Below are 144,179 nucleotides of genomic sequence, written 5' to 3' on the forward strand. Positions count from 1 at the left end.
TAAAAAAATTAAATAATTAAGTGTAATAATTTAAAATTAAGATTACAAGTATAATAAAATTTAAATTATGAAATTATATGTATATAATTTTAAATTATAAAAAGTTTTGCTATAAAATTTTAAATAATTTAAGTATAAAAAAATAAATTGCCAAAAGATCCTTATATAGTAATAAATTGCAAAAAATTAATTAATAATTATAATTAATTTAATTTTAAAATATAATTAATCTTAATTAAAGTTTTATAAGGAAATAAATGATTAGGTCACTTTCAGGTTACAAGTTATTTATTATTTATTTTTATTTAATTTCCAAATTAATCACAACCATTTAATAGTAATCCAATAACTTAAAAAAATGTAACCATGATGGTTACAATAAAAATGTAACCATTGAAACCTCTTCTATATATATATATATTACATAAAAATTATTTGTTGTTTTTTTTTAAAGCAAAATTATTTGTTGTTGGGTTACATAAAAATGTCTCAAATTGAATTTTTTTTTTAAACTAATTAAGGTTGCCTTTTTATTTCACTTTGTTTAACTTTTAATTAGATGCAAAGACAAAGAAAGCTATGTACATTGAATGGTTAATTGATGATTTCAATTTTGATTAAATACAAAACAAAATTGGGACACTATCACCAGACACGTCCATTGTACATTGTATGTGAACTATTTAAGTTTATTAGATTCTCTCAATGGAGAGAAACAATCATCACGTGTATTCTAGAGAATTTTAAAGGAAAACAAATAATTCAATTTTTCTTATCTACCAAACATCATTTTCTTGGATTATCTTTTAATTTGTTAGGTGAAGATTAAAATATTCAAACCATTTCAAGTAAGGAAAAAAAAAAGATATTACTTCTGTGTTGTGATATTTTGATCTGTAAACAGCTAGGTGGTATTAAAAGAAGAAGAATAAAAATAATTAAGTTCACACTTCACACATCAAAATCTATAAATGGGTCCTAAAAGTGGCCCGTTAAACCAAACCTTATACAAAAATAACACATTTTATTATTACTTATTACAAATATTGATATATTTTCCCCTTTAAGGGAGACAATTTACTCTCAAGATTTGTATTATAAAACTTTACAAAAATGTAACATTTTATTATTATTCCACCTTGAAGGAGACAATTTACTCTCAAGACTCTTATTTTAAAACCTAACAGCTTAGACTATATATACTTTCAAGATCTTGTTTTAGTAATACTATATATAGTATTTGCAGATTAGTAATTAGGGCATAATATTTTTAAGCCATTGGATTAATATAGAATATAATACTATAAATGGTGACATAATAATGTCTCTGACTTAGTCTTTTCATATCAATTATTTAATAACAATAGCATGTGTTAGTTAATGCATTGGGGATAATTTTAGTTATATTGGCTACGACATCCAAGGAACCTTAATATAACATATAAATATAAACAATTATAACACAAATAAATTTGGTTCATGAAGATTCAAATAGCAAGCTAGTGACATTATGATTGACTTATTCTCTTTTAATTAGTAAGATAATGTATAGATAACTTACTATTAAAAAAATCTACATTATATCAAATGAGCTTCATCTACATCCACTTGTCAATAATATGGTGTTATAAAAATCAGGACAAATCACAGTGTTCATAGATCATATTAAAAATATAAAACCTAATATTATATAATATATATATATAAACTACCTTGAAAAGAGTTATCTTCAAGTGGTTGGTATTGATAATATCTGCAATTATTTAGGCTATGGACAAATAGCTTGGAGAATTAATAGATAGATAGTAATTTCCTTTTATATTGTTTTGGTATTAAAACTGAAGTTAAAATATGAAATAACAAGAGCACTCCCTCTAATGGTGGGATGAACTAAGGTGGATTTGGTTGTGAAGAATGAAAATATAAGAATAGGAATGAGAATGAGAATTGGAATAGGAATAGAATAGAATAAAATTTAAAATGTATAAAAAAATTGATAAAAAAGAATTATTAAATTTTTTCAAATCTGGCATTGGAATGGTCTTTTTTTCTATTTCAAAATGAAATAGTTATTCCACCAAAGTAGTAAAAAAGTCATTCCACCAAAATAGTGAAAAAGTTATTGCATTGGAATGATATTCTAATATTTTAAAATGCAATCAAATAAAGAAATAGAATAAAAATTATTTTTTTTTCATTCCATTATATTTTATTACCTCCAACCAAACATCACATTATAAAAAAATAAATAAAAAAAAAAACCAAACGCCACCTAAGGATAAATTTTTGTTTTGTGTTTTCTTTGGCTTATTTTGTGTCCGTTTAAACTTGTTTTGTATTTTTTTAAGATTGCCAAGCTTGTTTAGTATCATTGTTATAGTTAGATATTCTACGACTTTTAATTTTATATTTATAAGATCTCAAACTTATGGCTTTAAAAAGTATTTTCCATGAGTCGGATATTTTGACACAAAACAAAATTGAGACGAGCATGATCCAACAAAAAAAAAATAGATTTAGACACGACAATACACGACACGGTACAATATTATAAAAATTAATCAAGCTATGCAAGTGTACATAGTCACAATTTATAATAAATATTGATAAGACGAAGTATCATCTCATAAAAATTGATTATCAATTACCAGTTAACTAAATTTTTTGTTTCTATTAATTAAATAAAATTTTAGAAGTTTTAACAAGAAAAATAACAAGCCTGAAAAGCAATAAAAAAAATCAAGAAAATAATAATGAGAAATTGATTACAACACACAACTTTCATTTAATGCAAAATATTTTGTCGGCGAGCTTAATGTTACTGACAAAACTTTTTCATCTAATTTTTCGCTCACGTTTTTATTGTACGGGAATTAAACCGCCAAAAATTTTACAATTTTTGTCAGCGTATTTACTTGACGGCAAAAGTGAAATTAAACTACCAAATATTTATTAACTTTTGTCGGAGCACATATTTTCATCGGCAAAAGTGAAATTGAATCGCCAAAAGTTGCCTCTTTCCTTTTGGCAGTTGATTTACCACCTTTTGCCAAAGAAACTACTTTACTTCGCGGTATAAGTCACTTATGCCGATGAAGTAACTCGCTGGTATAGAAGTTTCCCAAAGTGGAGAATAATTTGACACCTTTTGCCAGCAGGGTTAATAAATTGCGCCGACAAAAGTCAACTTTTGCCGGTGCATTTCATGAAATGTGCCAGCAAAAGCTCTTTAATTTCTTATAGTGAGAGTGTACACGTAAACAATCCATTTTGAAAGTTAACTGAGATAAATAGATATCACCTTAAATTTACTAACGGTTCAGTAGCTGGAAGAGTTTAACTGCTAAAAACTCTTAAAAGAATAGGTGATATTTTTAAAAATTAGTAAAAAAAATATGTATTTCAATTTTATTTGTATTTTGTTTGGGCTTCTAAACTGAATAGACCCTAAACACGTACGACCTTGCAAGAAGAAGGGTGACCCTTTCAAAAAAAAAATCAATGCAATATTTTATTCACCTTTTAAAAAATAAGGTATATTAATTAAAAACGAGAATATAGTTATTTTCTTATATATTATTCACCAATATCTTTGATTTCACACTTAAAATCAAATAACACAAAATAGTTTAATACAGTAAAAACTTTATTTAAGAATAATTTTTAATTTATTATATAAAAAGAAAATTAGATCATGATTTAAGCTAATTATGAATAAAAAATTTATAAATTATAATTAGTTATACATTTTCATAAAATTTTATATTAAAAAAAATATATTTCTATAGAAAAATAATTACATTTTAATCAAATATCTATTATATTATACATTTATTTATGTATAACAAAGAATTTTATTCCACGTAATTATGTATAATATATGCCTATATTTTATTTACTCAATTGTAAAGAGTAAATTAATGTCAAACAAACTATATAGAATTATGCATTAGAATTTTTTGTTATTGTCGTTATATATTATACATTTCGACGTTTTGAATTTTTTCGATGTTTTGAATTTTTTTTTTTTGATAATTCATCTGTACTTACAATCTTTCAATTGAAATGTATTTTATTTGATCTCAAATATATATATTTTTTTAAAAAATGAACGCGATTATTATTAATCAAATAAATCAATTACTATAAAAGTATTTAAAAAAGTATCTATTTAAATAAAAACTCCTATAGGACTAATAATAAATTTTGTCAATACATTGTTAGAGATATTATTACAATGGAAGAAAATCAAAATATTACAACTCTATTGTAATACAATACAAGGACCAACAAAGAGATTAAATAAATGTTACAACAACATATATAATATACAATATATATACACTATATATATTATATATAAAAAATGTAGAAGAAGATAAGAACACATGCAATATAAAATATGTATATATATAATAAGTAAATAATATATATGTATATAAACACTCACTCACAACCTTAAGTGTAGATTAGTGGGGATCACCATGACTTGAACAAGGTATTACACCTTTGTCCAAAAGCTTATTTCCCCCTATCTCTAAGTACTAAGGGAACTCTCTAGGAAATAGTTTTAGGAATTATCAAGCCTTAGGGTTTTCTAGCAATGTGCTTTTTTGATAGAAAACTTCATCTCAATGAGCACATTAGACTCCTTTAAATAGTGTTTAGATGATCACTCTTAGGATTCAAAATACCATTCAAAATACCACCTCATTTCTCTCCCATAAATGAGTATTACATTTTGTAACAACTATATCATCATAATTTTGAAATCCTTAAACCAAATTGTGTAACAACCTTTTTATTACACTAATAATGTGTGATCAACACAAGAGTTACAAATGACAACAAATTGTAACTCCTCTCCAAGTTACTATGTAGGTTACAAAAGTGTAAGTTAAATTATAGGTTACACATTTATTTACCATACACTTAATATATATTATTCACATAATATTATATATTACCACATTTTAATCTACATATTATTATATTAAAAATAATATAACATTCATGACCACCATTCATAACAGGTAAAATAGCATAATTCGAATTACACTAACAGTAACTAATAAAAAGTATTTTCATCACTAATAAGCCTAAAAACAACATTAGATTAATGGAAATTAACCCATTTGCACACAATACAAGAATGACTTCAGCCTTGGATAAAGAGAACCCCAAATTAAATGCCCATTCTTAAATATAAATTTTACATTATCTTTTCAATTCATTTCATTATACTCTCAATCCTTTCTACTTTTGATCTTTAACACAACTTCCTACTAACAAACAAACAAAATAAAAATATTAAATCTTTTTTTTTTTTCAATAATTGTAATATATAATATATTTATTTTACCACTTTCTTGAATCTTTCCAAAAATAGAAATATTGAGTGGGAGTGAAAAAAATCTCCATCCATCTCTCTTTTTTTTCGCCAAAAGAATATTTCCTCCCTTCATTTCTGTCCATCCACCAAACTATTTGTTTATTTATTATTATTTTTTTAAAAAAAAAATAAATAAAAAAGCCTAGTCTATACATTGATGAAAATAATTGTATATTAAGAAACAAGTAGCTGTGATAGTAAAGAAAAAGACAAAGGAAAATATATATTCATTTGTAAATGGAGGTAGCTTTCAAAATTAGTTGGCTAGACATATTCTTACAAGCTTTTCTGGAGTTTGTTTGGTATTTTAAGCTTTATTATAATTTATACTGTATGTAGAAAACAGAATTGGATAATTTCAATTTTGAGTCAGAACAACTCACGTTATTGAGAGAGAAAATTGCTTGCCTTACTTGTTGTGTGTGGTGCTTAAAAGATAAGGACTTTGTAATTTGTAATTCAAAATAATTAAGAAAATTAATATTAATAATAATAAAAATAATAAAATGATTGGCGAAGGATGATGACAGCAATGACGGTATCGATTAAAGAATTAATTTTTTTTTTAAGAAAATAAAAAATAATTAAAATAATAATGCAGAAAAGGATGTTGTGGGTGAGCATAAAAATATGGTTCCCTTTGTTGAGTGCAAAGGGTGTTTCCACGTTTACAAGATATTTGGAGAAAAAGTTGCTTAATTGGGTGTGCCCTACTTTATGGAAAAACCCACCATTCAAAATTCTTACCTTTCTTTTTTTAGAAACAAAATTTCAGCCCACTACTACACTTTGTGCCTTAAATTTCAAAAAGTTTATTTGTATTATCAGCCCTTTAATGATTTAAGTTTGGATTTTTTTTTTCTTAATAAGTTAAAGAAATTTCATTTGTATAATATACATAAATAATTACATAAATAATGTAGTCAAAATTAATTATTATAATAACACCATACATTAAATACCTCATTACAAAGGAAAATTAGAATTTTTATACTTAAATGAAGCCTCAATAACAAAAGAATTTAAAAAATTATACAAGTATTCTACTTTGTTCTAAATTTATTTTGACATTTCAAATTCCCACTACTTCTCCTTAACTCTCTTTCTTTCTCTTCCTTTCTCATTCTCTCTCTCTCACTTTCTCACAAAACTCCCTCCCCCTCCCCCTCCCCCTTCCTCTATTCGATACCCTTCCTCCTCCCTTTCTTCTACCCCTATCTCTCTATTACGTCTCTTCCTCTCCATACCTAACACGTCCACCATAGGCTCCACCACCACTGACCCTTATCCTCCTCCTTTAACCGCAACCTCGTCGAGACCTTGAACGAGGTTAGTTATTTTGTTTTTTTAATGTTTAATTTATCTAGTGTTTATGTGATTTTTATGTGAAGTTTGATAAATTTTGGTGTGATTATTGTAACGACCCAAAACATTTAAACATCTCAAAAGAATCTAAATTTTTGTTAAAATTTAAATTTTTTAGTTTGCACTAGAAATCTAAGAAGACTTAGTAAACAAAGTTTAAAATTTATGTGTACACTTACATAACTAAAATATTTTCAAGTTTAACAACATAGTTTAACAAAATAAATAAAAAAGGTTCACAATTAACAAAATATAACTTTTCTCAAAAAAAGACCCTTCTTTCAAAAGTCTCCAGAGGTCAATCCACATGTGTATCATCACAATCAGACTCCAACGCTTATTGGTCGACTTTCAACTTAGAAGTATCACTGCTGGGCGAACTCTACTAATGTAGCTGGGATAATTCTACATCGTACATCACTTCTCACCTCTTATAAGTCCATTTGCATTTCAAAATATTTAAAGTGAGACAAAGGATCTTCTTTGCCCGTGTACATTTTCTATGTTGGCATTTTGAACTTGGGCGGTAGGTTGAGAGCATTGATTTCTGGTGAGAATGGTGATCTTCTAGTCCGGTCAAGTTCTAATCTGTGAGTATTGGGTCGATCAGGCCTTGAACGAGGCACTTAAGTTGATCTATTTGTGCTTGTACCGATGGATTAACTTGACCTGCCTGTTGACCGACCTGTATCACTTGAGGATCTCTTAGAATTGGGTTGGGCACATAGTGATTTGTATTATTTGGCTGAACTATAGAAGGAACTTCATGTCCATCTAATCCTCTTCTACGATTCAGATCATTTGTGAGATTGTGCATGGTGCCTAATCAGTCAAAGACTGATTTGTCGAGAGGCCTTCATGCCTAGCTATTGTGAGCAAGGGGTTGGCCCGGTATTTTTGTCTAAGGACGGATGTTAAGCTAGTCATTCCCTCCCAAATAAAGTTGGCAAAACTTGTTCGTCTACCATGTGGCCCACAGTTTGACTATGTGGCCACAGATTAGACGATCTATATACTTGGGTTTGTTGAATGTATTTAGCTGGACACTCTTCTGGCCCGTGTTGTGGCCTAGTGGGAATTTAAGTATCTGCTACTATCTATTGCTCAATGACTTGGTAGGCTCTCCTGATCAGTACAGTGACCTGCTTGCATCGATTATCAATCACTTCTTATTGGGCTCTCATAATTTCCATCTCTCAATCCCTCTACTCTTCGAATTGGCATCTATGCTCTTCAAGAGAAAAATTTATAGATGCTCTAGTATCTTGCTGATCGTAATAAAGAGTATTATTGTGGCCTTGTATTTTCCCTAGTGTAGCTCGTAAGTTCTGTAGTTCGGTGTCATCACTGATTGGCCTTTAAGAATTTGTAGCAGATTAGATTCCAGTACCGGGGGAAATTTGCTCAATCTGAATAATAGTGGTTCCAATTTTTTGCACGCCCAAAGTGAACTCAACCAGAGGTGTAGTTACTCCTTGACCTACAGTTTGTGGGCCTATTGGTTGTTGAGGATTAGTCAGAGTGGGGTTTGTCCTAACTGGATCTTTAGGGTTTGTAAGTGTCTAGACTTTTGGATCCATAGCCATTGGATCCGAAGTTTTAGTCTATTTTCCCCTCTGTGTTTGTACAACTATCTGTGTCCTAAGAAAGACTTAAAACAAAGACTTTTGTTTCTTTGCTCTTAATGAAAGCACCAAAATATTGACCTCGCTTTTAGCCAACAATACTGAGTCAAATTAAAGCGATTTAAGAATAATTGAAATATAAAATATGAATAATGTAAAATAATAATTAAAAAAAAATACCAGAATTATAGAGGTTTGGCCCCTTGATGATGGTAATAGTCTAATCATCTTTAGTTGTAATTACTTGTGAGTAGATGAACAAGAAAACTTTGATCTCTCTGTAAAGTTCCTACAATGATCTCTGAGTATTTTACTCTTAAATCTACATTTCTTGAGTGTTCTTTGAATGAAATTTGTGCCCCTAAATAGTGAGATGAGTTTGCTATTTATATGGATTAATTACATCAAATTGGTTTCCCAAAATCAGTAAGGAATAAAATAGAAAATTTGTTTACCTTCTATAATTACAATAAGCAGAATAGGAAACTAGGTAGGTTTTCTTTCTTCTTAAATTCTATGAATCTATCCCATGAATTTACTGATTTTGATGTGTCTTGCAAGCTTGAGTATATAGAGGATACATCTCATAAATTTTCTAACTCGCATCTCCTGGTCGGTGCATGCAAACTGCTCACACGAAAGAAGTTGTTCGAATGTTTTTGCATACTCTGCTCGGACGTCCCAACTTCTGTTAATGACTTCAAGTATCAAATCTCCCTTCACGACTCATTATAGATGGGATTGCCCGTCCAGGTTATGAAATCTATTCCACGAGTCACACAAATGAATGCCATGTCAACCTTTATAGAAATTTGGATAACAAAAACCAAATTAATTAGTATAGAGATTTATCTCTTGTTGCCCTACTAGATTAGACACGTTATCGTGTTTTCTAATTATTGTGATCACCTTTGCTAATCAAAAGGTTTACTGAAAAATGTGAATATTATTTAAGATATATGGATTAATTAGTGATCAATTAATTATATTAATGTTTATTATGATATCTTAATATTATTTAAGATATATTTTGGTAACTTTAGTTTAGTGTAGAAACTTATTTGTTATTTATAATAAATTTTAAATATGAATAATAAAATATATTTTAGTAACACGTGAATTTGGTTGGTCGATTAAAATTTTTTTGATTGTAAAATTTGATTGCTTTTAGTAACTAAATGAAAAAAAAAAAAACTACTCTTGAATGTTGTTATTTTAAAACTATAAAAAAAATAAAGTGAGAAATAATAAAACAATATTTAATAAACAAATAAGATATTATAGTTAAATTTCCCTAATTTCTAAACCATTTTAGTAGAGTGAAAATTCCTTCCAAAAGTTTCAGAAAACGTCATTTCAAGGCAAAATTAATAAAAACTTAATAATTTTTTTTCTTTTATATACAGATAAAAAATTTCGTTCTTTTTTTTGATAAAAAATTTCATTCTATTCTTATAGTTATTTTATTTCTATTTATTCTTAGTTTTGTTTCTCCTAAACGATGCTTTCTCTGGAACCATTTATGGGCCTAATCTTCAATGTTTGCAGGCCCAAGTACTATCATTATGGGCCTAATCTTCTATATTTGTCCAGCCTAGTGTGGTGCACATGAGCTTTAAGTGTTACACAATGGTATTTTGATCTTATTGAAACTTGAAAAATAGTTGGGAATCTCACAAAAATATCCACTTTTTTTTTTGTCATTTTACTGTCACGTTCTTTTTATATATATATATAAATATTTATTATACCAAGTTTTCAAAAATACTATGCTAAAATTTCAAAATTACAAAAATAATATATTGCAGTAAAATAAAAAAAAAAATACTAAAATAACGTAACAAACAACATGAAAACAACAAAAATATAACTACAAAGTAACAGAAAAAAAAAACAAAATAATGACCTAATTACAATATACAAAACAATATCAACTGTTCAATATATTTCTGTATTACAGATTTATTTTACTTACTTTTAAGAACTTGATTTATCTTTTTGTACTGTTACATTATTTTATTTATGGTTATTGTTGTTACAATTTCATACTTTCAATTTTTTTTTCTCTTTTCCTTTTTGAGTTAGTGACAATTAAAATAATAATTTATTTTTTAAAAATTAAATAAATAATTACATTAATAATAAAATCTTTTGATTTCAATATGGGGTATATATGTTGGAACTTATTTTACCAAGATCTAAATTTACTAACTTGCATGTTTGATTATAATCTATAATCTATCATCCTAAATATGAATTTTCTAAAACGATGAAATAAACATATAAGAGATTAAGAAATCCTAAAATTAATGGCAGCGAAATAATAATGACTCCTTCCATTCAGATCTCTAGCCCTTGATTCCTTTCTGTAGCAGAACATTATCAAGATCTGAACTTGAATCTTCTCTCATTCGATTTGGGTTGAAATATGCTAATCATTCATAAAACACACCATGAAAAAAAATATACATGAATAAAAAAACAATTAAAAGTACTTGTTCAACAAAAAAAACTGGAAACCACTTAAAAATAACTTGTAGACTAAGGCATAATAACACCTTAACTACGTAAAAATTCTTGTTGCATTGTCTACTATTTATATTTCTTTAAGCTTAATTTCTTTATTAATCAGTTTTTAAAAATCTCAGTAAAAAAAAACATGTGTTGTTGAGAATAGGGTCTTGTTGTTGTGTAAATAAAGCAGCAAATATATGAATAAATCAAAAAAAAAATAGCAATGAATGAATGATGAGAATATGAGTGAGTGAGTTATTGGTTGGTTATTTTGAAGAAGTTTTTGGCCAAACAAACTTAGCATATTGGAGCGTTTTTAATAGTAGCATTCTTTTAAAAGTGTTATTATATATGTTGGGTACTGCTGTTATGACATTTAGCAGTTAGTTGGAGGAAGGTTTAGATACTTGGTGTTATGGTCAATTTGGAAGGTCAGGAATGACATGGTATGGAATTCTAAACAGCCAACATGTGAAGAAATGTTGCTTTTAGCAAAAATAAACTTTGTGGACTGGTATAATGCTTAAAAAGAAGACATGGATTCTTCTATTGATGCCAATAGAAATCGAAATGAGCATTGGACACCCCGAGATTTCAACCAAATCAAAGTAAATATCGATGGCGCACTTTTTGCTGGTGAGAGGAGGTACGACATAGGATTGGTTGCTCGTTCTTCAGATGGAGCAATTATTCAGACAACAAATATGAATAAGGTTGGTACATTTCAGCCCCATGAAGTAGAAGCTATTGGAATAAAGAGGCTTTGAGTTGGATCAAGAATATGGGTTGGACTAATGTGATTGTTGAGTCTGATTGTCTGAGAGTGATTAATGATTTAAAAAAGAATAAAACTATGGCCTCTCCCTATGGCCATATTATTTCTGATTGTAAGGCTTTGTTGGCCGATGTTAGTAGTGTTTCTTTTCATTTTGTTAAGCGGTCTGCTAATAAGGTTGTGCACGTTCTAGCACGATCTTCTCTTGTTGAGGTTGACCGTACTTTTAGTAGCGTTACTTTACCTACTGTAATTGCTTCACTGATTTTGGAAGACTTGAATTAATGAAGTTTCTTCATGATTATTCAAAAAAAAAAAGTGTTATATATCTTCACATTATCTAAAAATATAATATTTTATTTTATTTTTCTTTCACATTATTTTTGGCACCCTTACTTTTAAAAATACTCCAGTGATATAGCACATTTTAAGAATGTTATAATTATGATCTCACACATTATTATATATAATTTTTTTTTATTAAATTATTATGTATATTGCACATTTAATTTTTGTTTTTTTTAAAAAAAAAAATATAGCATCAATGTCATTGTATAACATCAATGCAAATTTTCAGAATAGTATATTTTTTATCTCCAATAGTACAACATCTATATATTTTGTCACCTAAGTATTCCACCTCATATTTTCTAAAATGCTACTATTAGGGATGCTCTTAGCAATAGATGGTTTGAACTCAAACCTCAATTCTTAATCCACTTATTTATTTTACTTGGGAAACTTATAAAAATATTGATTTTTTTCCCCTATCTTTATAAAAATACTGTCAGAAGGCAGAAATTTCTTTTTTACTGTATTGGCCAATTTTTTTTTTCTTTTATACTGTAAACTCCAAAAAAAAAGAGGCCTCCATCTTCCACACCCATGGACGGAACCACCACAGGAACACCAAAACAATCGAAAAACAACTATTAATTCTGATGAGATTGAGAAAAAAAATAATGAAATCAACGTCAAATAAATAATCATAGCAAAACAACTGTAAAACAATTGTAAAGCAACACTAAAGCAAAATAAACAAAAGAAAGGAAAACATGATTAAAAAAAACTAAAAAAAGTTATGCACAGCTTCAATACCCAATGCAATAGCAGTTATATTTGCAAGCCCAATCTTAAAAAATTAGCGCCAAAAAACTACTAAAACAACACAAAAATAAATGTAAAACAATAAGCAGATATAACAACTTAGAAAAACAATAAGCATATATATATATATATTATATTCTCACTTAGAAAAATACTAAAGAACTACACACCTTAAAAAAATAAATTATGGAAAACAACCGTAAAACAACACTAAAACAAAAAAATAAAAAATAAATACAGTATACTGCAGTATAAAACTTATAAAAATACACAGTAAAAAAATAAAAAAATACCACCTAACAATATTTTTTGTAAAAAAATTGTAAAAATTAATATACCATGTAAATTTTCCTTTTACTTTTCTACGTTGTTACTGTTTAGATGACCAATCAAATCGATTAGAGATGGAAAAAGAAAAAGATTAAAGAGAGAGAGAGAGAGAGAGAGAGAGAGAGAGAGAGAGAGAGAGAGAGGGAGAGAGAATTGAAAAAGAAAAGAGTAATTTAAGGCATAAATACCGAAGTTTTATGCCGAGTAGCAGATAAATACCTAAGTCCTATTTTTGCGGTAAAAATACCTTCCATCACTAGTGTGGAACTTCTGTAGGTACCTGGACGTTAAATGTCAGGTCAGTACCTACATGGCACGTTGTGATTGGTCCAGGTAGATTTATTTTCATTTTTTATTTTAAATAATTATTTAATATTTTAAAAATTAATTTTAATTTATAAAAAATAAAAAAAATTCCTTTTACTCTCTCTCTCTCTCTTTTCATCTTCTTCCTTCCTTCTTCATCTTCACTGTTCTCTCTCTCTCTCATCGAAATCAAAATGGAAACCCCTGCCTTCTCCCTCTCGCTCCTGCCTTCACTGCTCTCTCTCTCTCTCTCTCTCTCTCTCTCTCTCTCTCTCTCTCTCTCTCTCTCTCTCTCTCTCTCTCTCTCTCTCTCTCTCTCTCTCTCTCTCTCTCTAAATCACTAATTAAAACCTAAAAACTAAAAATAACAAATAAACACAGAAGAAAATTGGAAGCTCATCCTCTTCGTCGTCCTCTTCTTCTTCCTACCCTTCTTCTTCTTGCTTCATCATCAGCCTCCACAGTTCGCAACCCTTCTTCTTATTCGATGGGACGCCTGGTCTTGGCAGAGATCTCGGAGAGGCTTCAATGGGACGCCAGGTCAAGTTCGCAACCCTTTTGAAGCTCAAGTGTTTTTATTTTTTGTATTTTTCACTGGGTTTTTTGTATTTCTTTCTGGGTTTCCAGTATATGGGGAGGCCTCTGGTTCGCAGGTTGTCGAGAAAAGAGGAAAAGGAGGATGCGGTCTTAGCAGGCCTCTGGTTCGCAAGTTGTCGAGAAGAACATGAAATCTGTTCTCATTCGCAGAAGTGAAGGGGGAGAGAACATGATTTTAGGGGTTAAGGATTTTATGTTCTCAGATTTTTTAGGTTTTGAATTTAATTTTGTATTTAATTTAATTTTAAGTTTTTGTGTTTAACAAAACTAATCCTCTTTTGTTGGATTTTTTATTAACATAGGATTAAATTTTAAGTTTTTTTTTTTTTTTTTTTTTTAGATGAGATTAAATTTTAAGTTTATGTGTTTGATAATTTGGTAATTTTTTATTTTATAAATAATTTTTATTTAATTTTTAAATATATAAGAATTAATGATAAAAAAATTTGATTATATTTATTTTTGTTTATTTTTTATATTTTTAAAATTATTTTTAAATATTTAAATAATAAATAAAAATTAATGACATGGACCAATGAACAAGTGACACGTGGACACTAACCTGACACATAACGGAAAGGTACCTACGGAAGTTTCAGAGTAGTGACGGAAGGTATTTTTACCGCCAAAAATAGAACTTAGGTATTTATCTGCTACTCGGCATAAAACTTATGTATTTTTGCCGTAAATTACTCAAAAGAAAAAGATAAACTGAGAGGGAAGAGAAATAAAACAAAAAAGATCAATCAAACTTAAAAAAAAATTAATGAAAAACAAAAATACAAAGAGATATATATATAAAAAAAAAAGTTTTATAGAATCTTTAATAAATAAAAATGAGTAAAAAAAATAAATACAAAAAAGTACAAATACATTTTTTTTTTTTATCAAACTATAAATATAAACTTTAAAGAAAAATTAATATATGGTATAAATATTTCAAAATAAAATATGTGTGAAAACACTGCCTAAACAAGAAATTATTGGAAAATGACAAACGTGTAATGATAGAACCGACATGAGATTATATAAAATGCAGAAATCTCTTAATCCATAGAGACAAAGTTTATAAAACAAATAAATAGTTAATGTTTGTGACCCCATGAAAATTGACAAGGGTGAGATCATTAACTTTTGTTTTTAGTTTATACAGCTAATTAAATTTTTAGTACAAATTATATTTTGAATTTGGATGATGTAACCTACATAAAATATGACCACAAATTAACTAAGAAATTTCTCAAATGGTCAGAGAATATTGGAGTCTCTTCTCTCTATTAATTAATTCTTGATGTGGGAAGGTACTGTAAAAATACATAAGCTACTAATTATGGAAGCATTGGCTTTTATGTTTAGTTTGCAATGGTTACAAGAAATGAATTTACCTATTCACTACATTGAGACGGATCAGTGGTCAAAGAATTGTATTCTATGATTTTAATGTTTCTGATTTTCATAGTATCTTACATGACATTTCTATTCTCATGTCCGATTTCCCTAGAGTGCAGATCTCTTATGTGTTTCGATCTGCTAATACTTTTGCTCATGTTTTAACAAAGTATGCTTTTTCGGTGGACAAAAAATGTGTTTGATTGAAAGAATTCCCACCTCCTCTAATAACTATTGTATTATAATTTTCATTCTAATATAATAAGTTTTTATCTCAAAAAAAAAAAAAAAAAAAAACCCTCTAAAAGAACTAATAGATGCAAAGATCTTGATTTATTTAATGCATTGAACACTCTTTTATTTTTTAACGGTTTTTTTTACCTTATAAAGTTAACAGTTAAAATTACATTGTTAAATCAATTAATTAATTATCTTTTTATTAAAAAAATAATTTTAAATATTTAAATTAAATTTATTTATTAAAATATGACTTAGATAATTATTTAAATGTATCAACAAAATTAAATAATTATTTTTTTTATATAAATTTTAATTTAAACTAGAAAACAAAACGTGCTTCGTGTGCGGTTGTATTTTGTTTAATACTAATTAAGTCACAAAACTATATCAAATTTTAAATTTTCATATTTTGATGTATTTTTTATTAGTATGAGTAACTATTTTATTAAAATTTTAATTTTTGCACTCAAGATGAATAAATTAATATCTTCAAAGGACAACCATATATAAGAATAACACTTGTAAGTATCTTTCCAAGGCAAAACCTCCAATAACGGTCCTTCTCCATAGTCAAAAATCTTTGATTTTTCAAAATAAAACTTCCATGACAATATATTATGGATACCACATTCTCTAAATATTAGAGTAAAAGGAAGAGATGACTTGGAGGAGTTGTTAATCCTTTTTTGACGGTGAAAATGATTGAATTTGGCACTAAAATTTAATTTAGAATCAACAATAGCCGAAAATCAACGCTTATAAACAAGCGCACACTCAACTATACATATAAAATTTGAGAGTCTAAGAAATATCTCAAGTAGTAGATCATCATTAAGAATTGGTATCGAAGTCATGATACCGCTAATTATCTTCCGTTTCTTACTTCGTCATTGAGAATTGAGAGTTTTCGTATAGTAATCTTCTAGATTTTATTTATCAATAAGGTCTTGTGGTATTTATTTATATAAGTCACTAACTACCTTGGGTTTTGGGTTTTGGGTTTTTTTAGAATGAAAAATTATATGTTTAAAAAGGATATTTAAATTATTATAATAATGAGTATTAGAAAAAATTAATAAAAAAAAATAGAAAACTAACGTGAAGAATAATGGAAAATTAATAATTAATATTAAAAAAATAATAAAAAAGTAAACGTAGAGAAAAAAGAATGAGTACTTTAAAATATTTTTAAACCGCCACGTCACCGTTTTATACTTTTTCTTTATATATAGATATAAATTACACATTATTATTAATTAATAATACTTTATAGTAAATTTATTAGTTATATTATTTAAAATATCTAAATTTATTTACTTATTTTATTACTTAATTAAATTAATTAAATATAATTTAAAACTAGATAAAAGGTTATATATTTAAAAAATATAATTGAATTGTATTAGATTTAATTATTATTATTTAAAATAATAATTAAGTAATAACAACTCTAATACAACTAATGCATTACATATTAATAATACTTAGTATTAATATTTATATATATAGTATACCAAATTAAAATATAATTTTGTAACTATGTTATTAACAAATTTAATGAAAATGAGATCCAACATATGAGATTTACAATTACAGATATAAATATATATTATTTCGTTTATAATACAATAATTATAGGGATTATTTTACAAATACACTTAAACAATAAAAAAATTACAAAAATACGGTTATGCAGAATTTTAAATATTTTTATGATTTTATTTACACAATATACAGTCTTTTAATGTATTTTTATGTTGTACTTTTATTAATTTGTTGTTGATTTTGTGTTATTTGTATGTTACTTTTTGTTATTATTTTGATGTTGTGTGGATGATATTTTTTTTATTATTTTTTTTTGTAATTTTTTTTATTATTTTCGTGTTATTTTTTTAAAATACTGAAAAAATATTAAAAAAATTCTTTGAACATAAAATTATAAAATTTTATAAAAAATAATACTTTATGTAATTATATCATAATTTATCTCAAAAAAAATTACACATATAGTTTATCTAAAAAAATATTATACCACATAGTTTTTGTAACAAATTATACTATGTAGTTTATTTATTTATTTTTGTAAGTTTTATTATTATCTTTCTTTGAAGAAATTCTTTGAAGAAAATATGAGAACATAAAATAATTTTTGTAATTTTTATAAAATAAAAGTGTCATTATTGCACACACAACTCTAGCACCCACAAAAGGAGAGAGGATAGGAAACCCTTTGTGAAAAGTTTAAGTAGAAAAATATAAAAATGTTTGAATCAAAGGAGAGAGGACAGAAGCCCTTTGTGAAAAGTTTAAGTAGAAAAATATAAAAATGTTATATAAAGGATAATATTCTTAAAATATATATTGATGCGATACAATGACATTTATGTTATGTTTGTTAAAATAAAAAATTAAAAGTGTAATATATATAATATTTAATAAAAAAAATAATTTATATATAATAATGTGTGAGATGATAATTATAATATTTTTGAAAAATTATACTATTAAAGTATTTTTAAAAATAAGAGTGTTAAAGTAAGAAAGATAAAATAAAAATATTATGTCTTTGAATGATGTTGAGATATTTAATACCTTTAAAAAATACTACAGATGTTCCGAAGAATTATAACTCAAGCTTGTTGTACTTTTTTTTAAGCTACTGATAATATAATAAACGATATTGTAAAATTATTAATTTTTTTTTTAAAGATGTTACTGATAAGTAATAAATAATAAAATTGTTAAAATTGTAAAATTGTTAATTGAATATTGTAAGATGTTACTGATAAGTAATAAATAATATAGAAAATTTCAGGTGGCTACAAGCAATACTCTTTAATTTAATAAATAATAGCATTGCTGTTTTGAAGAGTTTGCTATTGTGCACAATGGTGGCTAGCACCAGCTGTTGGTAGGGTCTTGCGACTCATTGGTCCAACCCCAGAGGAGTCAAAGGTGCTTCAGTTGAATTGATCTTAAGGCCATCCAAAGCCTTCGGCGGTAAAAATAAATCACCCTTTTCCTTTTTTTTGAAGGGAAAAAAAAACTAACAATTAAGAATAATAGAATAGAGTATTAAAAAACAAGCCAACAACTAACGACTCTTTCATCGTCAAAGTCCCCAGAAGAATGTCACAGTCATAGTCACTAGCTAGCTTGTGCCTAAAACAACAACTTCTCATCAGATTTATACACATAATTAAATCCTTCGTAGGATTAAAAAAATGATGTACTAAAAGGGAAGGAAAAGATCAACTCACCCCGCCCACCACCACATCAATCTTTCTCTCATAATCTTTTCCCTGAAAAAGAAAGAAAAGGAAGGATTTGATTTGGGTTGACGAGTCTCCCTTTAACCATGGATAGGTTAGTGAAGCCAGATGTCAAAGAGGTGGAGCTCAGCTTCAAGAATGGCCAGAAGTGTAGCACTGTTTTCAGGCTCACCAATCTTATGCACACCATGTCTGTCGCTGTCTCTCTCACCACAACAAACCCTTCTGTCTTTTCGTTTTCTCAACCTTTCTCTGTTATCCCACCTCTCTCTTCTTCCTCATATACTCTTCAATCTCAGCCTTTTGATCAACCGCCTCTCTGTACGTCTCTCACAGATGATCTCATCACCGTCCGATCTGCCATGCTCCCCACCGGAAAAGCTGACCAGGAAGATTTTCGCCGACTGTTTTCTGTCCCCGGACGCCATGTTTTCAAAGACGCCTTCATACCCATTTCCTTCGTCGGTCCTCAGGTCGTAGAGTTTCTCATCACACACCACGATAAAATTCCCGAACTGAGTTCTTATATGGGGAAAGCTATTTCTGGGTGTACGGAATCTCAAATAACAAATTCCCTCAAATTAGCCATAAATTCTGAAAACCCAGATCTGGTCTCTGCTTTAATTGACGCTGGAGCTAAAGTCAACGGTAAAGATTCCGAGGGAAGGTCGTTGTTGACTGCCGCTGTTAAGGCCAGAACCGTCGACATGATGAAGGTTTTGATAGCTTCTGGTTGCCGATTCGATATCTCCGTCGACAGAATTTTGCACGACGCAGCGGCGATGAACAGAGCCGATATGATCGAGATTCTCTGCAAGAGTATGGGAAACCTCGGAGTGAACTCGTCTGATACAGATGGTTGGACTCCGATGCACGAAGCGGCCGCACGGGGCCACGTGGAAGCTCTGAGGTCCCTTCTCTCCGCCGGGGGAAATGCCGAAATTAGAGACAGTAGGGGATGGACCCCGCTCCACTGTGCATCGTCAGAAGGCCATTACGAAGTCGTAGAGTGTCTATTGGAACGGTCAAACGCCAAATACGTCGTCGACCGAGACGGGAGGACAGCCTTCGCACTAGCAGCCGATAACGGCCACACTGAGCTTCTTGCGCCGCTTCACTTGAACGACGCCCTGCACCGCGCGGCGAGGCTGGGCGACGTGAATGGATTGAAGAGTTGTCTTGCGGAAGGAGCAAACGTAAACGTTAGAGACCAGAACGGGTGGACGGCGTTGCATAGGGCAGCGTTTAAGGGTGATGTCGAGTCTGCAAGGGCTCTAATCAGCCACGGTGCTCAGGTCGACGCGTTGGACGACGCTGGGTACACGCCGCTGCAGTGCGCGGTTGAGGCGGGAAAGGCGGCCATTTCGATGCTTCTGATGGCCAAAGGAGCACGAGCCAATATTAAAGGTGTGAAAGGAGGAGAAGGAGGTTTGCCAGTGGTACTTAACTTGGATCGTTTCAAGAACCAACCAAGCTTTGTTGTGAAGCCTTTTTACCGGGAGAAAGAGCGAGTATAACAAAATGGGTGAAGAAGGAAGTTGTACGCCATTAATATGATGTAGTTGAGAAGCTTTTGTGTGTGTATATATATATATATATATATATATTTATATATATGTAGTTGTTGATATTTTGGGGATAATGGTTGAAGGTGAGAGACATTGGATTGTTGTTCCATCGCTCCACTTCACTCCTCCAATCCTCCCAAACCATTTTAAGCTGAAATTAAGCACTTCATTTCTCCCTCTCTGTATACTACGACTATGAGGATCATGCGCCAATTTGGCAAATTGTGAGCACGATAGATAAATTGTGTCAAAATAAAAGAAACTTTCCAACCTATAACTCTTTCTTTTTCTTTCTCTTTTTTTGTAAAGGAAAACTTCATTGAAAAGCACTTAAAGCTCAAGCAAGAATTAGGGGTGATCACAGTGGGTACGGTATTTTTTTTTTTAAGTGTTTATATATTATGACAAAGGATAATTTAGGACTCAAATTTAGGAAATCCAACACACAATTACACTCTTATAACCACTTGAACTAGCCTCAAGTGGTTGCAGTAAGTACCGTATGAGTTTTGGTTATTTTTTCAAACCAAACACATGATTTCTTAGACAGCAACAAAATCCCATAAACCACACCTCAAAAATATGTTGTGGTGTAGGCAATTTACACTATCACTAAGTAAATAAACAATATAATAAAGTTTTACAACATAATAAAAATACACATGCCATTAAAATTCAACAAACAGACCTGATAAAAATAAAATAAAATTACTTCCAAAGTTCTAAACCCCACAAAATATATCAATTTACATTTTTGTTAGTCACTCTTTTTCACCCCACTATTTTTTTTATGAGATTTGATTGTGTATATACAATTTTTAAAGGGAAATTCGATTTTCTATACTTACATATACCTAATATTTTATTTCTAAACTAATACATATCGTCATTAAAAATATATGACCACTTTATTTAAAATCCAAAAATACCCCTCTCAAATTTTCCATGCTTTTTTTTAGTGCAAAAACATAAAAAAAAAAAAATTGGTAGTCCGATGGAGTCCGATGGTGGTCCGATGGTCACCTGATGCTACTTTTGTATGTACAAAAACATAAAAAAAAAAATTGGTAGCAAATCTGGTCCGATGGTAGTCCGATGGGTGGTCCAATAGGGTGGCCCGATGGGTAGTCCGATGGTGTAAATGGGGTGATGTAAATGGGGGTATTTTAGGAATATCATAAAAGTTGTCATATCCTACAAATATTAGTTATTATTTGTTTAGAAATTTTTTTTAACCAAATGTAAGCATAAAAAATCAAATTTCTCTTTCTAAATTACTATTCATATATTATATTATAGATTTTTTCTCAACGAGTCTCTTAGTCACATTCTTCTTCTTCTTCTTCTATTAATTTATGTTTAATGAAAAATCTAATTGATTACGAGTGTATACATTTTTCAAATTTTCATAAGTTATTTGTTTTTTTAGCATATATTTATATTATAGATTTTGCCTTGCTTCTTCGACTTATTTTTTTTTATTAATTTATGTTTAAGAAGGTAGAAAAGCCAAAAGAAGCTCTCAAAGAGAATGTTTCTCAGCAAAAAGCAGAAGGTGCGACTACTGAAGCTTTAACAGTAGTTAAACCTGCTGCTGAAGAAAATTTGGCAGCAGCCATTGTTCAGGAAGTTTGTAATGAAGATCAAAGCAACAAAGGTTTATCTGAAGGACATCTTAAAGGGGCGGCAGACCGTACAGAGAAGGAAATTGTTGGGGGTTGGAAAGCTACCAAAAGTAGAAATACCAAGGGCTCGGGCTCAACAAGAAAAGTCTTGGACTCTAACGAGAAGGTTCTTATGAATTCTTTTGCGATTCTAACGGGGGAACAAATTGAAGAAATAGGGGGAGTAAGTCTTGACAGTTAGTGTTTGATGGATTTCTGTAATATAAGTAGTTGGAATGTTAGGGGTATGAATAAAAAAGAGAAACAAGAGAAAGTTGCGGAAGTGTTGAGAAGAAATAAAATAGGAGTTGGGGCTTTGGTTGAAACTAAGGTTAAAAGGGAGAGGCTTCAAGCAATGATGGTGAATTGCTTTTCTCATTGGGATTTTTATTCTAGTAATAAAATGGAAGGAAGGATCCTTTTACTTTGGAGAAAGAAGTTTGTGAATGTAGAAGTTATAGAAGACTCTAAGCAACGTGTTCATTGTCTAATCAAAATGATAGGGCAGAAAAAGGATTTTTTTGCTTCCTTTATATATGGAGCTAATACTGTAGAAGGAAGGAAAGATCTTTTGGTCTGCTCTTTCAAAGATCAATGTAACTAAAGCTTGGATTATTCTTGGAGATTTCAATGCGGTGTTCAACCATGATGATAGACAAGGGGGGAATGCGGTCAGTGCTTCAGAGCTTGAGGATTCTAATGATTGGGTGGTTAACTCTTCTGTAGGGCCGATGAAACGGACTGGATCGAATTTCACTTGGACTAATAAACAGAATAGTAGGATCTTCTCCCGAATAGATCATGTTTTCCATAATGAGGATTGGGTTGATGATTTCCCGAACACATCAGCTCACTTCTCTTGGGAAACTTGCTCAGATCATTGCCTTTGTGTGATTCATTCTAATGCCACTGAGCTTATTGGTAGTAAGCCATTTCGGTTTTTTAATTTCTGGACCGATCACCCAGATTATAAAAAGATAGTTATGGATAGTTGGGGGAAGCCTTTGAGATGTAGTGGTTTGAAGGGGATTTATCTCAGAACGATGCGTCTTAAGCACAAACTGAAGGCCTTCAACAGGAATGCAATAGGGAACATTGGTGAGGCGTATGAGAAGGCCAAAGATGCTTACCTTGAGGCTCAATATCAATGCCAAGCTAGTCCTAATGACAATAATCTTCTTAGTTTGGAGATTGAGGCGGCTAAGCAGTTTCACACACAGGAAAAAATGTATCAAAGCTTCTTGTACCAAAGAAGCAAAGTCAATTGGGTTCAGAAAGGGGATAGAAATACTGCTTATTTTCATGCTTTCTTGAAAAAAAGGAAGGAAGAAAACAGGATTGTCTCGTTTGTGACTGAGCAAGGGGTATTAAACGATCATTTCCCTGATGTTGTTCATCACTTTCTTAGTCACTTCCAAAGCATTATGGGGAAAGTCAAGCCTACTAGTATGGAGATCCAACCTGATTGCATTGTGATGGGGCCTAAACTTAACCTTGACCAACAGGTTCATCTTCTAAAGCCATTTTCTCTCAAAGAAGTCAGAGCTGCAATGTTTAGCATTCCTATCACTAAGTCTCCTGGGCCTGATGGTTATGGTTCAGGGTTTTTTCGGTCGGTTTGGCCTGAGATGGGGAAAGATATACATGCTGCTATTGTTAGGGGTGCACACGGGTCGGATTTTCGGGTTTTTGGGGTTTCGGATTCGGGTATTCGGGTATCGGGTAGTGGAAATGTACAACCGAACCCGGTGTTCGGGTTTGCTGGTGTATCGGGTTCGGGTCGGTTATGTTCGGGTTGGGTTTAACCGGGTTCGGGCCCTATTGGGCTGAGCCCGAATTTTTAGTTTATGGGCCGAAATACACTTTAATTTTTAAGAATACCATTTTTTTTTAACATTGGTGTGGGTGAGTCGGACGAGTCGACTGGGACAGTGGATGGTGGGTGTGGTGTAGGACGGTGAGTCGTGTGGGTGTGGCCGTCGGACGGTGGGTGAGGTGACTGGGTGTGGCCGCCGTGGTGTGTGGGTGTGTGGCCGGCCGTGGGTGGGTGTGACTGTGGGAGTGGGACGACTGTGTGTGTGATAAATAGTGAATATTATTAATATAATATATTAACTGAAAGTGAAGAATGAAGATTGAAGAAGAAAAGATAAATAGATTAGAATTTAGAATATGAATAGCCTATTCATTGATTGATTCATTTATTAATTCATTGAAATTTGAAAATGATTAAAAATTTAAATGTAATTTAGTTTTACAGAATAGTGGAATACGAATAGGCAAGACAGGTAAGTAAATGTATTAATTTTTTAATAAAAAAAAAACAGTTTTTAATTTTTAATATTTTCGGGTTACGGGTTCTAACCCGACCACCGAACTTAACTAATATGTGACCCGAACCCGACACCCGTTACAGTCATTTTCGGGTTCAACCCGACCCGACTATACGGGTTCTCAGTTGGCCGGTTTTTTTGGCGTTGGGGCGGGTCGGGTCTTCGGGTATTTCGGGTTTGCGGGTCTAAATGTGCAGCCCTAGCTATTGCTCATTTCTTTGAAACCAACCAGTTCCCGGCTGAGCTTCATAGCACAACTCTCTCTCTTATTCCTAAGACTGAGAGCCCTTCTAAAGCAATTGACTATCGACCTATAGCTTGTTGCACAACATTGTACAAATGTGTTTCTAAACTGATTTGTACTCGGCTTGCCAATGTTCTGCCTACTTTAGTGAGTCAGAATCAGGGAGCGTTTGTTAAAGGTCGATCCATTGCGTACAATATCCTTATTCTCCAAGACATCTTGAAGAATTATAGAAGGAAGAATTGCTCCCCAAGATGCACTATAAAAATTGACATAAGTAAAGCTTATGACACAGTCAATTGGGATTTTCTTGAGAAACTTTTGGTGGCCTATTGCTTTCCTGAAAAGTTTGTTAAGTGGATAATGAACTGTGTGAGAAATACGTCGTATTCGTTACTCTTTAATGGAAGAATTCAGGGATCTTTGAAAGGCGAACAAGGGCTAAGGCAAGGAGACCCAATTTCCCCCTCCTTTTTGTCCTAGTCATGGAATATCTGTCTCGAAGCATCCAAAAAGCGGCCAGAGATAAGGAGTTCAAGTATCATCCCTTATGCAAAAAACTGAAACTTACTAATCTTTGTTTTGCGGATGATTTAGTAATTTTTTGTAAAGGGAATGAGGGTTCTCTCAATGTCATTCAAGCTCTGCTTGATGAGTTTAGCAAGACTTCGGGACTTTCTATAAATTTTGCTAAATCCCAGGTTTATTTTGGTGGAGTTGATCATCCAATTCCTCTTGCTCAGAAAATAAATCTTTCTATAGGAGAGTTCCCTCTCAAGTATCTTGGAATCCCTCTTAGACCTACCAAATGGAGACTTGAGGATTGTGGGCCGATCTTGAAAAAGATGAAAAATAAGCTTCATTCGTGGGCCAACAAACATCTTTCCTATGCTGGTCGTGTTCAATTATTCCATTATACTTTGATAGGATTAAGAAACTATTGGATGAGAGTTTTCATGTTACCTCAAAGTGTGATTAAGGAGATTGAGAAACTTTGCCGCGGTTTCCTTTGGGGTTTAAAAGACAATCGCCCTAGAGTTCACTTAATAAGTTGGGAAAAGGTATGCCTTCCTAAAGCTTATGGTGGTCTTGGGTTCAAGGATGGTTCTAATTGGAATAAAGCTTCCTTAGCTAGATTCATTTGAGATTTGATGAGCAAAAAAGATTTATTGTGGGTAAAGTGGATTAACTCAATTTATCTTAAGGGGAGTTATTTCTGGTCCTATAGAATGAGCATGGATACTAGTTGGTATTGGAGAAAACTCTGCAGGTTACGAACAACCTTCAACAAAAATGATGTTGTGGCAGCGGGTGGAGAAAAGTTCAAAACCAGCAGATTTTATTGCAGCTTGCTGAATCAGACGTTATTTCCTGCAGCGGGGGCTATTTGGCATGGTTTGAGCATGCCTAAACACACCTTCCAACTTTGGCAAGCAACCCAAGAAAAGTTTTTAACAAGGGATCATCTTAGCAAGCTGAACATTCCTATGTCTAATCTGAATTGTGTGGTTTGTGATATTGATCTTGAGAGTCATAGCCACCTGTTCTTCAAGTGCAGACTTTCTTTGCTGGTTTTGTACAGGATTTTTCAATGGCTGGGCATGGTTGGTTGGTCTGAGGACTATGATAGTTGGAGAGTTTGGTTGGGCTGCCCTAAGCCGACTGTGGTGGACAGGATGTTGGTCCTCATGATTGCGGCTGTGATCTACCATCTGTGGTGGAATCGAAACACTTGTTTAGTCTCTTCTTTTTCTAATTCTGTAAATTGCATTGTAAATAAAATTAAAAGTGAAGTGAAGTATAGACTCTTATTGATTAAAGATAGAAAATGCTCTAGGAAGGAGAAGGACTTGATTCATAGATTGATTTGTAATTAGGTGAAGTGGAGGTGGTTGCTTCTCTTGTAGAAGTGAATTTGCTTCTATTTGTTGAGTAGATTAATGAAGTTTTCTTCTTCTTGATCAAAAAAAAAAAAAAATTTAATTAACTATGAATGTATATATTTTTTAATTTGAATAATTTGCAACTAAACCCTTCAACTCTCAATTAACTTACAATTAACTCTCCAACTTCAAATTTTGGTAGAAAAATCCACCAACCTCTACTTATTGGTAAATTAAAAGTACCATCTATAAGAGTGGTTATGTATCATCATAGATTATCCCACATGTAAATAAATATACACGTATCGTGTTCATATTGGTCCTTATAATTATACATAATGAGCTATCAAATCGTAAGCAAGAGATAAGTCAAATCTCACCAAATATCTATAGATAGCCCTAAATACAACATGAAAAGTAGGCAATCATGCCCTATGATCAAATTTAAGAAATTGTGCAAAGTATAGTTCATACAAACACGACAATGATGACCTTTTACTACCATTATGAGCTTATAAATACCACTAATGATGTATAGAAAAGGGGATCGAAAAATTTTCTATAATAAACACCCTCATTTAATAACAATGACTCAGGGACTAAGGCTTATCAATGCCCCAACCACGTAAAAAAAATTCCTCTTCTAACATTCATTAATTGTTTCACACAACTCTAATTAATAGTTGTTGAAAACCTTGGCCAACACCATACATTTATTTTTAAAAGTTAAACCTTTTGGCGACATGCGTCCACTCAGTACAGTGGTCTCCTATTGTCCGACACAAGCACAAATCCTTCTAAGGGTCCCAATAGTCAACTCTTTTGTGGATGTATTTTACCCCATTAGTGGGCTTTTTACAGAAATCTTAGGTGGGTCATGAGCATGTCCATACTCGCCCTTAGCCTATAAACACCCTTCTATTTCCATACGAAAGGGGGATCACAACCCATATAGCCAAAACTCTGCTCGCATTCTTCTAAGCTTTCCTCTTGTTCAAGAGAAACAAATAACACATAGTTAGGGTTCTTGCTAAAACACTGTAACAACATCAATATGCCCTTTGAGGCTTATAATCTCACTCATGGACTAAGTTTAATTAACACATGAATCACATAAAAATCTCCATTTCATTTATTTTTGCATTTTATCACTTCTTAAGTTCTTAAATATTTAATTTTTAAAAATCTTGGTAAATAGTTAGGATATTTAAGAAGTTGTTTTAATGAAAATCCTAACTATATTTTAATTTGAAAAATTAATACTTTATAATTAGTCGTCTAATGAAATATTTTAAAATATTTACATGGTTAAATAATTAGTTAAATTCAATTTGTTTAGTTATTTTACTACAATTAATTGAAGACAAGAAAAGGGTATAAACTTATTTTGTTTGAAATTAATTTATTTAATTGGAAATCACTTTATTTTCTTAAATAGTTTTAAAAAATTATTTATGCAATATGATATTATTTAAATTATTATCACGACTATAACATAGTAATTTAATTAATATATTACAAGTGGTTAATATTTAGAAATTAAAATATTTTTAAAATAATTTTAATTATGACAAACACATCTTAAAATAGTGAGGGGAGAGGATTTTCATCTGTTATGAAACACGTGGTCTCCATTATTAGTACAACACTGAAGGTATGGGGAGAGCCTTGAGATGACTTTATTTTTGTCCCCCAAAGGAAGGTATTGAACCATATATCACCAATGCTCGCCTTCTCCCTCGAACTAGATGGAAAGCAGATCTAAATGGGTCTCGTGAGTAATAGGGCTCCATTTGGAAAAGTGAGACGCAAAGGAGAGAGGGAAAGTGAAAGGAAGCTTTGGTTCGTTGGGTTACATTTGGGAAAGTGAGACGTGAGGGAAAGTGAAAGGAAGCTTTGGTTCGTTGGTTACATTTGCGATACAGCATTTGAAAATAAATTGGGGATTTGGCCCCGTTAATCTCAGCCAAAAAAAAAAACTGTTATTTTAGAATAGAATTTTTTTTAAAAAAAAATTCCCCAATAATTTCTCATAAACCAAAAATTCCCACATCTATATCTATATATAAAGGAAAGCATTAGAGAGGTTAGGTGGCACTCTACATTTTATTTCATTAACCTTTTCTATTTTCTCAAAATTTTATATTTTTATTAATTTTGTATTCATAAAAACTTATTATAATTAGTGATAATAAATATTCAATTACAACCTTTCAACTTATTTTAATGTAATTAGTGATAATAAATATTTAACTACAACCTTTCAACTTATTCATAATTTTACAACCTTTCAACTTATTCATAACTCTTTTATTTATTGCATTTTATCACTATATATGTAGATATATATGTCCTCTTTTATGCAATATATATATATATATTTTTTTTTTTTTTTTTGAAAATAATTTTATTAAGGAATAGCCTCAGCCATTACAATGTTCTTTAAAAATAAAGGAGCACTACGCTCATTAAACAAACAACCTGACAAAGAACAAGACGCCCGAGCAAGAGAATGGGCCGCCTTATTAGCAGATCGATACACAAAGGAAATAAAAACATTCTTTAAAGAGGACAAAATCAAGCGACAATCCTCCACCAACAAACCAAAGTAAGAAGGCATATGAACTGAGCTAGTTATTGCTTGAACAATCATTAACGAATCAGTCTCTATGAACACATCCTCCCACCCTTTCCTCTTAATCCAGCTTAAAGCTTCCTTCAAGCCAACAACTTCAGCAATTTCGGGCAACACCACACCAAATTTCGAATCCGAGATTGCTTCTAAAAGTTGCCCCGTATGATCACGCGCCACACAACCAAAACCAAACATTCGTTGAGTTTCAAAGATAGCACCGTCAACATTTACCTTGATCTTACCACTCAAAGGTCTGCGCCAAATGTTGCTGTTAGAGAGAACACCAGTAGCAAATGTAGCTGCTGTGTTCTTAGTTGCAACGCGCCATTGATCAAGAGCCTTTCGTGCCGACTGGACTACACCCAACGCTGTACAATTTTTGTTCTGCCAGAAGACTTCATTACGAGTCTTCCATATGCTCCATGATATCATAGCAGCATCGACTATCACCTCTGAATGCTTGCTGTCCAAAAGGTTGAAAAACCAGCTGCTGAAATCGTCCACACCAAGAAGATAGAAGAATAAATGCAGAGAGATTCCAACATGACTGGGCAAACCGACAGCCAACAAGCACATGGAATATCGTCTCATAATAAACATCACAAAGCGGACAGATAAGATCGACATTCACATGCTTGGTGCTTAATTGAACCTTCGTTGGAAGAGAACCCGAACAAGCCTTCCATAAAAAATGAAGAACCTTCGAAGGAACCTCAATTTTCCATAGTCTTTTCCAATAACTGTCATCTTCAAAGTGAAGCCAACTACCACTTGAAGATTGAAGATACTTGTAAGCACTTTTGACGGAATAAAATCCCGAATGTTCCATCATCCAGTGCCACGAGTCCGCGGTTGTTGAATCACTCAACTGGATACTCAAAATTAACTAAGCATCACGTTCTTCAAACATGTCTTCAATGATCTCAACATCCCACCCTCTCTCTTCCATCATCATCAGATTGGAAACCAAAGTACCTTCTAGCCCTTGGTTAACCGTAAGAACATAAGGCCAACTATCATGAGGCAACCATGGGTCATGTAAAACACTCACAGAAGAACCATTTCCAATAGACCTTCGAGCACCCTGTCGAACAAGAGATTGGGCTTCCCAAATACTACGCCAAATAAAGCTAGGATTTTGTCCTAGTTCAGCATTTAAGTAAGAACCCCTCGGGTAGTATCTAGCCTTGTAAATCCTTCCAACAAGTGAGTCTTCTTTAGTGAGTAATCTCCACCCTTGTTTGCCCAAGAAAGAAAGATTATAATTTCTAAGGTCTCGAAACCCCAAACCCCCAACATGTTTGTGTTGACACAACTTCTTCCAACTAACCCAACTAATCCCTTTATGAGAAGAATTAGCTTGAGTATTCCACCAAAATTTAGCCATTAAACCTTCTAGACTAGAGCAAATTTCTTTGGTTAAGAGAAACACGCTCATAGCATAGCTTGGAAGAGCCTGAGCCACAGACTTAATCAACACCTCTTTTCCCGCTTTGGATAGGAATTTGTTTTCCCAACTGAAAATCCTCTTTTTCATCTTTTCCTTCAAAAAACCAAGGATAGCGTTCTTGTTCCTTCCCATGATACAAGGGAGGCCAAGATAAAAACTATCTTCACTAGCCTCATTGAGTCTCATCATACTACAAAGATCACTCTTGATATCCACTGGCGTGTTCTTACTGAAAAATACTGACGACTTCTCAAAATTGATTTTTTGACCAGAAGCAAGCTCATAAGCATTGAGAAGACGAATCACATGTTGAGCTTCTCGTCGATTAGCCTTGCAATAAACATAACTGTCATCAGCGAACAGCATATGAGAAACCGCAGGAGCCCCACGAGCCACTCTACACCCAGTAATAAGTTGAAGTCTCTCATAATTTTTCAGGAGAGCTGTCAAACCTTCAGCACAAATCAGAAATAAATAAGGTGACAAAGGATCTCCCTGACGCAAACCCCTACCAGGGATGATAGGTCCAATAGAATGTCCACCATGAACCACATTATACGACACAGTAGAGACACAACTCATGACAAGAGACACAAAACGACTACAAAAACCCATATGAAGCATCAAATTTTCAATAAACTTCCACTCCACTCGATCATAAGCTTTACTCATATCAAGTTTCAGAGCCATGTATCCTTCTTTCCCTCTTCTTTTACGCTTGAGATAATGCATTATCTCAAATGAAACCATGATATTGTCTGATATCAACCGACCAGGGAGAAACGCACTCTGCGTGTCAGAAATCACCAAAGGCAGAATTCCTTTTAATCTATTCGCCAAAACCTTAGAAATTATTTTATACAAAACATTACATAAGGAGATTGGCCGAACATCAGTCATCACCTCGGGTTGCTTCTTCTTCGGGATAAGCACAATATTAGTGTGATTTACTTCGCTAGGCAAAGACCCTTGGATAAAGAAATCTTTGACAAACTTAATAACATCACTACCAACAGTACTCCAACATTTTTGATAGAACCCAGGAGTCATCCCATCAGGCCCCGGAGATTTATCCGGATGCATTTGAAAGAGAGCGCGACGAACCTCATCATCCAAAACCGGCTCAACTAACATTTCATTCTGTGCAAAGGTGACCGTGGCTGGAGTACAGTGCAAAATCTCAACAAAATCTACAGCAGTAGGCGTAAAAAGATGTGAAAAATAATCACTTACAAGAGTATCAAGGCCATTCTGCCAGTCAAGCCAACAACCCGCCGAGTTCTTCATTTTTTGGATTGAGTTTCTACGCCTCCTAGTAGTTGCAGTAGCGTGGAAATATTTCGAATTGCTATCACCCTCTCGGAGCCAAAGTTGTTTACTTCTTTGTTTCCAAAAAATTTCCTTTTGAAGAAGAACATTGTTGAGTTGAGACACAGCTTGTTTATAATGTTCCACCGAAGTCGAGTCCCTACCCTTCTTCCATCTTCTAATATTCTTCTTGCATTCCTTGATACGTTGTGAAAAATTGCCGGTATAATCCTTTCCCCAAGCTAGAAGCGTATCTCCACAATTTTTAATCTTTTCCAACACTTCAAGATCAGGTAGAAGAGACCAACTTTCTTCAATAATCTTGAAACAAAGTGGTTCTTTGAGCCATGAATTTTCAAACCTGAACTTGCGATTTGAAGCCACCGTAGTCGCATTACGAGTCACAAGATGAAGTGGACAGTGGTCCGAAATGGTTGCTTCCAAGTTATACAACTTAGCCGTGGAAAATAAATCCAACCAAGATTGATTTGCCAAAGCTCTATCAATACGCACCTCAACCCAATCGTCCGTGCCACGATGCCTTTCCCAAGTATACGAATAGCCATAAAGATCCATATCACAAAGACCACACTCACCCAAAGCATCATTAAAACCATCAATTAACCAATTTGGGTAAGGGTTACCTCCTCTTTTATCTTCTTGAGAAGTTACATTGTTAAGGTCCCCGATGATACACCAAGGGAGCCTTGACTTATCTCGAAGCACCTTTAACAACTCCCAAGTTCTCTTGCGCAAGCTTCGATTAGGTTCGCCATACAATCCCGTCAACCGCCATTCACCAACATCACCATCAGTAATACATACATCAATGTAGTCAACACTAAACTCCATAACTTTAACCTCCTCCTCTACTCGCCAAAGCAAAGCAACTCCACCACTTTTACCACGAGCATCAACAGAAATAGCACCCTCAAATCCAATAGCCACACGCAACTTCTCTACAGCTTCCTTCTTTGTCAAAGTCTCACATAAAAACAAGTAATTGGGTTTCTTTTGGATCACAAGATCTTTTATGAATTGTTGGGTCCATGGGTTCCCAAGCCCATGGCAATTCCAAGAAAGAATGCTCATGATATCTGGTGGGCCTGAGAACCATGGCCCACCTTCAAATCGTTTTTTGGATCAAGCTTCACCACATTAACATGGCCCACTTCCTTCTCAGCCACTTCATTTGCACGTGTACTATGTTCCAACACAGTACGTCTTCTTTTGCTGTCCAAAAGCAATAAAGTCTCATCTTCACTAACAGCCACCTCTCCATAATTCTTGCCACTATCAATTCTCTCCACATCAGCATCATTACTACCATTATTTCCAAATAAAACTCCTTTATTTTTTGCTGAATTCAAGGTAATCGTATCCTCTCCCTGATCACCATCATCAATCTCCATGATTTTTGGCCCAATCGAATCAGCAGGGATCTCACCAGATCGCCGAACCTCTCCACCACCGTCGACTGCTGTGTTTTGTTCAGAACCAGTCCGGAGCCATTGAGCTCCTATCAAATAATTCTTCTTCTTGGTCTGTGCTCGCATACCATTCCCATAAGGCTTGACTAATGGATCATAATCTTCATCAAATCTTCGAGGACAAAAACGTTCGGAGTGGCCAATTATTCCACAAACAAAACAAAAAGTTGGAATGTGTTCATACTTAAAGTTCGCCCATATCCAATCACCATTGTCTTTGCATAACTTCATTCGACGCTTCAACGGTTTGTCAATGTCGACTGTTGCCCGAACTCGAAGGTATTCCCTCCAAATTCCATTAAAATTCTTAGCATCCGTCTTGATAAACTTTCCAACATAGTCTCCTGCCTTTCGAACCACCTTCTCCAACATATATCCCGTTTTCAGATCATGAATCTGAACCCAAAGATCAAGGCAGTGTAATCGAACCAACTTCGGATCCTCCCCACGCTTGAGACGATGAAAGATCAACGGACTCCTATTAAAAGTCCATGGGCTACCATCAATGACAGCTTGAACATCAATTTCATGATAAAATTGAAAGAGATACCTATTCGTATCTAGTTCTCTGATATAAACTCCCTTCCCCGGTTGCCAAAGAGACGCCATCATATGCCTCATAGCATCGAAATCAAACGTTCTACCCGTCAAGAATCTACCCACGAGGCACCATCGATCATCAAAGGCTACCTCTTCTCCCTCATTATCATCACCAATCAAGATCCCTTCCTCCTCCTCCTCCAAATTTATTTGTGCATACTCTTTGTTTAAATCAAAACCTGTATAGCTACTGGAAGCCATAGATGACACCAGACTAATCCAGCCAAAAACAAACTACACCAGAAAAACAATCAACAACGACAATACATACAACGACAAGTCAAAAGACTAGACATTTGCATGCAATATATATTTTGATTTGTGCTCTACTATGTATTGTTTCTTCTCTAATCTTTGTTAGGCAATTATATGTAATATTTTAAGGGTTTAAATATATTTATTTATATATACATGTTTATTTATTAGCATATGTACTTACATTTGTATCAATTTAACGTGTAGGTTAGTAGGTAATGTCAATCAACAAGCATTCATGTAAAGAAGTTTTTGCTATGCTAATTAAGGAGAACTAGCACCAATCCTGAAGTATCTTTGAAAGCCTCATGAGTTTTCTATTTTCTTATATAGCACATTTGTCATACATGTTAATGATGTTTATCAGGTAAATGATGAACAAATTTTTTACTGGAAAATGTTATAAGCTCCTCACATAGAATGAAAGTTTATTTGATATACTTCTGTGGCATGATCTTCTTATTACTTTCTAATTTATTTATTTTGTGGTTATTTTAAATTTTAATCTCATATTATTCTAATTTTTAAGATTTATTAAATAATAATTAATTAATTAAAAGAGAAAAATTAAATAATTAAAAAAATAAAGTTAACCTACCCAATTAAAAGATGTAAAAATAACCGAATTTTATAATAATACTAATTATTTTAGTTTTATTATCTATTATTATTAATTAATATTATTTGATATGATCATTCTTGCTTACCAAAAGAAAAATGAGATTATAATACAATATAAATTAAAATAAAAAATATGTATTATTTTTAATTAATATATTGATAATAGGTATAATAGAGTATACTAAGTGATTTATTATATAATAAGTTTTGGTTTTAATATTTATATATATTAATTACATATATAATGCTTAAATAATTATTAAAATATATAACAGTTGTTTGAATATTTTTTTGTAGAATATTTTATATATGTTATTTGCTTATATATATTTCAATTATTAAAACAAAATAATATGTAATAAAACTCGAATATAAAATCTATGCACATTATTACTCATATAATTATAATAATAAGAAATAAATATTAATTTATATCTTTTATTTATTTATATTTATATCTTATATATCTATATATTCATATAAATTGTAAATATAAAAGTGATTGACATGACAACTACTATTTCTTTCTATTGTTTCTAATTTCTAGGTTTTTTAATTTTTTAATAATTATAAAAGAAACAATAACAAAAAGAAGAATGTACATTAAAATTGGTTGCATTCTTAAGAATATGAAAAGCTCATGATATTTAAACACCACTCTATTAGTTACTAAGTCATTATATGTATACAAAGTATAAATATAGAACTATGCATTTATATTAATATGCATTATATTAATTAATATTATGAAAACTCTATATTAATATACCATCCTATTATTAAGTTGTATATAAATAATATATATATATATGTAATATAATAAAGAGATATGAGCAACTTCTTATTATAAGTCATTTTTCTTATAAATATAATTTTTCTAGATACTTTTACATAATAATTTGTTGTACGTGAAATATTTTTCATCAAATTATAGCTAATTTTAAAGAAGGAAGCTTTTTGGATACACAAATGTACAGGTGATGAAAGAAAATTACTCTATTTAGAGATTAAGTGAAGAGGATTATATTTTTAATTGAATTTTAATTATTTTTTTCAGCAAAAAAAATATTTATTATTTAGATGTAATATATAATATATTATGAAAAATGTGTATGATCTCATCTCAATAAAATAAAGAGAGATTTAAAAACGTCTTCCAAGGAATTAAAAGATGATCGAGTATCATTTATATTTAAATAAACATTCTCAATTATGAAATAAAAGTACATCTCAACAAAACATAATTATTATTTTTGTTTTGTCTTTATAGCATATTATTTAAGCTTATATAAATTGTTAGGATAAGATTATTATTTTTTATTGTGTTTAATAATTTAGAAAATATATGTACCAAAATATTGGACGTTTGAATTTTTGTTATAAACTTAAGTTAGATTAATTTGATAAAATAAAATATATGTAAATAATTAGCTCGAATCAATGAGAAGCTGCTAAATTAAGGGAATTTATATAGTTTTGATGTTTTATATTAAAATTATTAATTTAGATTGATGATGACTCTTTAGTTAGTTTTTAGTTTGTCGTATTTTAAAAAATAATATAGTTTAAAAATATTTGAAGAGCTGCGCGAAGCGCGACATTGTTACCTAGTTTTATATAGAATAAATATCTTCTATAAGGGTATATATGTAATTCAACAACAAAAGCCCAAAGTATTGTGACTTTTAATTAAGTTATAGATTACAAAAAAAAATAAAATATTTTTTCTTAGAAAAAATATTTAAAATAAATAATATTTAAATTTCTAACTTTTTATTTTATTTTAAAAAATATTTCATATTTATATATATATATTTTTATTATTAACAAACAATATCAACCTAAGTTTCTTATAAACTAAAATTTTTTATTTTACAAGTGATAAAAATAGAATTTAAAAATATTAAGTATTATTTTTATCAAATGCATATAAATTTATATAATGAAAAAATAAATTTAAAAGTATATAGAAAATAAAAATTTTATATAACATCTTATTATATATATTTGTGGTTATAATGAATTAGATTAAAATATTATCATTATTATAATATAATTTTAACAACTCATAGCATTTTAAAATTTATAATCTCAATTTTTTTTCTACAATTTTGCTACAATTATTTTTTCTTTCAATACAACACAGTGAACACACCCTTAATTTATTGGTTATTTGTTGTACTCTATTTTAACTATTCAATAATAATTTTTTGAGGGAAAGAAATTTGTCGAAATTAACTCCCGCCATCTTCAATTTTCCGAAAATAGGGCCCAAACTTGCCACGCTGGCGATCCGCCCCTTCCACTTTCAACCAATAGAAATGCCTTTTCTACTCGTAGGCGTCTTCGCTTCCTTATATATAAATATCAAACCATCATGAATGACTACATTCACAATCCAAATTCTCTATTCGCTCCATTTCATTTTCAACCAAGAATACCTGAACAACGCATCCCTAATCTTCGTATCTATTCAATGGATTCCACCGCCGCAGCAACAACCAAGAAGGGAGGCAGAGGAAAGCCTAAGGCTAACAAATCGGTTTCAAGGTCTTCGAAGGCCGGTCTCCAATTCCCTGTCGGTCGAATCGCTCGATTCCTCAAGAAAGGCCGATACGCTCAGCGAGTCGGCTCTGGATCACCAGTTTACCTCTCCGCCGTTCTAGAATACCTTGCTGCTGAGGTTTGTTTGGATTTCTTTGCCTGTAAATTGCATTTTCTTACGCTTTTTTCAATATCATTTCCCAACAAAATTCATTGCCTAAATTTTCTCTGTCGTTTTGATGCAGTTATTGGAGTTGGCCGGAAACGCTGCTAGGGACAACAAGAAGAGCAGAATCATTCCGAGGCACATTCAGTTGGCTGTGAGGAACGATGAAGAGTTGAGCAAGCTTTTGGGTGCGGTGACCATCGCGAACGGAGGTGTTCTGCCTAACATCCACCAGACTTTGTTGCCGAAGAAAGTCGGAAAAGGGAAAGACGAGATTGGATCTGCGTCTCAGGAGTTTTAGATTTTATGATTTCTTGTTCTATAGTATAGAAATTGAAAAAAGATGTTAGATTTTTGGATCTTCAAAGTTCAAACTTTTATTTTGATGTGTTTTGATTAGGTCATCAATAGTATCCTAATGAAGTAGGATGTTTAGATTTGTAAAGGCTCATCTTTCTATGGATTGCTTCTCTCTATTTCCCATCATTGTTTCGCTTATGATCAATTGCTTTGAAAATAGATATGTATTGATCCATCTGTGTCTATTTATTGTTGTTTTCTTTATTCTGAATTAAAACAATATATACCATTTGTAGTATTTGCATTGTTTTTGTTTGGCATATTCAAGCCAAAATGTTTTTTTATTGTTCAACCTTATCTAAAAAATTAAATTATCTACACCCATCCTAAAAAGATAGAATTTTTATTTTTTGAGATGTAATTGTAACAAAGCGAAGAATACAAGAGAAAATATAGTTACAATTAGGGCAAAGAAAGGAGAGCTAAGAGCACCTGAGCTGATATAAATGTATCTATATATATGCCGTGGTTAATGCTCCAAGGAAACTGCAATCATAACACCATTTTGAGGTTTCTTTCACTGTAGACGTCATATGCCGTGCACTACTGGAGTCACATCATTTTTTTTATATATATTTAATTAATATTTATATTATTATATTAATACAATTAAGATTTTTTTTGGGAAATTTTGCTATGCATATTTTTAAGAGTGATGTACTAATGTAATCTTATTTGTTTTTGACACTAGACAAATTTTTTTAGTTTATTTTTTTTTATAGTGTGTATACTATAGTTATTTAAAATATTTTAAATTTTTTTAAAAAATTTAGTTAAATATAATAACTGTGGTATTTTTGTTAATTAATATGATTTAATTTTTTTTTATTTTATTAAAAAATTAATATAATAATAATAAATATTTTTTTAGTGTAATTTTTAGTTTTGTGGTTGGAGTAAAAATACTTTTTAACATCAAATATAGTCATAGTGTAACACCAAATTTAATGTGTTCTTAGAAATGCTCTAAGCTCGCCAAACTAACTCTTTATCCGATCGTAATGCATTTCTAGCCAAATTACTAGCAATGCAATTGATATTTATAGGTATATGGTAGAGTGATACATTAGGAAAAGTTGATAAAGTGTTGTTGGTCTTTATGATGAGTCCTGAAAGAGCCAATCTATCTTTCCAGTTATGTTTCACTCTTGACACTAAATGAAGGTAGTCCGTTGCTGTGCATGAGAGAGGTATGCAGATGGTAGAACACCATTGTAAGGCATGAGAGAGAGCTTAAGCTTTAGGAAAGAGTGAAAGATGAGTTCTCAACGAAAGGAGTAGACAGGCATGCTATAATTTGGTCCTCACTATTCCTTATAACCGACCCAATACTTTTTTTGTGGTTAAGAACATCTAAGGCAACATCAATATTCAATATGAACTGCTGTGGGTGGAGTTTAGGATAGTCTCTAAAGTTTGTAGTTGGAGTTGACTTTCTAGTAGGAGCTACTGCTTGTGCATCTGTTGGTGTGGATTGGCAGTTTGGTTGAAGAAGTTGGGCTTCTCTTGTAGTCCTGTATTAAAGCTTTTTAAACAGGAAAGACATCTTCTAGTTTGCTAGAGGGCACCCTCTGTATGTTAGAATAAACGGTCTGGACCAAACTTTTGCATTATTTTTCATTTAGATGTTTATTGCTTCCAAGTTTTTAACATTTCTATTTTTCATTTTATAGAGAATCCACATACCTTCCAGAGAGGTCTCGTAGATAACTTCTTGGGCACCATTGCCAAGAGATTAGATGACATCATGGAAACTACCAAGGTTGACAGAGGTAAGGGGAAGGACATGGAACCTTCTAGCTGGATCCAAGAAGCCAACACCTCCGGTCAAGGGCCATGAGGTGATTCTTAAGGTTACAACTTCAGAAGCTATTGTCCATCCCTAGGCTCCTCAAGTTGCGGTAGAATCTGTTAGAAATAATTGGGGTCACAACTGTATATATAAAATGTGTGTTGGGTCATCAAATAAATAAGTCAAATTTATGTGGTCTATTTTGGAATAAAGTTTATGACTTAAGGGCATGATTGTCATGATTTTAATATGTGGATACCAATTAGACAATTTCTATATTGATGAGGGGCCAAATAGAAATAGTCAAAAATATTGCCAACAGGTTTGTCTGTTGGTAATATAACGGGTAATGGTCCCCATTTTGCATTGTATCAGTATTTTTCCAGAGTTCTTGAATCCCCATCATCAAGAAAATAAGGTTTCAAAGGTTTTGATGCAAAATTGGAAGATCATACCAATCAAAGATCGATTCTATGGACTCCGGTACGCTTCCGCTATTCCTTAATTTTATTGTTTGATTCTCTTGAATTAATTAGGGTTATATTCTGAGTTTACAGTATTCTAACATGTGGTATCAAGAGCATCTCTAAATTAATTCTTGAGAATTTATGGTAGTATTGATCTTCCATTAAATTATTATTATTTTTTTTTTTTTGCATTTAGAATATTTAGTTAATCATGCTATATATTTAAATGTTCCACCGCTGCAAATTTGTTCAATCGTAGGTATATATATTGCATGCGATTGAATTTTTGGATTTGCAGTAATATATTTCTGCGATGAACAACTATAAGTATATTTATACATATAAAAGTCGATCGCATACTTTATATATATATTCGATGTGCGATAGAAACTTTGATATATTGGTTATTGGTTTTGTTCGACATACTTTATGATTTGATGGCTATTTGTTTGAATTGTATATATATATATACATATATGATTTGAAAGTCGGTTCTGGTGATTCTGTTACACCGAATGCATGATGCATTCAATTTTATTTTATTTTTTTTTTATTTGTTTTTTAACAGTAATGTATCATGATGCATTAAAGTTCACACAGTAATATATGTTTTCATTATGCATGAATGGATACTGCGAGAATGGATGTAATGCATCATTATTATTATTATTTTATTAAAATAAATAATAGTTTTAATTATAATAATAATACAGTAACAATTTAATTCAAATTTTGGTTTAAAGTTTATTAAATATATCTAATATTTAATTAAATTAATTGAAACAAAATATCACCAAAGTGATTTCTTTTGTGTAGATTAATTTAATAAAAATATTATGATAATTGTGTGTATGTGATTCATAAATTTATTAACTAACCCAAAGGTGAGTTAATATTTGGTTGAATTTCATGCATGTTTGTGGTGATAAATGTGTGACAATTATAAGGTATTTTATGTGAACAATTTGTTAGTCCAAAGATTACATATTGTTTGACATAATTTATTGTCAATATTTGATCACTACAACAAGAGTACCGCTTGCAATTAATATTACTGTCCAAAGACTTAATATTAATGTTGTGTTTGGTATCTTGAGATGGGATCAACCATTATTTGAATTTATTGTTTTATTTGGATTCTTATATGAGCATGTTATTTATGTAATTGTATTGTTCTTTTCAGCTGTTGCTAGTGTATCTGCTAACCTTAATTCTGCACGGTCCTTAATGGTAATAAATTTAAGGACTGGAAGGAGAACATTTTTATTGTTCTTGGCCGCATGGATCTTGACCTTGCATTAAGGATGGATCGTCCCGCTTCTCTTACGGATACCGCACCTCCGAGCAAAGGAGGATTTATGAGAAGTGGGACCGTTCAAACCGCATGAGTCTTATGATCATTAAGCGCGGCATACCTGAGGCTTTTAGGGGTGCGGTGTCCGAGGAGGTCACCGATGCCACAACTTTCCTTGCTGAAATTGAGAAGCGCTTTGCAAAAAGCGATAAGGCGGAAACAAGTACTCTTTTAAAGAAACTTATTTCCATGAAGTTTAAGGGCAAGGAAAACATAAGGGAGTACATTATGGAAATGTCTCACCTTGCTTCAAAGTTGAAGGCACTAAAGCTTGAGCTTTCGGATGACTTGCTTGTGCATTTAGTGCTTATCTCTCTTCCTCCACAATTCAGTCAATTTAAAGTCGGCCATTACACCGCCAAAGGGAGAAGTGGACTCTTAATGAGCTCATTTCATTTTGTGTTCAAGAGGAAGAAAGATTGAAGCAAGAAAAGACTGAAAGTGCTCATTTGGCAAGCACCTCTAAGGATAAGGGCAAGAAAAGAAAGAATGAGGCTGCTAAGGATAAAGGTCCTGCACATAAGAAACAAACTCAAACCAACAGTGATGATGGTTGTTTCTTTTGCAACATGAAAGGACACATGAAGAAGGAATGTGCTAAGTATATTGCATGGCGAGCAAAGAAAGGTACATTTCTTACTTTGGTCTGTTCTGAGGTAAATTTAGCTTCAGTACCAAGAAACACTTGGTGGTTAGATTCCGGTGCTACTACTAACATCAGTGTTTCTATGCAGGGTTGCCTGAGTTACCGAAAGCCAAATGATGCTGAAAGAAGCATTTATGTGGGAGATGGCAAGTCGGTAAATGTGGAAGCAATAGGGCATTTTAGGTTGTTGTTAAGTACTGGTTACTATTTGGACTTAATAGATACTTTTGTTGTACCGTCTTTTAGACGGAATTTGGTTTCTGTTTCTTGTTTGGACAAATTGGGTTATTGTTGTTCATTTGGAAACAATTGCTTTAGTTTATCTATTAATTCAAATACCGTTGAACCGGTTCACTTATGGTTTATGACAACTTATATTTGCTTGACACTGTTGCTTCTTATAATGAAACCTTGAATGTGGAATCACGTGGTACTAAGCGTAAAATAGATAATGAAAAATCAAGTTCCTTATGGCACAAACGGTTAGGTCACATCTCTAGAAATAGAGTTGAGCGACTTGTATCTGATGGAATTTTAGATTCAATTGATTTTTCAGACTTTGATGTTTGTATTGAATGCATCAAAGGCAAACAGACCAAAACAAAGAAATTGGGTGCGAAAAGAGCTACCGATGTCTTAGAGTTGATACATACAGATATTTGTGGGCCATTTCCTACACCTTCTTGGAATGGTCAACGATACTTTGTATCATTCATAGATGATTACTCAAGATATGCGTACCTATTTCTACTTCATGAAAAGTCTCAAGTGTTGGACGTGTTCAAATCTTTTAAGGCTGAAGTTGAGAATCAACTTAGCAAAAGAATAAAGCAAGTCAGGTCTGACCGTGGTGGTGAGTACTATGGCAGATATGACGGATCAGGTGAACAACGTCCAGGACCTTTTGCCAGATATCTAGAGGAGTGTGGAATTGTCCCACAGTACACTATGCCAGGATCTCCTAGCATGAATGGTGTTGCTGAAAGACGAAACCGTACTCTTAAAGATATGGTAAGGAGTATGATCAGTCATTCAACCTTACCAGAATCACTCTGGGGAGAGGCACTTAAGACAGCAGCCTACATTTTGAATAGGGTACCAACTAAAGCAGCTGCAAAAACACCTTATGAGCTTTGGACAGGGCGAAAGCCTAGTCTTAAGCACTTTCATGTTTGGGGATGTCCAGCTGAGGCTAGGCCTTATAGGCCAAATGAAAAGAAGCTGGAACCTAAAACTGTGAGCAGCTACTTTATTGGATATTCTGAACGATCTAGGGGTTTCAAGTTTTATGATCCCAAAGTAAAGAATATATTTGAAACGGGAACTGCAAAGTTTTTTGAGGATATTGAGTTTGGGGGGAGAAATACGGTTAAAGACTTTGTTTTTGAGGAGGATTTAGAATCACCCACTTCTCTTGAAGATGAGTTGATTCCTATTCCAATAGTTGCTTTTGACAATGTTCAGGATTCTAATCCTAATATTGATCAAGTTTTAGATCAAGAGCAACCAAACATAGTCAATCAAACCCCAGAGGTACAAACTCAACAACCTCAAGAACAAGTGCCTTTGCGACGGTCCACTAGAGAAAGAAGAAATGCTATTAATCCAGATGAATATATAGTGTATCTTCAAGAACATGAGGATGGCATTGGAATGATGGAAGATGATCCAATCAACTTTCATCAAGCCATGAAAAGTTCTAACTCTCAAAAGTGGAATGATGCCATGAATGAAGAGAATAAGTCTATGCAAGACAATAAAGTTTGGGAAGTTGTCCCATTACCAGAAGGTGTAAAACCCATTGGTTGTAAATGGATATTTAAAACCAAGAGGGATGAAAATGGTAATGTAGTGAGGTTTAAGGCACGTCTTGTAGCAAAAGGCTATACTCAGAAAGAAGGCATTGATTATAAAGAGACTTTCTCTCCAGTTTCATCGAAAGACTCTTTCAGGATAATAATGGCACTTGTTGCTCACTTTGATCTTGAGTTACATCGATGGATGTTAAAACAAATGCTTTTCTCAATGGCGACATTGATGAGACAATTTATATGGAGCAACCAGAAAACTTTGTGGTTGGTGACCCAAAGAAAATGGTTTGCAAATTAAAAACATCCATCTATGGACTCAAGCAAGCTTCCCGTCAATGGTACCACAAATTTCATCAAGTGGTTCTCTTATTTGGTTTTGAGATGAATGCTGTTGATGATTGTGTGTATCATAAGTTTAGTGGGAGTAAGTGTATATTTCTGGTTCTATATGTCGATGACATATTGCTTGCCACTAATGATATAGGCTTATTGCACGAAACTAAGAGATTTCTATCCAAGCATTTTGAGATGAAAGATCTTGGTGACGCCTCTTTTGTTTTAGGAATTCAAATACATCGAGACCGTTCTCGGGGTATCCTTGGATTATCACAAAAGAGCTATATCGATAAAGTACTCAAACGGTTTGGCATGCAAGATTGTAGACCAGGTGATACCCCTGTCGTTAAAGGAGACAAATTTTGTCTTAAACAATGCCCTAAAGGAAGCCTTGAAATTCAAGAAATGCAAAAGATTCCCTACGCTTCGGCTGTTGGGAGTCTAATGTATGCTCAAGTTTGTACGCGTCCGGATATAGCGTACATTGTTGGAGTGTTAGGCAGATACTTAAGCAATCCAGGAATTGATCACTGGAAAGCAGCCAAAAAGGTTATGAGATATTTGAAGAGAACAAGAGAGTACATGCTCACATATAGGAGGTCAGATCACTTTGAGATCATTGGATACTCTGACTCTGACTTTGCGGGATGCCAAGATAGTAGGAGATCCACTTCGGGCTACATATATCTGTTAGGTGGTGGAGCTATATCATGGAGGAGTGCAAAACAAACACTCATAGCTTCATCCACCATGGCAGCAGAATTTGTTGCATGTTATGAGGCATCCAACCATGGTATGTGGCTGAGAAATTTTGTCACTGGGCTGCGCATTGTGGATGGAATTGAAAGACCACTTAAGTTGTATTGTGACAATAAGTCAGCTGTATTGTATTCCAACAACAATAGGAGCTCGACGAAGTCAAAACACATTGACATCAAGTTCCTTGTTGTAAAAGAAAGGGTACAAAGTGGACAGATTTGTATAGAACACTTAGGTACAAACTCCATGATCGCAGACCCCCTTACTAAGGGTTTGCCACCCAAGGTCTTTCACGAGCACACTGCTCGTATGGGTGTTTTAGATTATGAGGATATCTAGATTCAGTGGGAGTTTGTCTTTAGTGTGTTTTATTTGTTTCATGAAACATGTGTATTTGGATATTTTTCTGATCAGAAATTATGTTATTCAGTTTATTTCACTTTGTACATTTAAGCTAAAGTTTTGATCTCCATAAAGTAAAGTAGGACCAATTGAAAATTGACATGAATAGATCACCATGCATGTAATTTTCATACCACATTATCATGATTGATCTATGTCATTTGGCTATGTTGATATATGTGACCATTGATGGGTTTAGTTGTGATTGATACAACGAAAATCGCTTTGATCCTATGTTGATATAGTTAATGGACGAGATTGCACATGCCTATGGTTATGATGACAAAGTTATGAGCTCAATAAGGTTAACACATTTATATGTATACATATGTGACCCAGTGGGAGATTGTTAGAAATAATTGGGGTCACAACTGTATATATAAAATGTGTGTTGGGTCATCAAATAAATAAGTCAAATTTATGTGGTCTATTTTGGAATAAAGTTTATGACTTAAGGGCATGATTGTCATGATTTTAATATGTGGATACCAATTAGACAATTTCTATATTGATGAGGGGCCAAATAGAAATAGTCAAAAATATTGCCAACAGGTTTGTCTGTTGGTAATATAACGGGTAATGGTCCCCATTTTGCATTGTATCAGTATTTTTTCAGAGTTCTTGAATCCCCATCATCAAGAAAATAAGGTTTAAAAGGTTTTGATGCAAAATTGGAAGATCATACCAATCAAAGATCGATTCTATGGACTCCGGTACGCTTCCGCTATTCCTTAATTTTATTATTTGATTCTCTTGAATTAATTAGGGTTATATTAAGTTTTACAGTATTCCTAACAGAATCTTCTTCTCAAGGAGAAGTCATTGAGACTGTTTTAGAAGTGATGCCCCTCTAGCAGAGGCCAATCGTCGTGGACGATAAGGAGGAGGAGGATGAAGGCCTTGTGTTCCCTCAAGCAAAAAGGTCAGGCTCCTAACTGAGTGGGGACAACAAAAGAACAAGGGCTGAGGCTAAAGACAAGCTTCAGCAATCAAATGTTGCCACGAATCAGGCTTTGGAGTTTTTGAGACGAAGAGAAGCAAACACTAGGGAAACTGAGAGGCTAAATAAGCAGACCACACGCTCCAACAAGGAGGTTGTCAGTTCTCAGCCTCTACCACCAATAAAAATCAATGCTCCTTCCGCCCAGCTGCCAAGGGACAGAACCAGTCTTCCACCTCTTCCTCCTTCTAGGGTCATTCTGTCTGTCCGTCCTTCCTCGCTGTCAGAAGAAGAACATTTTCAGTTGGAGGTAGCTGACAAATTCTTTGTGAATAGATTCAACATGGAGTACGATGACATGAAGAAAATAGCTAATGTGCTTTCCACCAGGAAGAGTGCTGATTTCGTTGATGCTGCCAGATGGAATGAACCACTTCCTCCAATATTTGATTGTCAAGTGATTGCTGAAAGGATACGACCGAGAGTAGGTTCAGATCTCACATCCATTTGTAGCGAACTTATGGGACCAAAATGCTACAACTTGTAGCAGGTTAGGTTCTAATAAGTACACTACAATGACAAGTGGAGATCCAGCCTTCATGGCATTTTTTTTTGTGTATTTGTGTATATATGCGGTTTTTTTTTTTATGAATTACTCTTTTTAAAAATAAATATGTTTATATAAATTTAAGCTCTATATAAAATAATACCTTTTTTTCTTTCTAGAAACTTAAAGTTACAGACTAATTTCATTAACAATAGTCTTAAAAGTTGAATTACTGTGGTAGGTTCACCGATCTTTATTCCAATTGTGACTTCCAATTACTTTTTACTTGTATTTGACTTTATGTAATTTTTCTTTTATGCGGGTCTGATGGCGAAGAGGTGCTCTTCACTCGTGACTAAGCTGACCTACGATATATAAATCTTAAAGGTTGAGCGTATTAACTCAGACCAAAAAAAGAAAGAGGCGATTAAAGCTTTGAACGAGGGCAGAGCTCATGTTGATGCTTTATTCAAGCAAAGAGTTGAAGTTTCTCTTAATGTTGTTGTAACTAATTACAAAGCAGAAGCTAAAGTAGAGAAAAATCGTGCTGAGAAATATAAAAGGGTTTTACAACCAAGCAAACTCTTGCATTCCTACTTTGGAAGAGAAGGCAGATGCTGTGAAAAGGTGAAGGCATCATTCCTAATTTATATTTAACAAATTAAAATTATAAAATATTATTAAAATAATTAAATACTAACTAAATAAGGAGCATAATTAGAGCAATAATAATAAAAATAACTTTTTATTTTAACTTTCTAGTCATTTTAACTAAAAAAAACATAAAAGTACCATTAGAAATGATGTAAGGGATTATAAATGAAAAATGCTAATTATAACCTCTTATTACAATCTCTTAGTCAACCTCCACTTCTGAAATCACATGTCGAAATATTTTTTTTAATTTTTTTAATTCCGAATAGTTTACAGTACCGAAAACAGAGTTTTTGACATTCCAGTTTACCACGCATGTTTAAAAAACTTCAAACGTATTTTCGCTATTGTAAACTATTCGAAAATTTTAAAAATTTATAGGGATGATGTTCAGGGCCGGTCTTGAAATTTAGTAGGCCATAGAAGAAAAATTTATTTTGGACTCTTATTTAGAAAAAAAATGTACTATTTTTCAAAATAAAAAAAATGGTATAATTTTTAAAGGGAATTTTTTTTTTTTTGGACTTCTAGACTAGGTGGGCCCTAGACACAGGTCTAATCCGCCTATGCCCAAGGCCGGGCCTGATGATGTTATAAGCATAACGAACATCGCCTTGAAAAAAAAATTTAACACGTATTTTTGAACGTAAAAATTGATTAAGAAATTATAACAGAAGATTGATGGTAGGAGACTACGAGTAGCATTCCTCACTATAAATAAAGTTTAGGAACCACTAGACAGTCTAGACTGGCTGTCATTTCGTTGAAAGAAATTATCCCAAAGTTTTAAAAATACACTCGTTGCCTCCCTACAACAATTTTCCCTCTTTTTCTAAATAAAAACTAAATATGTTGCCAGGTTGGTGATCTACGTCCTTGGCTATCCACCAATAATATCATTTGTGCCCTACTGCACTTTCCCCAAACCCCTTTGTATAAATACGCACACACTGTCTTCTTCCAGAACACTCACTTTCACTTCAATACGTCTCTTTCGCCTTTCTTCTTGCTCGATCACATTTCCTAGGGTTTACTTGTATTTTGATCCACACCAGCAAAACCCTAAAGATGAGTACGGCCGCTACAACCAAAGGAGGCAGAGGCAAGCCAAAGTCCTCCAAATCTGTCTCCAGGTCTTCCAAGGCCGGTCTCCAATTTCCCGTCGGCCGAATCGCCCGATTCCTTAAGAACGGAAAGTATGCCGAGAGAGTCGGTGCCGGTGCTCCAGTCTACCTTTCCGCCGTTCTTGAGTATCTTGCCGCTGAGGTTGGTATTTCACTCTTGATCGATTTTGTTCTCTGATTTGTTTTCATTCCTTTTAATCGGTTACTTCCGATTTGGTCTTTATTTATTGTTATTATTATTGTGTATGGATTCTATCGTTTTCTTATTCACCTAGGTTTAGAGATGATGTTCTGTGAACTCGGATTGATGGTAAATAATTTTGGAAATGGATTCTCAATATACAAATGGGGATTGATTTGCTTCCATTTTTATTGTTCGCAAAGTATTTGCATTGATTGGCTTATGATCAACACTGTTCATTAAGGAGTATAAGATTGGAGTATAAGATCAACACTGTTTATTTATTTATTTTTTAAAAAATTATTCTCAGGTTTTGGAGCTAGCTGGAAACGCTGCAAGAGACAACAAGAAGAATCGTATCGTGCCAAGACATATACAACTCGCAGTGAGAAATGACGAGGAGTTGAGCAAGCTTTTGGGGACTGTTACAATTGCTAATGGCGGTGTTTTGCCAAACATTCACCAAACTCTCTTGCCTAAGAAAGTTGGGAAAGGAAAGGGTGAATTTGGTTCTGCATCACAAGAGTTTTAGGGTTTGAGGTCTTTGTATGGTCTTACTTAGGACATGGGCATAAATTGTTGTTTTTGAGGATAAAGTCCTGTTTAAGATGGCTCGTTTTGACCTTCTTGGAATCATGTAAACCCAAATTCTGGGCAAATTTTTTTTAATGGTTTGAATATAGAACAAATATATCATTTTCGTCTCATTTTTTTTTTTTGATGGTTTTGTCATTTGGCTTTGAATCTTTTATGTGTTGGTCAAATTTTTGATTCTCCCTAAAAGAAAAAGGTAAATTCAGACTTAAACTTGAACAAATTATTAAGGTGCAATGGTCTATCGATGGTGGTCATACTCTTTCAAATCAGGTTTAGATTTAGTAGTGGCTACTTTGTTGAGCATGATCAGGATCATAATTGTAGGAAAATATTTTGTGCACGCCCAAGAGTATAGGTATTGTAATAATAGCTGTATATGTTTGTTGAGACATATATCAAATGAGCTATCTCTTTAATTTTTCAGCTTCAACTGCAGTCCATCTCTACATATAACTGTTGTAAATATTTTTTAATACTATTATATTACCTTGAAATTGTATTATACTGAAATGGATTGTTTGTTAAATTTTAATTTAAACTAAAATATGGTATATTTAGGTGTCCATAAAAATTATTAACAGTGTTACATAAAAATATTGCAAGGAATATAATTTAATGTAATACTATATCAATATAATACGATGTAAAATGGCTTACCAAATAAGCCATAAATCACTATGTCTATGTATGTAAAAATATATATATATATTTTTTTTAATAAAAGTGTAAAAATATAATTTTTAAATATAGTAGTTTATAAATTTATTTATGTAAAATTTTTAATTTTATTTTAATTTACAATATACATTTAAATATTATATTTATTTAAAAATTAATTTTATTATGGTATTAAAAGTTGTTTATTGTTATTATATTTTTATTTTTTTTGTTGTTTTAATTTGTAGTGTAATTTTATTTAATTATAATTTTTTTATTAGAATATAATTTGTTTAGTTTAATTATGTTCATTAGATAGGTGTAGTGTAATATAAAAGTAAAAAGTGTGAGTTTAATAAAGAAAATTTGGTTTCAGATTTTTGATTTAAATATTTTTAAAGATAGAAGAAAAATGGACTCACCAGTGTTTTTCTTCCATGAGTTTTTCATTTTTCAGACCGTAGTTGACATGTGTCTTTAGTAATATTTTTTTTCGCAAAGTAGGAGTCTTCAGTACTTTTTTTAATAAGAATTCATTAATTTAGAAAACATTATAAAGGATTTGGCGAGTTATTCTGTAACACATGACTTGTACAAAGAGGATTAGCCTCAATCTACATGGCACTAACTTTGTTATGCAAAGTTTCGTTAGCTAATACATGAGCAACTTGGTTAGATTTTCTATAAATAAAATTCCTCGAACAACTCTTTCATTCTTCATCAAGTGCTTAATGTGACATATTAAACCTTCAACATCCTAGCGCCCTCCATCTCTCTAAATTAAGTTGACAGCTTGAAGACAATTAGTCTCAACCCAAAAACATTGACAGTTTCTTTGTATTTCAGTTTGAATCCCAACTGCAATAATATGTAATTCCACTTACAATTGTGTCATTTCCCTAGCTAGAAAGGTTGCGACAGCATACTGGACTTGGCCCCTGTGGTCACTCACCACCATACTTACACTAGCCTCTCCTTTACCCGCTTTAACACTGACATCAACATTCAGCTTCAATAAGTCAGCCTCCGGTGGTTTCCAAGTCAGCTTCAACATTCGCTTCTTTGGCCGTGATTTGGCTAACTCTATAATCTGACAAGAAACGACAGTACCAATCAACAACTTCCCCAACTGGTAGTTGATGTCCCCCATGAGCAATGCAATTACGAATGTACCATAAATCCCACGATAAGACCACAAAAAATCTCAAACTCTTCCCGCTACCATGCCCAAGAAATTCGCATACTAGACTTAGCCCCTATGGTCACGCACCACCATACTTACACTAGCCTTTCCTTTACCCACTTTAACCTCGACATCAACATTCAACTTTAATATGCTAGTCTCCGGTGGTTTCTAAGTAGTAGGCTCCCGCTCATTTCCTTATCTGGTTGTGATTTGGCTACCTCTATAACCTGTCAACAAACGATATCACTAATCAATAACTTTTCCAATTGGTGGTTGATGTCCCCCAATGAGTAACACTATTACAAATATAACATAAATCCCATGATAAGACCAAAAAAAACTCAAACTCTTCCCGCTTCCATGCTCAAGAAATTCTCATGAGAAAGGACAGTACATCTTGTTGGAATATGTTTTACCAGTATCTAGATTTACTACCATGTATGTTATTTAACATCTTAAATATGAATTTCTAAAACAATATAAATAAACACATATAAAGTTTCAGAAACCTTACAGTGGGTGTAGCGGAATAATAATGGCTCCTTCCACTCAGATTTCTAACCCTTGTATCCTGTCTGTAGTAGAGTATCACCAAGATCTGAGCCCGAATCTCCTTCTCATGAGTCTAGATTTTTCACAGCCTTACACCCTATGATTGAGTACCACTTGGTATCTTGACAGTTGTCAAAAGAGATTTTGGCAAATGTATGATCATCTTGAACTTCCAATATTTTCACTTTCCAACCTAAAATCGTCTTCCCCGTGTGTCCAAAAACTATTTTAAAGAAATTCACATTAATATATCTCCAAGAAATGACTCTTCCGACCAAAGTTTTTTCACTGAACTGCATAGCCTCCCCCTCATCAACTTCCCAATCTTCCTCATTCTCCACCACCAATTTGTTAATCATATTTACTATATCATTTACTGCATCCCTACTATCCATGAGAGCCAGTACACAAATAACCACAATCCCAATCATTCAACAAGAGTCCTCTAGATCATAGAGAGAAAACTTGGTCGTTTAGACCATAGTACATGTAGTATCTTCAAGTAGTCTTTAATAAATTATTTAAATTTGTATCTTTAGTACTTAAAAGGCCATGTCTACACTGTTTTTAAAAATAGATCAACTGAGATAAGAAGGTGTAAAATTTTGGTTTTGAGTAAAGTGTTTTAAATATATAATTACAATATTCTAGTCACAAATGCCATGTTGGGGATGTAGCTCAAATGGTAGAGCGCTCGCTTTGCATGCGAGAGGTACAGGGTTCGATACCCTGCATCTCCACTTTTTTATATTCATATTTTTTCTGTTATTATCCAAAGCTTGCCCGCCAAACTCAGTAGTGGATTAGTTTTGAGGACAATGGCGGTTCCACTGTTCAATCTAGCTCCCAACCTCTCAGTTTCAAGGCTCTGCTTTGGTTCGATCAATTTCTAATTCAACTTTTCACTTCCACTGCATTTTTTTTTTTATTTATTGCTATGATTTCATCAGCTGCGTTAAAACCTTCAACTCACTCCTCAGGAACCATGACTTTGGGCGAGCAGAACACTTTATCCGACTCTTTTCGTCTCCTCGACCAAGCTTTCAACGCCGGAGTTAACTTCTTCGATTCTGCCGAAATGTATTTATTCACATCTTACTTACTATTCATTCATCTTTGTATTATATGGGGTTCGATGATTTCAGGTACCCAGTTCCTCAGCGAGCCGAAACTCATGGAAGGAGCGAAGAGTATCTTGGCCGTTGGATTCGGGATAGGAAGATTTCACGTGATCGAATCTTCTTAGCCACTAAGGTATGCTCTTTCCGCCACTCTTATTTTTTCAGTCTGTACTCAACTCCAAACCGTTGGGAGTTGGGACGGTGAGAATTTGGGAGCTCTTAGATTCTAAATCTTTTTGCAGTGTGTTTGTTTTGTATAACCTAGAATATGTAATTGTAGGTTGCTGGACCATCTGGGCAGATGACTTGGATTCGAGGTGGACCGTTGTGCTTGGATGCTACAAATATCACTGAAGCCATTGACAACAGGTACTAGCATATACATATTATGCGAACTATTCTATTCTCTGGTTGTTTTATAGTGGTTTAAGCTCATATCGATCATGGAAATGTATAGTTGTTAGTGTAGTATGTACAACTTTTGTTCAAATAATTGAGCTATTCTTGTTATTACCAGTTCCCATCAAGCATGCACAAACCTTCTGTTCACACGTGGGCATTTGATCTTTACCTTCTTTCTTTCTTTTTTTCTTTTTTTGGAGAAAAGATATGGACATTTGATGAATTTTATTTATTTGGTTGGATGCAGTTTGTTAAGACTCCGGACAGACTACATTGATCTTTATCAGATTCACTGGCCTGATCGGTTTGTATGTAGGCCCACCCTTTTATTTGAATTAGGGATGGAAGCTTTGTGCCTTATACTAAAGAGATCATTTTGATTTGTGCTTCTTGGCCGTGGATAACACTTAAGTTTCTTTTTTAACTAGTTATGTTCCCATGTTTGGAGAAACTGAGTATGACCCAACCCGTCAGTTTTGTTCGATTAGTATTGAAGAACAACTCGGTGCACTTGGCAGAGCCATTGTTGAGGGAAAGGTAAATTTGATATTATGGTTTGTGCCTTACCATTTTAGGTCATGTCAATTTCAACTAAGGAAGAATGTTATGTTTGCAGATCAGATATGTTGGTCTCAGCAATGAAACACCATATGGGGTTATGAAGTTTGCTCAGGCAGCTCAAAGAGATCCTTGCCTTCCAAAAATCATATCTTTACAGGTTTTCTTAAGCATTCTAGTTCAGAACTCTGAGGGTTTTTTCCTTCTCACTCTACAGCTTAGTAGCTTTAGTTTTGGGCTGATGCAGTGGTTTTTGTTTGTGATAGAACTCATACAGCTTGCTCTGCCGAACTTTTGATTCTGGACTTGCTGAATGTTGTCACCACGAAAGGTATTTGACGATTTTATATCATTTTCCAGGTCTTAATTTTGATAGAAGCAGAAATATTATTTCTGTAATTACATGGTAGAGGTGCCAATGGAACTTTTTGCTAACACACACACACATAGATATATATCAACAACAAAAGGCGAGTCAGATTCTGAAATGTGGATATCTAAAAAGTTCTGATGTTTGGGATAAAATTATAATCAATAGCTTGAGCTAGATAAATTAGAAAATCAATGGAACTTTGAGGAATGTTTCTATATCCTGTGCGGATTTGGGTTAAACTTGACTTTATTTCCAACATGAATGCTTTCAACTGTGTTAACTATTCTATGCTTAGCTCCACATTCTAATTTGATTGTACAACGTTTTTGTTGAAGTACCGTTCAGGTATTTCGTCCAGTGATAACTAATGTTCATTTGTTGTGTGTTTTCAGGATTGCCTTATTGGCCTACAGCCCACTTGCAATGGGTATACTCTCTGGGAAGTACTTCTCGCCTGATGCAAGTCCAGGAGATGCTCGGTTGAATATTTTTAGAGGTCTTTTATTAGATTGTTTGGTTAATCATTAGATATGTGGAAAACTAGTCTGTTGCTGACGTCTCAGTTTTGTGATCTTCTTTATCTTGCAGGAAGGTATTCAGAAGGGGAATCTAGATATAATCTATCCAACAAATCCATGGAAGCAGCTACTATGGTAGGGTGGATTCTTTTGAGTTTTGGTTTGTGCATATTAGATCTCCATGCCATTAGAACCAAATCAAAGAACAGAGCTGAAACAAAGAGAAAGGAAGAGAGAAAGAACTGTAGAAAGAATGGAGAAGAAAAGACAATCTCATTGATCAAAGATTGTTACAGACTATTTATACAGAAAGAGAAATTAAACAATCTGTTATAACAGAAAACCAGAAATCAAGCTAACAGCCAAACAACAATAACAAACTTTATAACAAACTAACTAACTCTCAACAGTGGCCTTAACATCTCCCCTCAAACTCATAATTGAAAGGTTTTCAATTTTGAGTTTGCTTCTGAATGTTGAGAATCGTTGACTAGAAATGGCTTTGGTTAAGCCATCTGCAAGTTGATCAATGGCAGCAACATGCTTGACACTTAGCATTTTGTTCATCACTTTCTCTCTCACAAAGTATAGGTCAAGTTCTATATGCTTTGTCCTAGCATGTAGAACCGGGTTCTGTGTGAGCATTATAGTGCTAAGATTATCACACCAAACAGTAGGAGGCTGAGAAAGCTGAATGTTAAGTTCTGAAAATAGGTAGTGAAGCCAAGTAAGTTCAGCAGTAACATTGGCGACACTTCGATATTCAGCCTCCGTACTTGACCGAGAAATAGTCTGTTGCTTTTTACTCTTCCATGCAATCAAGTTTGAGCCAAAAAAGATAGCATAACCCGAAGTCGACTTCCTGTCATCTGGATCTGATGCCCAATCAGCATCGGGTAAGCAACCAAATCATAGGATTCAGGTCTAGTAAAATGAAGGCCATGACTCAGTGTACCACTCACATACCTAAGTATCCTCTTCACAGCTTGCCAATGTGTAGATAGAGGATTTTGCATAAACTGACACACCTTGTTCACACTAAAGGACAACTCCGGTCTAGTAATTGTAAGGTATTGTAAAGCACCTACAATCGACCTATACATCTGAACATCATCAAGAGGTTCCCCCTCATGAGCTGACAAGCGCAAAGCCACTTATCATGTGAGTTGGAGAGGGCTTGGACCCGAACATTTGAGCTTTGATCAACAAGTCTTTGGCATACTTAGTTTGACAAAGATGAAGGCCACAATCTGTGTAGTTCACCTCAATTCCCAGAAAGTACCTAAGTGGACCAAGGTCTTTAAGGGAAAATTGAGTATTGAGTGTGGCAATCAACTTAGTTACAGTAGCCTCATCACTCCCTGTTACTAAAATATCATCAACATACACTAAAACTAGTGTTGTGGATTGAGAGGACTGATTAATGAACAGTGAGTGATCAGACTTTGAAGAGATGAAGCCAAGGGAAATTAGGCTATGTTGTAACTTGTCAAACCAAGCTCTAGGTGCTTGTTTGAGTCCATATAAAGCCTTGTTTAGTTTGCACACTAAGTGCTTCGACCAGTGAATTTCAAAGCCTCGTGGTCGAGTCATGTAAACTTCCTCGCAAATCACCATTTAGAAATGCATTGTCTGACATCGAGTTGTCTCACGTACGTACCAAATTTCGAGAGAGCAAGAGTTAGTACAACTCTTATTGTAAATCGGCTTAACAACAGACCGAATGTTTCAGTTGAAGTCAAAACCTCGCTTTGGCGATGAAACCCTTTTGCAACCAATCTAGCTTTGTACTTCAGAACACTACCATCTGGATTTTCCTTTTTCTTGTAGACCCATTTGCATCCTATGGCTTGTCTCCCTTCGTAGTTTCACAAGAATCCGTGTTTTATTTCTTGCAAAGAGCAAGAATTTCATCACCCATTGCATTATTCCAATGCTCCCGTCAAGAGCTTCCTTAAGTGATGTCAGTTCTCTTAAAGCCATGAATGCTTGGGTTTAAACACTCCCAAATTTTTAGATCGAGTCATCATCCTATGAGCATTATTTTTGCCAGGGGCATTTAAGCAGCCAGATAGAAGAGGTAAGGCTGCTGGAGATGAGAATGCAGGTGCAGGCCTGGTGTCTGGTAAAACAGAACCTCTTTGTAGTGAAGAATCAGCATCTGGTGTGATAGTATCTGATGCACCAGCATCTGGTGTACCAGTACCCGATGCACCAGCATCTGGTGTGCCAACAGCAGCAGTATGAGGTATTGATTCATGATGAGCAACAGCAGGGTCAATCGAGGAATTTACTGCAGACACTTCATTAATATTACAAGCAGTACCAGCATCATCAGAATTTGATGATTCACCTGCAACATTTCCTGGAAGACAAGTGTCAGCAGTATTTTCACAACTAATAGGACTAGGTGCAGTGTTGTCAAATAAAGCAGAATGGTCAACATGAGCAGGGAAACCTGAGATGTGAGCATTTGAGTTTAAACCTGGTTGTAGTAAGTCACCACTGGTGTAAACAGGTTTGGAGTGAGGGCAAACAGGTATTATAGCAGACACAAGGGAATGAATTTCAGTGGTTTTTGCAGCAGTATTTTGGCTGTGAATTTGTTCATATGGAAAGGAAAATTCATCAAAAACCACATCTCTTGAGATGTACAGCCGACCCTTTGAATCTAGACACTTGTAACCTTTATGGTTAAGGCTATAACCCATAAATGTGCATGGAGCAGACCTAAACTCAAGCTTATGCTTGTTGTAAGGCCTGATATTGGGATAGCACTTGCACCCAAAGGTTCTAAAAATTGTGTAATCAGGCTGTGTGTGAAACAAGGTTTCCAATGGTGATTTGTTATGTAATAAGGGAGTAGGAAGTCTATTATGAATGTAGACAGCAGCCCTAAAAGCCTCATCCCAGAATTTTAAAGGTAATGATGCTTGAGCAAGAAGAGCAAGGCCATTTTCAACAATGTGCCTATGCTTTCTTTCAGCAAGACCATTTTGTTGATGAGTGGTAGGACAAGGATGTCTATGGTGGATCCCATTGTCAGCAAGAAAAGATGTAAAGGACCTATATTCACCCCCCCAATCTGTTTGTAAAGTTTTAATAGATTTGCCTAATCAGAATTCAGCCTTTCCACTTTAAAGTGTTGAAAGGTTTTCAAGGCATCCGATTTATTTTTCAAGAGATACAACCAAGTAAACCTTGAATAAGCATCCACAAAATGGATATAGTATTTATATCCATTAAAGGAAGTAGTGTGAGAAGGACCCCACAGATCCGAGACCACTAATTGAAGTGGCTCAGAAATAATAGTAGTAGATGCTTTGGGAAATGGAAATTTGTGAATCTTTCCAAGGCAACAAGCTGAACAAACAGAAAATTGAGAATCTTTATTAAGAATAGGGACATTACAAGACTTAAGAACAGTTTGAACAATCTTTTCAGAGGGGTGTCCTAGTCTATCAGTGCCACAAAGTAAAATTGTTTTCAACATTGGCATTACATTTGAAACAATTTGACACAGTGACAGAGGAGTTATTTAGAAAGGGGCCTATGAATGTACACTTAGACTTGGACGATCGGTAGTCCCTACCGCCGCCGGCTCGAGAGTGAACTCGGCCGACCGTAGTGAGTGGTCTTGGCTTGGTCGTGATCGAGTAGAGATGGGACCTATTCGGGATTGGTCAAAAGCATATGTGCCATTCCCGTGTCTCCCCACGCAAAGTGGTACGACTCACTTCCTCCTTAACATAACAAACACGCATGAAATTCAAAATAGACATTGTTATCCTTAGAGAACTTAGCAACACTAATGAGATTTTTTGTAATTTCGTGCACATGAAGAAGGTTATTTAGAACAAGAGAGTGAGAAGAATGCTCAGGAATAAATTAAGATTGAACAATATGCTTTATTGACAAACCTGTACCATCTCCTACATACATTTGATCTTGTCCACCATAGTCATAAGAATTTGCAAGGTTCTCGAACTCGAGGAGTGCAAAGGATTAGGCTGCCCCCGAGTCCGATACCAATTTGCATCTTCTCGTGTTGCCGTTTGTAGCAATATTTGCTTCGTGGGTAAATGTGTCCGCATCGAAGCATCGTTACCCGAAGTAGCACTTACGTAGAACTCCGAAAAGGACTTATCAAAGCGATGTGGCTAGCCGTGTGCCGTATGACCAAATCGCAAGCACAATTGACATTGAACTTTATTGTTCACATTCATTCCGTACCCGCCCCTCGATTCTCGGGAAAAATTACCTCTACCACGAATCTCCGAATTCGTAAGCAAAGTTAGATTCAATTCGCACGATTGAAACTTCTCGTTACCGAGAAAATTTCCAAATTGACTACTCCATTGGACTCGAAAATTTCCACGCCCATATTGTTGTTTCGAATCGTCTCCATGCGACATTAGCCTCGATCAACGAATCTCGATCATCGCTGATGAGATTAGCACTCATATCCACTTCCTTCCCCGATTTTTCGATTTCTCCGGACTCGAAGCCAAAAGCAAAGCTTCGATCTCTCCTACAGAGTACTGTTCAACTCTAGTGTTAGTAGAGATAACGAAAGTATCGTACTCGCTCGGAAGACCTTTGAAAATAGCTGCGACATGATCACGATCACTTAAGGTTTCTCCCACGGAGGCGAGAAGGTCGACATGCTGTTTCACTTTCAGTAGATAATCGTTGAGGCTTAGTGTCCCTTTTCGAGGTTCAAGTTTCGTGCGAAACTCCGTACTTTTGAAGACACTTGCAGCGTGAAATGTTTCTCCAAGGTGTTCCAAGATCCGGTTGCCGAGTTGCAACCTACCATCCTCGTGAGAAGACCTTCTGTCACTTCGATGATAAGAGCCACGAAACTAATAGCTGGTCCTGCACTTCCCAGTCGAAGAAGACTCGACCGACTCGTTTTCGAGTACGATCATCATCGAGGCAACCTGGTGGTGGTGGTTCCGATGAACTTTCGCAGTCGATTTCCTCTAATGGCGGCAAGAAGAACTTGCTGTTTCCACAAAGCAAGAAATTGTGGGTCATCGAGACGAATCGAGATGCTATGATCAAGTGCACATGGTTCCCGATCGTGAGATCCTCTGTTCTGAGAAGCTTGAGTGTTTGTGACTGTTGCGCCATTGTTGGTGATACCTGCAGGTCCAACCGTAGCCATGTTTGCATTGAGCGGAGGCCATTGCTCTGATACCATATTAGATCTCCATGCCATTAGAACCAAATCAAAGAACAGAGCTGAAACAAAGAGAAAGGAAGAGAGAAAGAACTGTAGAAAGAATGGAGAAGAAAAGACAATCTCATTGATCAAAGATTGTTACAGACTATTTATACAGAAAGAGAAATTAAACAATCTGTTATAACAAACCGTAAATCGTAAATCAACCCAAACAACAATAACAAACTTTATAACAAACTAACTAACTCTCAACAGTGGCCTTAACAGTGCATATAGATAAATGATTATTAATGGTCAATCATAGAGTAGTTTCTACAACTAGGTGTAATCAATATGTAACGTGGTAGTCTATTTTGCAATTATTTTCATGTGTTAGTGTTCAGGGGTATTATTTTCTCAATAATGCGAGTAGTGTTGTTTTGTTTAAAAATATGTTAGTGTTCAGGGTTTCTTTCAAGGAACACCATATCTTTGTGCAATACATATGCATGGAAGTATGGCAACCAACTGTTGGAAATTCCCCATCACTGTCTACAATTACTGAAAAGTTTGATTTGGGGAACTTAGTTTGGTGGAAGAAATGAAACTTGGTGATCAAAGTACTTGAATGTACTGCTTGAAAATGAAATTGTTAAAATGTTAAGGTCAAACTGTAATGGCTGGAAATATAAGGCCCTACTTGAACATAAACTATTGAAAAATAAAATGTGGGAAACATAAAGACAGGTATTCAAAGTGTTGGAAAATAAGTAGCATAAGAAATAGGTATTAGAAGATTTCATTAATGCAGTTCTTTACTACAATTTAGGTTTTTAAATTTCTGAGAACATAAAAATAAGAAGGGGCTTTATAGCTCTATACTTGCTAAACCAATCTTGATCATAAACATAGAGTACAAGGGATAACATTTAGAATTAATGCACCTAGAAGAGAAGAAAGATTAAGACTTGGATTGTAGAAACAATGATGTGCTGTGAGATTGATAGTTTAATTGGATGTGGAAGATTCTAATTTCAAGATGTGATATGATATAATGTGATTGTACTTGTGAATATTAAAGATGGTCAAAGCTATTTATTGTATTGGCATGAAAATTTTTGGGTGAAAAAGAAATTACAAAGTTGCTTTTGTATTTCGTTCTGTATGAGCAGAGTCTTGAATTGTTAATGAGGTGATGACTACGTATGAGTTGGGAATATGTATAATTTTTAAACTTTGTAATGATAACAGAAGTAAAGAAAATGAAGGAGAATATGGTTGCAGTAATATTTTAAGAAAAACCAGAACAATTGAATGAAAAGAAAAAATATAATGACCCCAAGAAAAATTGTGGGGTATACGTGTATGGTCTGATTTTTGTGTATCTCTTCTGAATTGTCCATTTTGGTGTGGAAGACATCTATTCATAAGTGTTTGGTTTCCGCTCCATTAAGTATCGTTTTGTTACCTTTCTAATGTTTTCTAGTAACGGAGTGCTTTTAGAAGTCCAGTGGAGTTTCTTTAAGGTGGTTGGCTTGGCACATTGTATTGTTAGTATATACCCTAGACAAGTGACAGTGACAGTTTAAGGTGGTTGCAGATTTTAACAACTACACATTCATTTCTTTAACTAGCTTCTTTTTAATTCTAGTATCTTTCTAAAGGTATAAATGAACTTTGATACCAAATCAACATATGACTACAAAAAACTGGCAATGAAAACATCCAGAGTGTTGTTCAGACGAAATCTTTCATTCGAAAAATGTGGTTTCCTTGTTGATATCATGTCCTAATCGTTTCAAATGCTCTCTTTTCGTATTATTTCCACTAATATTTGTATTCTGACTGTGTTTCACAGGAGTACCTTGGTACTGCTAAAAGATTTGGTCTTAATCCAGTATCTCTTGCAATTGGTTCGATTTCTCTCTATACTCAATACACTGTTTTTGGCATTTTTCTTTTAATTGTAACTGATAAATTTTATTACAGAAAATCCATCACTAAACAATATTTCTCGCGACTTTATTTTTGATGTTGCAGCTTTTGTCTTAAGACACCCTCTTGTTGCTAGTGTCATTTTTGGAGCTACTAAGTCATGGCAGCTTGAAGAGATTCTAAATGCATGCCAGGTTGAGCTCACAAATGAAATAATTGATGACATAAACAAAACTCATAAAAGATTCCCTAATCCCTGCCCCTAGTCTATATTCATGCTGCTCCACTGATTTGCTAGGTAGAGTTAAAAAAACTAATTTATGTTATCTTGCTTTGTAAATCTTGAGAATTGAGATGAAAACACTCGTGTTTCCTTTTGGAAAAGAAAAAATGTTTGCCTCTAGGGATTTTTTTTATACCTCAATGGACGTTTGGTATGAAGGTTAAATTTGATGGGAACGTTAAATTTAACTCATGTTTGGTAAATTAAATTTTAATGACTAAGGGGATTGTGTTCCCAAGTGTGTCCCACTTTTTAAATTAAAATGATGCCAATCCTTTAATCTAAGCTCTCTTTAATTCTATCCTTTCCAAATTAAACTCACATAACAAACACTCACCAAGAGTAAACTCATTGGGATACACTTTATGAGGGAAAAGAGTGCCCATGATAAATTGATTAACAAATGTCCTCCTGGATTACATCGTGAATACATTAGCCATGCCACAAACATAATCAGTTGACTATCTTAGGACAAAAACTAAAAGATATACTACTAAAAGAACTACAATAAGCAAGAATATTCCTAATAACATATCCTAGATAAGACTGATCGATAATATAATTGTTGATAGCACGAACTACATTGGCACAATTAGATTCAATGATCACTGCATGATAACCAAGCCTACAACACATTATTATAATTGTTTAAATTTATTTTACTAGGATCTAAGATGCTATGTATGTTTAATTATTAACATAATAATTTAACATTCTAAAATATGATTTGTTAAACGATGAAATAAACACGTAAAAGTTTTGGATCTTTATGTTTACACGAAAATGAATCCTGATGATGTGGACATCAATATTTAACACATGACAAAAAGGAAAACGTTCATGGAGTTAAGTGTCCCAAGTCATAGCAGTCAACTCTTGGAAGGGTTCTTAGCCCTATGCTTAGGTTGACTTCGGGGGCTCCAAAATGGGTATTTGGAACCGCCAAAGTGTTTCCAAGTCACCATCCTTCAGTATTTTGAACCAACAAGTCAAGAAGACTCCAAGTCTGAAGCCTGAGAACTGAAAAAATGTCGAATCAGCATCCCGAAAGCCAACCCGAGCACTTAGGGTTTCACCCAGTGCCCAAACATCCTGAGCTAGGGTTTCAGTTTTTAGGTATTTCTTAGTACAAATTGCTCAAATCTTGCACTTAGGCATGAATAAGACCTGTCACAAACACAATAGAGGCACCGAGATTAGAATTAGAACACTTCCTGTTTGAGGAATCCGGTGCCCAGGTCAACCTGGTGATGCACTCAGCACCCAGGTTGGCATGTTGCAACCTGGGGCGCTTCTAACCACTTTTTTTTTGAAGATGTTCCCAAGTAGGGCTGAGCATTGGTCGGTTTGGTCGGTTTTTTTTTTATTAAAAAATCCAAATTTCAGTTTTCGGTCTGGATTGGTGTAATCGGCAAGCCAGGCCAATATAGGAAATCACACTTAGAAACCAGGCCAATGTAAACGCGGTTTGGTCGGTTGGCTAAAGCCAGATTTTTTTTTTTTTGTAAAATATTATCAAATTTAAAGGAAAGTTAGAATCTATTTTTTAGCTTATTTCTTCTTGCTGATTTCTTATACTTTAGTACTTTAGTATATGCAAAATTGAAAGAATGTATGAGAAAAGAGAAAATTTTGTATGAATATGAGAAAGATAGAGAAAGATAATGAATATTGAAAAAAGCAGCCCCTCACTGTAATTAATTCATGGAATGGAGGCTTTGAGATTTTTGAAGATTTAATCAATTACTGTAATTTATGATACTGAGAAGAGATATAATTAGTTCCTTAATAACTTTAGCCTTTTAAATGAAAAATTAACAGAGATAGAAAAAGAGAGTTACTAAGCGAGAGAGACGAAGAGAGCAGTGTTGGAGTTGGAGAATATATATATGTATACCTAAACTATTTTTATACGTAAACTATTTTTTTATTTATTAATATTAATATAATAATAATATAACTTTTATATATATATACATAAACTTAACTTAAATAGTATACATATATAAATTTATTTATATTTTTTATAAATTCAGTCGGTTTCGGTTTTTTCGGTCGGTTTGCTACCGAAATAAAAACCGACCATTTAAAGGCGATTTTAACCGTTAACGGTTTTTTCGGTTTTTGGTTTAAACGGTTTCGGTTTTAACGGTGTTCGGTAGGTCGGTTTGAACAGTTTGAACGGTTTTCTAGATTTTTTGCTCAGCCCTATTCCCAAGTATTTTCTTCATTTTTATCCAAAATCAGGAACCAAGTGCTTTCGAGAAAGAAACGGATCGACCTAAAGGCCAAAACTGGGATCCATTGCCCAAGTTGACTTGGTGCTAGGTCTGAGTGCCCAGGTTGACATATTATCAACCTAGGCCATTTCCAATGACAACTCTGACAAAGTCTTCGGAGCATATTCTCCGTTTTCACCAACAATTGATGTGAGCATTTTCGGGGGTCAAACTGAGTCATCTGGTGGTCAAAACTAGGACTCAGCGCCCATGTTGACCTGGTGCCTGGTCCCAACGCCCAGGTTGACGTTTTGTCAACCTAGGTCTGTTTTAAGTACTTTTTCGAGAAGTGTCCTGAACATTTTTATGTTTTCATAAATAACGAAGATACAAGTGTTCTCGGGAAGCAAATAAGATCATTTGAGGGCCAAACATGGCCCCAACACCCACGCTGCCCAGTTTGATGTACAACCTGGTTCGCATGTTCCGCTCTTCAAATGCAAATTTTGCTCCATACATTTTTCTTATCTCGGTCCAAAATGGGGTAGGAGACCTCGTTCCCAATCTCGAATGCCATAGAAGTAACAATATAAGCCTCGGGAAACTCTCTGAAGAGAAACTAGCGCCCAGGTTAACATATAGGCTGGTGCGCTAAGTTGTGCTTATCCGACTTCAATTTTGTCTCGAGCATCTGATTGTTTTTCCGTGGTAAACGAGAGCTATGATTTGTGACAAGTCAAATTCACACTTCGATATTTTACCTTTTCAGCAAAGTAGAATATTAACAAATTAGTCGCGAATCGGGAAGTTTCGAGTCTACTCTATTTTGTTGAAAAGTGACATCTTCGAGAACCACCCTTTGCACCTCCAATTTTCCCTCCCAAACTTTCTTTTCCACTACTTTTATTTTTGATCTCTCCATGAGCTTCAAAGAAATGCTTAATCGAGCAATCCATGTTAAGCCAATCTCCATAAAGCTGAACCATCTTCCCTGTATTGCTTTTTTCCAATATTTTTGCCTCCATGCATTCCTTCTGATCATGCCCCATTTTCCACAAGCGAAACAGAGCAAGAGTGGCTTCTTAAACTTAAAATAAATCCAGTGTTTGATTCCATCCATCTTCATGTGTTTCCCAACCATAATACTTTGATTAATTGACAAAGCAATCAAAATTCTAACATAGCAGCTCAACAACATTTTGTGGTTATTACTCCAATTAACTTCAATCATTTCCCCGCCAACGCACCCAATCTCTTAACATTAGGAAGGTTAAAACCTTTGAGAGGAAAATCGGCCATACGTATCCAAACAAGAACTTTATCAAGCACCACATCCTCCCATTGTCCCGATTTAGGCTAGTCCTTCACAATCATGAAACCCCCTTTAAAAGTCCATGGAAGTTGACTTTTTGCCTTTTGATAGTCCTTCTCAAAGTCAAAGAAAAAACCAGCAAAGGTGCTGATATTATCATGCTTCATAATCTTAACTCTCCACATTTCAGTTTTCCACATTCTCCTAAATATAGTTCTTATAAACTTTCGATTACATCTTCTCTTAAAGAATATTCCTCCAACAATTTACAAGTTACCAATTTGGGTAACCATATTCTCATCAACTACCCAACCTTCTTCGTCTTCGTCAGTATCACTTCCCATAGCCTCGTATTCATCAGAATAATTAGTTGCACTCCTAATTGACTCATTGTTATTCACTTTCATTGTACTTGTCTTTGAAATTAGTTCTTCTACCTATATAATATTCTCCCTTGTTGCCATCAAAGAAAGAAACTAAAGCTTTAAATAATCTTGAAACTTTTCCTTGAATCATACACTCTTTCTCATAGGATCCTAATAACTATCTGACAGTATATCACATCTTGTAGTACTTGATACCGTGAAATTCGCCTTTGAGAGTAATATATGTTGTATATGTAGATCCTAGATTAGATGTAAAAACTGGCAAACTTTGTCCATGAAAAGAAAGAAGGGGTATAGATGGGATGTGTCCATTTATCTATCTCTTGACTCGAAATGGGAGCAGATTTGGAAAAGGATCTTAGAGTGTCTAGGGTTGGGCCAAGAGAATCTCTTAATGCCTTCTTTTTTCTTCTCGAAGTTATTTCACAAAAACTTGTCATAGTAAGGAAGAAGGGAGGAACAAGCACACTTATGGCACGTTTACTATACAGTAATCAGGATCGAAATAAATTAATAGAAAAATGTAACGGAATAAATGAAAAATAATCGGAATCAATATTAGTAATATGTTGTTTACTAAATTTTTTTAGAAATGGAATAATTGTGATTTATCTTGTTTACTTTATTAGGAAACGTAATCGGAATGCTTAAATTGACTAAATTGCCTTTTTGAGTTAAACTATATTATATGATAGTTATTTTGTAAGACATATTTTAAAGGACAAAATTGTCATTATATATTTAATATTAAAAATAAAATAAAAATAATAAAAATCCATTACCCTTAATGGCCCCTTACAAAATTAGTGGGGGAAGTTCTCCCTTTCTTTTCTCCCTTATTTAATTAACTTCCCCCTTTCCTAATTTTAATAATGCAAGTAAACAAATGTGAAAGAATGATTACCTTACTATTGATTTCCATTACTTATTAGTAAACATGTTATATGTTTACTTAAAGGGAATGAGAATGAATGATATGGTATTAATTCCCATACAATTGTTTACTAAATTTTGAAAATGGTAAACTAGTGAGACCCACACAAATTAGGGAGAAAACAAAGAGAAAAGTTCTCACCCATTTTTATAGGGAATGCCTTTTCTTTTCATTTCTTATTTTATTTTAATTTTAATTTTATTAATTAAAAATGAAAAAGATAAATATACCCCTTAAAAATCTATAAACAGAAAATAATTACATGTTCTAATAATGACAATGGAGATGAGAATAGATAAGTTCTAGTATTTACATCAGAGAATTATGTGACTATTTATATAAAATTTTATATTTTATTTTATTATATTTTAGTTTTGTAAGGGAAATTTCTTTTTTTTTTTTATTAAATATTTATTATGTATTAATATTTTTCTCTTTATTTTGTAGGTGTTCTATTAGTGGATCGGAAGTGACAACTTTCAGTTTTGAGATTTTCTTTTCTGATATTATGGTTTTATTGTCTAGTTCTCTTGGGGTATCTCTGCATGTCCTTAGGATAGACAATGAACTGTTATAGATGGAAGAAAATCCTCCTCTGCTTGCGTAACTTTGTTACTTTGGTTATTTTAACCTATACCGGTTTCCCTTCAAAAGAAAATAATACGATTTTGGTTTTCCTTTGGGGAATTTAGTAAATATCATAATATAATATTATTTCCGATTATTTTTTAATTTAAATTGATACATTTTTTTCATTAATTATTCTGATTCCAATTACAATTTAGTAAAAAAGTATAGATATAACAAATAAAATATTCTAAAATAATAAATAGGCGTCAGATGCCGAGCAATATTTTTCTCAAGTACGGCACCTCTACCACATGTTTTTGTATCAGGTGGCTTTACTTTTATGCTCCACGTTGTACTATTCAAATCCTAGTGATCTCTTGTGTAATTTTGGTGTCGTTTATTCAGTAATCTGTCGTTTTATCATTAATTACTCTCGCTTTCATTTCTTTCTTGTTTGACTCTCCCAGTGCAAAACCGAACCAAACCAAACCCGACCCACATCACTACCACTAACCGTTTTAAAGGACTTTTCTTTTGTTTTAAGATCGCTCCATTCTAATTTTCAGAATTAGAAACATATAGCACCAACTATTTTCTTCAGGCTGAAGAAATGGCTTCCTTTCGGGGATTCTTCTGCGCTATTTATCTTTTACAGGTTCGAAACTCGCGTTTTTTTGTTTCGAAATTGGCTGCCTTGTAGTATTTTCAGTAGTGATCAACTCATTTTGAATTGATTTAGTCAATTATATCTATATTTACATATTAATATTATCGAAATGGATGGTTCTGCAATATCGTCAGAAGTGTGAAAATTGATGGTTTCATGTTTTACTGTAATTTTGACTATGTTGTGAAAATTGAAAAGATATTGAATGTGTAAACTTTACTTCCTATTGCTGCAGGTTATGTTCATCGCTTCTTTGAAGACTGTGAATTCACAGGCATTTGGGTAAGAAGCAAATTGAGCATTAATGATTGGAATTTGGGTCGTTGTTATTGGTTTATTTATCTATGCATTTATGTCTTGTTTGAAGAGATCTATGTTACTCCATTGACTAGTATTGGACCATGTCTAGTAGTGGAACACAAACTTCATAGCTTGTTAAACTTTTTTGTTAATGCCAAAATTTCGTGCTGTTAATATCGAGTGTCATGACCTTCTTGAATGCTTTCTTCTTTGTTGTACACTAAATTGTGATATGGTTGCTATCTGCTGGTTAGGAAAAAACATACAAAAGAGTACTGTGCGATGTATGATATATGTGGCGAACGCAGTGATGGGAAAGTTTTGAATTGTCCTTATGGTTCCGAAGCTGTTAAGGTAGCCTCTGCTCTCTGGCTACAGTAACTGTGGCATGTACATACACGGTTACATTCTATGTCATTATCATTTACTAATTATTACTGATTGACTTATTATTTTACTTCCTTTGTAGCCTGACGAGCTGTTTTCTGCCAAAATCCAAAGTTTGTGTCCGTCAATAAGTGGGAATGTTTGTTGCACGGAGACCCAGTTCGATACATTACGAACTCAAGTGCAACAAGTAAGGATATTTTCAACATATCTGATGAAGATATTGTTGTTGGCGTTTATTTTAACAGATATGTATTTATAATGGTTAAGTTTTATCCATCTTTGGAACCATATATGACCTACTTTTTATTGTGGAAATGCATTGTACTCCCCAGAATTATTTTTTATGAAGTCATTTTTGTTTTGCTTTCTTTGGTATATTAGTATACATAATATTTTTATGAAGTCATTTTGGTTTTGCTTTCTTTGATATATTTGTATATTTACATCTAACAGCTTGGTTATTTGCATACTCAAGTCCTTTTTCTATGCTAACTTAGTTATAGTCCAAGCTGTTAGATCTTACTCAATATTTGTTTTTGAGATTTGTGTTTCTTTGTTTTGGTGGAAATTAAGCTAATGTATAAATCAGTATGCTCTTTCAATTCTTATTAAGATTTTTCAGTAAAATTTAGGCCTACAGAGACACTGTATGATCTAGTATTGAGGGATACTAATTTTTTCTTTGTTGTGAACTTTTGTATATATTTTATTGCAGGCCATTCCTTTTCTCGTTGGCTGTCCAGCATGCTTGAGGAACTTTTTAAATTTATTCTGTGAACTTTCTTGCTCACCAAATCAGAGTATATTTATCAACGTGACTTCTACCTCTGAGGTCAGATATCCTATTTTAGTATTTAGATCATGTTACAGTGGTTACTCTTTGCTGCTCTTCTGATGTATTCTGGTTTGTTGGCTGTCCAGTATGTTTGAGGAACTTGATAAATTTATAATGCACATGTTTTGGTGCTAATATTACACATTTTTTTTGAAGTGTATGCTCTTTGTTTATCTTTTTTGAACATCTATCACCACGACTGAACATTGATAGCAAATATAATGAACTTAGCAGGTGCATGGTATACCAATAACATGTTTACCATTATTTTTACAGAAGCTGCTATTCTATCCTTGATTATCATTAGTGTGGTAAATGTCTTTTCAGGTTAATGGAAATTTGACTGTGGATGGCATTGACTATTACATTACGGATAATTTTGGTGAAGGGCTTTTCAACTCTTGCAAGGATGTAAAGTTTGGGACCATGAACACACGGGCTATGGAATTTATTGGGGCTGGTGCTAAAAGTTTCAAAGGTGAACCAATATTTTATGGGAAAGTTTATCAGCAGACACACTATTTGTTATTGTGCTACTTTAACTGTTACTAACGGCTGTCCCACCCTAAGTTCCATGCTGTTTTTGTCATTTCTTATGTGTTCACTAAAATTGCAATATGTGACAACATTTTTAATCTTATAATATACTTATTTTAAGAGCTGAAATTCTGTTCAGTCCTAAATGTGATCTAACATTTCACAGCAAGTATTGTCAGGCAGAAAATGAAGAACACCAACAAATAGGGGCTTAGTGAATTCGATATGCTAATTTGGTTACCTTCACTTTTGCAAATTTGTTTGTCAGGGGCTAATTTGGTTAGAATTTTTTTTTTTGTTGAAGTTTAGGCCGTTTTTACTTATTAAAGGCTGGCAGTTCCGTTCTCGATTTCTTATAAAAACTGTAACTTACAATATGAGCGGACCATATCATATTAGTAAATGCATGGTTGCATTTGCATTATCATTTTTCTTTATGTTGTTGTCGTTGTTTTAATTATTATTGTAATTACTTTTTGTTTGTGACTGCGCATAGTGCCTATAATATAATTACCATTGACCTTTTCCTACAAAATTTTGTTGCCTGTTTCATTATGTTGCATCTCTTGATTTCATTGCAATTTACAACCCAATGAGTGACTTCTTTTTTCCAATCTATTTGTACAGAATGGTTTGCATTTATAGGTCAGAAAGCACCTCCTGGATTTCCCGGTTCACCTTATTCCATCAACTTTAAGTCAAGTATTTCTAAACCAAATGGAATGGATCCAATGAACGTATCTGTTTATTCATGTGCTGACACTTCACTGGGGTGTTCTTGTGGCGATTGCCCTCTATCTCCTGCATGCTCTAATATTGATCCTCCTTCCCCATCTAAAGAAGATACCTGCACACTTAAATTCGGACCTCTCAAGGTTGGAGTCAACACATATAGTTAAATTCTCTCTGTTTAAAATTTTTCTGCTTATCTTGGCTTCACATACTGACTAAATTATTCTTCTTGGCTCTTTAAGGATGTTGTGAGCTCAGTGTTTTTCAGCCATGTGATTATTTAAGTAACTAATTAAAATTTCAGGTCCGATGCATTGAACTTTCAGTCACTATCTTGTATATAGTTCTCATATCTGCATTCCTAGCATGGAGTTTTTCTCATCGTACTAGAGAGAGGAGAATACCTTCGTCTAGCGTGGAACCACTATTGAATGTACTCCATGATGAGATCGACTCTGTCAAGGTGCTATGATTTCTCCACTAGTAGACATTACTTTTACTTTTCTGATGTGTTCAACTTTTATAATCGAATGTCATTTGGTGTTTTAGTAATTCTGTTTGAAAGTTGTTGCTTGCTGAGTAGGAAGACATAGTATACTTATATCAATGTAGTCTTAAGTTACTTGAGAATGGTAATGGAGTTCATTGAATGACTTTACTAGCATACAAGCATTGAGAACATTCTTTTAAGTGAATCAGACAACTCTTTGTTGTTTGGTATAGCCATGACGAGCTTGCTTTCAACATTTGGATTGTAAATATTTTTCTGTGGGTTTCTGAAAAGTTGCAGTAACATAGGTACTAGTTGACTTGAGATGCTCTTAATTCTTATGCAGATAATTTATCTGTATATGTGCTTATTTATTTCTTATTGACTTTTTGCACCTTTACAATCGTTGCAGGGGATTGAAATAGTGTCACAAGTTCCAGATGGAATCCAACAACCTGCTGTTCAAAAATACATGTCAAACTTTTTCAGGTTTGCACTTCTACTATTGCTCAGAATACATGTCAAATTTTTTCAGGTTTGACTGTTAGATTTTGGACAGTCACATGGGTTTTTAGAACGAAACATTTTGAGAATTTCAACTTCCTAGACTTATGTAGGGAGTGGAGTGTGTTGATGTAAAAAGAATTGATGACGTGGTCTGTTGTTGTGTGTTTCTGCTTTTTCCTATTTTTGTACTAAACTTTTGTTTACCAAGGTATGGGGGGGAGTCTAAGACAAGTGGCCTCTTTCTCTTTTTTGAAAAAAACGAAGTGTTCAAAGTATCTGTTAAGTAATTTTTGTATGCATCAGGGGTTATGGAGCCTGGGTTGCTAGAAATCCCTCTCTTGTCCTTTGTTCCTCGCTAGCAATTGTTCTTGTGCTTTGTGTTGGTCTAGTTCGTTTTAATGTGGAGACACGGCCAGAGAAGGTATCACATTCTTTCTCCCACCTTTTTTTCTCAGTATAAAAAACATTGTTCTTGAGGTGGTTATTTTTGTATAAGTTGCACTCGTTAAACACTGCAATTTTCAGAAACTTCTTGAGATTCATTATGTGCAATTTTGTTGCAACAAAACAAAGTCCTGTCTATTTGTGGAAGTCTGATGTAAAAATCATTGCAGCTTTGGGTAGGCCCTGGAAGTAGGGCGGCAGAGGAGAAACAGTTCTTTGACAGCCATCTTGCTCCCTTCTACCGAATTGAACAGGTTTCAATATTTCTTTTTATAAAGTCTTACTTTTCTATCGTTTGCATGGTTTTATTTATTTATTGGCCTTCTTTATTTTTCATGGGAAGATATTTGTCATTATTCCATGTGTATTGTATAGTTTTGTTTCTACAAGGTTACTTAAACAGGCTTAACATGTTTTACTGTGTTGCAGTTATGCAATGCAAAGCAACAATATGAGTGTAAATTGACAATATCAACCCCAATTTGTGTTTGCTCTTTAAAAAAGAAAAAGAAATTCAGATGCCCTATAAAGGATTTTGATGATTTGTAATGATCTATATATTTTTTTGTACATAACTTTCCTGATATTATCCTACTATTTTTATTTCATTTGTTGTGATTTTAGCTCATAATAGCAACCATTCCTGATCCGAATCTGGGAAAGCAACCAAGTATTATTACGGAGGATAATATTCAGTTACTTTTTGAAATACAGAAGAAGGTAGTATAAATGATTGATGCTACTCTTCAATCAGTTTTTTTTTTTGCTTATTTGAGAGGCTATACATTCCTTCCATGCATTCCACTAGCCATTCACATAGCACATTTTGACAGGTTGATGGAATTCGTGCAAATTACTCCGGTTCAGCGGTATCTCTGACTGACATTTGCATGAAGCCCCTAGGCCAGGACTGTGCCACTCAAAGTATTCTGCAGGTTAAATGTTGTGTAGTTCGAATAAGTGGAATTTTGTAAGGTAGAATAAGTGTAGGTCAATCTTAAATATTCCCCTCTCTGTCTGTGTATAGTATTACAAAATGGACCCTGATAACTATGACATGTATGGAGGAGTCGAACATGCTGAGTATTGTTTTCAGGTATGTATGCCTTCATTTTATTTTGTTCAATGCTTTGTTTTGGTTGCATTTGTGCTTATTTCTTGTAATCACTTTTATGAAGCAAGATTCAATATCATATTATTTCTAGCATTTGGTTAATTAACATTCTATGGATTAGAATTTCAAATATGAACTTCTTAAACTAGTTATCTGAAGTGTTCGATTTTTTACTTCCTGAAAGTTTTCTCTCTCCTCTTATGTGCTCAATTTTTGTTTAGTTATTGGTTGATAGCATGTCTTAGTTAAGTATTTCTCTCCCTTGTATCTGACTTGTAGCTACATAATTTCTATTTTAAAAGATATATTTTATAATGCTAAATTGAATATTATCCATTTCTACTTCCCGCCTTCAGCATTACACTACCGCCGACACATGTTTGAGTGCATTCGAGGCTCCACTTGATCCAAGCACTGCATTAGGAGGGTTTCCTGGCAACAATTATTCAGAGGTAAGGGTATCTATATGCTGTTCAGGTATCTTGCTACTTGGCGAATTGATTTATAACTAATCTTTGAATTTTCAGGCTTCTGCATTTGTTGTCACCTACCCTGTTAATAATGCGGTCGACAAAGTAGGAGGTGAGAATGGGAGGTCACTTGCCTGGGAAAAGGCTTTTATAAAGTTAGCAAAGGTATGAGGACTGGTGATCTGTTTTTTACACTCTTTATTTATGCTTGAATTTCTTGCTTCAATTCTCTTATGCATGAGGCTTGTATCTCACCGTGTAGGGGTTTCAGGTGACACTCAACGTAGCTAGTGCTGCTTATTTATTTATTTTTTATATTTAAGTTTTGCTTTGCACTGAACCTCCTGGACATTTTGTACTGGATGAAAATTCATTTTGTTGCTATTTATTTTCTAATGCTCCTAAAAGAATTTCTATTGCCTTGCAATCCCATGGTTTAAAAAACTTTAGATTCATATTAATCTGGGATACATTAACCTAGACTTCAAATTATCCTGGGTTCAAGAAACCGATTTCCTTAATAATGTAGTGTAAAGAATTCTCTAATAGCAAATGAACGTAAGTAATATCTTATCTGGATTGGGAGTTGATATGCATTTTAAAAGCAATTTGTCAGTTACTTGAGACAAACTGAACAGAAAAGAAACTGGAGTTCCTTTTTGGGGGTTTATTTATATTTTCTTTATTTCTTCTCTGTTCTAAACTTAGGTGAAGTGGCTTAATTTAAAATCTCCTGGCTTCTTTTAATTGAAGCGGTATTTGTAATACACGTGTTATGGAAAAGAAGGCCTTAGTTATTGTGTTCGCTTTGCTTCATATTTTCTTAACCGCATTTTGTGAGGTCCACGTTTCTATTTCCTAGCTTTTTGCTGCTTTCTTTTGTTTTTACAAGTTGAATGAAGAGTGAAGTTGTTCTATCAATATATTTTGAGATTATATTCATTCATTTATTTTTTAGAAACAGAAAATAAAAATATTGTCAAGCAAGCCTTTCATAACCCCATGTGAATTCCTTTGAAATGATTATTGCAATTTTATTGTTGAAAATAGGAGGAATTGCTGCCTATGGTTCATTCTAGCAATCTTACCCTTTCATTTTCTTCTGAGAGTTCAATTGAGGAGGAGTTGAAACGAGAGAGTACCGCAGATGTTATAACCATTGTGGTAAGTCTTCACTCTTCAGTTACATTTATTTATTTTGAGGGGTGGGTTTGGGGTTGTTTTGGTGAAGGTGGGAGGTAAGGGGGGAGAAATATAAGTTTGTTTGATAATTTATTGCCCCAATTGCTAATAATTATTTTTTTTTGTGGGACCAACTGCTAATAAAATTGATAGACCTTCTTCATTTAATCATTCATTGAATGAGTTTTAAATATAACAAATAAAACAGTCTTACATGTCCCAAATCATTTCAGGTAAGCTATCTTGTTATGTTTGCTTACATATCAGTGACCTTGGGAGATGCTCCTCGATTATCTTCTTTCTACCTCTCATCCAAGGTATTTTACCTTTAACATCACTTATTTCCTTTATTTCTTGTGCATGTATTTTCCAATGCTAGTTTTGTGTATGCAAACAATTGCCTTTCAATTTTTGTCTTGAATTGATCTTTGGTTCCAAGAATTGACCTGTGTTTCAATTTAAAAATGGTAACAATCTTTTTAAAAAATTCTAACTATCATTTTGGAAAATATTTGCTCAAAGAGTCAGAAAAGATAAATTTGTCTTAAAGTTTTGGGAAACTATTATCTCAGAACATGCTGTAAGTGATAAATTTGCTACTATACAAACATGCTGGTGTATGTATTTGGAAGTAACAGTGTAATTATTAGGTTGTGTAATTACTACCAACATAGTAATTAGTATACAAGGTGAGTCTGGATGTCAAGTAGTAATCACATATGAATTTTTACGTTTATTAACGAGTTAGTAATTACATAAAAAATAACGTTGGATAATAATTAATTGTCTAAATATAGTAGCATTTTGTAATTACAAAGTATAATTACACTCAATTCTCAAAGACAAGCTGAGAATTAGAGAGTACCTCTAATTACATGGTCACTACGTAATTATTTCGTTAAACAAACACTCCTAACCTAGTTGAAAAAATTAGAGAAATTGAAGCAATAAGTTTATAGACCCTTAGATTAAATGAATCTAATGGTTGAAAATAAATAATAAATTAGCAAAATAAATAAAACCTAAAAATGGTTGCTGTTGTTATCTTCCTTGGTTATATTTCTTGTTCCCATCCTTCATCACCGTTGCTGTTGCTGCTGCTTTCCCGTCGTTGTTGCCATCGTCCATGACTGTCCTTTAGCCCATCGGGATTTCTTTGCTGCTAGAATTTCCCTTTTTTCTGATTATCTGTATTTATATAATTTTAGAAAACTGCTTCCCCTTTTTATTCTCCTCCATAGTATTTATTTGTTACCAAGTTTATATGTCTTTATCATAGTATTAGTTCTGCTGCTGTAGCTGATAAGACTAACAACTTGGTTCCAGATTTTAAAGTCTTGGTTTGAATGCATGCATACTGTAAGGGTATTTATATGAGCACTAGCATGTGACTATGCATTTAAGCATCAATATCTTACTATTTATTACCCTGTTACGCAAGTAAAAACCCTGACAAAACAAGGGAACACTATCTGGTGGTCTTGATCGGGTCACTAAACATATGTAACTTGCAGATGTTCGTGTTGAAACTTGGATAACTTGTGAGGACTGGGTTGAAACAGACATATATTTATGTTCCTAATGATGGGTGGATTCTCTGATTTAGGACTCATTGCCCTGATTTTTTACTCACATATTGGGGATTTATGAGACTTTTCTCTTCTTTTAATTGCCTCTCTTTTTTTTTTTCCGGGTTTTGCTTTACACGGTGTAGTCGTAGTTGTTGGTAAATTTGGGTATATTACATAGATGAATACATGCTTGCAGAGTTTTACTTTAATTATGCTTTCTTCCTTACATAGTTACTGCATTTCTACAACCTTCAGTCATTTCAATGTCTAAAGCTTTCTAGGAGAATATTATCATTTATATATTATGCTTGAGTTTTTAATAATTGGTTTATGCTTCATTAGATATATCACTGATCTTAATCTACTGTTTTCCAGGTTCTTCTTGGTCTTTCAGGAGTTGTTCTAGTCATGCTCTCAGTCCTAGGTTCTGTGGGACTTTTTAGTGCTCTTGGAGTCAAATCAACATTAATTATAATGGAAGTCATTCCTTTCCTTGTTCTGGCTGTAAGTTATTTATAATTTCTTAATGAGTCTTTGAGTAAATAGTCTAATGTGACTTTTTAGTGCTCTTGCATGTAATCTATAATTTAAGTTAGTCAGTCTTATGGCTCTAGACATAGAATAAGAATCATCAGAGCTATATGGCTCTAGTTGGTCTCTACATCCGCATATTCTTTTTATCCCTTCTTCTGCATTGACCTTAATTTATCATGCGTGTTTCAAATTTTATTTTTCACCTTCATACTTTATTTTAGATCTTCCCAGGTCTTTGGCTTTTGATGCTTGATATTTTGTAACTTTTTTACAAGCTTAATAAAGTGGCTACAAAACCGGATAATAAAGCCTTGTCATTCATTTTTAATTTATTTTCTTCCCTCTAAAGGATATCCTGTGAAATAGTGAAGCTTTATGCTAGTGTTTTTATCAACCTTTTCTCCCACCCTCTTTCTTTACCTGTTCAACAAGTATTCATGTTATATAATCTAATATGTTCTTCCTTTTGGCTACTGTAATCAGGTAGGTGTAGATAACATGTGTATATTGGTACATGCTGTTAAACGTCAATCCTTGGAGTTATCTATAGAACAACGAATAAGTAATGCACTTGTTGAAGTTGGTCCGTCCATAACACTAGCTAGTTTATCTGAGATTCTAGCATTTGCAGTTGGAAGTTTCATTTCTATGCCAGCTTGCCGAGTCTTTTCCATGTTTGCAGGTGTCTTACTGATTTTTCATTTCATTTCTGTGTAGTATCTGTTCTTATTAGTTTAACATCTGATATGGACCAATGGTCCACACAATGTTAAATTTATTTTTGAGAGGGAAAGCCCACTCCAATAGCCTGCTATTGGGGCTTTCATGCATTGCCAAGCTTTGCACTATCACATGGGCCTGGCGCACCTCACCAAAATTAAAAAAAAAAATGAAAGGAAAAGAAAAATTCTGAGAAGTATGTTAGAACTTTTCTTTCCTTTAAACTTAATCTATTGTGTTTCATTTGCTAGCTTTGGCTGTTCTATTGGACTTCTTTCTGCAAGTTACTGCTTTTGTAGCCTTGATAGTCTTTGACTTTTCAAGAGCTGAGGATAACAGGATTGATTGTTTTCCATGCATAAAGATCCCTTCCTTGTCTGTGGATCCTAGTGAAGGTATTCCTTCGAAGCTTTATTCTGTATTATGTCTGTCATCTGTTGTGTTTAGGCAATACTCTCTTTTTTTTTGGTGTGCGTGTGTGTTGCAAACTGCTACAAATTCTGTAATGCCAATGGCAGAGCCAAATCGAAATTTAAAAGGGGGCCAACACATGTAAAAAATAAAAAAAATTATTTATTTTTATTTTTTAAATCCTCCAGCCCCCTAGCTCCGTCATTGAGTAATGTGCATGTCTTTTCAGGGAGCAGTCACAGAAGAACTGGTTTGCTGACCCGATATATGGAGGTATTTTTCAATGAAGTTATGCTTTTGCTTTTGGAGAGATACTAAATTTTCTAACAATATGTTTGGAAACTTTAGTTTCCAATTTCTTGTTGAGAACATAATAGGCTGTCTGTTTCTCTCAATTAACTTCTGTTTTGTTGTAGGAAGTTCATGCCCCTATTCTTGGAATTTGGGCTGTTAAGATGGTTGTCATTGCAATATTTTTAGCATTTACCTTAGCAAGCATTGTAAGTGGATCTACAAACTTCCCTTTAGTTACTCTTCCATTTTAGCTTTTAGTTCTCTGAGTACACAATGTTGTGAACTCTTCTTGTATTTTATCCTTGTAGGCACTATCTACAAGAATTGAACCTGGTTTAGAGCAGCAGATTGTTCTTCCCCGTGATTCGTATCTTCAGGTTTTCTCTTCTGCTCTTATCCTTTTGTCTTTATCTCTCTTCTAATGAATTTTCCTTTCCATTAATTCTCATGTCTTGTTTTCATGGTTGATTTATCTTTCTGCAGGGGTATTTTGATAATCTTTCCAAGTATCTCAGAGTTGGACCACCTTTGTATTTTGTTGTTAAGGATTTCAACTACAGGTATGCTGTTAACTTTATTATAATATCCTTGTTATTAATGAGCTCATTTGGAATATTAGCTTTTTTACATTAGTGTCATTTTTGTCTTTTCAGCTCACAATCAAGGCAAACAAACAAACTGTGCTCTATCAGTGGCTGTGATTCCATCTCTCTTTTGAATGAGGTAATAGAATGTCTCAAGAACAATATGATGCAGAGTTGGATTGTGCAAAATTATTTTCCATATCAATTTCCCTAATATAATGTCGTTAAACCTCAGTTTTACAACTCTCGAGTCTTGTTCTGTAAGTGATTGCAGTTTTTTGTATTGTCTCTCTTTCTGCCTTAAATGAGTGTTACGTATTGGCATATGTCATGTCCATAGTTCTCTCTCGGTTGATGATGCTTCAAAACTTTTTCAATTGTGGAAAGGCAAGTAAAGTTAAATCTTTTATGTATAAGGAATGAAGAATAAACCATACACCTCTTATCGTCTATTGCAGATATCAAGAGCATCTTCAACACCAGAATCAAGCTACATTGCTAAGCCAGCGGCATCTTGGCTTGATGATTTTCTTGTGTGGACCTCACCAGAGGCTTTTGGTTGCTGTCGGAAGTTTATTAATGGCTCTTATTGCCCACCTGATGATCAGGTTGGTCATATCCTTTTCCTTTCCCAGGACATAGGGCTTGCTATTAGTGCTTTGACTTCCTAAGTTATAAATTTTTTATTCATGCATGTGGGTGAACCCGATGCTTGTACAATATTTCTCTTGGCTGAGCCAGGGTTTATTTTTCCATGCTTTTGTTTGATGCACTTTGAAATGTTGGTCAGGTAGAACCCTAAACATCACTTATTGTCAATTTAGCTGTTCTTAGGCACTAATATTTATTTATTATGATTACTTTTCTGGGTGGAGAATTCATTTTCATAAAAAGTGACATAGTGCACTAAATTGAACTGATCAGAGTTTGGTAATTACTATTACGCATGTGCACGTTCCTAAATCGTTTATTGATTAATGTGAAGGCGCACATAAATAAATTTTTTACCCTTTAATGATATGATTTTAAGCTTTTTTATTTTATTTTATTTATTATTATTACTTTAAATTCAGTATAGGGGCTAGGGGTATGTTGGGCAGATTTTATATATTGTAAATGGCATTCTTTCATTTTTGGAAATATCTACCACTGTTGTACTGATCTGTTCATTATCAGCTAGTCGTGTAACTTATTTTCCTATCTTCCATTAGCTAATCATCTGAGCTGTCTACTTTCTGTATACTAGTAGCTTTTTCTTCATCCTCTCTAAATGAACCATTCGATTACTGAGTGGATCTTTCTATCTTTCCAGCCGCCATGCTGTCCACCTGATGAATCTCCTTGTGGTTTAGGTGGAGTTTGCAAAGACTGTACTACAGTAAGGCGCCCTTATTCTGGTTTCTTTAAACTTAATTGGTTGTCTGTAGTTGTTGTAAGGTGTTATATGTAATATTATTGCATTGACATTAGTAAATGTTTGAAGAAAAGGCAAGGCACTGAAGTTTTTAAATTGTTAACAGTGCTTTCGGCACTCAGATTTGGTCAATGATCGTCCATCTACAGCCCAGTTTATGGAGAAGCTTCCATGGTTCCTGAATGCACTACCATCTGCTGATTGTGCCAAGGGCGGCCATGGGGCATATACCAACAGTGTGGATCTGAATGGTCTGTAAGATTAGCAGTCGTTGATTCCACCATAAACTAGCTTCAAATTAAGATGTGTTTATATGTATACTCTGTATTAAAAACTGCATGGTGTTCCTAATAGATGAGTTTGTTTCAAAAATTTTGTTCTTACCTGTTTTCAGGTTATGAGAGTGGTATTATACAAGCCTCTGAATTCCGTACATATCACACACCAGTGAACAAACAAGTATAGCTGTCTGTTTGTAAATCTATGAAATATTATTATTTTGATTATTTTTGCACCTAAACTTTCATTGCGTTTATTGTATGTAATTTTCATTTTCATCAGGCTGATTATGTCAACTCAATAAAAGCTGCCAGGGAATTCAGCTCACGAGTTTCTGCATCTTTGAAGGTTTTATTCCAGTCAACCGCATAACTCCAATTATTTGTGCTCCTTTTAGGATTGTTACTTTTCTTTTTATACATAGAAATTGAACCTGCACTCTCCTGCCTTTTTTTTAAAAAAATTTTAATTGAGGATATTCGCTTTTCAAACTGTTATTGCCTTCATATCATATGTGACCATGGCACTTCTTTCATCGTGGTGGAATTGAAGCATAATAACATGTAATCAACCTTGCTTTAAAAATTACAAGGCAGGATGAGATGGTGAATATTTCAGCATGTGCGGACATAGGGCTTATAATTATCTTTTTGCTGGTTCCTAAGCACAATTTCTTTAGCAAGTTTTTTTCCCCCTTCTTTATTAGCAGCATTGCTTTCTTATTTAGAGAAATGTTTGATTACATTATTTCTTTGATGCAGATGCAAATCTTTCCGTACTCTGTGTTCTATATTTTTTTCGAGCAATATCTTGATATATGGAGAATAGCCTTAACAGACATTGCTCTAGCGCTCGGTTGGTATTCTATATACTATATATATGTACTCTTGTATATAAGCTCATTTTCATAGCTGAGCGTGTAATTTGTTTGTTCATTTGTGTGTTTTTATATATATTATTATTACTCTTTTTTTGAAGATTTTGCTTCCCTTAGTTTTTTGGTCATGCTTCAGGCCCTGTTCATTTTCTTCATGTTTTGTAACATGGACTTGTTTTTTTCTAAATCCAATTTTGAATACTTTAGGCTGGTAGAGCTTGTTGTATTTAGCTAATTTTCCTTTGAGACTACTGTTATTTTTTATTTAAGAATGCTGTTAATCTCGAATAATTCTGACATGTTCCTCTTTATTAATGAACTTTGGGTTTTTATTCTCACTTGAACTCGGTAGAGGTTTATGCAATTTCAGCTTTATTTTGAATAGTCAGTGGTCACTAAAATTATTTCTTGTGCTCTTTATGGCAGGTGCTATTTTTGTTGTCTGTATGCTTATAACTTCGAGGTTTGAATTCACATTGAATCTCAAATATGGAAACATCTTTACTATTTATATTGGAATTTAATACATTAACATGGTTTCTTTTGGCAGTCTATGGAGTTCACTAATCATTTTACTCATTTTGGCTATGATTGTTGTGGACCTGATGGTATAGTTTTCCTTGAAAATTAAGCATCATATAAATTTATATACATATTTTCTGATTGTGTGTATTTGTTAATGTCTAATCGTTATTGTTTTGCTTTGCTACCAGCCATCGAATGTTTCATTGTCATTTTCTTTTCTCTTAGTTCATTACAAGGGCACTGACTTGCCTTTATCTCAGGGTGTAATGGCAATTTTGGGCATCCAACTAAATGCAGTCTCAGTTGTCAACCTCATAATGTCGATCGGGATTGCTGTTGAGTTCTGTGTACATATCACACATGCATACTTGGTTCGTACTGAAACATCTCCAGATATATTTGATCTGGGAGGACTCTTATAATTTTGTTGGTTGAAGTGATTTTGAAGCATTATTTTGTTAGAAAAGAAAATAGCTTTACATTATGTATGATAGGTTATTAAATCAGTGATTTCATTTTGCTCTCTCGCCCTGAGAGTATAAAACTGTCTTCACTGGTATATTGCAGCCCTTTGGGGATGTTATCAGGCTTGCATCTGTCTGCAGAATTATGTTCTGTCCGTCAAATGGTTTTTAAAGTTATTACTAGACTACTAACTTGTTATGCAATTTTACAGGTAAGCCATGGAGATAGGAACCAACGCATGAAAAAGGCTCTCAGTACTATGGGTGCTTCTGTTTTCAGGTTGATTACACATTCTCTTTTCTCCTATTGAGTCTTGTTGACATTCCTGGTACTTAAGTTAGCTGACTCTTTTCTATGTCAACATTTTCAGGCTGATTGATAATTTAATGATTTATTCTTGTATATAGTCCTTGATAAGCAAAGTCTACTGAAAATTCGCCTTAAACATATAATGAACAGCTTTTATTTTATATTAAAACCCAGGTTGTTTGAGAATGGAGAAGAGTAGAGAAGTCTCTATGTAGATAGTTTGTTTTATTCGATCAATTGTCCTGTAAAAGAGGCCATTGTCTTTTCAGCTAAATTTTTTAATCAGTATACTTGAAAAAGTTCTCGGTTTTGTTTCTTTGAGGGCGAGCAGTGATTTCATTAATCATTTTCTGTCTTGTTTCTCATTTTGCAGTGGAATTACGCTTACAAAGCTCGTTGGAGTCATTGTACTTTACTTCTCAAAATCAGAAATTTTTGTGGTATTTGAATTTGTTTTCGTTTCCCATTTTAAACGATTTTGATGCCTCCCCAGATGAAGAGTGAAAACAAGTGGCTTGTTTTTGCAGGTTTATTATTTTCAGATGTACCTGGCGTTGGTCCTCATTGGTTTCTTGCATGGCCTTGTATTTTTACCTGTAAGTTCATTTAGCTTCCTTTCCAACTTCTTGTTAGGTAGAACACAACACAGCACAACACAACACTTGTTCATCAGTGTGTATATTATTTTCTCCAGTTAAATAAGGAAAAACGATATCAAATATGAGCTCATATCATAAGGTCATATTGATACTGAAAAGGGCATTTTAAGTAGATGTGTTTTGCTTTGTTATTTGCAGGTGGTGTTGAGTCTGTTTGGTCCCACCACAAGAAAAACAACCATTGGCTTTGACGAACGAGAGGAAGATTCTTCATCAAATTTGAGCTGATTTTGGGCAAGTGCGATGATAAACATTGGTTTATTATTGATTAGTGCTCTTCGGACCAAGACAAGTTCTAACGTTGCACACTCTGGTAATAGATATGTAGACAATGATTATGACTTGACATATTCAAAGTAACAATTATTGCAGACATGAGATCTTTTAAAGTAATACAAAAATGTTAACAAGGATCATGATTTAGGGACACTTAGTACAGAAAACAGTCTGTTAATATCTTTTTAAATATGTGAATATCTTTAAATATTATATTACACTATAGTTAAGTCACTTGGTTTTGTAAAATCCCATTCATGAAATCATATGACTGTAATTGTTGAGATCATTGATGCTGACTAGAAATTATAAATAATTTTGATATCTATAAATAGGTTATACAATTGTATACCTCGATTTGTTAGTTTATATTTTTTGAAAACTCATATCAGACCCTACGAGTGATAAATATAATTTATATATGGCTCCTTAACTTTCAACAATACTAATTCTCCCCTTAAAATATATTAAAAAATTTCCTTTAAACTTTTAATATTTATAAAAATTTAGTCTTTATGTTAAGTTTTGTCTCACTTTAAATGCTGACGTGTCTTTGTAAAATTATTAATTTTGCCTCTTAAATTTTGACAACTATCAAATTATACCTCTTCAAAATAAAAATAAGAAAAATTTAATATTTTTTTAGTAAATCTTAAAAAATTAATTTAAATATTTTAAGATTTTGAATGATTAAAAAAATTAAAAAAAATTAAAATTTTAAAATTAATTAAGTGAATTAAAAAATTATTTAGTTTTTGAATAAATATTATTTTGAACTTTGTGTTTTGCAAAAATTATTAATTGGACATTTTGTTTGTTAAATGACAAAATAGATCCTATATTTTTTAAAATAGTACAAATAGAACCTTGATCTGATGTTTTGTCAAAATAAAATTTAATAATAATTCAATCTAGAGGTGTCATAACATCCATGCCTCCCAAAAAAAATGGAGGTGCTTGCTTGCAAAACCTCTCATACAGTGGTTCCATACGGTTGCCAGCAACAGGTTATTTTGCTAGCACCACTAGAACCATAGCGGTCGCCGTTTACTGCGAATGCACTGCAGGAGGACCTTGTGTCTCAGCCTCTGAATTTCTTTGTCTTGTTAAAGAATTTGGGCTTGCATCTCTGCAAACCTTTGCTCCCAATTTGAAGAAGCTTCGGGGTGGATTCTTATGTCTACCACCCTGAAACCTTCCACGGCCTTTGCCGCGTCCACGAGGATTCGAGGGATTTTGACCCCCCAACCGCCTCCAGTCTCGACCATGTTATCCTAACTCCTCATTTTTCACTGGGAGTCCATTTAATATGACAGCCTACGAATCTATAAGTCAGGTAGGTTAGACAGCGATCACATAAACTCTATGTACCATACTTTATGGATTTTAAGGTAATGCATTTGAATAACTATAAACTATTATGCTCCCTAACATGCTTTTCTAATCACATAAATTACTAAACAAGTAAAGGCTTACTGAACCGTGAGTCGAGCTTTCTTTTGATGATGATTGTACATGTCTTGACGATCTTCGGTAGACAAACCTGGCAGCTCTAATACCAAAATTATAATGCCCTAATACTTAGGTGCTACAGTAATTTTCTAATTATTGTACCACATTTTTTAATTAAAGAAATTTCCTTAAAAATCGTGCCAAATTATATTTTTAACAAAACTTTAAACTTTATAAATACATATACATACATACAATCGAGATCCTGTATTTAAACTTTTACAATCATTTTCAAAATAATATATCACAAACATGTCGCACAGTGACTACAAAATATAACCTAAGTTGTCTTGAGACTGAACACTTCAGGTCGCACCGTCTCGACATGTACAGCATCCCTCGAGCTCGGAACTCATTCCTATTCAAATTTTTCATTTCCTTTACCTACACATGAAAGTAATATCTGTGAGTCAACAAACTCAATAAGAAAAGCATATAACATACAATATATTACCGACTTGTATCTAGGCGCCCATACACCTATCCACAAGGCTTATATGATGAGTAAGCACGTTCTTTACTAAGGTATGACCACTGTATCACATGCACTACGTACTGCTACTGTACGAGTGTTGGTAGGGTTTTCTCTGCACCTCAAGTACCCTTAAGTGTTGTACAACATACACTCTGCACCTATATGTACTAGTGTTGGTAAGATCGTATTGTACTCTTCAAACATCATACAATGTACTAATGCACTCAGTACTGCTACCATACTAGTGGTAGTGTATGAATTACAAATAGCATGCATATATCACACATACACATATTCATATATAAATATGCTCTATGTTAGTCTTACCTTGTTTTCGAATTCGTGTGCTGGCCGACCTAAACAAAAAATCACGTGCTAGATGGATGCCCTATGTCACATATACACAAATAAGTAAATAACACGCTAAAACCCGATCTGGATACCTAACTCACAACTACAAGTTTCGATATTGATAATCAACTTGACAATACCCTAATTATTGAAGAAACACCACAACCAAAAATCTAAAAATGACACGAATTAGAAAAATAGAATTTTTTGGGATCCTGCCTGTGATCTGGTTAACCATTTCTACATGACCTGTAGAACCGGTTAATCGGTTTACACCAGAAAACTCCAACAATTCCAAAACTTGCACAATTCGTACCCAAACTTCACCAAACCTTCCAGATCACCTATAACAACATCCAAGAACACAATTCAAGCACTAAAAGTAACATACAAACACAAAATCCAAAACTACCATTGATGAGTCAAGTTTGAGTTCTCAAACTCAAACTTGCTCATTCTTCTCTCAAACCAACATAACCAGCTATAATCAACTTAATTCTATTCAAAATAACCTTAGAAATCATTCTAGAACAAAGCCTACCATAAACAACCACCGACTTTCAAAATTGCATAGCCAAACCTAACTTGAAATTTAAACATCATTCAAGCAAGAATTCTAGAGTTTACCTTGATGAAAACCTTCCACAAACTATTGAGCAACACTCTGAGAAAGCTTTCTTGATGGGCCAACTTCTTTTTAGTCTCGAGGAACTCTTTAGACACTCGATCCACCTTAGGGTCTTGCTCATAGTGATACCCATCCTTGTAGTACCTGTCTTTGACATACTCTCCATCATCATCTTTTCCCTCATCAGCATATTGGTTATCGTCAACATGCTTATGGTGTTTTCTGGGGTCACCTTGTCAGTTGTCATCTTTTAATGTATCCCCTCCCCTCACATTGCTCAGCTGAGCGTGCTCTGGAGAAAGAGGGTTTACGTCTTCCAAACAGTGTTGAGACTGCCTTGAGGAGTCATTTTGGTAATTGTTTTTCGAGTAAGCACCATTGTTATAATAGCACTATGGGTTTAGATCTTTCTTCAGCTCTTAAGGAAAGTACCAAAATATTTGTTGAGATTTTTTAAAACTAATATAATAAGAGCTTAATAAATAGTAAAATGCAATAATAAAGGAGATGGAGATTTTTACGTAGTTCAAGCATTAATGAGCCTTAGTTAACGAGTCAGTCTATTAGCCTTAAAAGGCGTATATGATCTTTTTTACAATGTTTATGCAAGAAATCCTAACTCTGTACTCTTAATTTCTCTTGGATAAGAGGAAAGTTTAGAGTAATTTTACCAGAGCTTCGACTATCTTCCTTTTTCATCCCCCTTTGTATGGAAATATAAGGGTATTTATAGGCTAAAGGGAAGGTATGGACATGCCTATGATCTGCCTAGAGTTTTTGCAAAAAGCCCACTAATGGGGTAAAATACATGCAAAGAGCTGACTATTAGGTCCCTTAGAAGGTATTGTGCTCGTCCGTTAAAGCAGTTGGACAATAGGGGACCACCATTTGTACAAGATGTGTGTTGCCAAAAGGTTTAACCTTAAAAAAGTAAATGTCTGGAATAATCGTCTGACAAAAAGGTGTAGGGAGTGTGCACACTACCATGGCCAGATATAGGGGACAAGATCTGATCCTGTATTAGAAAAGCATAACCGTCGTTGGGCGATCCGGGCTCATCTTCAAGGTAGACATCCACATTCTTTTTGGGTGGTCAGTGTCTGTGATAGGCCCTTTGAGTATCCTTCCAGGTATCGCTTGGGCATGCTTTGAACTTGGGCCACTCTAGATCCCGAAGTGATGGTAAGTCTTCCATGTCCCGAAAGGCATAATGAGGCAGATTATATCTGCGTGTATTCTTCAGTCTTGATCTATTCTCGGACCTTCAAGGCTTCTATGTGAGAAAAAAATTGATTAAAAAATTATTTCAGACGCTAAAACAAATGGAGGTGCATCAATACATCTACTTGTCCATTATAGTTAGGACTGTTCATCCGATCCAATCCACACTTTTTTGGTCAAACAACATCCAATCCGCACTAAGTGCGGATTTTATTTTTTGGATCCAATCCAATCCGCACAATAGCTCAAATCCAATCCAATCCAATCCGCAAAAGTCTGGATTGGATCGGTTACTTTGGATTGGTTACTTTTTAATATTAAATTATTTAATATTTATAAAAAAATATTTTTTTTTTCACATAACTAGCAACAAAATAAAATAAATTATAGTTATTTTATGTCTACAACAACACATTAAATTAATAAAATAACAAATAAAAGTTTTAAAGGAAAAAAAATTGTATATATAAAAAAATATTTAATTTTATTTTAAATTGTATGTAGAAAAACAAATATAAGAAAAGAATATACATTTTATCTATTAAGTTTTGCAATATAATTGTATTATATGTATTAGACTTTTAAATTACTATTTTCTTTACATTAAAATGTTATTTGTATAAATAATTTTTTAATTTTGTTATAAATATGTGTGGATTGGATTGAATCGGTTACTTTTACATGTCAATCAACATCCAATCCTCACAAATGCGAATTTTGAATTTTCCAATCCAATCCAATCCGCACAAGTGCGGATATCCGCACTTTGCGGATTGGATTGGATTGTACGGATTGGATTGGATCGGCTATTTTATGAACACCCGTAATTATAATATTTCCCATATACAAAATAGAACTTAGTTACATTTGTATCAAAAGAAATCTATGAGTCCATTCAGAAAAAAAAAAAAAAATCTATGAGTAGTGGAGTATTAAAGAATATAATAAATTTTGTCAATAATAATTAGGCTAATTAGTAATTTTTTTCCCCGAACTTTGACATGTACTAAATCGTGCCTTCTGAACTTTTTTGGCCGTTAGAAATTCCCCTGAACTATTGAGATTGTTAAATTTAAGGACTTCTGTCTAATTTTATTCAATTTTACTGTTTCAGTGATTGTTTATGTACTAAATCATGCTACCCAGATTTTGATATCTACCAAATCATGCCCCTCAAACTTTGATATGTATTAAATCATGCCCATAAACTTTCATTTATGTTAGAATTTTTTACTAAAATTAGATAAAAGTCCTTAAATTTAACAATCTTAATAGTTCGAGGAGAATTTTTAACGGCCAAAAAAATTCCGGGGGCATGATTTAGTACATGTCAAAATTCGAGGGAAAAAATTGCTAATTAGCCTAATAATTAACTTCTAAAGTTTCTAAAGTTTCATGTGAAGAATAAATAAAAAGGGCAAAATACTCTTTCATGCTCAAATCGTAACTAAAAAATGAAAAACCGAAAGAGAAGTTGAAAATCTTTGCATGGACCAAGCAACCACCTTCGCTAAAGCTCTACTCAACAATACCAACAATCCCAAATTGGCATGGCTTCTCTTCAAACGTACACTTTCCTCCCCCATTTCTACTTCTTCCCATCTCACTCTTCCCTCAGTACCCATCCTCGCTCGTATCCTTGTTGGCGCCAAAATGGACCAAGAAATCGACTCTCTTCATCATCTTCTTCTTCGAACGGAGCCCCCTGAAACTGCTCATGCTTCTGTTGTTTCCTTGTTGAGAATTTTGGCCAAGTTGGGTGTCCCTGACAAGGCTGTTTCTCAGTTCAAATCACTTCGATTGCGGTTTCCAGATAAGCTTCCCTCTGCTTATTTGTATAATTTGCTTCTCGAATCTTCTGTTCGTGCTAGAAATGTGGATTTTGTGTTATGGTTGTATAAGGACATGGTTGTTTCTGGGGTCGACCCGCAAACTTATACTTTTAATCTTTTGATCAGTGCCTTGTGTGACTTTGGTCATGTGGATGATGCACGGGAGATGTTTGACAAAATGCGTGACAAGGGTTGTTGTCCGAATGAGTTTAGTGTTGGACTTTTGGTTCGTGGGTATTGTAGAGCTGGGCTTAGTGACCAAGCCTTGGAGATTCTGGATAGGACAAATGATATTTTACCTAATAGGGTTGTGTATAATACTTTAATATCTAGTTTCTGTAAAGAAGGTAGGACTGAAGAAGCTGAGAAATTAGTAGAGAGGATGAGAGCTAGCAATATGTTTCCGGATGTTGTTACTTTTAATTCTAGGATTTCGGCTCTTTGTGACTCTGGCAAAATTCTTGAAGCTTCTAGGATATTTAGAGATATGCAAATAGATGAAGTGTTGGGTCTGCCCAAGCCAAATATCATAACATATAATTTAATGTTAGAAGGATTTTGCAAAGGGGGAATGTTAGAAGAAGCGAAGTCCTTGTTTGAATCTATAAAGAGGAAAAGTGATGTTATGCATTTGGAAAGCTACAACATATGGTTGTCGGCTCTGATGAGGAGGGGGAAGTTGTTGGAAGCAAGATTGCTTCTTAAAGAAATGGTAGACCAAGGAATAGAGTTGAGTGTATGTACATATAACATCATGATTGATGGCTTATGCAAGGGTGGAATGATCTCTGATGCAAAAATGGTGATGGGATTAATGATAAGCAGCGGTATCTCCCCAGATGCAGTAACCTATACTACTTTACTCCATGGGTACTGTAGGAGAGGGAAAGTTTTTGAAGCCAACAGAGTTCTGCAAGATATGATGATGAATAATTGTGCTCCGAATACTCATACTTGCAACATTTTGCTGCACAGCCTGTGGAAGGAGGGGAGAACGTCAGAGGCGGAGAAATTGCTGCAAAAGATGAACGAGAGAGGTTATGGTATAGATACGGTGACCTGCAATATTGTGATAAATGGTCTCTGTAATAATGGGAAATTGGACAAAGCAATTGAAATTGTGAGTGGGATGTGGACTCATGGGAGGGCAGCTCTAGGCCACTTAGGGAATTCTTTTATTGGCCTGGTCGATGATAGTAATAATGGTAAAAACTGCAGGCCTGATTTAATTACGTATTCAATCATAATAAGTGGATTGTGCAAGGCTGGGAAGCTTGATGAAGCCAAAAAAAAGTTTGCGGAGATGATGGGGAAAAAGTTGCATCCTGATTCAATGATATATGATACATTCATACATAGTTTCTGCAAAGAAGGAAAGATAACATCGGCATTTCGAGTTTTGAAAGACATGGAAAAGAAAGGTTGCAGCAAGAGCCTGCAAACTTACAACTCGTTGATCCTTGGTCTAGGGGGTAAAAATCAAATATTTGAAATATACGGGCTGCTAGATGATATGAAAGAAAAAGGAGTTTCTCCTGATGTTTGTACTTATAATAATATGATTAGTTGTCTCTGTGAAGTGGGAAGAATCAAAGATGCCACTTCTCTTTTAGATGAAATGCTGCAAACGGGTATATCTCCTAACATTCCTTCTTTTAAAATACTAATCAAAGCTTTTTGCAAGGCATGTGAGTTTGAGGATGTACAGGAGGTATTTGAGATAGCGTTGAGCATATGCGGCCATAAGGAAGCCTTGTATAGTGTGATGTTCAATGAATTTTTTCTTGGAGGGGAAGTATTAAAAGCTAAAGAAATTTTTGAAGCTGCATTGGATAGAAATCTATATGTGGGGAATTTCCTTTATAAAGATCTTATTGATAAACTTTGCAAAGATGAAAAGTTAGAGGAAGCAAGTGGCTTAATTTACTACATGATTCAAAAGGGATATGGGTTTGATCCTGCATCATTCATGCCTGTGATTGATGGGTTGGGTAAGAAAGGAAACAAACACGAGGCTGATCTGCTTGCTGAGAGAATGATGGAAATGGCCTCAGAAGGTAGTGTAAAAGATAAAATTTACAGACGAGGAAGGATTGCTAAAAAGTCACGCAAGAGTGGTGGAAGTGATTGGCAGGCCATAGTGCACAGGTATGGGTTAGGGATTTTACTTTTATAAATTATTTTTGCTTAATTACTTGTGATCCATATAAATTTTTAGTTGTTTATCTTCATTGAAATTCTATATTAGTAGTATCACTATCTGAGTATGGGTGCATTGCTACTGGTGCATGACCAAAGGGAAGACTAAATGGTCATGCGTTTTCTGTTTGTGGAATCAGTCTGTTTTGTGCTTTTATACTAAGAGTTGTTCCAGTCTCCGATCCATTATAAATGATGGCATCTGCTTTGACGACTAAGACAATATTTCTTTGAAATGTCAGAAAAATACTAATAACCTATTTATAGTCTGTTTAGCTGTTTGACACTGATTTCTAACACTTCCCTTATTATTGTTTTTATCTTATGAAATTTTTACTTACTATATATCTTACTTTCATTGGCAGAAATGATGGCAGTGGTGTTGCACTGAAAACTCTTAAAAGGGTAGAGAAAGGCTGGGGTCGTGAAAGTATATTAAGTTCGCAGCCACAACAAAATGAGTTTCATGGTTACTAGGACGCTAACAATTGAACCTTTCAACTCCCTGCAATAGCTTGTTGGAACAGCCAGAGGACTTACTAATTGTTGATCAGCTCTAAATCTAGAGGGTTTCCCCTACAATTTATTGAATGCAGAAAGGGAGGTTTTGGTTATTCTATGCAACATTATCAGTTAAGATCTCTTTTAAGGTTTGTTTCTTAGTATGCTTAAAATTATTGCTCTGTCTTGCTGTATGAATGTAAAATAATTATTGAAATAAGTATATTAGAAAACTGAAAGAAAGGAAGGAAAAATTGATTCAGCCCAATAAAAATGTGTTTTTGTTTCTCTACTTTTCCGTAGGATTATGTTACTAAAACTAACTAGCTAACTAATAACTAAATAAAAACTAACACATGGAGGTATAATTAATAAAACCTTTTCAGAAATTAATATTTATAATATTTTTTATCAAATCATGTTAGTATTAGGTTACAGTTAATTTATTAATTATTTTTAGTAAATTTTTAAATTAATTACAACCGTCTAGTAATAATTCAACGACTAAAAGTAAATGTAATTATCATGATTATATTTTATCTAAAAAAAAAAAAAACTATCATGATTATATATTAATTGTCACCATTGAAACTTGCTTCATATGTATATACTACTAAGATTTATACTTGTATCTGTTTGGTTAGAAAAAAATAATAAAATCTTTAAAGGCATCGAGTGTTCATTAGAGGACTTATGGGAAAAAATCAGATTCATCCTGGACGCAACTTGGGTGTACAAGACAATATTTTGAGCATTTATCATTCTTAGATTTAATTAGAGAATGAAAAACTTCGATGTAATTTTCATATTTGTTTGGTCAGATGAGTATCTTTTACTCGTGTGCTATTTTGGGTTATGATTGTTTGAGTGTCTTTTTGCTAACACTTATGTAACCATGGTTTTCCTCCGCCACAAGTGAGGTTTTTCAATATATAACCGGGAGGGAGGGGTCAGTCTAAGACAAATGGCCTCTTTCTTTTTTTCAAAAGAAAAAAAAAAGTGTTCACAGTATCCGTTAAGTAATTTTTGTATGTATCAGGGGTTATGGAGCCTGAATTGCTAGAAATTCCTCTCTTGTACTCTGTTCCTCACTAGCATTGCTCTTGTGCTTTGTGTTGGTCTAGTTCGTTTTAATGTGGAGACATGGCCAGAGAAGGTATCACATTCTTTCTCCCACCTTTTTTCTCAGTATAAAATATATTGTTCTTGAAGTGGTTATTTTTGTACAAGTTGCACTCATTAAACACTGCATATGCAGAAAACTTCTTGAGATTCATTATGCAATTTTGTTGGAACAAAACAAAGTCCTGTCTATTTGTGGAAGTCTGATGTAAAAATCATTGCAGCTTTGGGTAGGCCCTGGAAGTAGGGCAGCAGAAGAGAAACAGTTCTTTGACAGCCATCTTGCTCCCTTCTACCGAATTGAACAGGTTTCAATATTGCTTTTTATAAAGTCTTACTTTTTTATGGCTTCCATGGTTTTATTTATTTATTGCCCTTCTTTATTTTTCATGGGAAAACATTGTCATCATCCATGTGTGTTTGCTCTTTAAAAAAAAAAAATCCAGATGCCTCATAATGGATTTTGATGATTTGTAATGATCTATATATTTTTTTTTACATCACTTTTCTGATATTATCCCACTATATTTATTTCATTTGTTGTGATTTTAGTTCATAATAGCAACCATTCCTGCTCCGCATCTGGGAAAGCAACCAAGTAATATTACCGAGGATAATATTCAGATACTCTTTGAAATACAGAAGGTAGTATTAACATCGTCTCTTAGATAAAGCACCAATTTGTATCAAATTCGTGCCCGCTCCACACACATATATATGATTTGAATTACCAATACCATATAGTTAAGTAGCTAGACAGACTTGTAGTTGGTACTGCTAACATGGCTGCTGCTGCTGCTGCTTTCAAAAGGACTTGGTTCAATTTTCTGATTAGACGAAGCTTGTTGAAGGCACAATCTCATTTTCCAGTTTTGAGATTGACTGTGAATTTCAAAGCACTCTTGGAGATCAGCATTGCAGGTCAACAAAATCCAGTCTCTGTCATCATCCAAGTACTTGATATCAATCATAGTAATGTCATCAAGACTAAATCTCCTCATAATCTCGAGCTGCAGCTCTTTGTAAGAACAGTTGGGTATCAAACTGAACCGGATCTTCTTGTCACCATAATTTGCTTTAACTCTAAATGCAAACTTATCTCTTGAGGTGATCCCCACATTTTTTTCAGGCAGCAGAGGCAAAGTTTGATGCAAAATCTGATTCTCGGTTCGGCTGGAGGCAAGTAATTCTCCATGACCACTACAAGATCTGTTGAGAACCAGAGAAGAGTCCTCTGTTATCAAAGAGTCTCCATTAAACCCATCAAAAGTGGTGGTGGAGTGTAGCTGAAGTGCAGATACTTCACTGGACATGGATGATAGAGGTTTCATGGCTAACCCATGATTATATTTATATATGCCACTCTCGAGTTGAGAGTTTGATTGGCTATTTAATTGCTGATGGTTTCGGTGTTCACATGGATTGATTGATGAAGAAGAATCATCATTGTTTTCTGGAATCATTGGAGAGTTAAGCTGTGGGATGCTTGAGTAAAAGGATCCAATTTGAATAGCTCTGTCAGCACCTTCAACAGAATTGATCATGAGTTGAAGTTTCATCAATGAGTGGCCAACCTTTTTGATCTTTCGAGATGGCCATCTAGTTATTCCATGTTGCCTGCATATCCTTTTCAGAGTGGTGGGGCAAACTACAGTTGAAAAAGTTCAATAATTAGTATATTTTATTGCTTAAATCTAAATAAATGAATGTAAACTCAACCAATATAAATATATTTATATAATGGTTAGTTTTTATAAGGGTTTAATTTAGAATCTTGAACAGATATCATTCTAGTTTCAGCTCTAATCATTAAAGGCTTTTAAAATTCCTTTGTTTTCGGGTAAAAGTGATATTTTCAACCATTTTAATATATTTTCCATAATAAGCATTAACAGATAGCTAATGATGATTAGTGAATATGAATTACATGTGATATTTTATTTCTCCTACCTCCTATACACTTAGCAGCGTCTTTAAGGCTCCCAGCAAAGTACTGCCTAAGAACAGACAAGCTTATATTCTCTGTACTTCTAGTCCTCTTCTCCTGTGCTTTTCTGGCCCCAGAAGAGCTATGCCCACGAAAATAGTAAGAATCTGCACTTTCATTACTGGACTCTTTAGACACAGAACACTGCTGAAGTTGCCCAAAATCTATAGACACTTTCCCTTTGGGCAAATCTCCATGATTCAAGTTGAATCCATGAGGTGTCACCCTGAACTCTTTTCCGGGCTCTTCTGTCAGAGAATCTAGTGAGGCTGAGACCTCTCTCCCATGCTGCTGTGCCTCCACCACAACATGATCAAAACAAGAAGACTTTTTCCCTGAGGATTGATCTCCAACAGGGTAAGTAGTAGTATTAGCACTCCATAGTTTCAGACCCTCTTCTGGAGTAGAAACCGTTGTTTGATCCCGAGTCTGTAACATCACTTGATCTTCTTTAAGCTCTTTCTCTACAACAACACGTAAACTCTTACACTCACAAGCTTGCTGTATAAGAAATGATAAAGAGTTGGTCATTTGCTTTTGCTCTTCCTGGTCTTGGCAATCCTTAGGCAAGAAAAGCTCCAATACGAAACCGAAGGAGGAGACCCCAGTGTAGACGCTTCTTAGAGGGATGGCCAAGGCTGCACGTAGGCCAAACATCCTGGCATGGTGAGAAAGAAGGTATTCTTTTTGGTCCAAGGCAGTTATGTCAGTGGCAAAACAAGGCTTGTTGCCGGTAAAGGCTGCACCAACTATGCCTTGATTGCGAAACAAGTGATGCTGCTGAGAACAAGCCTGGTGGAAGCCAAGGAGTTCGAGATCTGAGACTAAGCTGGCTGAAGAGACGCAACGAGCATAGTTCTCGCCTGAGTGGCCTTGTTGGTGGCACGAAGCCCATGTTTGAGCTAACGGTATTCTATGAATTTCGCAAACTGATACCAAAACCTCTACTATCTCATTCAACACTACTTGATATAGCTCATCACATACCTGAAACAAAAAGAAAAAGAAGAATTACTATCTCAATAAGTTTTATCAACACCTTTGGCCAAAAGCAAATAAGTTTTCTTTTCATTTTTTAATATTGATGTTTCTTAACAAGGTTTTACATTGGGAGGACTGAAGTTGGGCATGCTTGGAGCATAAACAAATATTAATTTGAGGAAAGAAGTCCTCTCGTACGTATGTAATGTTTGTGGAATTTATTTTATATAATTATATATGTCCTTTATATATAAGTATGTGTATGTACGAGTCTATGAAGACAGAGAGATATTTATATGAAAATGCTTTTAGGTATTTATGTTTTCTTATTAGGGAAAAAGTAAAAGAAAGGAAAAACAGATTGAATCAACTACTAGTGGTAGGAGATAGCAAGAATAATGCTACAAAAGTTGGGCAAGGAAAATGATTACAAAAATATGTACGTGTGAAGTCAAAAATTACATCAAGAGGGTTACAATTTTCATAAAGCTTTCAAAATGAGACCTTTGGGGATGTAAAGGGACGCAGACGATTATAGATTCTCCCCTTTGATATGACACGAGACAACCCTACGATATGCTATAGGTCAATAAAAGCTAAAGAGCATTTATAAGCCTTGCATTGCTAACAGCACCATATAATGGCTAACACAATTTTGATATTAATAGTTGTAAGTAATTAATATAAAATTGCTGAAGAGTATGATTAGTGTCTAGCTCCATCCTTAAGGTCAAATTACTATTAGTTAATTAAATAGTGAGTCCTATATAACTTAAGAAAATAAGTTTTAGGAAGAGAAATGCTAAAGGGCACCAGTGGTACTTAACACTTTCTTATGTGTCAATATCGCTATTGGTCCAATTAAGTATCGGGTCCCATAAAGTTTAATATAATAGCTTTTAGGGAGTATTGTTAGCCAATCGCAACGCGACATGTCGAGAAGGTGCTAGGCACCACTAGTGCCCAATAACAATGCTCTTTTAGGAAATATCGTTAACCAATCATAAGGTAACACCTATAAAAAGTGATACGCACCACTGGTGTTTAATAACAATACTCTTAAATATACATTATACTTTATATTAAAATATATAGTAGAATAAGAACTTAATTAGAGAGAATAATGAGATATTTGACTTTATAACTTAAAAATTGTTTTCAATGTTTTAAAAAACGAAAACAGCTTTTAAAAATTAATTGGGAGCGTTTGATAAAATTTCTATAAACTTTTTTGAAAATCGAATTAAAAAACATCAAAATATTTTTTTTTTCTATTTTCTAAAATAATTTTTATTTTTTTTGGCTAATATATATATTTTACATTTTCTTTCACATACTTGTCTCTGGTGCAGGGTGGGCTCTAGGGTTCGGGTCTAGGTTTGAGTCCGAGTTCTGGGCTCTGGGGTTCGGGTCTAAGTTTGAGTTCGAGTTCTGGGTCAAGATTCGAGCGGGGTCCGAGTTGGGATCTAGGCGGGGTCCAGGTCGGGGGTGGGGCTAGGTTCATGTCGTGGTATGGTGTAGAATATTGAAGATTTCTTTAAATAAAAATTTTTAATTAATTTTTAGAAAACATTAGTCAAATGCTATTACATTTTTGAAATAATAAAAAATTATTTCTATTCTTACTTTTGAAAAAAATATTGTGAAAAATTGAATACTAAAAATACAACCAAACAATCCCTAAGAGTGTGACCGTAGTAGTAACCAAGTATACAATTTAATAAAGGCCAACCAGAGGACATGTATTGTGTATACAATTGTATTCAAGGCTAGCCAGAGGGTGGGGCGGCCAGAGCCTAGGCCCCAAGCCCCACCAATTTGGAGGCCCCAAAATATTAAAATTAATATATATACAAAAAAAATATATAATATATACATTTTAGTTCAACAAGTGGAAAGTAAGAGAGCATGAAAATACTGGGAACCTTGAAGTGTTGGGTTTAGTTCTGTACTTAGTTCCTTTTTGGTTATTTTAAAAATTTAAGTGTTTTACATACATATAAGAATTAATATGTACATAGTTAGAGATTAATTTAAATTTGTAGAGCTTATCCAGGGTTTATTTTGTTTATTTATTTATATGACATAAGAATATAATATTTTTGAGCAAATATTATATTTAGTAAATTTTTTTATGAAATTACTCTAATATATAATGTATTCAAATTTCTGCACAATGACGTGACATCTATCTGGATGACACGTAGAGCACATTTCATCACCTGAATGAGCGATACTCCTCCAAATGAGTCGTATAAACAATTATGATACTTGAAGTCGTAAATAGAGGATGGGATGTCCAAACAGATCATGGATAGACATCAAACCATCTTCTCAAGCAGGTGGCTCGCATGCACTGACCAAGTGATGTGAGTTGGTAAGTTCAGAGATATATCTTGTATATCTCCAAGCTTGCAAGTCACAGCATAATCCCTACATTCTGTGATGGATTTGTATCTTTAGAGAAGAAAGACAACTAGCCTAAGTTTCTTACTTTGCTTACTGTAATTATGAAAATAAACTAGTTTCCCATTTTATTTATTATATATTTAGGGAAACTAATTTTATGTAATTAAACTCTATAAATAGTGGACTCATCTCCCTATTCAGGGACATGAATTTTACAGAGAGTTCTTGTTCATTCTCTCACAAGTCAATACAACAAAAAGAGGAGTAGGTTATTACTAACTATAAGGGGTCGAACCTCTATAAATATGGTGTTTTCTTTACGATATATTATTTACATTTTGTTATTTAATTATTCTCAATCACTTTAATTTAACTTACTATCATTGGCTTAAAGCGAGATCAATATTTTGGTACTTTCATTGAGAGAACAGATATAAGTTTTTGTCTTAAGTCTTTTTTAGGACACATGATGGTTGTGCAAACACGGAGGGGAAATCAGATTGATACAATTGATCTAATGGTGATGGATTCGAGCGTGCAGAAACCTACAAACCCAAGAGATCCAACCAAGACAGACCCTGCCCTGTTTAATCCTTATTAGCCACCAACAAGTCCACAAACTGTAGGTTAAGGAGTGACAACCCCTCTAGCTGGGTTCACTCCAAGCATGCAAGAAATTAGAAATGCCAGTACTGCAACAGAGCAGACCACTCCTGGTATAGGAATCCTGTCCATTACAAAATCTCAAAGGCTAGTCAGAGATGACACCAAATTGCAAAATTTGTGAGCTGCATTGGGGCTAATACAAGGCCACAATAACACTCTTCACTACGAACAACAAGATATTCGAGCAGCTATAAATCTTGCTTTTAATGAGCAAAGACGCAGTTTAAAGAGTGGAGGGATCGAGAGATAGAAGTCATGAGAGCCCAGCAGGCAATGATTAACAACCGTTCCAAACACACCACCGTATTGATCAGAAGAGCCTATCAAGTCACCTGCCAACAATTAGTGATTGATGCTTATATTCGCACTAGGCCACAACACGGGCCAGAAGAACGACCAGCTGAACATACTCAACAAACCCCAGATAACGGACCGTCCAATTCAAGGCCATAGGGTCAGACTATGGGCCAAATAGTATTTACCAACTTATTACTTGAGAGGGAATGATCAGCTTAACACCTGTCCTCAGACAGAGGTATCGGGCCAACCCATAATTCACAATAGTCAAGCACAAAAGCCTCTAGGCACATCAGTGTTTGATCGATGGGGCACCGTGCACGACCTCAAGAATAATCTGAATCGCAAAAGAGGATTAGACGGACAAGATATTCCTCCTACTACACAATTAGATCAACTTAAAAGCCTCGTTCAATGCTTGGCCGACCCAAAACTCACAGATCTATAACTCGACCGGACTAAAGGATCACCATTCTTGCTAAAAATCATAATGTGTTCCATGTGTCTATGTTAATGAAGTATACTCCAGATTCGTCACATGTCATTGAGTATGAGGCTATCCCTCTTCAGGAAGATGTGACTTATGAAGAACAACTTGTCAAAATCTTGGCGAGAGAGCTAAAAGTGTTAAGGAACAGAGAGATTCCAGTATTCATGGTCTTATGGAAAAATCACAAAGAAGACGAGGCTACTAGGGAGTTAGAGTCTGAGATGTATATGAAGTATCCTCACTTGTTTAATTTTCAACTTGAGGTTGTACTTTGAAATTTCAAGATGAAATTTCTTTAAAGAGGGGAGAATGTAAAGACTCGGTTGACTGAGTCAAAAAGAGAAAGATAAATATATATATGTATAATAAATAAATATATATGTATAAAAATACAAAACACAACCCCCTGCTTTGTCCTCTCTCTCTCTCTCTCTCTCTCTCTCTCTCTAGACCACAAAAGAAGCCATAACTACCACCACCACAACTTTTTGGTGACCACTCTCTGGCCACGTCTGACCCCATGCACCAGACCAATCGAACCCCAAGTGTCGGCGACCTCAACCCCCAAGCGGTGCTGCCCCTTTCGCCGCCGTTAGCCCAGGATCACAAGTCAAAGTTTGGAGGTTCAAACTTTGAACGGATTTTCCAGCACATCTGGTGTCCGTTTGACGAGTTGTCTTCACCACTAGACTCAGCTCATCTAGGAAAACAGCCTACACTAAGCCATTTCGCCCAACTGGCTAATTTTTTTGGTGATGTTTTTGTAGCTCCGCCCCTTTTGCGGTGAATTTCTGGCAATATAGTGTACTGTTTTGACAAACGGTTGGCATGGGTATGATCTACTCGTCGATGTGATCGTTTTGATATATACTATCCCCATTTTCAGCGATGTTTTCAATACACTAATTTCTACCGCCACCGATAGTTAATGTGCACTGCTTAGGTGAGGTTTCAGAACTCTAAATTTTAAATATACTCATATTCGATGTCATTAGACTCAGTTTTGAAAGTAGAATGCAATGATGATAATATTTAGCCATTTGATGGTATAGGTAAGAGTGATATCTAAGATTGGACTAAATAATTGAAGCTCGGGACTTGAGAGCTTAAGATCCTCTTTTGGACAAAGTTTAATGACTTGGGAGAGGTAGGGACTTAGATTGATTATTGGACTTATTTTTATATGTGTTAAATAACATTAGACATATTCCAATTTTTATAATTTACAAATTGTTTAAAAAATTAAAATTTTAATTTGCACATTTTTCTGGATTGTTTTGGGGCACGGAGTGCTAAATATATTTCTGTACAAATATTTATGCAAGTTATGATTTTTAGATTTATTCAAAATACAGCCGTTATGCTGCCGGACTTTCTAAAAAGTAAATATGAATATGTTTTTTTGTTATTATTATTATTTGTCTGTTTTGGTTATACTGATAAGAGTCATGTTGATCATGATTTGTGCATATTATTGTTTTGCGACCCAGTCTCTGTATCATCATAGGTAGATCAGATGTGCACTCATCTGTAGGCGAAAGACTTAGTATCTGTACATGGAGTGAATTGAATCTGAGCCTTGGTATTATGGTGGTTATCAGGTGCGACTACCCAGTTTTGTATGTCATTTTCTATGATTGGTATTGAGAGCTAGGAGTCTAGTGGATAGTGTGATATGCATTTGACGCTTGATTTTGTAATTATTTGTGGTTTCTCTACTTTATTTATACATTTTGATAATGGTTATGAGATATTTTATTTTAAAAGCTAACCATACAGGAATTTTATTAAATCAAGGGTCCTTTGATATTAGTTGTTTTCCTACTGGGCTTTATAAGCTCACCCCATATTTTCTTCCATTCCAAGAACTCAGTTTGATGCTAGTGGACGAGGATGGTACCGTTGAGGAAGAAAGTTGTTATTAGTTTAGTCTTATTCTACTTATTAAACTTCCAATGAAACTAATATGTATTTAAAGTTGAATGGATGGTCTGAATGACTTAAATTAGCTATGTGCTAGTTAGAAATGAGGAATGATGGATGCTAGATATTATTTTAATTTTTTATTGACTTATTAAATCTATCTATTCGATGACTACATAATTGTGGGGATATTATTGTTCTTTCATATTAATGAGTGGTCCTCATTTTATTACTAATATTTTCTTATTGATATAGGAGTTAATTTATTATTTTTAAATTAGTTTTTTAATATATAAATTAAAGGATCATTTATAAGTGTTATCTTCCTACAAGAGTAAAAGTGTGATCTTTGACCACCCAAATTATGGATATTACATATCTGCTACGGCTTAGGGCTTGAGTCGTGACATTTAGTCACAATATATGAATAATAATTTATAATAAGTTACAATTTTTTATTTTTAGTCACAAGTTTTGTTGTGACTAAAAGTAAAAAATTTTGTAATAATTAGTATAATTAAAGTGCAAGCCCTATATATAAATTTAATAATTATATAAGTATCAATAATCATTCAACAATATAAAATCACGGATGTACTCTAATAGCAATACTTTATAAAAAAAAAAGTGGTAAAAAGATTTTATATAAACAATACTTATTTTTACTTAATAATTGGTTAAATATTATTATTATTATTATTATTATTATTATTATTATTATTATTATTATTATTATGTTACTTTACTACCTTATTACTTAGATGACCAAAAATATAAATGAAAAAATAACCTATGTTAAAAGAATCCACACATATTTACATGTTGTATGCACGGTAACTATATCTTTTTTGTTTTTGAAATATTTAGTTCTAACTTTTCTCTAGAATCATTTTGTCTAAGGAATTGGTTTTGTTAATTGTATTAATTTTTTGTTTTAACTTTGTCATTTGAGATTTTGAGAATTAGTGTTTGTGATAATAAGAAATTTATAAATTTATAAAACAGTTGATTTGGGGCTCGTTTGGTACGCTGTATAAGGGTCGTATTGTATTAAATAATAAATAATACTATATGTTTGAATAAAACAATGTATTATATTAATTATTCCGACCAAAATTTTTAATACAATTTATGTTGTATTATTTAATACATAACAAATAGTCCGTCTTAGCTTGTATTATAATATTTACAAATGATTCAGGGTTAACCCCAATCTCCAACCCAGGCCCAGACTCGGGACCCGAACCCGAATCCAAACCCGAACGCAGACCTCGACTCGGGAGCTAGATCGGGACCCAAACCCTGACCTGGGACACGGGACCCAAACCTGAACCCGGACCCAAATCCGAACCTAGAACCAGAACCAGACCCAGACCCGAGTTCGGGTTCGGGACGAGACTCGGGACCTGGGATCGGGACCCCGACCCGGACCCAAGACCTAGGAGCCAGACCCAGACTCAAGACTCGGACCCCGACCGAGACTGGGACCCGGGACTGAGACTCGGACCTGGACCTAGACACGAACCCAAACCCAGACTCGAACCCTAGACCCGAACCCAGACCCAGGACTTGGACCTAAACCCGAGACTCGGACTCGGTCCCGGAACTTGACCCAGGACTTGGACCTAGACCTAGACTCGGATCGAGACCCAGATCCAGACCCATATCCGGACCCGGACCTGGACCCGAAGCCAGACCTAGACCCGGGACCCGGAGCCAGACCTAGACCCGGGACCCAAACCCGAACTCGAACTCGAACCCACGACCCGGACTCGAGACCCAAGATCTGCGACCCGGACCCAGACCCAAACCCGATTGAATTGAGACCGGCACCTGGACCTAGACCCGACCTATAGTTGGTGTTGGGGCCGAGTGTATTGAAAATATATTATAACTTTACACAGTCTATTAATACAAGTCAATACTAAATATAGCATTGTATTAAATAATATTAATACAATATAATATAATCCAACACAATACAATACAACGTAGCAAAGGAATCCTTGAACAATTTTTGAAGCTTTATTATTTTATGAAATATGAAAAGTACGTATAATTAATTGTTTTTGATTATATAAGTATCACTTATTTTGAACATATATATATAAAATAAAAAATAAAAAAAGAATATCAACTTTTTTTTTTTTTTTTGTGAGAGATCTAGAACCTCAACTATTTTAGTTTCATTAGCTAAAAAAAAACCTTATTTTAGTTATGCGTTTATTTATTTTTAGAAGTTATTTCTATAATTGATCATCAACTTAGTAAAAGACTTAACATTTCAGTGTAATTTAGCTAGGGACGTGGGTAGCTGGGTTTCCTTATCACTCCTAGTTAACCCCACGTCTGGTCTTCATTCGTGTTACTTTGGATATACCAACTATATAACAAATAATTAAATTAATAATACATAAATTTACTGATATTTTCTGTTTGAAAAATAAGTTTAGATATTTTAAAGTAGTATTTAGAAACTGAGGCTTAAAAATAGGATTGAAAATACTAACCACAGCTAGCACCACCGTGCCTTCTAATAAAAATAAAAACACCTCCTTTTATCTTGGCCGTACGTAACCGTTCTCAGTACACTACCTCCTTTCTTCTCTCATTCTTTTACAGATTAATGAAAATCAATGAACCATGCCATCATGATCTGAAACCAGCCCGGAGCAGTACTGTCTTCTTCGTTTTCGTTGTTGTGAGGTCCAATCATGAACTCGTGTCTAAAATGCGGAAAGAAGTTCAACTCACCCAAAGCAGTTCACGGCCATATGAGGACACATAAGATGACCAAAAAACTCCTTGCTTCTAATAAGGCTTCTGGTAGTAGTATGACAGTACTCTCCTCCATGGAGAAGAAAATCGCCTCCTATTTGATCCTGTTATCGAAAGGTCAGCCCAAAAACGATAATACTACGACAGTTGGAGCTAGTATTTTCAAGTGTACCAGCTGCCATAAGGTTTTCACTTCGTATCAGGCATTAGGGGGTCACAGGGCAAGTCATAAGAACTTAAGGGGCTGTTCTGCAATTAATGATAAATGTAGTCCCAGTACTTCCACTACTATTCCAGCTATAGAGAGTACGGCTGAAGAGGCTCAAACGACAATGTTTTGCCAAAAACGACAAGTACATGATCAGAATCATGAGTCTCCCTCTGGTGATCAACCAAGCTGCCCTAAAACTAGGGTTGAAGAAGTTCATGGCTTCCGTGGTATTGGGATAGACTTGAATAAACCGCCACCAATGGAGTCTGATGATGATGGTGGTGGGGTTATTCTCCAAATAATTTAGTCTCTCTTCAACTTTCATCAGGAGATCTTTCTAGGGTTTTAGGAGGTTAATTAATGGTCACAATGTTATTTGATTTTCTTTTTGTCTAGGTACTGTTATTAGTTTGTCATAGTGATTTTGAGTATTAATAATATTATTATTTAGTTAATTTTTCTTTGTTGATTTTGTCTTCATTAATTGGTGGAATGATAATCAATCAATAGTACTACTGTTCGATCAGGAAATTGAAAATCCAACTCAGGTCTTTTGTCATAATATGAATCGAGCTTGAAAACAACATTAAGGTTTAAAACGAAACCATTTTAATTTATCCACTCTTCCATTTTTATTGACTTAAACCCCAATGCCTATCTTCAATGGTAAAAACTAAGAAGTTTCAACAAACCTTGGAAATTGATACAAAATAAATAAATAAACCCAATAAATACATAATAAGTTAAGATCTAATTCTACCGAACTCCTACCCTAATCGGTTTGTTTAAACATATGATAGAATAAAAATTTATTATTATTATTATTTTATTGCTGAATAAAAATTTATTTATTTAATTATATAATAAGATAACATAAAAATTGTTTAATTTATCATTATATTATAAATTGATATAAATATACATATATTAGAGTGAAAAATTCATACATTAATTAGTTGTATAGAAAATTACAAAAATACATTTTTATAATTTTTTTCAATTTTTGTACAGATTTTAACTATTTTTGTAGTTTTTACGAATTGCTTTCACAATAATATTATACTATGTTATTTTCATTTTCATGCTACTTTATATTTGTATTATATTGATTACATATTGCTTTCATGAGATTGCATAAAAATGTAATTAGACAAATTCATAAAAGTAAGACATGGTTGGTAAAAATGTTAAAGAAAAAAAATTATAATTTTAAGTATCTTTTTGTTAGAAATTATTAATGTCACAATTGTATATATAAAAATGTGTATTAGGTTCAAATAAATAAGTCAAATTTATGTGATCTATTTGGGAATAAAGTTTATGACTTAAGGGTATGATTGTCAAGATTTTAATATGTGGATACCATAAGGACAATTTTTAATTTGATGAGGAGCCAAATAGAAATAGTCAATAATTATTACTAACAGTTTTGTCTGTTGGTAATATAAACGGTAATGGTCCCCAATTTGCAGTATCGTATCTTTTCATTCTCTTGAAACTCCATCATCAAGAGACAAAGGTTACAGAGAAAGAACTCACTCCAAAATTGAAAAATCATACCAATTACAAAATTGATTCTATGAACTCCGGTACGCTTCCGCTAATCTATATTCTATTGTTTAATTCTCATGAATTAATTAAGGCTATATACAGATTTACAATACTTTTAACCTGTGGTATTAAGAGCATCCTTAAATTAGTTCTTGAGAATTTATGGTATTATTTTTTTTTTTTTGATAATGAAATAGCAACTTCATTGAAATATTAGTATTCAGAGTACATAAGAGATTCAAGATCAGACCATACATTATACTCAAAAATACTACGACCAGAGAGAAAGCGAGAGTGCCGTGCAACAACATGAGCAACTCGATTTGTTGATCGTCTAATAAAATATAAACTCACAAAAAGCAAAGAAGAAAGTAAAATTTGGCAATCATGTAATGGCATGTTTACTAATAAGTAATGGGAATCAATAGTAAGGTAATCATTCCCTTACATTTGTTTACTTGCATTATTAAAATTAGGAAAGGGAGAAGTTGATTAAATAAGGGAGAAAAGAAAGGGAGAACTTCCCCCACCAATTTTGTAAGGAATGCCATTAAGGGTAATGGATTTTTATTATTTTTATTTTATTTTTTAATATTAAATATATAATGACAATTTTGTCCTTTAAAATATGTCTTGCAAAATAACTACAATATAATATAGTTTAACTCAAAAGGACAATTTAGTCTATTTAAGCATTCCGATTACGTTTCCTAATAAAGTAAACAAGATAAATCACAACTATTCCATTTCTAAAAAATTTTAGTAAACAACATATTACAACTATTGATTCCGATTATTTTTCATTTATTCCGTTACATTTCTCCATTAATTTATTCCGATTCTGATTACTGTATAGTAAACGTGCCATAAGATTAACCCAAAAAGAGAGCTTATTATTAATATCTTCCATTAAATATATTTTTTTTTTGTCGTTGTAATGGTCTGTTGCGTGTGATATATGATATATCATACTAATATAAAAGTGTCTTAATGAAGTGATAATTTTATTGACATATATACCCTTTGATTGATGATGTACCATTTACATAGTGACATGTATATCTTATTTATAGATTGATGATGTACTATTTACATATATATCTTATTTTATTTTAGAATTTAATGTGTCTAATTTTCATTTTTTTTTTTCAAAATTTAAATATAAATGTCAAATCTTCTTTAGTATGTGTCATACATACCCTTAAATTGATAATTAAATTTTCAGTTTTTTTTTTTTTTTTTTTTTTGAAATGATAGTTATTTTTCAAAGTATATAAGTAAAAGTCAAATCTTTTTTAGTAAGTGTGGTGTTGGAGTGATAAATTTAAAGATAATTATACCCTTATTTTTACATTCTAGATTCTACTACTCTTTTAATGGTGTGATAAAGTCAATCACAAACTATCCTCATTTGTTTATCTATTCTTTCATTTATAATTCGAATTTTTTGGGATTATTCTGGTTTTTATTTCTATAATATTTTTACAAGTTTTCCTCCATTTTTTTATGTTTTTTTTTATTCCATTTTTTTATGTTGATAGTATGATGCATTTAAAAATGTGATCTTCCTCATATTTTTTTTTTTATATTAATAATAAATATGACTATTTTAAATTAATGAAATAATTTTTCATAATATAAATTTAAAAATGCAATATAATTTTTTTTTTTAACTTTAAGAGAGAGGATTAAGGATTCGAATTTAGAATTTACCCTTTATAAGAAAAATTAGTTATGCCTATGACCACAAAACATGATATTTTAACTAATAATAAAATTTCACCTAATATTAGTTTAATTGAACCAATAAATTACAACTTTCTTTTTTTGATACCAATAAGATTCCTTCGAATAAAATTGAATAGGAATTAGAGAGATCTCCTAATATCGAAAGAATAAGTAATTATATAAATGTGTACTGTCATAATTATTAGTCTCAAAAATAAATCTTAAAATTTATTTATTTATACGTGTGACTATTTTTTTTATAAGTGTAGTAAATAACTGTTTGAATCTTTTTCTTACACTTAAAACTACTCTTTTTTTTTTTGGAAATTTACAGAAATTGTCTTAAATAACTACAACGTTACGATCATGAAAAAAAATAAATGCTGAAATAAATGAAATGACCTACCAAAACAGCTCTTTAGAGGAGTACTGCACTATAGATGTTCTATATAAAAAAAATAGTTTTCTTTTAATTATTTTAAATGATTACAAGTTGTTGCACTATAGATTTTCTATATAAAAAAAATAGTTTTCTTTTAAATAGATGAAATGACCTACCAAAACAGCTCTTTAGAGGAGTACTGCACTATAGATTTTCTATATAAAAAAAAATAGTTTTCTTTTAATTATTTTAAATGATTACAAGTTGTTGTTTCAAAAAAAAAATGAATTACGAATATTTGATAGTAGTATATATATCGTAGGAAGTTTATACGGTGCACTCCTAAAAAAGAGTACATCGATGCACCCTTGCTGTTTCAACATCCAATGAAATTTTTTGGTCTTTTTTTTTTTATAGTTATAGTAATTTAAAACATCTTACAAAATTTTAAGAAATTCAAAATAATTTACATAAAATAGTGTTCAAAAAGTCTGTAATACCCCGTTTAAATGTTTTTTCGTACTCTTATATTTCAAATATAACAATAAAATATGTATTTATAATTTTCATTATAATTAAGATATAAAATCTAAATTATATAAATTTTAATTACAATTATATTTTATAAAATAAAAATCAAGTGAACAAAAATATAAATAAAATAGATTAAGGAGAGTTAGGCACGTGCATTGCACGTGCTAACCCTCCCCTAGTATATATACTAGCCAAAAGTACGTGCGAGGCACGTATACTAAATTTTATGTTAGTTTTTTTTTCTATATTATTTAAAAGTGATACAATTAAAAATTAAAGAAAAAATATTATTAGTTATTAGGTGAGATTATTATTACGTGTATCTAAATAATATACTTTATAATTTAGATATGGTGCGTGGAATCCGTAGTCCATTGGATGCTTGGCAACATCTTCAGGCTCGATTCTAGCAGTGTTCTGAATTTGCAAAATGAATATTAAGAGTATAAATAAATATACAACTCCTAAAGTCATAACCCCAAGGTGTAGCAGAAATGGTTCTGAGAGGTAAAACTGAATATTTTAAATGGAATGCCACCGGTAAGTACCTTTATTATAAAAACTAAGCTCGTTAAAAATGTGACCAGGAGAAAACAAAATATTCTCAATGGAAAAATGTTATAATTACCACTGGATGAGAAGGAAAATATGGTGCCTAAGTGTTTCTTCACACCAATAGGACCACCTCCTCCATGTGGAATACAAAATGTTTTATGAATTGAAGATTGAGATGGCAAACATCAACTCCAATCCAAATCACTGAATGAATTTCAAAATCAAAAAATAAATTAGAAATATGATAAAATAATGAATGAATGAAAAATAAAGCCAAAAAAAAAAAAAACTATTTTAAATGATTCGTCTATTTTTTTTAACTATTTCAAATGAATTTGTTCAATGTAATTCAACCATCTAATTATAATTTGGATGATTATCAAGGAGCATTGAAGCTTGTTTCTCATGTTTTGGTATCTTAGAACTCGATATCGATCTACTTGAGCTTGCAACCCCCTTTGATGCAATATCAATAGAAACGAAGATAATCCGCACTAAACATGTAGCAATAAATTATATATACACATAGAGTTTATAGATATTCCATTAAATTAATAAACATATATAGGGTGATATCTCAAATAAAACAAGTGTACCTTAACAAAAAAAAAAACAAATGGGTTGTACAAGTTGTATTGATACTTGAAAATCTGATTTGTTTGGGCTCGGCTTTGTTCCAATCAAAAGAGGTAAATGAACCACATAATTAATTTCTTTCGTTCCGATTAGTTCTCTGTTTTTGTTTCCATTGAGAAGAGATTAGAATTTGACGCCTAAATCTTGATCGGAGATTCGCCATACTCTGAGGAAATCGCTTGATGTGGCTCGGAGACGGGTTTTTGGCACTCCTTGTCTGGAATGAAGATTGTTTGGTCGGAGGGTATGGGTGTTAGAATGAGAGAGGCAGAACGGAGCAGATATCGCCATTGGAGTCGTATGTGTAGATCTCTGAACGTTTTTGCTACTTCAAAAGCTTAGTGAATAAATGATTTAACAAAAAGGAAAAGGAAGAAGAAATAGTTGGGATTTCACCAAGAACCAGGAAAAAATAGCTAAAAATAATTAAATAAAAAAAAAACAATATACCAAAAATTAAAAAATTTACAGATCAAGAATGCTTTAAAAAAAACGTTATAGATTCGACTAATGTCTAAGAATGAGCAATTCAGAGAAGAGAGTCCTGATCATCATCTTTAAAAAAAATCAGAAAATGTAATTCTACATAAAGCCCTAATCTTTCCACTAAACTAAATTAGATTTGTATGAAGAAAAGGGATTAGGGTTTGAAAATCAGAAGTAGATATTGGGATTTTAGTTTATTTTTGCTAATAAATTGGGTTTCAGTTTCGATTTCCACGGGAGATCATTTTGATTTCATAGTTTAATTTGTACTTTTATTTTTTATTTATATTTATTTTAAGAAAAAATTAAAAACTTTACAGACGTTACGTTAGCTTAGGCATTCAAAATTGTTAAATAGTAATTGGAATAAAGTCACCCAAAAACCAAAAATTATGTTATATAGCTACATTTTATATAAAATAGATATATATATAAAAATTAAATCAGAAATAAATTACAAATATCAGTTCAAATATTAATGAGATTTGTTTTATTTTTATTTTATTATATATAAATAATATTTTATTATTTTATTAAATATAAATAAAAAGTCACCATGAATTTCTTATAAACCAAGAATTCAGTTATATAGGCACAATTTATATAGAATAGATATATACTAGATGAAAGTTACGTGGCGAGCCACGTAAATATTAGTTTTATTTAAGTTCTACTGGTTTTTGTTTAAGAATTCAGTAACTAATTGTAGATTATTTTATAAACAATGCTCCTCCACTGGGTCAGTTGAGAGATGACTGAGGAAGAGGAACGACAAAGTTAACTGGCGAGGTCACAAAATTGTAAACGTCATTGGGTTATACAGCATTAAAATACTTATACAGCATTTGGTTCAAATATCTTTTAATAATCTAACTGCGCCAAACAATACAGCAGTGCTTGACATAAACTTGCCTTTTGACCTTCAGATACGCCATAGCCCTGTTTGCATAAGCTTTCCAACAAAATCCTTGTTTCCTTCTTGCTCTCCTGGTTTTGTTCCTTCTATCTCTTTAGATTTTGAATTATTTGCATCTGGGCCAACTGCTTTACCTTTTTGGAAATCTAAAACAATCTTGGTCGTACAAATAGTCGTGGGAAATCCTCAGTGAGAAGTTTTTTTAAAAACTGGAGAAATAAAAAAAATTAAGAGATATCTATGTGTCCAAAGGTGAAAGCTATACACAAAGGATGGATAAATAAAATGGCATGTTGCTATAATTCCTAAGTTTCTTTGATGCTTATTGTGTAAACAAATATTAAGAATACTATTACTTTTTTATACCTTTTGAAAGTCATTCCCTGCTACGCAATGTAACATTTGAAAGTTCTCTTATCTTTTCATCAATGGCCTGCGGAGAGAAAAATAAACCAGGTCAACCACTACTGCATGTTATCAATTCAGTAACAATAGAAATTAAAAAGCTATCAATTGATACCTATGTGGCGGCGAATCATAGGTATCAAAAGCCAAGAATGTTACCCCTATTACTATAGTCTGCCAATTTCACTGTAAAACAGTGATCGATTAGTTAAAAATTGTTAATTCAAGTAGTATAAAGCTTAAAAAAAAAGAATCATAATATTTTTACTCAAGTAGTATAACATTACCATTAAAAGAATCTCATTATGCAACTTCAAATTCAAACTACAACAATACCATTAGTGTAACTCAAAGAAACATCACTAAAAAAATCAGAGCATGGAGATTAAAAATATCAATGCTTAATCCACGTTGTTACCTCTAGCTGAGTGCAGAGTAGACGACGTCAAGAAAGAAAGAAAATAAGAGTATGCATCAATTATTACACACCTTCATAAAGCTTTGCAACTATCTCAGAGACAACAAAAGCCTCAATTTTGTTCTTGCTACTATGCTTGTTATCAACAGTCTCTTTTTCATATGGCACATTTATGAAAGAGTAAGAGCCATACATCTTTCCTTGCAGAAAACATTGGCTGTAACTCCTCTCTTTAACATTCTGACCATCAAAAATCTCATTGTTATAAAACTGCTTATTTGGAAAAGAACTGATTAAAAGGTGCATCCTGTGCTGGACATTGAGAAGGTGTTTCTTATGGCCAAGCAAAGCCAATCTCTCAAACAAACTTCTTCCGAAATTGGCTTTTGCTGAAACCTGATACAAGAAGTTTCATAATGGAGAGAATACATAACATGAACACCGTTCACATAATAAACAAGAAAAAAAGAAATGAAACAAATTACTAAAGCTTTAAATAAAACCTGGCTTTTAACCATTGCTGGTAATTGCCTCTCATTGCCTATAAGTATAGCATGACGAGTTCCAAGAAGTTGTAAAGGAATTGTTGATTCACATTCTTTCAACTGAGCAGCCTCATCTATAATCAATACTTCAAAAGGAACCATTTCTGTCTTGTGTAGTTTAGCTGAGCTTGAGACAGTACAGAAAATCAGACATGCATTTGCCAAGCAAAAATCTTGAATCTCCCTTGTATCATAACTTTGAATCTCCCTTGTATCATAACAAATTTAAACGCCATTGGCATAAAATCCGTAAAAATCTAATAAACAATAACCAATAAAGCAATACACAGTTCATTATCTAATATCTACCGATTATAATCAATAAAGCCCATTAAATAAAATATCTCCAATCCAACTCAAAACACAGTAGCAAATCTCAACAAGAATGTCAATAATCTCAACAAGCTGGTGTGAGCGATGAAATTGCAAGACTGCCTGAAAGTCTTTGTGTGAAATTTACCTATTTAGAACCAGAGATTTTGAGAACTTCACCAAATTAAACAAAACCCACAAAGTTGCCATAGCCACAATTGAAAAACTTCGTATATTGTAATTCAATGGCAATAAAAGTTCAATTAACAATAGAAAAGGAATAAAATTCAAACAACAAACTCACTGTAAATCATTGGCACGGCGAGAGGTCCTTAACAAATTTGGACAGATTCATGTTTGGATAAGGACCAAGAATCCAATTTCAGTTTTCAAATACTCTACTCCCAAATATATAAATAATGAAGCAAAACCAAAACCCATATAATAGTTATGACATAAAAGTTGTTCAAAACCAAAACCCCATGATTATTTTCTGATACGGATTATTTTCATATATATGGACATTTCATATAGGCATTTCATATTCAATGTAAAAGAACTCAAGAATGAAATCTGAGCATTTCCAAAAGCTTAATCCCAATTGCAAATCTCAAAAACAATAATTATAAACCCTAAAAAGATTAAAGCATAGACTGACTCACACTCATCAACCTCCGAATCTGTATAGAGTACGGCCTTGTCTCTTCAAAGCATAGACGACGTCCATGGTGGTGACGGTCTTCCGCCGAGCGTGCTCAGTGTAAGTAACGGCGTCACGGATAACGTTCTCGAGAAAGATCTTGAGTACACCGCGAGTCTCCTCGTAGATGAGACTGCTGATACGCTTAACTCCGCCACGTCTGGCCAAACGGCGAATCGCGGGCTTGGTGATGCCCTGGATGTTGTCCCTGAGAACCTTGCGATGCCTCTTGGGTCCTCCCTTTCCCAAACCCTTTCCTCTTTTTCCTCTTCCTCACATTTTCGATTGATCTAACTTTCTCTCAAATCGCAATAGCGTTTTGTTAAAGAAGAAAGAGGAATCGCAAAATGTATTTTGGTTCTTCTCCGTTAAATTAACAGAATATTTTGGTTCTTCTCCGTTAAAGTTAACAGAATATTCTTTTATTTTTTAAGTATATTCTGTTAAACCAAGAATTGCCGTTAGATAGGCACTTTTAATATATAAAGATAAAGATATATATCTTACTATTATAAAAGTATCATAATAGTGTGATATTTTATGACTATTTTACCCTCCATTGAGAAGAAAGTTTCCAAATGTATCTTTTTGTTATTTTATTGACAATTTATTTTAAAATAATTACTTATTTTTTGTTTCACTCTCATCCATTGAGAAGAAAGTTTCTAAATGTATCATTTTCATATTTTCTTGACAGTTTATTTTAAAATAATTATTTATTTTTTGTTTCCCTCTCATTTGGTGAAGAAAAATTATAATTTACTCTACTATATATCATAGAATAATATTATTTTATTTTTTCTATTTTTTGTGTTTCATGTATATAAAATAGTATAATGTAATTTTTTTTTTGTCTTTTTATGATTTATTTATGTTCATTAAGTTTTATAATTTTTTTTTTTTCATTTTTTCCATATATATAAGTTAACATAGATATATTGTTTTTAATTTTATTATTTATCTAAACATTTTTTTAGAAGACTATCATCAATAAATATAAATTTACTAATTAATTCATAATTTAAATTTAATAATTTTTTATATATATTAAATTAATAACTTTTGAAAACTTCTTATATTATTACTTCAATTAAGCTAAGTCTGATTCGTTATAAAATTATATCTAATGAAATATAATAGCAATTAAATACACTTTTTAATACCAAGAAGCTCATTATTAAGGGTAGCAATTTAGATTATAACATGCATATTTTACAATTCATTGTATGACAATGACACGAAAAATTATGTGAATCCTGCTTTTTTCTGTATTTTATCAATTTTTCAAGTCATAGATTGTGTTTGTGTCAACCTTATATCTAAAATAAATTTATGAATTCTACATGAAATATTGACACTAAAAATATTAATTTAGCTTACAACACGCCAACACGACACGCAGTGGCGGAGCCACATGGGGTCATGTGGGGGTACATGACCCCACCCAAATTTTCATAAATTGTAATTTTATATAAAAAATATTTTAATAATTTTAATTTTACCCTTATAAAATTAATTTTTTAAATTTTTGCTCTTATAAATTAATAATTTTTATTTTTATTCTCACATATTTTTTATATTTATTTTTATAAAATGTATATTTTTAATTTATATCCCCACATATATTTATTTTATTTTAATAAAATCTAAAATATTTTATCCAACAAAATTAATATTGTGTGACAGATTGTGTTAGTGTTAGTATTTTTCTAATTGATAAGTATATATAAGATACGAGACGAACACAATGCTCTATTACAATTTAAAATAATAAAAAAATATTTTATAAATTAAGCTATTTAATGCTATTATTTGATGAGACTGTTATTAGAAAATTATATAATGACAAGTCAATACCAAACATAGTATTATATTAAATAATACTAATACAATATAATACAATCTAACACAATACAATATAATACAGCGTACTAACCAGTCCTTGAATAATTTTTGAAGCTTTATTATTTTATGAAATATGGAAAGTACGTATAATTAATTGTTTTTGATTATACAAGTATCACTTATTTTTAACATATATATAAAAAAAAATAATAAAAAAAATATCAACTTTTTTTTTTGTGGTAGAACTTCAACTATTTTAGTTTTATTAGGTAAAAAAAAACCTTATTTTAGTTATGCGTTTAATTATTTTTAGAAGTTATTTGATCATCAACATAGTAAAAGACTTAACATTTCAGTGTAATTTAGCTAGGGACGTGGGTAGCTGGGTTTCCTTATCACTCCTAGTTAACCCCACTCTGGTCTTCATTCGTGTTACTTTGGATATACCAACTATATAACAAATGATTAAATTAAGGAAAATTCTTGGATAGGTTATATTAAATCAATAATACACAAATTTACTGATATTTTCTATTTGAAAAATAAGTTTAGATATTTTAAAGTAGTATTTAGAAACAGAAGCTTAAAAATAGGGTTGAAAATACTAACCACAGCTAGCACCACCGTGCCTTCTAATAAAAATAAAAACACCTCCTTTTATCTTGGCCGTACGTAACCGTTCTCAGTACACTACCTCCTTTCTTCTCTCATTCTTTTACAGATTAATGAAAATCAATGAAGCATGCCATGATGATCTGAAACCAGCCCGGAGCAGTACTGTCTTCTTCATTTTCGTTGTTGTGAGGTCCAATCATGAACTCGTGTCTAAAATGCGGAAAGAAGTTCAACTCACCCAAAGCAGTTCACGGCCATATGAGGACACATAAGATGACCAAAAAACTCCTTGCTTCTAATAAGGCTTCTGGTAGTAGTATGACAGTACTCTCCTCCATGGAGAAGAAAATCGCCTCCTATTTGATCCTGTTATCGAAAGGTCAGCCCAAAAACGATAATAGTAAGACAGTTGGAGCTAGTATTTTCAAGTGTACCAGCTGCCATAAGGTTTTCAGTTCGTATCAGGCATTAGGGGGTCACAGGGCAAGTCATAAGAGCTTAAGGGGCTGTTCTGCAATTAATGATAAATGTAGTCCCAACACTACTATTCCAGCTATAGAGAGTACGGCTGAAGAGGCTCAAACGACAATGTTTTGCAAAAAACGACAATTACATGAGAATCATGAGTCTCCCTCTGGTGATCAACCAAGCTGCCCTAAAACTAGGGTTGAAGAAGTTCATGGCTTCCGTGGTATTGGGATAGACTTGAATAAACCACCACCAATGGAGTCTGATGATGATGGTGGTGGGGTTATTCTCCAAATAATTTAGTCTCTCTTCAACTTTCAGGAGATCTTTCTAGGGTTTTAGGAGGTTAATGGTCACAATGTTATTTGATTTTCTTTTTGTCTTGGTACTGTTATTAGTTTGTCATAGTGATTTTGGGTATTAATAATATTATTATTTAGTGCATAATTTTTCTTTGTTGATTTTGTCTTCATTAATGATTGGTGGAATGATAATCAATCAAGTACTAATGTTTGATCAGGAAATTGAAAATCCAACCCAGGTCTTTTGTCATTAGTACGAATCGAGCTTGAAAAGAACATTAATAATTTAATATGTTTAAAACGAAACCATTTTAATTTATCCACTTATCTTCTATTTTTATCGACTTAAACCCTAATCCCTGTCTTCAATGGTTAAAACTAAGAAGTTTCAACAAACCTTGCAAATTGATACAATATAAAAATAAATAAATAAACCCAATAAATACATAATAAGTTAAAATCTAATTCTGCCGAAAATCCTACCATAATCTGTTTGTTTAAAAATATGATAGAATAAAAATTTATTATTATTATAAATATTTGAAAAATTATTATTTCGAAAATTATTATTATTATTATTATTATTATTATTATTATTATTATTATTATTATTATTATTATTATTATTGCTGAATAAAAATTTATTTATTTAATTATATAAGAATATTGTATTTTTTTAAAAAAAAAAATATTGTCAAACTAACAATAACCACTACAACATTCAGGAGCAATAGCGGCGGGCCCCTCGGCCGCTATTGCTCCACAATGTGGCCGCTAAAGGGCAATAGCGGCGGACCTCGGCCGCTATTGGTCCGCCGCTATTGCTTGGCCGCTACTAATAGTATTAGCGGCCAAAAACTGGTTCCGCCGCTAATACTGTTAATAGCGGCGGAACAATAGCGGCGGGACCCCGCCGCTATTGCTCTGTGTCAGTTTCGTGTTTCGAGACTGACACAGGGCAATAGCGGCGGGGTCCCGCCGCTATTGCTCCGCCGCTACAACACCCAATAATAAAAAAAAATATTAATTATTTTTAAAAATGTGTTTATATTATATATAAATAAATAATTAAATATTTAATAAATAAATCTAATTAATATAATTAAAACAATTTAATAAAATTTATTAATAATTTAAAATTGTCTCCAAAGTAATTAACTTTAACATATTAATCCTAATAAAATATTGTCTCAAAATTAAACTAAATTATTACAAAACATAAATAAATTATTCATTAACATCTTCATTCAAGTCTCTAATTATGAAGTCTTGATCTGGATTATTTTCGGTACGAGTCCCCGAAGCCCGTGGCGGAGAAGGCACATACGCTTGGTCTGATGATAAACCCAGCGTCAAATTACCGAGCTCAGCTTGGTTGAAAATGGGAGTTGAAAAAAATTGGTTCTCCTGCGATGAACTCCCAAATAATCCAAAATCAGCAAAGTTTGAGCCGAGCGGAGGAGACTCTGACGGTGTTCGGTATAAGAACTGATTTCCCATTGGCGGAGCAGACTGTTGTTGCTGCTGAGGAAATTGCTGAGGAAAAGATTGGGGTTGTTGATATATTTTTAAATATAATTATAAATATGAATTATTATTGTTCTTTATTATTAATTTTTAAATTTTTGTAAAGTCTTATGAAATTTTATGAGTACAAAAGTTATGATATATTTTTAATATATTTATAAATATGAATTATTATTGTTCTTTATTATTAATTTTTAATTTTTTGTGTTATTTTATTATTTATAAAAAAATAAATTTATTTTCAAAATTTAAATAAATATCAAATAATTAAATTTTAAATGAATTATTATTTTTTGAAACTTAAAACTAGTTATCAAAAGTTAAACTAATTATATTATAAAAAAATTCATTTTACATATTACACTATAAAAATTCATTAAATTACTAAATTTTAAATTTTTAATTTTTAAATTTTTGAATTATTTATCATTTATATAAAAAAAAAATTTATTTTCTAAATTAAAATAAATATAAAATAATTAATTTTTACCACCTTAAAAATACAAAAAAAAATTATTTTTTAAAATTCAAATAAAAGTTAATCCATTTAATTTAAATTTTAATATAAATTAAAAAAATAAATCAAATCTTCTAATTAATCTTTTTAACTTTTAATATTTATATTATTTATTAAGTTACTAAAAAATTAATTATTATTATTTAAAAAAATCTTTTTATGTATATATTAAGCTACAAACTAATATTTTTTTTTTCTAATTTTTTAAATTTTTTTCAATATTCTAAATTTGCTAAATTTACTTCTCAAATTTTAGCAAACTTAACAACAAATTAATTTAATATCAATAAAATCTAACATAAAATAAACAAATACAAACAAATACAAATTACTAATTACTAAAATTAATTAAAAAACCTACAAATAACAACAATACAATATACACTATTGTAACAATATATAAATTATATATACATTAACATATAATATATATTTTCTTCAAAAAAAAAACCTAATACTATATATTTTATATACACAAATATATAAATAAAAAAAATAATATATACAAAATATACAATACACAAATATATACACTATTATATTACAAAAATAATATATATAAAATATATAATATATATAATGTATACAAAAATAATATATACAAAAATAATGTATATAATATATACAAAAACTATATTATATATACACAAATATATAATATAGTTTTTATACTTTACATAATAATACAATACAATATATATACTACACTACGATATACATATATATATATAAACTGTTATATACAAATATATATATAATATACCCAGATTATATATATAATATACTTTACAAAATATATAATATATATACTACACTACAATATATGTACAGTTTTTATAAAGTATATATACACATAAAAAAATCAAAACTTATATATATACCCAATTATATATACACAAACACAGATAAACATATATTTATATATAAATATAACCAATTTTATATACAAAAATATATATATACACAGATTTTTCTATATAAAAATCTACATTTATAAAAACCTACACAGATTATAAAAACCTACATTTTTCTATATACACAGATTTTTCTATATAAAAACCTACACAGATTATTTAAAACTTAAATATACATTATATAAACCAATCTAAAACCTAAAACAATATAATAACAAATCTAAAATAATAAAAAAAATACAATACTTACCTAAAATAACCGGTGGTGCGTCGGGGTGGTGGTGCGTCGGGGTGGTGGTGCGTCGGAGATGGAGGCGGTGGAAGTTTCAGAAAAGGAGAAGGGGAAAGGAGGAGGCGGTTTGGGATTTTTTGAGAGGAAAAGGAAAAATGGGGATGAGGGGTCTGATGGGGTATATATAGTGTTATTAGCGGCGGGGCAATAGCGGCGGACCCCGCCGCTAATAACATTTAATTAATTTTTTATTTTTTTTTTAAAATAAAATACTATTAGCGGCGGGGTCCGCCGCTAATACCCCGCCGCTAATAGTTTGAATCAATATGGGCGGGATTTTTCCCGCCCACCTATTAGCGGCGGGGTATTAGCGGCGGACCCCGCCGCTAATAGTAATAGCGGCGGACAGCCCGCCGCTATTAATATTTAAAAAAAAAAAAAAAATCAGCCCACCAATAGCAGCGGGGGAGGGCCTCCGCCGCTAATACCCCCATTATTAGCGGCGGAGGAGCTCCGCCGCTAATATCCCCGCCGCTAATGGGGGGATTTCTTGTAGTGAACAAATATTTTAACAAATATAATATTTATTTATTATTTGTATCCAAAATTTGACATTATATATTTAAGAAAAATTTACATAATGCACTTAAAAAAAAATTGTTACATTTTTATGAATTTTTTTTTATTTACATTTTTATGATTTTGTGTTGTTTTTCATATTGTTGCTACGTTATATTATACTTCTGCAACATGTGTAAACAACACTTTTTTTTAGAACAACATGTAAAACAGGGGGTTTGTAAGAAGTTACTACAGCAGAAGTTATTAGATTTTAGCTAAAGTTACATGAGGGGCATGATAGGGTATATGCTAAGCTTGACCGAATTTTAGCTAATGGAGATTGGATGGAAAACTTCCCTACAACTGAAGTTACTTTCATACCGGAAGGAGACTTTGATCATCCGCCTTCTATTCTTTTAGTCTACCCAAGTGTACATAATCAAAAGAAGCTTCATGTACTTTAAATATTGGAGCACTTTACATGGCTTTTCAGATTATTGTCTTTGCTGGCTGGAATGAAAATATAGCAAGGACTCCTATGTATCAGTTCATCAATAAACTCAAAGGCCTTAAAGTAAAGTTTAAAGAGCTGAATCAAACTAGAAAAGGTGAAATCGGGGTGAAAGATTCAGATGCTTATTAGAATTTAATCAACATGCAGTAGTCCTTGAGGAACCAACTGGAAATTGTGATTTAATTTCCAAGGAAATCCTTGCCCGAAAAACTTATGTTGAAACTCACAAGAATTAACTGAATTGTTTGAGACAAAAAGCTAAAGTTAATTGGATTTCTCATGAAGATGAAAACAATAAGCTTTTTCATGCTAGTATCCGAAAGAGAAGAATTCAAAACTATATCTATTCAGTCAAATACTCTAATGGGACTTGGGTTAATGACAAAAATGAGGTAATTAAGACCTTCCTTGACTTTTATGAGAATCTTAGGTTCTAAAATGAGCAATAAAACTAGACTTCGTAAGAGGTTTGGTTAAAGAGGGTCCAAAAGTTAGCCCTTCTCAAGCTGATTGGCTATTGACTGAGTACACTTTGGAAGATGTTGAAATATCTTCTTCTACTTGGCCTAAATGATAGAGCTCCTGGCCCTGAGAGTTTTAGTAGTACGCTTTTCAAAAATTCTTGAGAGATTATTGGCAAATATTTAATTGTGACAGTCCTCTCTTTTCTTCATATAGGAAAGTTCCTTAAGTAAATAAATTACACCACTATTATGCTAATTTTTAAGAAGGTCTAGCCTGATTCTGTTAGCGATTGTACACCAACTGCTTGATGCAATGTGGTCTATAAAGTTGCTACCAAATTGATCTGCTCCAAACTTAAATTAACTCTCCCTGACATTATCTTTGCCAACTAAAGTGGCTTTATTCAAGGGAGACAAATTGTGCACAATGATATGGTGTGGGGTTATGATTGGCAAAGTGCTCACTCCGCTTGCTTATACATTTGCAAAAAGCATATGACACTTTCGATTGAGATTTCCTTAAGGAAATGCTGGCAGCGTTACATTTTCCTACGAAGTTTTTGGCGGTCATTATGGTATGTGTTAAAACCCCAAGATTGGCTTTTTTTAATCCAAAAATAGTCTTCAGCAAGGAGATCCCACGTCTCCCTTATTTGTAATTGGGATGGAATATCTCTCTCGTATCATGAAAAAAATATCTCAGTTTCATTTGAGGTGCCATGGTTTGAAACTCACTTTTGCTTTACTGATGATCTCCTTTTGTTTTACAATTAATGTGATTACATTGCTGCCACATTACTGCTTCGGAGTTTCAAGCTCTTTTCCAATACTTCTAGCCTTCAAGCCAATGTGAGAAATTTAGATGTCTATAGGGCTGGTATGGACCCTTTAACATTTGATAGACCTTTGAATATTTTTAGGTTTCAGTGAAGTTCTCTTCCTTTTAAGTATCTTGGGCTTAAAATTTGTTTAAAAAGAATCTCTTTAGTTGACTGTGATTGTCTGTTGACAAAATGACAAGAAAAATTTGTTCTTGGAGTAGTAAGAACCTCTCCTATACTGGGAGGACAGTCCTCATCAACTCAATTCTTCTTTCCACTACAAAATATTGCCACTTTTAGTGACAACTTTTTAGTCGCAATATAGTTTTTTTGTGACTAAATGTGACTTTTAATCACAACAAAATATTACTTGTGACTAAAACATAGTATTTAGTTACAAGGTTTCACTAATTTAGTTTTAGTCACAACAAGTATTGTGACTAAAAAATACATTTAGTCACAACATAAGAATAGTAATTAATAATTAGTCACAATTTTTTACTTTTAGTCACAAATTTTGTTGTGACTAAAAGTAAGATTTTTTGTAGTGTTTAATTAACACTTATTGGTCCCAAGTGGTAATTCTTCCAAAAAAAATAATGTTGTGTAAGAAAAAGCTTATCTTTGGAAAGTTTTTGACATGTTCAATCACTACTAGAAAAAATAGCTTTAGCAACACTTTTTTTTAACTAAAGAAAATTAAAAGGTAACACTTTTAAAAGTGTTGCCTCCTAGAGTGTTGCCAAAAGTATAACTATAAAGCAACACTTGTAAAAGTGTTACTAATGATTGTAAGTTAATGAAGAGAAATAGCAACCCTTCTACAAAAAACGTTGCTATACATTTATAATTATAAAAAATATTTAAAATTAAAAAAAAAATATTACCATTAATTAAATTTGAGTTATTGCACAATTCCAATATTAAAAGTTGCAACAAAAACAAATTTATTCTTATTCTGTAAAAATACACAATATTCATTACAGTACTTGATAAAAGTTCTATAAAAAACCTTGTAATGACTATATACAAAGTTATGAGAGAAATAAGAAAGACTAAATACAAAGTTAATATCTGTTCCTCTAAAATTTCATCAACTCTTTCAAATACTAGTAATCCAAGCAATTTGTCATCTCCTTCCAACGAAGATTAGTTACTACCCGATGCATCCATATAAGCATCTCGTATTGTTTATTTGGAGAAGAAACATGCACTACAAGTTAAACAAAAATAAAAATTACAATCATTAGAATATATCATTGTGAACACATTATTGTCATTACATAGATAAAAGTTATACTAATAATTACACATTAATAATATATGTATAAAATAGCATTACTTTAAAAATTTAACGAACAAATGAACGAATAATTTCCAAAAGAATTAACATAAATTTGCTATATACAAAATGAATAATTAATAAAGAAATAAATTTGGAATCATGATCCATGATTTAATATTGTGAATCAAGTAATTCTATTATAATTATCTTATATTAATTTTGTGTTCATATATAAACACACATTTATGGAGAGATGATCGAGTATTGATCAAACAAAAAAAATCAAATAACAATAAAAATAAGCAGCTCACTTAGCTATTTTGGCACAAAGAAAATTAAAGTTTACCTATAATAATAAAACCAAAAGTATAATTTCTACATAAAATTGATGAAGAATTTCGATACCTGAAAGTGTAAGTAACCTGAAAAACATCAAGAAAACATATTATTTAATGTAGAACTTCAATAATGGAATCGAAGAATTTTCAAACGCAAAAATTTGTACACTAATTAATGTTTTATATATCTATATTATATATATAAGAAATTGTAGTGTTGAGCTTACTGCATAATTTCTTTGAAAGATTTTTTAATATCAATGGTGGTTTAAAGAAAGAAAATGACAGTTTTGCTTTTTTATTATGGGTAGCTCATCTTTGAAAGTACACATGATAAAAAGGAGGTTACACTCCACTAATTAAAAATCAGTTTAAATTTATATTATGTGTGGCGACATTTATGTAGAAAGTGTTGCCTTTTATTTGCTTTTTATTTTTTTTCTTTATCAATCAACATACTTTTTTTAGAAGTGTTGCTATTAGTAATTATTATTTAGCTTAAAATATAAATTATTTAAAAATATATGTTTTTTAGCAACACTTTATATTTAAGTGTGTCTAATTACAAAAAAAAATAATTCAGCCACACTTTTTTATTAAGTGTTGCTAAATAACTGTTGTTAAATAGCATTTTTGCAGTAGTGAATGGCCCTAGGAATGTTTCTTGAACTGAGGATTGTAAACCTAAGAAGGAAGGTGGCCTAGTTTTTAAGGACATTGCTCATTGGAACCTTTGTACAATAGAAAAATATGTGTGAGCTATCTCAACTAAGAAAAATAATTTTTGGGTAAACTGAGTGAATTCAATCTACTTAAAACAAGCTCATTGGTGGGACTATGAGGTCCTGGAAGATGCTAGTTGGTATTGGAAGCGCATCGTGCAAACTAAAGACAAGCTTAAGTAAAGTTTTTCTAAGGTAGAGTTTTGTCTCTTTAAATTTTCTATTGTTGGTCTTTGTTCTAAGTTTCAGCAAAGGCCCAAAGCATAGAGTTATTACTTGGCTCGCTTCATGGCAGCGGCTCCCAACTAGAGATAGACTTGCTCGCTTTGAAATATCTACTTTAATAGTGCTTGTATTGTTTTGATGAGAATATTGAAAACCATTCCCATTTTTTCTTCATCTGCTGCTATAGTAGGAAGGTTAAGGATGACATTGGAAGGTGGTTGGGTTGGCAAATGAATCTTTATGATCTAAATAGCATTTTGAGACTAAAAAAGAAGAAAATCTCTCAAGACAAAAGGAAGGTCATCATGAGTGCTATTTTTGCTAGTGTCAGATATGAGGTCTTGACAGATCATAATGTTGCGACCAATGAATATGCCTTGAATAAATCCTCCCTGATTTTGAGCAATTAAATCTGGAAGTACTGATTTAAGCCTTGCACAAATCAGCTTTGTAGCAACCTTGTAAAGTACATTGCAATATGCAATAGGTCGGTAATCACTCACCAGATTGGGATACTTAATTTTTGGGATAAGTGTCAAGACTATGTGGTGTTGATTTCCTTCAAAAGCTGACATGTGTGGAGGAAAGAACTAATAGCATCATAGATATCTGCCCTAATAAGATCCCAATTGTCCTTAAAAAAGGAGCTACTATAACCATCCAGCCCCGGGGATTTATTCCCATGAATTGAGAAAATAGCTGCTTTAACTTCATCCAAGGAAAATATAAAAAGTAGTAATTCAGCTTGCATACTTGAAATTATAGGACCTTGTTTTATGACAGTAGGCAAAACTTATTTTCTGTTAGCTAACTTACTGTGAGAGATTACGGATCCTTCTCCAAAAATGATTATTTACTTGTTGAATCTTAAAAGTAAGCTACAACTTTTACTGGAGTAGTGAGTAAAATCTTACCATGTTTCTTTTTGAGGGAAAGCAATTTTTAGATGATCTCGATCATATTGAAGTGGTCCAAATGTAATTGAGGAGCACACATTTTGTCTGTTTTACTATCACTCATGCCTTTAATTTTTATATTTTATTTTTGATAGGAGAAATTAAACTAACTAAAATATCTTATCATACCTCTCTTTAAAAGCTTGTTTCCTCCACAAATGATCAAATTAAGACACTAACTTCAATCAAAATTCATTCTTCTCGTAACGACATACATGTTGCTAAAAAGCTAAAATTGAAAGATGTTTAAAAAATATGGTTACTTAATAATGTTTCTTCAACATGTATGTAATTGAATAAAATTAAGACTACATTAAAAAAAAAAAAATTATTAATTACAATTAAAAATAATAACTTCAACAAAATAAATATTAGAGCTAATAGCTTAATACTAGTAAGAAAGAAATAAAAATAAAATTTTAGAGGAACAAAATTTAATAATCGGTAAAAAAAAAAGGATCAAAATGGCAAGTAAAAGACCATGAAACTAAATGATTACCTCTTTTTGCTTTAATTTTTGAAAAATAAATTTATTTCTTAAATTGAAGTTAAATTTAGAAAGTTAAATTGAGAAAGTTAGAAGAACACAAAGATAACTATTTATATGGATGGAGAAAAAAAAATACAATTTAAAAGAGGTAAATCTTAAAAATATTGAGAATAAATGATTGAATATTGATACTTAGAAGATTATGAAGGTTGTAAATGGAATTTGAAAGAGCAATCCTTTAACGAGTGAAGGTAAAGTAAGTTGTTTTTTTTTTTGGAAAATGTAGTAACACGCGTAATTAAAAATTTAAATCAATATATAAAATAGACACACGTGGACTACCATAGGAAGTTACATATGGATCAGGATAAATTTCATTCCAGATGGCTCGGGCTATATAGCTTTATTCTGAAGAGTATGATTAGTTTCTAGCACTATCCTTAAGGTCAAATTACTATTAGTTAATTAATTAGTGGGTCCTATATAACTTAAGAAAATAAATTTCAGGAAGATAAATGCTAATGGACTCCAGTGGTGCTTAGCACTTTCTTATGTGTCAATATCGCTATTAGTCCAATTAAGTATCGGGTCCCATAAAGTTTAATATAATAGCTTTTAGGGAGTATCGCTAGCCAATCGCATCGCGACATGTTGAGAAGGTGCTAGGCACCACTGGTGCCCAATATCAATGCTCTTTTAGGAAATATCGTTAACCAATCATAAGGTAACACCTATAAAAAGTGATACGCACCACTGGTGTCTAATAACAATACTCTTAAATATACATTATATTTTAAATTAAAATATATAGTAGAATAAGAACTTAAAATGAGATATTTGACTTTATAACTTAAAAATTGTTTTCAATTTTTTAAAAAAAGAAAACAGCTTTTAAAAATTAACTGGGAGCGTTTGATAAAATTTCTATAAACTTTTTTGAAAACTGAATTAAAAAACATCAAAATATTTTTTTTTCTATTTTCTAAAATAATTTTTATTTTTTTGGCTAACATATATATTTTACATTTTCTTTCACATACTTGTCTCTGGTGCAGGGCTCTAAGGTTCGGGTCTAGGTTTGAGTCCGAGTTCTGGGCTCTGGGGTTCGGGTCTAGGTTTGAGTTCGAATTCTGGGCTCTGGGGTTCGGGTCTAGGTTTGAGTTCGAGTTCAAGGTCAAGATTCGAGCGGGGTCCGAGTTGGGATCTAGGCGGGGTCCAGGTCGGGGGTGGGGCTAGGTTCATGTCGTGGTATGGTGTAGAATATTGAAGATTTCTTTAAATAAAAATTTTTAAATAATTTTTAGAAAACATTAGTCAAATGCTATTACATTTTTGAAATAATAAAAAATTATTTCTATTCTTACTTTTGAAAAAAATATTGTGAAAATTGTTACTAAAATACAACCAAACAATCCCTAAGAGTGTGACCGTAGTAGTAACAAAGTATACAATTTAATAAAGGCCAGCCAGAGGACATGTATTGTGTATACAATTGTATTCAAGGCCAGCCAGAGGGTGGGGTGGCCAAAGCCTAGGCCCCAAGCCCCACCAATTTGGAGTCCCCAAAATATTAAAATTAATATATATATATACAAAAAAAAAATATAATATATACATTTTAGTTCAACAAGTGAAAAGTAAGAGAGCATGTAAATACTGGGAACCTTGAGGTGTTGGGTTTAGTTGTGTACTTAGTTCCTTTTTGGTTATTTTAAAAATTTAAATGTTTTACATACATATAAGAATATAATATGTACATAGTTAGAGAATAATTTAAATTTGTAGAGCTTATCCAGGGTTTATTTTGTTTATTTATTTATATGACATAAGAATATAATATTTTTGAGCAAATATTATATTTAGTATATTTTTTTTTTATGAAATTACTCTAATATATAATGTATTCAAATTTATGCACAATGACGTGGCATCCATCTGGATGACACGCAGAGCACATTTCATCACCTGAATGAGCGATACTACTCCAAATGAGTCGTATAGACAATTATGATACTTGAAGTCGTAAATAGAGGATGGGATGTCCGAACAGATCATGTATAGACATCAAACCATCTTCTCAAGCAGGTGGCTCGCATGCACTGACCAAGTGATGTGAGTTGGTAAGTTCAGAGATATATCTTGTATATCTCCAAGCTTGCAAGTCACAGCATACTCCCTACATTCAGTGATGAATTTGTATCTTTAGAGAAGAAAGACAACTAGCCTAAGTTTCTTACTTTGCTTATTGTAATTATGAAAATAAACTAGTTTCCCATTTTATTTATTATATATTTAGGGAAACTAATTTTATGTAATTAAACTCTATAAATAGTGGACTCATCTCCCTATTCAGGGACATTAATTTTTACAGAGAGTTGTTGTTCATTCTCTCACAAGTCAATACAACAAAAAGAGGAGTAGGTTATTACTAACTATAAGGGGTCGAACCTCTATAAATATGGTGTTTTCTTTACGATATATTATTTACATTTTGTTATTTAATTATTCTCAATCACTTTAATTTAACTTACTATCATTGGCTTAAAGCGAGGTCAATATTTTGGTACTTTCATTGAGAGAACAGATATAAGTTTTTGTCTTAAGTCTTTTTTAGGACACATGATGGTTGTGCAAACACGGAGGGGAAATCAGACTGATACAATTGATCTAATGGTGATGGATTCGAGCGTGCAGAAACCTACAAACCCAAGAGATCTAACCAAGACAGACCCTGCCCTGGTTAATCCTTAGCCACCAACAAGTCCACAAACTGTAGGTTAAGGAGTGACAACCCCTCTAGCTGGGTTCACTCCAAGCATGCAAGAAATTGGAAATGCCAGTACTGCAATTGAGCAAACCACTCCTGGTACAGGAATCCTGTCCATTACAAAATCTCAAAGTCTAGTCAGAGATGACACCAAATTACAAAATTTGTGAGCTGCATTGGGGCTAATACAAGGCCATAATAACACTCTTCACTACGAATAACAAGATATTTGAACAGCTATAAATCTTGCTTTTAATGAGCAAAGACGCAATTTAAAGAGTGGAGGGATCGAGAGATGGAAGTCATGAGAGCCCAGCAAGCAATGATTAACAACCGTTCCAAACACACCACCGTATTGATCAGAAGAGCCTATCAAGTCACCTGCCAACAATTAGTGATTGATGCTTATATTCGCACTAGGCCACAACACGGGCCAAAAGAACGGCCAGCTGAACATACTCAACAAACCCCAGTTAACAGACCGTCCAATTCAAGGCCATAGGGTCAGACTATGGGCCAAATAGTATTTACCAACTTATTACTTGAGAGGGAATGATCAGCTTAACACCTGTCCTCAGACAGAGGTATCGGGCCAGCCCATAATTCACAATAGTCAAGCACAAAAGCCTCTAGGTACATCAGTGTTTGACCGATGGGGCACCGTGCACGACCTAAAGAATAATCTGAATTGCAAAAGAGGATTAGACGAACAAGATATTCCTCCTACTACACAATTAGATCAACTTAAAAGCCTTGGTCAATGCCTGACCGACCCAAAACTAACAGATCTATAACTCGACCAGACTAAAGGATCACCATTCTTGCTAAAAATCATAATGTGTTCCATGTGTCTATGGTAATGAAGTATACCCCAGATTCGTCACATGTCATTGAGTATGAGGCTATCCCTCTTCAGGAAGATGTGACTTATGAAGAACAACCTGTCAAAATCTTGGCGAGAGAGCTAAAAGTGTTAAGGAACAGAGAGATTCCAGTATTCATGGTCTTATGGAAAAATCACAAAGAAGACGAGGCTACTTGGGAGTTAGAGTCTGAGATGTATATGAAGTATCCTCACTTGTTTAATTTTCAACTTGAGGTTGTACTTTGAAATTTCAAGATGAAATTTCTTTAAGGATGGGAGAATGTAAAGACTCGGTTGACTGAGTCAAAAAGTGAAAGATAAATATATATGTATAAAAAACAAAACACAACCCCCTGCTTTGTCCTCTCTCTCTCTCTCTCTCTCTCTCTCTCTCTCTCTCTCTCTCTCTCTCTCTCTCTCTCTCTCTCTCTCTCTCTCTCTCTCTCTCTCTCTCTCTCTCTCTCTCTCTCTCTCTCTCTCTCTCTCTCTCTCTCTCTCTCTCTCTCTCTCTCTCTCTCTCTCTCTCTCTCTCTCTCTCTCTCTCCAGACCACAAAAGAAGCCATAACTACCGCCACCACAACTTTTTGGTGACCACTCTCTGGCCATGTCTGACCCCATGCACCGGACCAATCGAACCCCAAGTGTCGACGACCTCAACCCCCAAGCGGTGCTGTCCCTTTCGTCGCCGTTAGCCCAGGATCGCAAGTCAAAGTTTGGAGGTTTAAACTTTGAACGGATTTTCCAGCACATCTGGTGTCCGTTTGACGAGTTGTCTTCACCACTAGACTCAGCTCATCTAGGAAAACAACCTACACTAAGCCATTTTGTCCAACTCGCTAATTTTTTTGGTGACGTTTTTGTAGCTCTGCCCCTTTTCGGTGAATTTCTGGCAATATAGTGTACTGTTTTGACAAACGGTTGGCATGGGTATGATCTACTCGTCGATGTGGTCGTTTTGATATATACTATCCCCATTTTTGGCGACGTTTTTGATACACTAATTTCTACCGCCACCGATAGTTAATATGCACCGCTTAGGTGAGGTTTCAGAACTCTAAATTTTAAATATACTCATATTAGATGTCATTGGACTCAGTTTTGAAAGTAGAATGCAATGATGATAATATTTAGCCATTTGATGGTATAGGTAAGAGTGATATCTAAGATTGGACTAAATAATTGAAGCTCGGGACTTTATAGAGCTTAAGATTCTCTTTTGGACAAAGTTTAATGACTTGGGAGAGGTAGGGACTTAGATTGATTATTGGACTTATTTTTATATGTGTTAAATAACATTAGACATATTCCAATTTTTATAATTTATAAATTGTTAAAAAAATTAAAAATTTAATTTGCACATTTTTCTGGACTATTTTGGAGCACGAAGTGCTAAATATATTTTTGTACAAATATTTATGCAAGTTATGATTTTTGGATTTATTCAAAATACAGCCGTTATGCTGCCGGATTTTCTAAAAAGTAAATATGAATATGTTTTTTTGTTATTATTATTATTTGTCTGCTTTGGTTATACTGATAAGAGCCATGTTGATCATGATTTGTGCATATTATTGTTTCGCGACCCAGTCTCTGTATCATCATAGGTAGATCAGGTGTGCACTCACCTGTAGATGAAAGACTTAGAATATGTACATGGAGTGAATTGAATCTGAGCCTTGGTATTATGGTGGTTATCAGGTGCGACTACCCAATTTTGTATGTCATTTTCTATGATTGGTATTGAGAGCTGGGAGTCTAGTGGATAGTGTGATATGCATTTGACGCTTGATTTTGTAATTATTTGTGGTTTCTCTACTTTGTTTATACATTTTGATAATGGTGATGAGATATTTTATTTTAAAAGCTAACCATACAGGAATTTTATTAAATCAAGGGTCCTTTGATATTAGTTATTTTCCTACTGGGCTTTATAAGCTCACCCCATATTTTCTTCCATTCCAAGAACTCAATTTGATGCTAGTGGACGAGGATGGTACCGTTGAGGAAGAAAGTTGTTATTAGTTTAGTCTTATTCTACTTATTAAACTTCCAATAAAACTAATTTGTATTTAAGGTTGAATGGATGGTCTGGATGACTTAAATTAGCTATGTGCTAGTTAGAAATGAGGAATGATGGATGCTAGATATTATTTTAATTTTTTATTGACTTATTAAATCTATCTATTCGATGACTACCTAATTGTGGGGATATTATTGTTCTTTTATATTAATGAGTGGTCCTCATTTTATTACTAATATTTTCTTATCGAGATAGAAGTTAATTTATTATTTTTAAATTAGTATTTTTTTATATATAAATTAAATGATCATTTATAAGTGTTATCTTCCTACAAGAGTCAGTGTGATCTTTGACCACCCAAATTATGGATATTACATATCTGCTACGGCTTAGGGCTTGAGTCGTGACATTTAGTCACAATATATGAATAATAATTTATAATAAGTTACAATTTTTTATTTTTAGTCACAAGTTTTGTTGTGACTAAAAGTAAAAATTTTTGTAATAATTAGTATAATTAAAGTGGAAGCCCTATATATAAATTTAATAATTATGTAAGTATCAATAACCATTCAACAATATAAAATCACGGATGTACTCTAATAGCAATACATTATAAAAAAAAGTGGTAAAAAGATTTTATACAAACAATACTTATTTTTACTTAATAATTGGTTAAATATTATTATTATTATTATTATTATTATTATTATTATTATGTTACTTTACTACCTTATTACTTAGATGACCAAAAATATAAATGAAAAAATAACCTATGTTAAAAAAATCCACATATTTACATGTTGTATGCACGGTAACTATATCTTTTTTGTTTTTGAAATATTAAGTTCTAACTTTTCTCTAGAATCATTTTGTCTAAGGAATTGGTTTTGTTAATTGTATTAATTTTTTGTTTTAACTTTTCTCTAGAAATTTATAAATTTATAAAACAGTTGATTTGGGGCTCGTTTGGTACGCCGTATAAGGGTCGTATTGTATTAAATAATAAATAATACTATATGTTTGAATAAAACAATGTATTATATTAATTATTCCGACCAAAATTTTAATACAATTTATGTTCTATTATTTAATACATAACAAATAGTCCGTCTTAACTTGTATTATAATATTTACAAATGATTCAGGGTTAACCCCAATCTCCAAGCCAGGCCCAGACTCGGGACTCGAACCCGAATCCAAACTCGGACCCGAACCCAGACCTCGACTCGGGAGCTGGATCGGGACCCAAACCCTGACCTGGGACACGGGACCTAAACCCGGACCCGGACCCAAACCCGAACCTAGAACTAAAACCAGACCCGGACCCGAGTTCGGGTTCGGGACGAGACTCGGGACCTGGGATCGGGACCCCGACCCGGACCCAAGACCCGGGAGCCAGACCTAGACTCAAGACTCGGACCCCGACCGAGACTGGGACTGGGACCCGAGACTGAGACTCGGACCTGGACCTAGACACGAACCCAAACCCAGACCCGAACCCTAAACCCGAACCCAGACCCGGGACTTGGACCTAAACCCGAGACTCGGACTCGGTCCCGGAACCTGACCCAGGACTTGGACCTAGACCTAGACTCGGATCGAGACCCAGATCCAGACCCGAACCCGAACCCACGACCCGGACTCGAGACCCAGACCTAGACCCGGGACCCGAACCCGAACTCGAACTCGAACCCACGACCCGGACTCGAGACCCAAGATCTGCGACCTGAACCCGGGACCCGGACCCAGACCCAAACCCAATTGAATTGAGACCGGCACCCGGACCCAGACCTGACCCATAGTTGGTGTTGGGGTCGAGTGTATTGAAAATATATTATAACTTTACACAGCCTATTAATACAAGTCAATACTAAATATAGCATTGTATTAAATAATATTAATACAATATAATATAATCCAACACAATGCAATACAATGTACCAAAGGAATCCTTGAACAATTTTTGAAGCTTTATTATTTTATGAAATATGAAAAGTACGTATAATTAATTGTTTTTTATTATATAAGTATCACTTATTTTGAACATATATATAAAATAAAAAATAAAAAAAGAATATCAACTTTTTTTTTTTTTTTTGTGAGAGATCTAGAACCTCAACTATTTTAGTTTCATTAGCTAAAAAAAAACCTTATTTTAGTTATGCGTTTATTTATTTTTAGAAGTTATTTCTATAATTGATCATCAACTTAGTAAAAGACTTAACATTTCAGTGTAATTTAGCTAGGGACGTGGGTAGGGTTTCCTTATCACTCCTAGTTAACCCCACTCTGGTCTTCATTCGTGTTACTTTGGATATACCAACTATATAACAAATGATTAAATTAAGGAAAATTCTTGGATAGGTTATATTAAATAATAATACATAAATTTACTGATATTTTCTATTTGAAAAATAACTTTAGATATTTTATAGTAGTTTATAGAAACAGAAGCTTAAAAATAGGATTGAAAATACTAACCACAGCTAGCACCACCGTGCCTTCTAATAAAAATAAAAACACCTCCTTTTATCTTGGCCGTACGTAACCGTTCTCAGTACACTACCTCCTTTCTTCTCTCATTCTTTTACAGATTAATTAATGAAAATCAATGAAGCATGCCATGATGATCTGAAACCAGCCCGGAGCAGTACTGTCTTCTTCGTTTTCGTTGTTGTGAGGTCCAATCATGAACTCGTGTCTAAAATGCGGAAAGAAGTTCAACTCACCCAAAGCAGTTCACGGCCATATGAGGACACATAAGATGACCAAAAAACTCCTTGCTTCTAATAAGGCTTCTGGTAGTAGTATGGCAGTACTCTCCTCCATGGAGAAGAAAATCGCCTCCTATTTGATCCTGTTATCGAAAGGTCAGCCCAAAAACGATAATACTACGACAGTTGGAGCTAGTATTTTCAAGTGTACCAGCTGCCATAAGGTTTTCACTTCGTATCAGGCATTAGGGGGTCACAGGGCAAGTCATAAGAGCTTAAGGGGCTGTTCTGCAATTAATAATAAATGTAGTCCCAAAACTACTATTCCAGCTATAGAGAGTACGGCTGAAGAGGCTCAAACGACAATGTTTTGCCAAAAACGACAATTACATGATCAGAATCATGAGTCTCCCTCTGGTGATCAACCAAGCTGCCCTAAAACTAGGGTTGAAGAAGTTCATGGCTTCCGTGGTATTGGGATAGACTTGAATAAACCACCACCAATGGAGTCTGATGATGATGGTGGTGGGGATATTCTCCAAATAATTTAGTCTCTCTTCAACTTTCAGGAGATCTTTCTAGGGTTTTAGGAGGTTAATGGTCACAATGTTATTTGATTTTCTTTTTGTCTTGGTACTGTTATTAGTTTGTCATAGTGATTTTGAGTATTAATAATATTATTATTTAGTGCATAATTTTTCTTTGTTGATTTTGTCTTCATTAATTGGTGGAATGATAATCAATCAATAGTACTACTGTTCGATCAGGAAATTGAAAATCCAACTCAGGTCTTTTGTCATAATATGAATCGAGCTTGAAAACAACATTAAGGTTTAAAACGAAACCATTTTAATTTATCCACTCTTCCATTTTTATTGACTTAAACCCCAATGCCTATCTTCAATGGTAAAAACTAAGAAGTTTCAACAAACCTTGGAAATTGATACAAAATAAATAAATAAACCCAATAAATACATAATAAGTTAAGATCTAATTCTACCGAACTCCTACCCTAATCGGTTTGTTTAAACATATGATAGAATAAAAATTTATTATTATTATTATTTTATTGCTGAATAAAAATTTATTTATTTAATTATATAATAAGATAACATAAAAATTGTTTAATTTATCATTATATTATAAATTGATATAAATATACATATATTAGAGTGAAAAATTCATACATTAATTAGTTGTATAGAAAATTACAAAAATACAAATTTATAATTTTTTTCAATTTTTGTACAGATTTTAACTATTTTTGTAGTTTTTACGAATTGCTTTCACAATAATATTATACTATGTTATTTTCATTTTCATGCTACTTTATATTTGTATTATATTGATTACATATTGCTTTCATGAGATTGCATAAAAATGTAATTAGACAAATTCATAAAAGTAAGACATGGTTGGTAAAAATGTTAAAGAAAAAAAATTATAATTTTAAGTATCTTTTGATAGAAATTATTAATGTCACAATTGTATATATAAAAATGTGTATTAGGTTCAAATAAATAAGTCAAATTTATGTGGTCTATTTTGGAATAAAGTTTATGACTTAAGGGTATGATTGTCAAGATTTTAATATGTGGATACCATAAGGACAATTTTTAATTTGATGAGGGGCCAAATAGAAATAGTCAATAATTATTACTAACAGTTTTGTCTGTTGGTAATATAAACGGTAATGGTCCCCAATTTGCAGTATCGTATCTTTTCATTCTCTTGAAACTCCATCATCAAGAGACAAAGGTTACAGAGAAAGAACTCACTCCAAAATTGGAAAATCATACCAATTACAAAATTGATTCTATGGACTCCGGTACGCTTCCGCTAATCTATATTCTATTGTTTAATTCTCATGAATTAATTAAGGCTATATACAGATTTACAATACTTTTAACCTGTGGTATTAAGAGCATCCTTAAATTAGTTCTTGAGAATTTATGGTATTATTTTTTTTTTTTTGATAATGAAATAGCAACTTCATTGAAATATTAGTATTCAGAGTACATAAGAGATTCAAGATCAGACCATACATTATACTCAAAAATACTACGACCAGAGAGAAAGCGAGAGTGCCGTGCAACAACATGAGCAACTCGATTTGCTGATCGTCTAATAAAATATAAACTCACAAAAAGCAAAGAAGAAAGTAAAATTTGGCAATCATGTAAGATTAACCCAAAAAGAGAGCTTATTATTAATATCTTCCATTAAATATATTTTTTTTTGTCGTTGTAATGGTCTGTTGCGTGTGATATATGATATATATATATATATATCTTACTATTATAAAAGTATCATAATAGTGTGATATTTTATGACTATTTTACCCTCCATTGAGAAGAAAGTTTCCAAATGTATCTTTTTGTTATTTTATTGACAATTTATTTTAAAATAATTACTTATTTTTTGTTTCACTCTCATCCATTGAGAAGAAAGTTTCCAAATGTATCATTTTCTTATTTTCTTGACAGTTTATTTTAAAATAATTATTTATTTTTTGTTTCACTCTCATTTGGTGAAGAAAAATTATAATTTACTCTACTATATATCATAGAATAATATTATTTTATTTTTTCTATTTTTTGTGTTTCATGTATATAAAATAGTATAATGTAATTTTTTTTTTTTTGTCTTTTTATGATTTATTTATGTTCATTAAGTTTTATAATTTTTTTTTTCATTTTTTCCATATATATAATTTAACATAGATATATTGTTTTTAATTTTATTATTTATCTAAACATTTTTTTAGAAGACTATCATCAATAAATATAAATTTACTAATTAATTCATACTTTAAATTAAATAATTTTTTATATATATTAAATTAATAACTTTTGAAAACTTCTTATATTATTACTTCAATTAAGCTAAGTCTGATTCGTTATAAAATTATATCTAATGAAATATAATAGCAATTAAATACACTTTTTAATACCAAGAAGCTCATTATTAAGGGTAGCAATTTAGATTATAACATGCATATTTTACAATTCATTGTATGACAATGACACGAAAAATTATGTGAATCCTGCTTTTTTCTGTATTTTATCAATTTTTCAAGTTATAGATTGTGTTTGTGTCAACCTTATATCTAAAATAAATTTATGAATTCTACATGAAATATTGACATTAAAAATGTTAATTTAGCTTACAACACGCCAACACGACACGCAGTGGCGGAGCCACATGGGGTCATGTGGGGGTACATGACCCCACCCAAATTTTCATAAATTGTAATTTTATGTAAAAAATATTTTAATAATTTTAATTTTACCCTTATAAAATTATTTTTTTTTTAATTTTTGCTCTTATAAATTAATAATTTTTATTTTTATTCTCACATATTTTTTATATTTATTTTTATAAAATGTATATTTTTAATTTATATCCCCACATATATTTATTTTATTTTAATAAAATCTAAAATATTTTATCCAACAAAATTAATATTGTGTGACAGATTGTGTTAGTGTTAGTATTGATACACATCTAATCCACATAATATTTATTACTCACACAACTAAAGACAACAATAAAAGTAAACTAAGTAAACAATCAAACACAACCAGCAATAACAATTTAACTAAGGAAAAAAAAGAAAACTCCCTCAAGATTTGAACTCTTCCCCACTAGAGTCTCTGCTTCAAAATGCTGAAGCGATGCTGATCCAATGCTGTACTGGGACCTACTGCTTCAACATACAAATTTGCTCACACCATATTGCAAAGTTTCCCCTTTTTTCGTCATTCCTTGCTTTGCACCAGCAATAAAGATCACCACCATTCTGACAAAGAAAATCATTAGTAAATGTAGGAAATTAAAAATTATATATATATGTAATTATATAAGTATGTATATACTAATTTTTTTTCCTTTTTCTTCTTTTCCTCTTTTTTTTTTCTTTTTCTTTTTTCTTTTTTTTTCTTTCTTTTTTTTTTTTCAAGGGGTGGCACACCCCAAACTTAATTGTAAATACATATATATTTTTTCAAGGGGTGGCACACCCCAAACTTATTACATAGCATATATATAACTAAATATAATCTTGTTCCTCCGCTCTTGGGTTGCCCAAATGTGATTCACTAAAGCCATGACAACCCGAGACCCTTCTTCCTCAAGCCTCTTCCAATGTGATGGAGGTCTTTGCTCGATCACCCTCACCACCCCCAAACTTCACTCCTTGGCCTTTCACCAAAAATTTTCTTCTTGAAAGTGCATCACGTAGTTCTACCACCCCATCGGGGTACACTCTCACCACCAAGAAAGATCCATCACACCTTGAATCTAGTCGTCCATGAGTAGCCTTCGTTAAAGAGTTAGCAAAAATCACTTGTTGCCCAACTTCAAACATTTGAGACCAAAATTTTCTACTAAACTTCTTTTTCTTTCTCTTCTTTTTGGGTGGTTTTTTAGGGTCAAATGATGTTTTGTCTTTACTTTCTTGCGGCTCGTGATCCTTAGCAATTTCTTTAAGGGGAATCTTCTTTCTCACCTTCTTACTATTTTTGAATTTGGACTCCTCAACCATGTTAGGATCCATATCTCCAATTGCTAAGCATTCTCCTATTGCATCCGGAGCACGCATAGGATGAAAGACCTTGAATGTGGCTTGCTCATCTTGAGCTCTCATGGTAAGCTCTCCCTTTTCAACATCTATCAAAGTTCTTCCCGTGGCAAGAAATGGCCTCCCTAAAATGATTGGAACTTCCCTATCTTCCTCATAGTCAAGAATAATGAAATCGGCCGGAAAAATGAACTTATCCACTTGTACCAACACATCTTCAATTTTCCCTTCCGGATGAGCCATGGAACGATCCGCTAATTGCAAAGTGACGGTGGTTGGCCTTGCTTCTCCAATTCCCAACTTCCTAAAAATAGACATAGGCATGAGATTAATACTAGCTCCCAAGTCACAAAGAGCTCTTCCAACATCTCGACCCCCTATAGAAATAGGAATTGTAAAGCTGCCCGGATCTTTCAATTTGGGTGGAATTTTACTTTTCAACATAGCACTACATCCCTCCGTCAAAGCGACCGTTTCAAACTCACCAAGCCTCCTTTTCTTTGTCAAAATATCCTTCAAAAACTTCACATAAGTTGGCATTTGCTCCAAAGCTTCCACTAAAGGTATATTGATGTGGAGCTGCTTTAGAACATCAAGAAATCTCCGGAATTGACCATCATCTTGTTGCTTCTTGAACCGTTGAGGAAATGGTAGAGGTGGCTTTTGCAAAGACTTTTCTGCAGCAGAATGCTGACTGGATGCTGTAACTACTGGGGGAATTTCAGCAGCTGAAGTTGCTGGTTTTTTCTTCATTTCCCCCTCTTTTTGGATTGAAGAGGGCTCTTTACTGCCTGTTGCAGCTACATTTGACTCAATTATTTTTCCACTTCTCAAGGTTACCGCTTTGCAATGTTCCTTGCCATCTCTTCTTGGATTTTCGGTGTCACTAGGCAAGGTGCCTTGTGGTCTATTCTTCAAATCATTGGCCAATTGCCCCAATTGAACTTCAAGATTCCGAAGAGATGCTGCCTGGCTTTGAATTACAGCGTCATTCTTGGCCATATAATCTCTCATTAAGCTCTCCAAAGAACTAGTTTGAGAGCCTTGAGGTTGGTGAGGTTGTTGAGGTCTTGGTTGTTGAGAAAAACCCGGTGGAAATGATTGCTTTCCTTGTGCTTGTTGTGCTCCACTTGAACTTGCCCCTTGACCTCCCCATGAAAAGTTCGGATGATGCTTCCATGCCGGATTGTAGGAGTTTGAGTATGGATTGTTGTTGCGGTTGAAGTTTTGATTACCCACATAGCAAACCGAAGCTGGATTTGAGGGGCAATTTTCAAAAGTATGCCCATCACCACAATACACACAAGAGATTTCTGCCCTTTGAATGGCAAATGGCCGGTTGTACACTTCCTCCCATATTCATATTCTTCAAAATGTTGGTCATTGAGGCCATTTGAGCGGTTAGAGCGGTCAAAGCATCTACTTCAAGAACACCCGCTACTTTTCGGCTTGTAGGAGCTCTATTAGTTGACCATTGATAGTTGTTGCTAGCTATCCTTTCCAAAATCTCAAAAGCTTCATTGTAAGACTTGGAAAGAATGGCTCCATTAGCCGAAGCGTCCAACACCATCCTAGAAGCCGCATTGAGACCATTGTAAAAAGTCTCAAGTTGGATACAATGGGGAATACCATGGTGTGGGCACTTCCTCAACAACTCCTTGAATCTTTCCCATGCATCACTAGTAGTCTCATCTTCCAATTGTTGAAAGGACATGATCTCGCTTCGAAACTTTGCATTTCTTGTTGGAGGAAAGTACTTTCTCAAAAAATTTTCAGCCAAGTCATTCCAATTAGTCACCGAATCGGGAGGAAGAGTATTAAGCCATGCTCTAGCCCGATCCCTCAAGGAAAATGGGAACAACTTCAATCTTAAAGCCTCTTCACTTACTCCTTGTAGCTTGAAAGAATCACTCACCTCCAAAAATGAGCGAATATGGAGGTGAGGATCTTCCGTTGGCGACCCACCAAATTGACCAACCGTTTGGAGCATTTGAAACATGACGGGCTTGAGCTCAAAGTGAGGTGCTTGGATTTCGGGTCTCACAATACCCGGATTTAGCTCATTGAACATAGGGGCTGCATACTCTCTTATTGCTCGGGCTCTATCATCGGCCAAAGCAATAGGATTGGCTTCATTATGAGCACCCCCAATTTCAAACCCATCGGCCATATTGCAGCGTTTTTTAGCCTTTTGTTCCTTCCTCCTTTGTCTAAAAGTGCGTTCAATTTCGGGGTCAATAGGAGCAAGTTCAAGGTCTTCTTCTTGCTCGTTCATACACTAGATTACACCTGAAAAAGAAAAATTCAGCGCACCAAAATAGGATTAAAACTTTAAACCAGAAAATAAATTGCAAAATAGTTGATAATACACAATTTTTAGTTTCAATCCCCGGCAACGGCGCCAAAAACTTGTTGTGAAAATTATATACGCAAGTATACGCAGTCACACAAGTAATAAAGTGATAAGTAAGATCGTCTCCACAGGGATTGCAAACAAAGTTTGATATAAAATCAACTAATTACAACTTAAAATAAAAAGAAATAATATGTAAATGGTTGAGTAATGATTCAAAATTAAAATGGACAAGAATTAAACTTGCTAAAATTAAAACTACTGCTGCTAGAAAAATTGTTTGCAAGATAAAAAAATGTAATATGGCAAAAATGGCTTGAATAACTAATTCCTTCTAGTCAGGTTTTTTTACAGTCAGTACAGCATTGGTTCAGCATTACTTCAGCATTCTGCACAGAGATAACAACAAATTCCTCTAGGCTTGTGAGAATTTTCCAACACTCACAACTTTAATTCTACCATTTAGCTTAATATATTCCTATATCAAACCAGCAAGCAGAACACTATTCAAGCATTAATTTGGTGAGTTATGCAAGGTAAATGAAATATTCCTATCCACTTACAAAGAAAAGCCTAAGTCTAGGTTTTCACTTGCTTCATTCAAGTTGAACTACTAGATCTAGCCCTTCCGGTACAAGATCTAACTTAGCAAATTGTTATTCATGGCCAAAAAACAACAATCAATTAAAATGAAACTCACTTGAATGAACAAAGGCAAACAAATACTAAAGTAAGCTTAAAATTTAATCATACCCAACTTAGAAGTTCATAGTCATTCAAGCCTCAAAAGCTTAGCTCATATTCAAATAAAAAGATAAAATCCAAGCTAAAAATACTTCATCCATGGCTGCTGCCCAATTTTACAATCTCAAGAAGTTTTGAATACTAAGTACAACAATAATAACAAAGAGAAAAATAAAGAAGA

General features: G+C 33.1%; 13 protein-coding genes, 3 non-coding genes and 1 pseudogene across 30 annotated transcripts; 14 read left to right on the forward strand and 3 right to left on the reverse strand.

The window, feature by feature from the left end:
* The first annotated feature begins 18,340 nt into the window (after positions 1-18,340).
* LOC115702787 (protein VAPYRIN-LIKE) lies at positions 18,341-20,467 on the forward strand. The gene has a single exon (XM_030630225.2). It carries the CDS (start codon positions 18,999-19,001, stop codon positions 20,427-20,429), a length of 1,431 nt encoding a protein of 476 aa, XP_030486085.2. The 5' UTR covers positions 18,341-18,998; the 3' UTR covers positions 20,430-20,467.
* An 8,547-nt stretch (positions 20,468-29,014) lies between these two features.
* Positions 29,015-29,815, reverse strand: LOC133032067 (uncharacterized). Its single transcript, XM_061105886.1, has one exon. The coding sequence runs from the start codon at positions 29,813-29,815 to the stop codon at positions 29,015-29,017; it is 801 nt and encodes a 266-aa protein (XP_060961869.1).
* A 7,510-nt stretch (positions 29,816-37,325) lies between these two features.
* On the forward strand, positions 37,326-38,208 carry LOC115702778 (histone H2AX). Its single transcript, XM_030630218.2, has 2 exons — positions 37,326-37,646; positions 37,753-38,208. The coding sequence occupies exons 1-2, from the start codon at positions 37,341-37,343 to the stop codon at positions 37,972-37,974; spliced, it is 528 nt and encodes a 175-aa protein (XP_030486078.2). The 5' UTR covers positions 37,326-37,340; the 3' UTR covers positions 37,975-38,208.
* Positions 38,209-39,772: 1,564 nt separating this feature from the next.
* LOC115698136 (uncharacterized) lies at positions 39,773-42,622 on the forward strand. Its single transcript, XM_061105887.1, has 4 exons — positions 39,773-39,874; positions 41,476-41,486; positions 41,990-42,273; positions 42,381-42,622. Exons 1-4 carry the CDS (start codon positions 39,773-39,775, stop codon positions 42,407-42,409), a joined length of 426 nt encoding a protein of 141 aa, XP_060961870.1. The 3' UTR covers positions 42,410-42,622.
* A 5,902-nt stretch (positions 42,623-48,524) lies between these two features.
* LOC115702759 (histone H2AX) lies at positions 48,525-49,753 on the forward strand. Its single transcript, XM_030630197.2, has 2 exons — positions 48,525-49,007; positions 49,357-49,753. Exons 1-2 carry the CDS (start codon positions 48,810-48,812, stop codon positions 49,576-49,578), a joined length of 420 nt encoding a protein of 139 aa, XP_030486057.1. The 5' UTR covers positions 48,525-48,809; the 3' UTR covers positions 49,579-49,753.
* A 2,952-nt stretch (positions 49,754-52,705) lies between these two features.
* TRNAA-UGC (transfer RNA alanine (anticodon UGC)) lies at positions 52,706-52,778 on the forward strand. Its single transcript has one exon. It is a non-coding gene; the product is annotated as a tRNA-Ala (tRNA).
* On the forward strand, positions 52,718-62,528 carry LOC115704577 (uncharacterized). Of its 2 annotated transcripts, XM_030631781.2 has the most exons (12): positions 52,726-52,914; positions 53,019-53,118; positions 53,184-53,292; positions 53,440-53,528; positions 53,809-53,865; positions 53,990-54,098; positions 54,178-54,279; positions 54,386-54,450; positions 54,885-54,988; positions 55,081-55,145; positions 62,036-62,090; positions 62,218-62,528. In XM_030631781.2, exons 1-12 carry the CDS (start codon positions 52,857-52,859, stop codon positions 62,376-62,378), a joined length of 1,074 nt encoding a protein of 357 aa, XP_030487641.2. In that variant the 5' UTR covers positions 52,726-52,856; the 3' UTR covers positions 62,379-62,528. The 2 variants fall into 2 exon arrangements, with proteins under 2 accessions (XP_060961632.1, XP_030487641.2); XM_061105649.1 differs by lacking the exons at positions 62,036-62,090; positions 62,218-62,528 and adding an exon at positions 60,465-62,029 and having other exon boundaries at positions 52,718-52,914; positions 55,081-55,174.
* Positions 62,529-68,256: 5,728 nt separating this feature from the next.
* On the forward strand, positions 68,257-84,691 carry LOC115702715 (uncharacterized). Its single transcript, XM_030630145.2, has 39 exons — positions 68,257-68,471; positions 68,719-68,765; positions 69,038-69,137; positions 69,253-69,360; positions 69,889-70,005; positions 70,336-70,486; positions 71,173-71,420; positions 71,582-71,740; positions 72,180-72,256; positions 72,578-72,695; positions 72,889-72,972; positions 73,343-73,438; positions 73,552-73,653; positions 73,746-73,814; positions 74,189-74,284; positions 74,360-74,467; positions 75,353-75,466; positions 75,718-75,801; positions 77,431-77,559; positions 78,073-78,271; positions 78,561-78,704; positions 78,950-78,993; positions 79,137-79,220; positions 79,323-79,391; positions 79,498-79,574; positions 79,668-79,737; positions 80,057-80,206; positions 80,911-80,976; positions 81,119-81,263; positions 81,407-81,471; positions 81,574-81,639; positions 82,053-82,146; positions 82,595-82,631; positions 82,719-82,776; positions 82,954-83,064; positions 83,370-83,437; positions 83,841-83,907; positions 83,995-84,063; positions 84,265-84,691. The coding sequence occupies exons 1-39, from the start codon at positions 68,427-68,429 to the stop codon at positions 84,352-84,354; spliced, it is 3,825 nt and encodes a 1,274-aa protein (XP_030486005.2). The 5' UTR covers positions 68,257-68,426; the 3' UTR covers positions 84,355-84,691.
* On the forward strand, positions 78,276-78,461 carry LOC115703317 (U2 spliceosomal RNA; annotated as a pseudogene).
* Positions 84,692-90,000: 5,309 nt separating the features above from the next.
* LOC115702723 (pentatricopeptide repeat-containing protein At2g17140) lies at positions 90,001-96,031 on the forward strand. Of its 6 annotated transcripts, none has more exons than XR_009685321.1 (5): positions 90,001-92,569; positions 92,986-93,252; positions 94,161-94,277; positions 94,380-95,274; positions 95,373-96,031. XR_009685321.1 is itself a non-coding variant. In XM_030630162.2 (2 exons), exons 1-2 carry the CDS (start codon positions 90,078-90,080, stop codon positions 93,095-93,097), a joined length of 2,604 nt encoding a protein of 867 aa, XP_030486022.2. In that variant the 5' UTR covers positions 90,001-90,077; the 3' UTR covers positions 93,098-93,413. The 6 variants fall into 6 exon arrangements, 1 of the variants encoding a protein (XP_030486022.2); XR_004008943.2 differs by having other exon boundaries at positions 94,380-94,551; positions 94,796-96,031; XR_004008942.2 differs by lacking the exon at positions 95,373-96,031 and having other exon boundaries at positions 92,986-93,270; positions 94,380-94,551; positions 94,796-94,935.
* LOC115702750 (protein NLP2) lies at positions 94,677-97,564 on the reverse strand. The gene is made up of 3 exons (XM_030630186.2): positions 97,337-97,564; positions 96,194-97,217; positions 94,677-95,891 (listed from the first exon to the last, which is right to left on the reverse strand). The coding sequence occupies exons 1-3, from the start codon at positions 97,358-97,360 to the stop codon at positions 94,996-94,998; spliced, it is 1,944 nt and encodes a 647-aa protein (XP_030486046.2). The 5' UTR covers positions 97,361-97,564; the 3' UTR covers positions 94,677-94,995.
* An 8,221-nt stretch (positions 97,565-105,785) lies between these two features.
* LOC115716807 (zinc finger protein ZAT9-like) lies at positions 105,786-106,292 on the forward strand. The gene has a single exon (XM_030645715.2). It carries the CDS (start codon positions 105,786-105,788, stop codon positions 106,290-106,292), a length of 507 nt encoding a protein of 168 aa, XP_030501575.2.
* A 6,256-nt stretch (positions 106,293-112,548) lies between these two features.
* Positions 112,549-115,591, reverse strand: LOC115717052 (probable helicase MAGATAMA 3). 9 transcript variants are annotated; one of them, XR_009685323.1, is made up of 6 exons: positions 115,116-115,579; positions 114,100-114,398; positions 113,466-113,992; positions 113,294-113,364; positions 113,140-113,206; positions 112,549-112,982 (listed from the first exon to the last, which is right to left on the reverse strand). XR_009685323.1 is itself a non-coding variant. In XM_061107030.1 (6 exons), exons 2-4 carry the CDS (start codon positions 114,241-114,243, stop codon positions 113,318-113,320), a joined length of 516 nt encoding a protein of 171 aa, XP_060963013.1. In that variant the 5' UTR covers positions 114,244-114,398; positions 115,116-115,574; the 3' UTR covers positions 112,549-112,982; positions 113,140-113,206; positions 113,294-113,317. The 9 variants fall into 9 exon arrangements, 5 of the variants coding, with proteins under 5 accessions (XP_060963013.1, XP_060963014.1, XP_060963015.1 ...); XM_061107030.1 differs by having other exon boundaries at positions 113,668-113,992; positions 115,116-115,574; XM_061107031.1 differs by having other exon boundaries at positions 113,668-113,992; positions 114,100-114,349; positions 115,116-115,569.
* Positions 115,592-117,643: 2,052 nt separating this feature from the next.
* LOC115716796 (zinc finger protein ZAT2-like) lies at positions 117,644-118,610 on the forward strand. The gene has a single exon (XM_030645703.2). It carries the CDS (start codon positions 117,812-117,814, stop codon positions 118,382-118,384), a length of 573 nt encoding a protein of 190 aa, XP_030501563.2. The 5' UTR covers positions 117,644-117,811; the 3' UTR covers positions 118,385-118,610.
* Positions 118,611-126,474: 7,864 nt separating this feature from the next.
* LOC115703416 (U7 small nuclear RNA) lies at positions 126,475-126,538 on the forward strand. Its single transcript, XR_004009182.1, has one exon. It is a non-coding gene; the product is annotated as a U7 small nuclear RNA (small nuclear RNA).
* Positions 126,539-136,369: 9,831 nt separating this feature from the next.
* On the forward strand, positions 136,370-136,870 carry LOC115716789 (zinc finger protein ZAT3-like). Its single transcript, XM_030645693.2, has one exon. The coding sequence runs from the start codon at positions 136,370-136,372 to the stop codon at positions 136,868-136,870; it is 501 nt and encodes a 166-aa protein (XP_030501553.2).
* A 5,656-nt stretch (positions 136,871-142,526) lies between these two features.
* On the forward strand, positions 142,527-142,633 carry LOC115703371 (small nucleolar RNA R71). The gene has a single exon (XR_004009142.2). It is a non-coding gene; the product is annotated as a small nucleolar RNA R71 (small nucleolar RNA).
* The last annotated feature ends 1,546 nt before the right edge of the window (positions 142,634-144,179 follow it).

Source organism: Cannabis sativa, chromosome X, assembly GCF_029168945.1.
Source record: "Cannabis sativa cultivar Pink pepper isolate KNU-18-1 chromosome X, ASM2916894v1, whole genome shotgun sequence".
Lineage (NCBI taxonomy): Eukaryota > Viridiplantae > Streptophyta > Magnoliopsida > Rosales > Cannabaceae > Cannabis > Cannabis sativa.

Excerpts from the sequence above, each read along its gene's own strand:
- LOC115716796 (XM_030645703.2), top strand. The coding sequence starts at position 117,812 with ATGAACTCGTGTCTAAAATGCGGAAAGAAGTTCAACTCACCCAAAGCA.
- LOC115698136 (XM_061105887.1), top strand. The coding sequence starts at position 39,773 with ATGACATCATGGAAACTACCAAGGTTGACAGAGGTAAGGGGAAGGACA. Across the intron at positions 42,274-42,380 it reads TGCATGGCGAGCAAAGAAAG|GGTTGCCTGAGTTACCGAAA; the intron begins GTACATTTCTTA and ends GTTTCTATGCAG.
- LOC115702715 (XM_030630145.2), top strand. The coding sequence starts at position 68,427 with ATGGCTTCCTTTCGGGGATTCTTCTGCGCTATTTATCTTTTACAG. Across the intron at positions 78,272-78,560 it reads AGTCTTTTCCATGTTTGCAG|CTTTGGCTGTTCTATTGGAC; the intron begins GTGTCTTACTGA and ends TTCATTTGCTAG. Across the intron at positions 79,738-80,056 it reads CCATCTCTCTTTTGAATGAG|ATATCAAGAGCATCTTCAAC; the intron begins GTAATAGAATGT and ends CGTCTATTGCAG.
- LOC133032067 (XM_061105886.1), bottom strand. The coding sequence starts at position 29,815 with ATGTGCTTGTTGGCTGTCGGTTTGCCCAGTCATGTTGGAATCTCTCTG.
- LOC115702750 (XM_030630186.2), bottom strand. The coding sequence starts at position 97,360 with ATGCCCAACTTCAGTCCTCCCAAT. Across the intron at positions 97,218-97,336 it reads CCAACTTCAGTCCTCCCAAT|GTATGTGATGAGCTATATCA; the intron begins GTAAAACCTTGT and ends TTTTTGTTTCAG. Across the intron at positions 95,892-96,193 it reads CGCTGCTAAGTGTATAGGAG|TTTGCCCCACCACTCTGAAA; the intron begins GTAGGAGAAATA and ends TTTCAACTGTAG.
- LOC115716807 (XM_030645715.2), top strand. The coding sequence starts at position 105,786 with ATGACCAAAAAACTCCTTGCTTCTAATAAGGCTTCTGGTAGTAGTATG.
- LOC115702759 (XM_030630197.2), top strand. The coding sequence starts at position 48,810 with ATGAGTACGGCCGCTACAACCAAAGGAGGCAGAGGCAAGCCAAAGTCC. Across the intron at positions 49,008-49,356 it reads TTGAGTATCTTGCCGCTGAG|GTTTTGGAGCTAGCTGGAAA; the intron begins GTTGGTATTTCA and ends AATTATTCTCAG.
- LOC115702723 (XM_030630162.2), top strand. The coding sequence starts at position 90,078 with ATGGACCAAGCAACCACCTTCGCTAAAGCTCTACTCAACAATACCAAC. Across the intron at positions 92,570-92,985 it reads TGGCAGGCCATAGTGCACAG|AAATGATGGCAGTGGTGTTG; the intron begins GTATGGGTTAGG and ends TTTCATTGGCAG.
- LOC115716789 (XM_030645693.2), top strand. The coding sequence starts at position 136,370 with ATGACCAAAAAACTCCTTGCTTCTAATAAGGCTTCTGGTAGTAGTATG.
- LOC115717052 (XM_061107032.1), bottom strand. The coding sequence starts at position 114,243 with ATGGTTCCTTTTGAAGTATTGATTATAGATGAGGCTGCTCAGTTGAAA. Across the intron at positions 113,993-114,099 it reads CAGCAATGGTTAAAAGCCAG|GTTTCAGCAAAAGCCAATTT; the intron begins GTTTTATTTAAA and ends TTCTTGTATCAG. Across the intron at positions 113,365-113,667 it reads AGTTGCAAAGCTTTATGAAG|TGAAATTGGCAGACTATAGT; the intron begins GTGTGTAATAAT and ends ACTGTTTTACAG.
- LOC115704577 (XM_030631781.2), top strand. The coding sequence starts at position 52,857 with ATGGCGGTTCCACTGTTCAATCTAGCTCCCAACCTCTCAGTTTCAAGG. Across the intron at positions 53,293-53,439 it reads GAATCTTCTTAGCCACTAAG|GTTGCTGGACCATCTGGGCA; the intron begins GTATGCTCTTTC and ends ATGTAATTGTAG. Across the intron at positions 53,866-53,989 it reads CAGATTCACTGGCCTGATCG|TTATGTTCCCATGTTTGGAG; the intron begins GTTTGTATGTAG and ends TTTTTTAACTAG.
- LOC115702778 (XM_030630218.2), top strand. The coding sequence starts at position 37,341 with ATGAATGACTACATTCACAATCCAAATTCTCTATTCGCTCCATTTCAT. Across the intron at positions 37,647-37,752 it reads TAGAATACCTTGCTGCTGAG|TTATTGGAGTTGGCCGGAAA; the intron begins GTTTGTTTGGAT and ends GTTTTGATGCAG.
- LOC115702787 (XM_030630225.2), top strand. The coding sequence starts at position 18,999 with ATGGATAGGTTAGTGAAGCCAGATGTCAAAGAGGTGGAGCTCAGCTTC.